Genomic DNA, 144,179 nt, shown 5'->3' with positions numbered 1-144,179 from the left:
TCTAAAAAGCAGAAATTCTATTTTTTCTCTATTTCTATTTTTTAATCATTCTAAGACTTTCAGTTTTGGAATAATTTTTCCTTAAAACTCAATAAAATTTCTCCACTCTGGCAAAAAAAAAGTAGTTTTATTTTTTATCCTACTAAGAAAAACAGGGTGAACCAAGTATCCTACTTTCCCCTTATCTAAAAGACACTAGATCTAAGAGATGAGTCAGAAGGGGAAAAATCATTAGAATAATAATTATGAGAAATGAGGACAAAATGTGAAACTGTAAAAGGGGAAGCTATATTAAGTCAAGCATGTATTTCAATTTCAGAAATGATGTCATTGGATTTAGAAAATGATACATCACATGAAAATGTGCTGCTATTAAAATAAAGCAATTGCTCAATAAAAATTAACAAGGTACTCAATGGATACACAAAGTTTTGTAATGAAAACAAAGTCATTGCATGTGACCTAATAAAGAAAACACCATGCCATGTAATGAATTACTGACCCAACAATTAGTCTTATAGTAGTTACTAGAAGTTAACAGAGATGTTATTTATAATATCTTTACAGGTAGACAGAAGTAACAAGAAAACATAATTGACAAACAAAAGCCAATTTACAGGAGATGAAAGCAATAGAATCTAGATAAATGGTCACACAATCATCTGTTTGGCTAAAGATGGATTTTGAATCAGCTGAAAAAAAAGAAGGATGGGTTGTTTTTCAAGCTGGTCCTTTGAAAATGTTACTCTTCTCAGTGGGTTTTTGCTTCATACCGAGTGGATGATAATTTAATGTTATACTTCATGACAAGTCCCTGGAGATATTCTCGGGTGCCTCCCATAGGATAGAATGATGGGTTTTAATCATCAGCAAAGCCAGCCCTGAATTAACATCCTTTAAAAAAAACTGAAGAATATTTCCTTCCCATGTGGAAATAAAAGATCTAGCTACTGCCTGAAATTGAGTCTGAGAGAAGGTCAAGATTTCCCTTAACAACACTGTAGGCCCATTCTAACATAAGCATGAATGAAGGATTGATTTGATCAAATTTTTGTTCAAAATTTGGCCAAAGTTTAATATTTTTGCCTGATAGAGATAAAGATGTATATTATCAAAAAATCAATCTTAGTCATTTTTCAGTGGCAGAAAAGCACCTACAGAACATTTAAATTTGATCACATGGCTCCAGGGCAGAGAATCCAAAATAAACTAGTTACAAAACGTATGTCTCAATAACAAAATCAGTTGACTTGCAGTTATGTGTGAGGAAAAAACCAGTTAAATGCTAGAGGTGCTTAAATAAGAAAGTTGATTTGCCTATATTTTATCTGCAGCTATTTTTTCTGGCAGGAGATCAGTTAGAATAAATTTCAACCTCATTTTTACAGAAAACCAAAATAACAGTGGCTAAAACAAGAGAATTTTACTTCTCACATCATACGTCTAAAAATAGGCAATTCAGAGCCTGCATAGTGGCTCCATAGCTATCAGGAAACAAGGTTCCTTCTTTATCTTCCTCACCACCTTATGTGATTGCCATCTTCAAGGTCATCCTCAAGGTCCAAGATGGAAGCTATAGCTTCTACTACCACTAGAAGAATCTGAAGAGGACATAGGAAAGGGTGCACTATACCCACTGACTGGTGAAATACAGCTACAAGCAAATCACCCCTTTTGGTAACCACTATTTTGTTCTTATAGTCTAAGAGTTTGCTTTTGGTTTGTTTGTTCATTTGTTTGGGGTGGAAGGGTGAATAAAAGGGTAAAAGGGATCAAATGCATGGTGAAGAATGGAAACTAGACTTATGGTAATGAACATAAATGTAGTATATAGATGCTGATTTATAATACTGTACACATGAAACCTATATAATGCTATAAAACAATATTACTTCATTTTTTTTTAAAGGGAAAAAGTTTACAGTGTGGAAAAAAATCTTCCAGTTGAGGAATCCTCTGCACAAAGGTAGCAGAGAAAAAAACATTTTTATTACTAAATAAACACTAAACCAGATGGTGATTGCATCTTAGGTAATATGAAAAGAGATTTCAAAAACAAATTTTACCTTTCACCTATATGGCAAGTCAAATACAACCCATTACATACATGTTCTCAAAATAAACAATAACTGGTCCTTAAGCCAGACTTCAACAACCCCATTTTGTTACACATTGTTCAACCTACATTTAAGTGGTAATTGAGATGCCTATCTGTATTTATTAACTGATATTATACAAAGGACAAACTTCTCATAGCTTTGTGATGGGGGAAAGTTTCATGACTTGGAGGGAAAAGTCAGCTAAAGTTAGGCTCCTTCTCTCCTGAAATTAAGAAATAAGGTGCTGGGCCTCCCCGGTGGCGCAGCGGTTGAGCGCTGGATTGCGAAGCTGCCCACAGCCTCTTCAACGCCGGTTCGATCCCCGGCTGCTCCCCGGCCACCAGAGGAGGGTCCCGCATGGCGAGCAGACCTCTCCTGCCGCCCGCTGCTCCCCTCAGCAGTGTACTTCGGTCCTTCTGCCTGCTCTGCTCCCCGCTCTGGCTCTGGTGAATTCTCTCACCCTCCTGCGCTTCTGACTGTACCCAGTGCTTGTATAAATAAATAAATAAATAAATAAATAAATAAATAAATAAATAAATAAATAAATAAATCTTAAAAAAAAAAACACTTCATTAAAAAAAAAAAGAAATAAGGTGCTATCTTCATTGGAAGTTTATATTTAATGACAATTAAGTTCTTGAGGCTGACATTCCTGGGTCAAAAAGTTGACAAGAGATATAATTACTTTTCAAAATGATTGATATACATTTTAAAGAGAGAAAAAAATACGTCTGATTACAAGTTTCTAAAAGTAAATGCAGGCCTCACCTGGTGGCACAGCGGTTGAGCGCTGCCTCTGCAGTGCTGGTTCCATCCCCCCGGCCACCAGCGAGGGTCCCATATGGCGCTCAGATCCCTCCTCCCACGCAGGCTGCTCCCCTCAGCAGTGCATTTCCTCAGTCTGCCTGTTCTGTTCCCCACTCTGGCTCTGGTGAATCCTCTCATCCTCCCACACTTCTGACTGCACCCAGTGCTTGTATAAATAAATAAATAAATCTTTTTTTTAAAAAAGTAAAAACAACCTTTAAAAAATAAATAAATAAATAAAAGTAAATGCTCTAAGGAAAAAGAGGGAGGGAAATATTTCTTCCCTTAATTTCAACAGGGAGAATTAAGCCTCTTTTAATTTGTATTTTTCCTTAAACCTTAAACAAAAATGTTTAGAAAACATTTTTGGAAATCATTACTTTTTTTACTCATCATTAGCCAGCACTCAATCAAAGGAATACATCTAGCACCACAGAAATCTGAAAAATAGAATTTTAGTTGGGTACCTTGCTATATTTAACCCCCCCAAAGTGATAATTTAGTAGATATCTGCATTTTTCCCCCACTGATAGTATTTAGATATCAGATCTATTATTATTAGATATCAGGCCTATTATTCTTGTTGAAAACACAAATCTGTAACATCTGCAAAAGAAAAATATTTTACACTTTTATAATTTTCCTTTGAGAATATGAGGTAAAAAAGAACAATGTCCATTCAAATTATCTGAAAATAGTTCCTTAATTTGAACTCATGTCCTTAATTTGAACTCCTGTTTAATACTTGTAATAGGGGAGAACATTTTACTCAAAATGAATTACTTTTATTCTATCATGTAGTTTCAGTTGACCCAGGAAAAGGCCATTCTTACTTACTTAGGAGTATCTTCTATCCACATTAGTAACTAGAAGTAACTGTAGTGATTTACAATCACAGCGAAAAGTATAACATACCTAAGAATTATCTTAATAAGAAATGAACAAAAACTAAAAAGTATAGCTAAAAAAAAGTCTTTGATAGACACAAAATAATGATCAAAAGGAAAAGCATATTATGTGTTAGGAGAAAAAATTAAATATCATATAAATGTCAATTATCATAAGTTTCTTATTCTCTTAATACAATTAATGATATTTTAAAGTTTGACAAGATAACAGTGCAGTTCATTTTACAAAAGTACTAGGCAAAACAGCTAGGAAAACTATGGTAATAAAGAGCAATGCAAGGGAATTGGCCCTTTGAAATGTTAAAGTATACTATAAAGCCTGAACAGTTATAGAAGTATTGACTAGCCCATGAATAAAAAGGCTTAGCAAAAGAATTGAATGTCTAAAATAGAACAAAATACACAAGAGGATTACAGATAGCAATTCAGATAAATGAGGGGAAATTAAGCTACTTAATATGTGGTATTTGGACAACTGGGTAGCCATCTGGGGGAAAATTTTAAATAGAACTGAAATCCCATAGAAAACACCAGAAAAAAAAAAAGGTCAATGTCTCAAAAATTGAACTAAAAAAAAAAAGAAATTCATAAATGTACTAGAAGAAAACAAGACTTTTTCAACTGTTACTCCAACATCTAGAAGTCTTAAAATACTAATAAACGCATAGTCAAAACTTCTGTGTGGCAAAAACAAAACAAGAATCAAGCAAATTAACTGACAAAACAAAACAAACTCCTAGATTTTGAAAACAAAATAGTGGTTATTGGAGGGAAGAGGAAAGAAAGGTGAGTATATCCTGCCAAAACATCCAATCATATAGTGAAGGATAGAAATTTGACTTTGGGTGGTGAACATAATTAGTACATACAGGTGTTGAGTTATGTTGTTCCCCTGAAATCTATATAATGCTATAAACCAATGTTTATGCAAAAATATGCATTGTTCACTTCAATAAGAAATTTTAGAAATAGAAAATTAGAGAAAGTCACCCAGAAGCAAATCATCTGTTTCAGAAAGCATTTGGGTGGTTTCTCTCAGTTAAGTAAAAGTGGAGAATAGAGGAATGAGGCTCTTTATGGACTGATGAAGGGCTCCAGAAGGTGAAAAAGCAGCTTTCATTTTTCAAGCAAGATTCTCTTCTTCAAGGAAACAGCAGGTAACAGAGTTGTCACCTGAGGTGAAATAAGTCTTTTTACGTAGTCCAGAGTCTTCTGGCAAAGATGGTATTCAGCTCTGCCTCCAGAGACTTGAAGTTAGAAAAAACTCTGAGTCAAACAGGTTGGCCCTTGACATAGCTACCTAGAAAGGAAGGTCAACCTGACTGAGTATGTGGGGTTTGTGAAGATCTGGAAGTAGTTACTAGAGTCCTAGCAAGAGAACTCTGTCAAACAACTGCTTTAGCAGTCTGTCATGGTGTTTGAAAATTCTAGTGTTTGTAATTATGACCAAACTGACTGGATCCTTAAACAACCAGGCAGGTCTTTAAGAAGGAGGATCTAGATTTCCTGCCTGGAATAGGGCAACTGGGTACTAGAGACATACTTTGAGCTAGTAAAAGGATGAAGCCATCTGCCCCTAGTTTTGAGGTGTTGATGAAAAAATTCAAAACAATGTAAACTCCTGAAATGTTGCCTTTTTAAAAAATATCAGTGCACTAGTATCAGCTGTTGTAGTTCTTTGGTATGAGGCAGGTAAAACTATTATGTCATATAACAAGGAATGCTTCTGGCCATGGAAAACTCAAGAGTGTACCTCTCTCCCAAGGGAGTCCACAGTCAATGCTATTTAAATATCTGAACTGATTAAGACAAAGAAATACTATATAAATCTGTAGGCAGAATTCAATATCCCCACTGCCTCTCTGATACTCTACAACTTCAGTATAATGAGAACTTGGTTTAATTTATTCAGATCTATTCCTGCTCCCATAGGTCACAAAGAAAGACCTTTAATGGATGCTGTAGCCAACATTTAGAGACACACAACTCAGCTCCAAACTCAAGGTTCTAAAGACCAAATGGTTACTAAAATATTAGTCATAAAGTTAGGAATGGAGCTCATCCATTCCCCACGAGCTCCCAGACAATTATTTGTTATTTGTTCAGTTTTGTGTCCCCTCTTTTGTTATTTGGTCAGTTTTGTGTCTCATGTCCCCACCTATCATCAGGACTACATCTCTGTAATATTGTTGGAAAAAAAACAAGTTTTACCTTCTTTAAATCCAGGTTTTTGTGTAATATTTAAATGACTTACTTCTTTTATTTAAATAATAGAAACCCCCCCCAAATAAGTAAATATTAGAAACCCATTCAAACCTTTGCCTGCTCTTGCTCACCCACACCTCACCCTCTCTGTTCCTGCAGTCAATGAAACCCCTGGCACCCCTGGCTTGTATTTCTGTGCCTTCTACACTATGCATTCAGCAAAGTTCTGATACAGAGAGTATTTTTCAGGTGCTTAGTGATTTTAACTGAGTTCTTTTGGTCTGGAATTCTGGTGAATGTGCCTGATCTTTCTCTTTATGAATCTCTTGATATGACCCTAAATCTTTAGACACTAACTTAAAACCAGACCAGTTTTCCTGGACTCTAAACATTGCCTTCAGTTATGTTTGGAGGGGCATTTTGACACTACTTTTCCTTTTTGTTAGCAAACTGCCCTTAAGCCCTCTGTCTCCCCCACAAATAGATGGTTCTGCATTAAAATGTAATTTCTTTTCTGCACTCTCAGGTCCTCAAGCTTACAGTTTGTTCTGGTTCTTTTTGCTTTGTCCCTTCCTCTCGTTACTAATAATTCCCTGGATACTTTTGAAGTTATCTTTCTGTAAAGCTGCTGCCTTTAGAAAGTTAAGAAATTCAGAGTTTAAAAGCAGAATCATGAAAGACTTTAGTCATACACTAGAGACTTCACCTTTAGAGAGAAGTTAATCTTCATTCATTAAAAAGGGTAAAGCTTCAACAGGAAGATTTTAGCTACAGAATGGAAGTCCTTCCCCTACTAGCGTATTTTCCCCACTCTTGTCCTTACTGTCCGTTAGTCCTTAAATTACCTGTTGTTGTTTTTTTTTTTTATCAAAGAAAATACCCATATGGTTATTTGATAACTATTTCTGGCCACTCAATCACTTAATTCTGGCATATGATGCTATTCTCTATTTCATCTCCACATCTGTTTCCCTTGTGATTTTCACTCTGAGTGTTCATTTTAATTAATGACATCCACCCTCATTCTGAAGCCATAGGATCTTTCTAAACACCTGTACATTCAACTTCACCAATACAAGCATATCATTTCTATCTCAACCATTTATTGCTCACTAAATTTCCAAAGGGCATAGTGATTAGGTCTCAATAGGCATTTTATTTAGGAATAATTTTAAAACATAAATAACCTGATAAAACACCATACACCTCTAAATCTGCCTTCTAAATTTATATTGGGTCTTAGGTGTGGGCATGTTAAAAAGCAAAGTCAACCTCAAAATTATCCTCAGTTATCTTGATTTGCCATAGTTACCCTTTGGCAAAAATCTAGAATAAGAACACTTTATAAAAATGGGATGAAGGCCACTCTAAGATGTCACTTAACTGAGCTTGTCATTCACTTTTGATTTGATTATGCCTATAATAGTTATCTATGTTGATTGTTTCAAAACTGATACACTTCCTACAATCACCATGCATTTTGCTACTAAGGGAATATAAGTTTCTATAGTATATGAATATGAGCAGTGGTGGAGCTCAGGCAATTACAGTTTTCCCCAAATCACCATTCTCCTGCCACTCCCCAAGGGCATTGTTTAATACATTCTCCACAATTATTATTATGTGATGGCTTTTGTCTAAGACTATGAGGAAAATCCACTATTCAAACTTTCACAGAGGTGAATAAGGTAGTCTACCACGTGAAATCCTAACAAGAAGCACATTTAGAGTTCCAGTTTGGACTGTACCACATGTATCCATATTCTCAGTTCTGAAATTCAATTCTTCTCTGGCATCAAGAAGAGAGGGAAACAAGATGCCCCAGTGCTGGTGAAAGGGAGAGGAGGCAGGCATGTGAAGAACCCACTACGAATGACCACAGGATTTCATCAGCCAGACCAACAGAATGAGGAAGTTCCTGACATCAGGGGCAGACAGGAATTCTATGGCAGCCACAAAACAGGAAGTACATGTAAAGGGTGTTTATAGGATGTATATTATTAAGCAAGAGAATGTACCTCTTGTTTGAAAAAGTTATATTTTCAAACTTTCGTAAGAAAAAAAACCTCTGCAATCACTTTCTATTGCTGAAAACTTGCCTTGTAACCTGGCATCATGGGAATATGCCTGATTTTTTGTGGCTACCACCCAAGGTTGGTAACCTCTAAGTCAAAGTTAAAAATAAGCTAAAATTCAATTACTTCTTTTTTATGTATTTCTGCTGAATGAGGACATTTTAGCAACGATTTTATATTCAGTAGGAACATGGAATGTCACAGCAAGTCGATCATAGTCATAATGAAAATAGTAAGAGATTCTTATATATTTTTCCACAATCTACTGTGTTCAGTTAGGATAAAATACAGGATCTTCAGTGACATAACACTATAAATAGATGTAAATGTACTTTATATCTCAATGGTGAATAGATACAAATAACAGAAATTTATGAGTTGTGCTCAATGGTTTCCAAAGAACACCACCTAAATTTCTAGGTACCAAAGCATATTTTTCAGGATTTAACATAGCACTGTTTTTTTTATAACTGAAAATTATTCTTCCAGAAATAAGGAAAATACACAGTGCTGTCAAAAAGAAGGGAATCATGGGCATACATATCAACATTCATAAACATGGACAATAGAGAAGTCGGTTAAGTGTGGACATGTTAGAAGCCTGAACACAGGAATGTTTAGAGCAGAAGTGATAGATGGTAACTCTGAATCTTTTTGGAATTGCTATATACAATCCAAAATCACACTGTTTGCTTTGTGACACAGTTTATCTTTTGGTAGTATCAATTCCTCCCACAGTTAACTATATCTAGATAACAGTTTAAGAATGTAACTGTGTATGCAGGCAGGTAGTTAGGACATAGAGTAGTTAGGACATACAGTCAGTGATTTTCTATGAGTAATCTCAGGGATGCGGAACCCTACATAAGAATCATAACATGTCCATTACACCATCCAGTTCCTTTACTGTGGTCTCTCATTTAGGATGAGGAAGGAGGGTAATTTCTGAGGATGCTACCAATGTGAAATTTTCCCACAGTTACAGCTATTTTAATAGTACAATGTAGAATAGTAGAGTGTAATAAAAGAAAAAGTTCACAGAGAAGAAACCAGATATTAGATCCTTCCACCACTTACTTTTTTGCAAATTGGTTGCATCTTCTAATTCTCTGTAAAGTGGTCCATGAAGTTTTTAGATGTATGTATCTTTGAAATACTTAAAGAATTCATTCATTTACAAAGTACAAACAAGCCTACAATCATTGAAGAGGATGGTTTATTAGATGGGAAGTTGAAGGAAGCTAGACAAACAGTAGACACTCAAACTAAACTAGCAGAAGAGGAAGAACAGCAAGATTTTCCTGGGGTTTAAATGAAGGTGTGGAATCCTGAAGGATGAGTGGGGAAGGATTTGGAAGAGTGTTGAGTGAAGGCCTTGGAAAGAGATAGCAAGAGAGGGCATCTTGTAGGTACTGAAAATAATAGCTGCAGTGTCAGGAGAGATGGAAGGACACAAGGGGAAAGCAGGAGGTCAGATGGTGATTGGGAACAAAGATCTACTGCATGTTTCTCAGGAATTTTGCTTTTTTTCTCTAGAGGGGAAGGGAAACAATGAAGCCACTTAAAAACTTAAAACATGGAAATACTCTAAGCACCCAAAGACAGGTAAAGAAGTTGTGGTGTGCACATGTATGACAGACTACTACTCAGCTATATATATATTTCAAAAGATGAAATTTGGTAAGGACATAGATGGAACTAGAGAGGATTGTGCTAAGTGAAATAAATCAGGGAGAGACAAATACCTGATGATTTCACTCATGTGGAATGTAAGAAACAAAACAAAGGAGCAGGCAAACTAAACCAAACAAACCCTAGAAATCTGACTCTGGAATTTAGGCTACCAGAGGTGGATGGTGGGGGTGTAAAATAAAGGGAGAATGGGGCCTAATGGATTCTAGTGGAGGATTTTGTGTGCTTTGGTGATGGGTGTGTATGGATGTGTATGGTAACACCTATCTGAAGAGCTGTGCACCTATACCCCTAAATCATATACAGTGTTGTAAAAAAAGAAACACAATTGAAAAAAGAAACAAAAACCTATGTATACACACACACACACACACACACAAGAATGTGGAACTGATATAAAGAGAGTTAGGTGTCAAAAATATCACTCCAGCAGCACTGAACTGTAAATTCAGTGTTAGGCTTGAAAAGTGGTAGTGTCAGACCCTGTTAGTGCAGATAGAAAGAAATGGATGTAATAAATGCATTTAAGAAGTAGACCAGTTTGTGAGGCTGAGGGAGGAAAGGGTTGAAGCAGGGGAGGTAATGTATGTACATGAAAGAGGTCAGCAAGGATTTGCGATCAGAAGGCAGTCAGGTATAGATAGAGGGGGATTGTTGACAAAGATGTTTAAATACACCAAATATGCTGAGATGTTGCCTTTATGTGTGCAGACAAGATTTACTGGGATGGACATTAAAAGAAAGCTAACAGCAGAGAACCAACTCTCTATTGGTAAGATCTGATCCTTTAGTGGAAAGAGCTCTTAAAAGAAAGGATCCTGAAATTTAATCAAAGTTAAGCCCTTCTCTGTCATAGTTTTGTGTTGTTGTTGTTTTTAAAATATGGTGTGTGTTTGTGTGTGTGTATGTGTGTGTTTTCTGATAGGAATTTTATATAATCAAGACTTTGTATAGCAAGAAAAGAAATTACACAGTAATTTTTGTTGTTGCTATTCTAACGCCATCCAAGATGGATAACTTTACTTGAAATATCAAAAGCAATTTTATTTACCAGGCTCTTGTCCAGGACTTGCGCAACTTAGAAAGTACTGAAGAAACATATAGGACAATTTCTGTCCCAACCAAGATATTGTGTTCCCGTATTGCCACTACAGGTGAGCATCCAAGGAAAGATTTTATTCTTCCTGTTGATTCAGACTTTTCCTTAAGATCCTAAATACAGGGCCTCCCTGGTGGTGCAAGGGGTTAAGACGCAACCTACGAAGCTGTCCTGTCCACAGCCACTGCAGCACGAGTTCGATCCCTGGCCAACGAGCTAACCACAAGGTGCAGCAGGCCTTTCCTGACTCACCCACTGTTCCCCTTAGCAGTGTATTTCAGTCAGGCTGCCTGTTCTGCTTCCCACTCTGTCTCTAGTGAATTCTCTCACCCGCCCCCCACACCTCTGGCCTGTACCCCAGTTCTTGTATGCATAAATAAATAAATCTTAAAAAAAAAATCCTAAATACACCAAGACTTATCTTTTCTTACCTATGGTTGTCATTTCTCTTTGTAATATTACTTTTTCCCCCTCTCTCCTACTTCTTCTCCATCTCTCTCAAATTAAAAAAAAAAAAAAAAAGCATTCTTAATATACTAAGGGTTTGCCAATCAGCAAACTGTGACATGAAACTGTCAATAAACAGCTTTTCTAAAATGACTGTTTTCTGTTTAACTGGCCTAGGTGCTACTCCACTGGACACTGGACGCGCTGGGCAGAAGGCTGACCAAAGGGGGGAGGGGGTGGGACAAAGGTAAGAACAAAGAGGGAAGGAAGCACAATGGTCTATGGTGGATTGTGGGTGCACTACGGTGGTAATATGTGATGGGGGTATCCCAATATTACTTCAGTAAAAAGTAAATGAATGAAATTTAAAAAGAAAAACTATTATCTGCTCTTTTATTCCTAGGCTCAAACCCAGGTAATATGGACCTAAAGAATATATTTAGAGATCCGGTTTAAGAAAAAGACACATTTATGAATACAAAATTAATTATAAAAGCAAACATTTATAGCAAGATATAAAATCATAACAAAAAAATTGTTTAAGCTGAAAAATACAACTATATCACAATATTCTGATAAAAAGTTACTTTTATGCTGCCTACAGCGCTAATACTTTTCTGCCTGCTTACTGGCTGCATACTCTTTGATAATTTATTCATATGATGATAATGTGGCAATTTTTTTCTAAAGGGAACAAATTTTTTTTCTAGCATGTTTAATTGAAATTTGTTTTCTCTCCATAGTTGGGATCCATTTTAAAAAAAGCAACTTCATATTCAGTTGTATTCACTATATTACTGCTACTCATTTTGTCATACAAACATGTTGATAAAAAGCTCCATTTGTGGTATTACTACCAAAAAAGAAGTGAAATGGCGCGTTATAATTACATATGTTACATTATCAAGTACATTCCTGAGAGAAAATTTCTACGTTAAAAACAGCTGAATTCTCTCTAAATATTTTTTTTTTGCAATTTTGGTGGGGGTTCATCAATTTGAAGACTTGTTTTGTAAAGTAGTTTTAGGTTTGCAGCAAAATTGATAAAAAGAAACAGAACTTTCTCATATATCCTCTGCCCCCACAAAGTCATAGCCTTCCTTATTACCAACGTCTCTTTAGAATGTTATATTTTTCACCAAGGATAGGAACCTACATTGACACATTATAACCATCCAAAGCCTATAGTTTGTAAGGGTACTCTTGGTATTACATATTTTCTGGGTTTGACAAATACATAAGGGCATATATTCATCATCATCAGATCATAGTTTTTTTTTTTTTCATTGCCCTAAAATTCCTCTGTACGGTTTATACCCTCCCCATCCTGGCAACCACTTTGTTTATTGTCTCCATAGTTTTGCCTTTCCAAATGTCACATATTATAGTTGAAATCATAGAATAAGTCTTTCAGATTGGCTTCTTTCACTTTTGCTATATGCATTTAAGTTTTATCCCTGTCTTTTTATGGCCGGTTTACAATCTCACATGTCAGATAGCTGGAAAATTTTTCCCTAAACTAGTTTCTAACACCCTTAATTTCGAGTCTTCTTTCTTCTCTACTATCAACAAAGCCTGGTGCCATATGAATTGGAGACTTCCTGGGAGAAGAAAGGCACATAAAACACATCTGGGAAGCTACTGCTAACCTGGAACAACTAGTAATAAATAAATTAACCAAACATGGTAATGACCTAGAAGCCCCCATCAAAATGCATTCTCAACTCAACTTCCCGTAGCCAATTGCCAAAAATGCCCTAATGTCACCCAACGTAAGGTGAAGAAGTCAGAAAGAGAAAGCAGTAATCTGAAGATTGGGGTCCCTTTGTAAAGTTGACAGAAATATGTGATGATGTAATCACATTGTTAGGGTCTCTCCAGAGTCTTGGATGGAGCCTGATCTAGTGAAGCATCCTGGAGCTTCACTTCTATTTACTTCATGATAAGCCTGCCCTTCTTTTTCTCACATGTAAAACAGGGAGAACGCTGGTCTAGCTTGTTGAAAGGATTGAATGGGGAAGACTTACATAAACACTTTGACTATGAAAGGCTGTGGGAAAGTAGATTCAATGACACTGACCTGACACCGGGAACTTCATGGAGGATTTACCCCCAAATGTACTATCTTAGTGGATGTAAAAATGAATATATTTCTGGTTTACTACCATCTGTGCTTGCTTTCTTTTCCTTTTATCCTCACTTTTCCCTTATAATTCTGGTATTTGCTTCATCTATCTTATTTAATATTGGTCTTTTCCCCATGTTTTTTTTTTTTTCCTGCTTCTCCTCTTCCTTGTTTTTACCACCTTCCAGACTCTTGCCTCCCACTCAGCCCTCAATTCCTGCAGTTTGCATACATTTATGTAGCCACAGGGCTGCTCCCTTAACCTTTTCTGAGTTGCTTTCGATATCTTTAAAACCTGCAGATACTGGGGTAGCCATCAATTCAGGAAAGACATGCAGCCACGTGATGCCTCACTCGCCAGATGGGGTTTCATCTGTAGGATCACCAGGCTTGCCTTATGAAATACAACCCTGATGAAATTCATGGCAGGCAAATTCACTGCACAATGTAGAGCAACAGCATGATGGATGAGCTGGCAATGACGGATAGTTCTTCCCTTACCCTTAGTCTATGAATTTTGGTTCATGAGTTCTATCCAACAGGGACTGAGTTCTCTCAGAGATAATACTCCTCAAACAGAAGCTGGGCTCTGGGCTTACTGCTTGCCTAGAGATAGAGCTCTCATTACTCAGTAAAGCAAATTATTACTGACAATTTAAGGTTTTAATCCATTTTAGTGGTTTTTAAATTAAACAGACGGCCTAGCATATGGATCAAAATTCCTAGCACTGTAAAAAATTCTCTTCTAAAGTATGGACAAAACAAGGAATTAAAGCAAAAGGGAAGATTTATATATAGAAGCTTAATAATCCTCCTTGTCATCTGTTGGTTCATTTTAGGAAATAACTATTACAGCTCACTATACTCTTAATCCTGCATAGTTGCTTTTTAAAAAATAATCCACAACCCTTTTGCAGTATTAGAAAATGAAGCCGAAATATGAGTATGAAGAAAATTGGGTGACTTTAATATGCCTGGAAACATTAACTCATTAATTCTCATGGCACTTCTGAAAGATATATGCAGTGTATTTTTGTCTCTTTTTTACAGAATGTGAAACCAAGATATTCCAAAACTCTAACATACTTAAGATCACATAGTGGCTCAGTAATATAGTCAGAAATAAAAGCCAGCGTTTCTAACAAGAAGATCTCTGACAATTAATCAGAAACACAGCAAGTCTGCTCTTTCTTTGATGACTTGAAATTTCATCTAGAGCTGAATGATGATTTGAACAAAATTAAAGTTGTCACAGCTGGTGATTTTATGTATTTAGGAGAATTTTCAGTCCAAAAACCTGTAACATAACATGTAGCCTGCTTAGATTTGGTACATTACAGTAAAGATATCTACCCAAAACATTCTTATAAAGAAAATCTTGTTCTCCCTTAACTCGTTTATAAAACTCAGAACCCATTCCTATGGAAAACAGATCCATATACCCCAGATGAAAAAAACAGTTGCCAGGCAGAGTTCAAGATCTTAAGAAGATAGTCGAGCATCTTGGAAATTACACTCAGCTTCTGGTTCCTGGTCCTGGAACTGACTGAATAATAATAATGGTCACATCTGGAACATGGAACAGATGTGACAAAAGCCACTCCTCTCTCCCCATCACTTGACTAGGATAATGAAGAGATACTTAATGCATGACTATTGACTACAAAGGGGAGCATATGTGACTAATCAATGATATTCAAATATGCTATCATTGTACTCTAATATATTTCTACCTGTTGATGAACCTAATATTCCTGGCATATTTTCCTTTCTTTCCACTACTAGCACTTTTCCAACCAAGATATCTCTTCCATATATCTTCAACAAAAATAACCTCTCATCTCTATGAATACCAAACATTTACATTGATAATTGCCATCATGCCACTTTATTGAACATATAACCACAAATCCATTTGTTTTCCAAATTTTTGAGCATAATAGTCACCTGGGGTGCATAATAAACACAGATTCTTAGGCCTCCAGTAATTGTGATACATATAAAAGGGCAGGATTCAGCATTTAAATAAGAAGCCCAAGGAGTATTGATACAGGCATTCTTAGGACAACCCTTACAGAAGTAAAAACACTCTCTATACTGGCCTCATCTCATAGATAAAAAAAGTTTCAGAAGAGTTTATTCCCCAACGCAACCCATTCATTCGATCATTCAATCATTCAACAACTCATTGTATGTATAGTTGTCCAGACACTATTGGTTTGTGCAGAATTGGAGCCTAGTCCAGTCCCTAATCCACTGTTATTTCTAATCTGCTAGATATTCAGAAGTTTCATACAATACATGAGACAGGGATGAAGGGGACCTAGGAAAGGCTTTATGGAGCAGGCAAAATTTGGATAGAATTCCAACTGCCAAGTTGAGACAGAACTGGTCCAGCAAAGATGCTGATAATGGTATACTAGCTTGGGCCCATAACCACAGATTGCAGACAGAGGACGAGATGAGGCAAAGATGGTACAATGGTGATGTAGCTCAAGGACCCCACCAGGCATATTTTTGGAGACCCCAAAAGCTTATCTGTGTATTTTCTAGGCAGTTTGCATGGATGCATTCCAGTTTGTTGGGATTCCCACTAGAAATGGGAAAATGCCACCAGTAGTAGCCAAGCCTTCCCTAAACAAGCACCCTCAATTCTCCATCACTAACCTTTTCAACCTTTTTCCAGGCTTTATAGTAGAAAAAACTTCTTATTCATTAACAACTTATTTATGCAGAAGGAATAGATATGAGATGCAAGAGGATGTATACAAAAAACGAGATAAGAAGTACTAATACGACTATAGGGTAAATGGTTTGGTAGATGGTTTTCAGGCTTTTCTGCCCTCCCACCATTAGGATTGCCCTGCCCAATGGGGCACCTGCAGTTGTTACATTGTTGCAAACTGACTTATTTACTTCTGTGGGCCATGGGAGGAGTATTTAGAGGTAGTCACTAAGAGAAGCAGAAACAAGACACGCAGAAGCAGGAGAAGAGGCAGGAGAGAGAAGAGAGGAAGAGAAAGCCAGAGAAAGAAACCCAGAGTGAAGACTTGCCAGGGGCTTGGAGGCCTGTGGGCCTCCTGGCCCCCTGGCATCCCTGCCTGCCATGTACCTGGTTGCTGCAATGCATGTACAGATCAATAAAAGCCTGAGAAAGCCACCGAGAGCTCCAAGACCCTCCTTTACCTGTGTGCTGGATCATAGGAAACCTGCTCAGTGTCCTCTCCTGCCACTACAATGACCTAGGATAAGTCCTCAGGGTGCTGGTTTCATGAGGGAGAAGAGAAACAGCAATGAAGATACATAGGCATGGAATTATTTCTCAGAGGACTTTAGTTCTCAGCCCAAGTTGCCTAGTAGAACATGGGATTTAAGGACCTTTTGAGAAAATACTGATTCCTTTAAAACCTCAAGACTAACAGGTATATGGAGCCTTAGGATGGATTCCAGGCTCGAGTATGCTCAAAAAACTCATGGGGTGGTTCTAATATGCATCCAAGTTTGCAAACCACTGATCTAAAAATGCAGAGCTGGCAGCATTACTTGTAATAGCCAAGACATGAAAACAACCTTTGTGTCCATTATGGATGAATGGATAAAGAAATTGTGAGATACACACACACACACACAGAGCAATTGAATATTATTCAGCTAGAAAGAAAGAAAGAAACCCTCTCATCTGTGACAACATGAATGGATCTTAAAAGTATTATGCTTTTGAAATAAATGAGACGGGAAGAGACAAATACTGATCTCACTTATAGATGATCAAAAAGTATAAACTTCCATTTAAAAGACAAATTAATATGATTAATGAATGTACAAAACAATGACTATAGTTAACACTGTTCAGTATATTAGAAGTTGCTAAGAGAGTGGATCCTAAGAGTTCTCATCACAGGGAAAAAATCATGTCTTTTTTTTTATCTGTATGAGATGATGGATGTTAACTATATTGTGGTAGACATCTCATACTATATATGTAGATCAAGTCATTACACAGTGCTGTAAGTCAACTATATGTCAGTAAAACTGGGAAACTTGAAAAGTTAAAGTTAAAAGTAATAAATGCAATATAAATGTGCTAGGAATTGAAATACAGATGATTTTGAGCATAGTGATTTCAGTTTGTGACTAATAAGAGGTCTAGCAAAAAGGCCTGTGTATTCCAAGGAGCAGGTTAAAGTCATGAGTCAGCCAATGTGAGGATGGCACCTGTGTCCTTCCTGTGGAGCACCTGAGTAGTAAGCCAACATATGCCAGGACAGATAAGTTGATTTTTGAAAATGCATATAAACATACACAAATACACACATACATACACTTACATGCATTCATAAATACATATAAATTATTAATATCCCCACTTTTCAAATAAAGAAACTGAATTTTGTATAGGTAAAATTGCCCAAAGCTCTGAATAGAGCATTTGTTCAAATATAAATGTGAATATTAAATCAAATCAATTCAATACAAATAACAGAATATATTTGGTTGCATTTATAGGACACTGCCATTTTTGTAGGTCAAAAATAGTTAAATATAGGCAATCTTATATGATTTATCCTAATTTGTTCCCATTGAATTTAATCTTTAAGTGTGTTTCTTATTCAATTATCCCTGCTCACATGTTTATAAAGAAAGTCTAACTGTATCTTGGCTTGATATTCCTCTGGAACATTCCCTGTACTAATCAAAATACTAGAATTGTCTATATTATTATATTAACTTATTTTTCTTTCTATTTTTCTCATAACAGCAATCAATTCTACCTGATAAAACTTTTAAACCAAGAGAAGCAGAGTAAATAAATGACTCTCCCTGACAACAAAATCAAACCAATAAACCTTTTATAGGACTATCAACCTTTACAGGAAGAACTGAGATTGACTAGTCAGCTTCCAGACTTTTTGAGACCAAGGACAAATCTTGCAACAAAGTAACAGAAATAAAACTTGCAAATTTAATCTCTAATTTTAATAAAAGTGGGAAGAAGAGCAAACTTTTCTCCCCTTAGAATATTCTGGATATCAGAGTATCCTAGAGGAAATTAAAAGAAGATTGATTTGTCATACCATTAACTCCATATTCCACTACAGAGTGACATATTTTTTATTCAGCCTCACCATATCTCATTAAGCAAGCTTCACATGGCAAGACCACCCTATTTTATTCAGCTTTTGATTACCTGTGTCTGGCACAGTACATGTCATGTATTAGAAGTGGTTAAGTATTTTTTTAAGATTTATTTATTTATGCATACACGAGCTTTGGGTATAGGCCAGAGGTGCGGGGATAGGGGACGGCAGTGTGTGTGAGAGGATTCACCAGAGACAGAGTGGGGAGCAGAACAGGCGGATTGACTGTGAGGGGTATACTCTGGTGTGGGGTATAGCAGGCAAGACAGGAGAGGTCTGCTGCGCCATGTGGGTCACCTCCCTGGCTGGGTGGGGAATGGAACTCTGTGCTGAAGTGACTGTGGATTGCTTCATAGTGCTGGGACTTAACCCCTTGCACCACCAGGGAGGCCCAAGGTTAAATATTTTAGGAAGAATATGTTTACAAAAGCAAGAGTTGATGTAGTCACAATAGGAACAATGACTGTTTTTTTTTTTTTATCCCTAATTGCTGACAACTGGCTATGTGCTATTGGATGAGTCATTTAAATTCTGAGGGCCTCCTTTTTCTGCATGAGTGAAAGACAGGATTAGCATCTAATCTCTTTCACTCTGTAATTGTAATGCACAGAAATGAGTGTGATTGCATTAGTCTTGCATGTATGGTAGATAACATTTCTGTACCCTTTCGTTATTCATCAGTACTCTACACCTATTCAAGAGCACCCAGAAAAGGGCAGGCAGTGCAAGATTATAAACCAAATTACAAAGAAATCTCAGGAGACTTTTCAAGTTCCTAGGCCCAATGAGATCTTAAAATATCAAGGCTCACAAGGACAAAACTTCAGCATGTAGAAGAAACTAGATTCTCTTTTTTGCATTGTCTGATTCAATTTAGGGATCATTTCTCAATCATATTTCCTTCCACAAAGTCCATATTTTCATTGCAATTACCCTATTAACTCCAATGTTCTATTCTCTCTTCTTTAAAAAACAATTGAAATTTTTCTGTGGAAAGTTGATTTTTCCTCACTGGAAAGATACTAAGTAACAGTATCTATTCTGCAAGGTCAGACTTGTGAAGAGCTCTGAGATGCATTCCCCAACTGGCAAAGGTCACATGTGCTAGGATTATATGTCATTCTGACTCCAAACACAACTTGTAACTCTGTATTTATCAATCTCTTCATAATCCTTTCAATATGATTATAGGTTGTATGAAATGGATTATAATGCAAGAAAAAGGGGAACGGGGTGGAGTTGGGGAGGGAGAAAACACAGAGAAAGAGACCCGGTACTTTTGATACTCATCTACTAGAAAAACAGCCATGAACTCTAAACAGACTTCCAAGATAATATGTAACAGAAAGAGGGCTTAGACACAATTTGTTGATGAAGTTTGAACATTTTGGAACATTTAGTTATAGCATTTATGAAATAACTATGAAGGAAATATCACTGTCTTGGTCAGACACAGAGAATGTTACATACCTCATGATCCTGTGACTTATTGCCGTATTTAATAGATCCAAACCTTAGCAGCTCAAAGCACTGACTGAGGTTGCTCAGGGTATTCCTCTATGCATAGTTTGAAAAGAGAGTCCAAAGTGTCTTCATGCACATGCTGGCATCCACCCAGGCAGGAATGTCTGGCAGGCTGGGCTCAGGTAGGCTGCAGTGCCTATGCTAGCCTCTCCAGCATGATGTAAGGTCTCAGGGAGCTGTACTTTTTACATGGCACAGTGATCTTAGAAAAAGTTTTCCAAGAATCTGAAAATGGAGCCTGCTAGTTTCTTAAGGGCTGGGCCAGACAACCGGTGCGATGTCACTGGTGCCATTTTCTCTATTGACCAAAGCAATCAGTCACACAATTTCCAGGAAATGACATATAAACAATCCCATCTTGCCCCACTTTAACCTCTTGATGGGAAGAGAAAAAAAAAATCTTAGACATCTTTAATGTGCCATATCTGGCAAGGTTCCCCCAAGGGATCACCCATATCAGTGGTTAGGCAAGTCATTATAGGTTGTTGAGACCTACCTACGAAAAGCACAAGAAGCCTGCCAGAAAGCAAGGTGGGGAAATATTGAAACTCATTCCAAGATGGATGTGAAGAGAAAGAAGCTTCAGCATAATCATTAATCATTGGTCTGTGGCTCTCATGCTGGAGAAAGGAACTCCTCTGAGTAGAGAAAGGACAACAAAGTTGGTTATGGATGATTGAGAAGGCAAGTGTGATACTATCAAATGTCAATAATATTGTCTTCTGATCCTACTGGTGAGGAAACTGGAGTCACAGTTCTTTTCAGAAGGTGAAGGCTCTGCAAAAGAGAAAGATTATACAAAGTAAGTAATAACCTTTAGCGATTTGTTAAAAATGAAAAAAAACTTTCCCACTTGGGAACTTTATCAAACAACTTTAATACACTCTAGAGAAACTAACAACTTTCACGTATTTCCCCCCTACATGTAGTGAATGTGTGTGAGCCACTGTGTGCCCTTTAAGACCAAAGCATTCATTCCCTTATCTGCTGGTACTGTGGGCTGGTAACTGATGGTTCTCAGCTGAGTTTGCCCCTGGGAATCACTCTACCCCCAAAAAGCTATGTTGTCCAGTGGGCAGCCCTCATTTAATTATCATCCCTTCTTTGGGGTCGGCTGATGGCTTTTTTGAAGACAACATTATAGTTAAATCCTCCTTCTGCACAATCTTGCCCCCTTTCCCCTCCATAAAAATAGAACTCATGGGCATTCTTGAGTTTTTTTCACACAACCTCCCTCTCAGAGTTCATTTCCTGGGAAATTCAAGCAAAAATACAAGTATAGCAGCTACTGAGGCACAATAATGATGAAAGAAGTTTGTGTCTACATTGGAAGTTTTGGACATGACCTTGTGAGACTGAATCAGCCATGCAAAGTACCTCCTGGTTAGATTTCTGGACCTACTAAACATAGAGCTTCCATATGATCCAGCAATTCCACTCCTAGGTATTTACCCAAAGGACACAGAAACATCAATTCCAAAGAGCACCTGCACCCCTATGTTTATAGCAGCACTGTTTACAATAGCTAAGCTTTGGAAACAACCCAAATGCCCAAAAATTGATGACTGGATCAAGAAGATGTGGTACATATACACCATGGAATATTACTCAGCATTCAAAAAAGATAAACACATGCAATTTGCAGCAACATGGATAGCGCTGGAAGGGATCCTGCTCAGTGAAATAAGCCAAAAAGAAAAAGAAAAATACCGGATGGTCTCACTCATAGCAGGAATCTAGAAAACTTAAATAAGGGACCAGGAAAATGAATAACTATAAGAAAGTGAAAATCAGAATCAACAAAAAACTATGAAACAGAGACACTTTTTGGGGGGTGGGGGGCGGGAGGGGAGGGATTGGGATCAGAATGGGGGGGTTGCAATTGTATGGGGAATATAAAAATAAAATTTATTATTTAAAAAAAAAAAAGAAAAGAAAATACGCTAAGTGAAAGAAGCCAGACACAAAAGGTCACCTATTAATTACATTGATTCCATTTATAGGAAATGCCAGAATAGGCCAATTCACAGAGACAGAAAGCAAATAAGTGGCTGCTGGGGGCAAGAAGGAAGGGGAAAATGGAAAATAACTGCTTGGTGGATATGGTGTTTTCTTTTGGGTTGTTGACAATATTTTAGAACTAGATGTAGGTGGTGTTGCACAATATTGTGATTGTACTAAAAGTACTTTTAGTAGTTAATTTTATGTTATATGAATTTCACCTCAATAAAAAATTAGAGCAAAAAAATAGATTTCTTGAACTAAGGACCTCTTAATATCTAACTAGATTAAATAATTATTTAGTTGTATATAAATTCTATCGTCTCTCATGCAAACATGTGGACATCCACTCTTTTACTCAGCTCATTTCATGATAGAAGAATCAGGGTTGGGCCTCCCTGGTGGCCTAGGAGTTAAGTCTCAGCTCTATCACCACAATGGCCTGGTTTAATCCCTGGCCAGGAAGCTAATCCACATACTGTGCATCAGACTTCTCCTGTCTCACCCTCTGCTCCCCTCAGCAGTGTATTTAGTAAATCTGCCTGTTCTGTTCCCTACTCTGTCTGTGGTGAATCCTCTCACACACAACCCCCTCTCTGTACCTCTGGCCTACATCCCAGCTCCTCTAAGTAAAAATTAAAAAAAAAAAAAATGAAGTACCCTTCTTATTTAAAGAGAACTCCTCTAACTCCCTCAATTTTTTCTTCCAAGTTCTCACTTTTCCAAGTTTCCCTATCCTCTAAAAATTTTAATCTCCTCTTTCTATTCTGGTGCTGTTTTTCCAACCCTAAAAAACATGGTCCTGTTTTTCCCACCCTAAAAAATATTCAACCTTATACTGCTCTGTGCAATTCACTGCCTTCCTTTGTCTGTCAGACTTCTCAGAGTAGCCAACATTTGCCTTCTGTTTCAATTTGCCTCCCCAAGGTCACTGAAGATTCTATATGATCAAGTCTATATGATTCTATATTATTAAGATTCTATAAGATTCTATATGATTAAGGTCTTTATTGTAAAAGTGATTCCTAGGATTTCATTACCCATTTCTTTTGTTGATACTGTTATCCCTACCCACTCTTAAAACAGTCCCATTCCACAAGCTGCACAGTTTCTGCGTAATTTCAGTCACTCCTATGGTTTTAACAGCCAGTTAAAAGAAAATGATGTGTCTCTAATTATAGCTCTGACCTTGACTTCTCTCCAAAGCTTCAGGCACATAGACACAATTTCTTATTTACCATCTCTACCTAGGTACTGCATGGGAACCTCAGATCCATCTTGTCTAAAATAACAAATTAACTTTCATACAAATCTTCCTCCTTCTGTAGCACCATGGTCACCCAATTAGTTAAGCCAAAAAAATGAGGGTCACCTTTGAATCTCTGAATTCCTTTGCTATACACTCTGATTTAAATGTATTTGAGAAATCAACAGATTCTATTAATTGTACTTCTTAACTATTTCTCAGAATTGTAGATCCTAGTATCATCCACTTCCTGCTTAAAACACTCCAATGACTTTCCATTGCATTTGGCAAAAAATAAACACTCCAACACCCACATCATCTGTCCTCCCTCCTTTTGCACTCATATCCCCTGCAGCTTGGCCCCTCTGTTACTGAACTCTAGTCATATTGTGTCTCTGTTCCTCAAACATTCATGCAAGTTCATTCATATCTCTAGGTCATGCCAACTGAGTTTTCCCCTTCCTGAAAAGATTTTCTTCCAGTTCACTGTATGGCTGGCTCTTCCCTCATCCCCATTTTTCAACACAAAAGCCATTTCTAAGAGTTTAATCCTGGTCCACCACTTGCAACAAGAAGAGACCCTCTCTGACACATCACCACTTTTATTTTATGCAGAGCACTTATCATATTTCAATAATTTTATTGTATATTTCCTCATTGTCTGTTTCCTTTAGTACAATAAGCACTAAAAATTTGGGAAATACCGTATTTATTTAGCCTGAACTTGGCCCATCTTCCCTACAAGAATTTAATTATTATGAGAGCTGGGATTTTGTATATATCTTATACAGCCTACACTCCTCCCTCTCTGTCAGGTCCTGAGTTCTTCCCTCAACCTGCTGACTCAGTGCAGCATGGTTTATGCCTAATTTTAATTGAAATATGACAAAGAGTGAAACACACACATTAAAAAACAAAACAAACAAACAAACAAAACCTCTCATTCACCTGCAGAGAGGTGTCTGGAAGTCCCAGTTTTCTGGTGGTACTAAAAGTACCTCGGCCCTCACAATGATTACACCATATTCACATAAATGCTCTATGGGTCAACATTTACTAGGCACCTTTGTGTGCCTTTACTGTATTAAGGGTTGGGTGGTTTCTCTAGCAAATTCAGCATTCTCTCTAGCCCATAAAAGCTCACATTTTCTTTTTTTTTAAATCAGGGAAGGCACACAAGCAACTGAAATTGTGGAATCAAATATCTTACATTATCTGAGATGGTTCCAATTGCTGTATCATGTGTCCTGGTTTGTGATTCAGAATATCTTGACCTTGTAACTATAAATTTATCATGACCATTACCACCAACAGTTTGTTCTTTGGGAACATAAAGCCAATTAAGTCTGCTGGTTTTCAAAGGAAACTTCACAACAGATCTATTACTTGGATACTGATATAAATGTAGGATTTTTCCAAACAGAGAAGATGGGGAACAGTATTCAAAGCAAGGAGAAAAATATGAGCAAATGTACAGATGGGTGGATCATCAAGTACACAGGAAGAGAGAGAAAAATAAGCTCACAAAGGTGAATGGCTACAAAATGATCAGAGCTCTGTGGTGGAGAATCTTGAATGTCATAATAAGAATTGCTGATTTTATTTTCCCTCCAATTCATTTATTTTCCCCTCTTAGATCATACCTATATTGAACTGACTACATACGAACTACATGAAAAACCCACTTAAAATGTTTACTTCCGGGAGTTAGACTTGGAAAACATGATTCAGACCATTTGTAATGGGTCCTTAGAATCTTGTTGAGAAATTCAAAGTATGAGTTCAAGTTGGGAACCATGATTGTAGGGATTAGAGGAAGCCCCACTTAGTCTTGCTCTCCTGGCATTTATCAAGATTTAATCATGATTGCTTTAGCATTTGAAAGCTTCAGGATAGAACAGGAAGTAGACTGGATACTCCATCCATCAGAGAGTGGGTTCTGGGCTTAGTTCTTCTGTAACTATCCATTGCACTCTGTGCTAGGGCACTCACTGTCCATTGGGTCTCCAACTGCTCCCACCCTCTCCATGTGTCCAGTGCATACAACAGGGTTTCTGTCTCAATGTCCACATCAGCCATCATGGTTTGCACTAAGCTTCTAGCATCTTAAAGAACCTGAGTTACTTGGTTGGGGTCTTATAATCTGCTTAGTCGTTACATTCCTCTTTACATGATGCTCTACTGTTAGTGAAGATTTTACTCTAAAGCAGAGGACCCCAGACATGGGTCCTCACTAGAATCATCAGAGTGGCATCAAATAAAGGTTTTAGTGGGAGGAGATCAGGTCTATATTTCAGGAGGATGGATTCCAAAACATAAAGGAGGGACATTTAGTAGGCTGTTGCAGTAGTTTAGTAGAGAGATACATGGGAGAAGTATGCAAGCAATGGTTGAGAACATGGGGGAGAGGGGACTGAGAAGTTAGTCACAAATTAAGGGAAGAGAGAACAAAAGCAAAGATGAGATCAACCTTTCTAAATTTCTGAAGTGATGTCTTGACTGGATAGCTATTTGCTTTTGTAGCACTAATTACCTGTTTTTAAAGTTCAAGTTTTCACTGCCTTGGAGAAGCACCACTATTAAATGATGTCATAGTTAGTTGCATCCATTTATAAAAACAAACAAACAAAACACTATAAGAACCACAGCTCTGAAAGTCTTTTCTCCTGACTTGAACTAATTTTCTCTACCACAAATATCAGAAGTGCCTGGAAATGTACAAAACAGTCATTTTCAATCACTAAAAGTGGTGTTATTATTCCAACTCCCAAAGTAAGCCCTTGAAATGTTATTGCAGAAAAATAAAAAACATAGTTTGTCTTAGAGATGAGATTCTATACGCATTTAAGATGGTTAATCTGCAAATAAAAATTTATAGCAAATCACTCATATATTTTTGTTTCCTTTTTATATACGAGTATCTCAGCTTTATTTAACAATTTTATTCCTGACTAATTTGAACAAATGTATATAGCTTGGAGATTTTTTTCTGGTAAAAATAATGCAAAATAATACTTTGATTCTATGTTTATTTTTCCTCCAATTGAGGGATGTAAAAAGTAAATTAACTTTCAGACCTTAGGAATGTCATTCAGTTTATAACTACTATCCTTAAAAAACACTCTACTGTTCAAATGATGTCCAACTGTCACATGTTGGTTCCTTGAAAGATTATAGATGTTTTCTTCACTCTACTTGAAGTCACTAAGTAGAATCAGTAGTGAAAGTAAGCAATTTGCTGATGTGAGATTCTTCATTCCTAATTTGGCTAACACCCACCTCTAAATTAGAATGCAACAAAACCCAGAGGTTTCTCTTTTAAAGAAAACTTGAATCAAATGCTGAGCCCACAAGTTCCAGAAGGTAGATCTGCAGACACAACCACAGGAGACACCTCATGAACCTGTACACCAAAGCAACTCTTCCTAGAACAGGAATTTTACTTTTCCTGGCTTTCTTCTTTCAACAAATAATGGGATGGTTGCCAAACTCCATTACTCTTTGGTTCCACAAACACTTTCCTACTGTGGAAGGAGCTTTAGCAACTTGCACTATGAAATTATTTTCCTGTTTGGAGTATACAAAGTAAAATAAGCCAGAGGGAGAAAGACAAATACTGGATCATGTGACTCACATGTGGAATATCGAAAAACAAAACAAAAGGAACTGGCAAAACTCAACCAAAACAAAGCTTAGAAATATAACTGCAGAATTGAGGGTACTAAAGGAGGAGATTGGGGGTAGGAACAAAGTAGGAGGAAGCAAATTTATATGATAAAGGGATGTGGGTGCTCTGGTGGTGGGTGGGGTATAGGGGTGTGCACTTATTCCCAAAGTAATACACAGTGCTATAAACCAATTACCTCAATAATAAAAACATAAATAAAATAACAAAACAAAAAGATTCCATATATAAGGGGGGGAAAGAGATTATTTTCCTCCTTGATGAGTTCATTTTGGACTTGTATGTTCAGGAAGAAGGAACAACTTCTCTTCTCAAACAGCAGAAGAATAATTGCTTATGAATAAGAATGCCTCTGGCCAGAGGCAGGGAGTTGCCAGTTCCCTCCTTAGTATCATGTAACTGCCAAGTAACAATTGGTAAACTGCTCCGGGGAATTTTCCACACTCCAGATTACACTGGGCGAAGTTCTTTGTCTAGATAAACCAGAGCGAAGAGGAAAGGCAAAAAAAAAAGACCAGCAGGTGTGGCCTAATTCACTGCTGTCCAAACTGACAAAGCAGTGAAAACCTCCTACACCTGCATGTTAGAACAAAACTCAAGTGCAGCAGGAATTTGGAATAGCCAACTTACCAGCAATGAGTTTAAAACTGCCTTAACCCAAGTTGCAAAGAAAGTCAGCAGAGGCTAAAACTTGTCCGAAGCTTGAGGACTGATCTCTCCCTTCTTTGGTTTCTCCCCAGCTGGGATTTAAGAATAGAGATGAGAAGACCATGACCTGAACCCAGAGTTCTCAGTAAATTCAAGAAAAAATACTTTTATGGAACAAAACTAAACTTAGGTCTCAAATAAAGAATATTTTCACTTTTAGTAAAAACCTATGTACTTAGCGAACAGAGCAAATCCAGCTATATTTTTCCCCATGAAGAAAAGGGAGAGAGGATGCAAAAAAGCCCAAAGCTTCTACACCCCTGGCCTGAAAGAGCCACACCAGACTTGCAGGCCTTCCCTAAGGGCAAACAGTAACTCCCAGGAAGCTTGAATATTGGAACCTGAGCTTGGAAATGTTATATCACTCACTGGAGGCCAAATGACAAATATAAGGTAGAGCCTGAATTCAAATCAGCATGGCCACACTTCAAATCTGAAGTTTGTTCTTAGTCCTAGTGGTTTCCGAGCACTAGTCCCTGGGCTAGCCTGGCCAGTACTAAGAACCACCTGGTGGTTTTCAAAATGTCTGGACCACAGATGCAGAAAACCTAATCCATAGATCTGGAATGAGATCTGGGAAACTAAGTTTTTTGTTTTGTTTTTTTTTTTAAATCTCCTTGATGTTTTTCTGCGGTTAGACTTGAGCACCATTGTAATAAAAACAAACAAGAAAACCCCTTCTAAGCTTTTATTTCAGCAATTAATTGATTTCGTGGAAATCTTCGCTCATTTCCCAAGTCAAAATACAATGCATCTGATACTGTTAGGGAATCTATCTGATGCTTCTACAAACCATGAAATGTATTTTTGAAATATTTAAAGTTCCAGTGGTCCTTTAGAAAATGTGCTTCAGTTGGGACTTAGAGCATGCTTTTTAATGTCCAGAAAACAAGAGCATATCTTTGCAGCTAATTCTTAACCTACAAATGTCCTGCTATGAAACCACAGTTTTCTGCAGGGCTTAAGATTTTCCTTCCTTCTTGGTATCAATGCTACTGGTGCTTAGGACAAAGCACCTACCTTAATTATTTTTTGAGTTATTGAACCTTTGGAGCTGTACATATTTTAGACATGAGCTAAGCATATATTTCAGCCAACTTTCTAAAATACACTTTTTATATTTTTCTTCTTGCTAAGGATTCTATTCAGTATCTCTAGGGACCTGAGGTGCAGCTTTTTATATCCTTATACACTCCAATTGCAGGTTATTTTTGTGTCCCTATATCCAGGTCTTAAAGTTTTATTTCTCTTTTTTTGTCACACCTTTTAATGACAATATCCACAGCTAGACTAAAATGGGGTTCATAGCTTTATGGTCCAGAGAAGAAATCTAGCCTGACACCAGTTTTTGTACATAACATTTTATCAGAACACAACCAGATCCATTCATTTGCTTGTCCATGGCTACTTTCATCCAACAGTGGCAAAACTGAATAGGCAGAAGTAGGCAGAGACCACACCCCTGCAAAGCCCTTTCCATAAAAAAAGTTTGCTGATTTCTGAACTAAAGGAACATTCCCTGTGATAATATTTGTAAATTTTCATTGAATAGAGAAACACCATGTGTACTTCCAGGAAAACTCCAAAACACATAGCTGTGGGATTTTTTTTTTTTTTTAGCTGTGGGAATTTTATCATTTGCCTTTTTTTAAATTTTAATCCTTAGCTTTAGGGTACAGCATGTATATATATATATATATATATATATATATATATCCTTTTTTTTAACCCTCATGTTCAGATTTCACTAGTTATTAAAGAGGCAATAGTAAAACCTAAAAATGATAATGTTATCATTAAAATGCATTATTTGATGTAAAATGAATCACCTAGTTATTTGTATGAGAAGAGGGGGTACAGAGAAGATTATTTGGATCTCTACTAATTTGCTTTAACGCCACTTAATCTTTCCTCCATCTGCTGAAATGAATTCCAATTTTACCAACTTGTACTTTGTATTGCTGATAACAAAAGGAGACAATCCCTTCTTTCAATTTTCCCCAGTCTATCTTGATAATTTATAGTGGTACAAACTACATATCTAATAAAATATGCTGGAAATAAATTTTTAAGAATTCATTTCTTTCTATGAAAATAAGCAATGTGCCTTGAAAACCTCATTACTCTTTTCAAATCCCACGAAAGTTGCGAAAGAAAATCATTTGGATTTGATATTTAATGATTGCAGAAAATAACTGTCTTATACTTGAAATCTGCACATTGTCTTTGTGTTCACACTACCTGTCAAGTTTCTGATATTTAAAAGTATGAGCACGCCCTCTTGCGGTGTGTTTCAGTTATTGTTCTTTTCTACTACAATAATTTAGCAGTTTGGTACGTCCGCATTATATTTTATGTAACTCAATTTACAAGAGACCATTCCATCTTACATTTCATCTGTGACTGATTCAAATAGAACACTAATCAATAATATGTGGGGAGTTGCAAAGTTAGCTGCTAAAATTACTCTGAGCTGTAATGAAATATGATTATCACTGGTTGACACCCACCCAGAGTTCCCAACAGTAATAAATCTACCACTCATTTGTATTCCATAGGACTATTTTGTAGAGAAACAACCATAAAGTCTAATATCATCTCATTCTTCTATATTGTGATAAAGACATCTACGTACTTTGCTTTCCAATTTGAGGATGTAGCTATATACATAAGTGTAAATAATTTTATCAAAGGGCACAAGAAATTCTCCTACATAGAAGGATGAAAAGGTTTTTATGAAAGTCAAACCTACATCTTAGCTTCTAGCTTCCTCTGTTCAAGGAGAGACTTGGACACCTGTTCTGGCCACTTGACATTGTGACTTCATTGCTTGAGGCTCTAGGGCACATCCGAAGGATCCTCTGAATTGTATTTTGAATTTGTTAAGAATAAATACCCATAATATTTCCTGTGAACTTCTTGGGATTTGTTTGTTTTAAAATATATAAAAGTCCCTCCACTTACTAGCCTGACTGAAATCCCTTGGACAAGTTACTTTAATGTTCTCAGTATTAATTCCTCATTTGTAAAACGGAGAGATAATGACAGTCTCATATCTACTGTGAAGATTAAATACAAAATGAGAGTTAAAGTACATAGCTTTGGACTGGACACATAGGAAGAATTTAACAAATGTTACAATTATTTATCTTTAGGTTTCTGACTTCAAATACTCTTCTTTTGTAACTTGCCACTTTTCCTATGTGTTTTTTTTTTAGTTTTTTTTTTAATTTTTCATTTGTTTATCATTGCCTTTACTTTTATTGTATACCATGTAACAAAAGGTAGGCTTAAAAATATGGTTTTCTCTTTGGATTCCTGTATTTGATTTGACTTAATACTATCTTTAACATAAGAAGACTGCATTATAGAGCCAACATCTAGAAGTGTGAATTGTGGAATATTTCTGGGCTACTCTGGGATGAGTCTTTGGACAATCTTTTTACTGGAGAGCTAAAATCAGCCTTTTTATGTTTAAGACGTATGATTAAGAATATAAGAAAGTCCTTACTATTTGTCTCTTCAGCCATCAGGAGAGTCTTCTGAATTTATCTGGAAATTTCTAATATGCGTTGCTTTTGTGAGAAAATAAAACTCCCACATCATGTATCTTTCCATTTTAGAAGAAGAAGAACATTGAATTTGGTACACTGTAACTGGACAGAACAGGGTATTTTTTATCCACACCGTCATTAAATATCAAGAGTGGCTTTATAGGTCACTCCAGCTGAAAGGTACTTATTCTAGAATCCTCATTTTTTTGTTTCACTAGCAATACTATGACATCAGATCAAGGTTCCTATACTCAAAATTAGGGTCCAAACACGCTTCTTGAGCATTCTTGTACAACTCATATTTGGAAGTGTTTTGATATCCTCATTCGTTATATTGAGTTTAAATGTATGTGTGTGTGAGAGAGAGAGAGAGAAAGAGAGAGAGAAGAGAGAGAGAGAGGAGAGAGAGATGCTATTCAAGCAGTTAGTTCCAAATAACATTTAACAAATAGATTTTTACCTGTATCTACCCTGGTAATCATGATTGTTGTCTGTTACCTAGGAAGGGAATGTTGAATTGCAAGGTATAATCACTATAGTAACTAGAAAGGCACTGGAATGTTGAAAATGTGGGAAGATGTTAAATTTAGATCAAAGTGAGTATATGTCACATTATCAATCCTATTCCTGTAGGAGCTAATTTTCCTCAACAGATCTTCCTTATATATCACATAAAAGACCCTTTTCTTTCCTTTGTGACAATTTTCAAACTGTTTAAATTAGGAAGATTTTTTTTGTTTTCCACAATATATTTTTTTTTCAAACTGTAATGTAACCATGTCCCAATGCTAGTTGGCTATCACTGGATGACAAATAGTATACACATCTTAAGTTTTCTGGACTCTCTCCCTTTTTTTTTTAAACATCAGAAATGTACCATCTGATCTGCATTGTGAACTGCTTGCTGGGAATCATTCTAAACCAGCATGTTGTAGGGGCTTTGTGCTTTCTGTGGCATTAACTTCCCTACCCACAAACAAACAGCCTTCGAACTACCCAAAAGAGATCAAACAGTTGATGACATTTATATTTTCCTAGGCATCAGGAGAATTCAATCCACACAATTAAATGCCCTTAGAAGAAAAAAACTGACCATGTGAAGATGTGACATGAAACGTAGCAAATATCTTATGCCTGTCTGTTTAGTGTTCCCAGACTTCAATCAGTCTTTATTTCTTCTTCTTCATCCCCTTTCCCTCCTGCTCCTCCTCTAATTAGGACTCTGGAGTATAGATCTGACCTCCTCTGATGCTCACATTTAGTAATATACAATCTAATGGGGGATTGTTTTGCTTCTTCATAAATGATGATTCTACATCCTTGTGGTTCCCAACACAAATCCGTGGGTGTTGGCCCACTGTCAGCAACAGTAAACTCCTGAAGAAGGATTGTATTTCAAGTAGTGCAAAGCATGTGTGCAAAATACATGAACACCTCTTACTTCATCCCTGGTCTATTGTTGTCTAAAAATAACAATGGTCGGTCGTCTGTCAGCTTTTTACTAAAACTTTTAGAAGTTGACCTTCCTTGGATTGTTCTTCTGGAAGAGGGGGGTGAATGACTATATTCAGAAAGACTGTATTTTGTTTCCAGTTCAACCCACTGATAGGGCAGTTACTTCCATTGTTCTAAACTGAGGAACTGGATGAGCAGTGCCACGTCTCCATGGTTCAGTGTGATCAACTGCATACATTTCATAACAATCTAAATGTTCTCTGTCTTCTGTCCAAAAGTCTGAGAAGAATGAGATACAGTTCATTACCAAAATGAAACAATTCTACTTAAAACTAGTCCAGATACACAGAGGCCCAGAGATGAAATATTTCTTTTCCAATGAGTAGCCCAGACAGTCTTTATGGAGTCTGTCTTGAATGGATGCCAAGGAATTCCTCTCCTCTGCAGCCTCCTTCCTCCCCCAGCCTCCCAAAGGATGCCCATCACAGGGTGCTGGCTCTATCTCGATGATAGGCATTAAGTACATTGATGTGATGTTAACCATTTTTCCTAGACAACTCAACATATATTATGCTGGCATTCTCCCTCATTAGGAGAGGCTTACACATTTCAGAATCTTCTTATTGGAACATTTAAAATAAACATTAGACTTTTTCTTATAACATTGACCACGGCTTCTGGCATAACAGGTTTAATATATGTGAATTTTCATTCACTTGACTATATACCACAAACATCCCTTCATCAGAGGCAAAGAAGAAAAGATAAAAAGTGTATCTATTCGAGAAAGCCCAAACATGAATTAGTGACTTCTTTGAAGTAGGAATTGTAATAGGTGCTGGGAGTACAGAAATTAATCATTTATAGCTGCAATCTCAGAGTCTATGAATTCAGAAATTAACTGGGGGTGGGGTGGGGGTGGTAAACAGACATATAAAATATTAATGGTAGTGCAGTCCTGTAAGAACTTGCATTTAAATATGAACAAAGTGTTGTGTTCACTCTGAGGAAGGCATCATTCCCTGGGAAAGCCTGGGTGAGTGGGAGGCAGGCATAAGAACACAAAGAAGCATGTATCTTGATTACTTTTCCTGGACTTAACTTCTCCGGAGCCAGTTCCAAAGTGGACTTGTGCCATTTTACACAGTGGGTTCCTATTCTATACCTAGTGCTTCATAATGATACAACAGTCACAGAATGCTAAGAGTAGAGCTCCCATGATGAAAAGATGACATGGGTTTGAATTGAACTATAATGCTCAGACCACTCTAGGACTTGTTCATTTGCTCAGGTTGCCATAACAAAGTGCTTCGAACAGGATGGCTTAAGCAACAGTAACTTATTTTTTCACAGCTCTAGAGTCTAGAAGTCTAAGTTTGGCAAGGTTGGTTTCTGCTGTGGACTTCTTCGTTTGGTTTATAAACGTCTGTTTTTTGGGCCTCCCCTGGTGGCGCAGTGGTTGAGTGCTGGGTTCGAAGCTGCCCGCAGCCTCTGCAGCATCAGTTCGATCCCCGGCCGCTGGTGAGGGTCCCACATGGCACGACAGACCTCTCCTGCCGCGCCTGCTGCTCCCCTCAGCAGTGTATTTCGTCAGTCTGCCTGTTCTATTCCCGGCTCTGGTGAATTCTCTCACCCTCCCACACTTCTGACTGTACCCAGTGCTTGTATAATAAATAAATAAATCTTAAAAAAAATGTCTAGAGCTGGCTTTTTCCAATACATGTCACCTTGGCATGTGGAGTTAAGGTCAGTCGAGGCCCTGTGAGTTTTAAGAGAGCTGTATCATTACATAAAGAATGAAGATTACTCCGATGTAGGGTCATCTCCAGGACTGATCTTTTTATCAGAGAAAACTTCCTATGGCAGGGCAAACATCTAGAGCATCTGGTTTTGTCATATGAGTCACCCTCTCCTTGTTGTGTGAGACATCTCTCCTCTTTCCTTGACACCTCAGCCCCCTATCTCTTTTCTATTATCTAGAATAGAGGATGTAAGTCCATTATACATGTTATTAGATTTGTTCCCTTTCTCCAATTAAACTGTGGGATGTTAATTTGATTATGTGACCAGCCCAAAAAGGGGAATTTTCCCACTGCTCCTTCCTACAATATCATTACGCATACAGCTTCCTAGTGTCCCACATACCTCTGCTGTCTCTGAGGATAATTTCCATGAGGAGATTTATGAAGCTTGTTCCCTGTGATGGAAAGTACCTCAAGATCACTTCCTTCCTCTCCTCTTTGGACAGTTCATTCTAAGTTATGTGTCACTGTTCTCCTAGCATAGTTCCTATGACAACTTCTCTCTGGGTATTTTTCTGTATATTCATAGTACTCATGGCTCTTGTTATTTTTTTTTAAATCCATCAAATAAAGTCTTACATAAGAGATTTTGTTAATGGAAAATCTTTTGTTAATGGGGAATCTCAGAGAGGAGCCATGATGTGACTTCAAACCCAAGGCAGTTAATTGTTTTCCACTGTTTTGTTTAAATGTTATAAAGTCCCATATAAACCCACTCTCTCCAGCATGGTAATTGGGAACATGTATAATTAGACCTCATAGTTACTAGTATAATGAAACACAGAGGTACAGTTTCATTTTAATTTTGGAGTTTTTAAAAAAATCTTATTCTTTGATGTTTCCTTTGATTTTACTGTCTGCTGTTATTTGCTTTACAATACTGAGGCACTGTAAACACAGGGAACTCCCTGTGCACAATTTAACTAATCTACACCCTAGGGATAAATTAGCATATGAAGTGGCCTAATAGAATTAATACCCTAAGAATTGACAAGGTTGCATTCAAGTGTTTTCCTCATAATCAACACCCCAGAAGTCTTATTATTTAGCATGTTAGCAAGAAGTTTTGATTGGTGAAATTAGTAGAGTTTAGGTTATATGACTTTTAGAAGTTAGGCACTTCCACCTTGGGAGGAAAAATGTATTGTGAGACAGACCTCTCCCAAAATGTTCAGCTAGGCTTTTCCCAAGATATCTTAAGCATCCTTTTTCCAAAACATATCACCTTGACATGTAGACATGAGATCAATAGAGGCCCTATGGGCCTCAGAAAAACCTGTTACCATTAGTTAAAGATTACCTAGATTTTGGGTCATCTCCAGAAATAACTTTTTATCCGAGCAACCTATTTGAAGGCAGGGCAAAGACCAATTTTGTCTAGGAAGCCATCTCCTCCCTATCATGTGACATTCCCTCTTCTCTCCTTGATGTCTCAGGCCCCATGCCTTTCTTTAGTTCAAGATATAAACATTCAGCCTGGCTTATTTACCTTAGAATATATAGCCATGTAAAGTCTTCAGATGTATATAGTTAAATTCGGTCCTTTTCTCCTGCTAATCTCTCTGTTATTTGTTTGTTTCTCCAGCCTGAGAAGAACCCAGAGTTGTACAGGCATTTTCCTCTGTGCCCCCATAGTATAAATAATACATATCCCTGCCAGTTCATGTCAGGAGGAGAGTTTTCAGATCGAAGACCCCATTGATTCCACGTCCCTCCCTTTAGTAGATGATCCTGTCCACCGATTTGACTGAAAAGACCTGACCCTCCCTCTAACACACACCTATCTTCATCTTGGAGAGAGTATTTCATAAAAGTACTAATCTTTGCATCAATGACTTTGACTGAAAACATTCAATGTATACACAGGCTGTATGACCACTTGCTTAGAATAATATGGTCTGAAATACGCTTTTTGCAACAATATGTCCAGCAGAAAGGTGATGATTATAAACATGAGCTGACACCTCCCCTTCTAACCCCAAAAGGGTTCTGATAAAGTCCAAAATTACCTGACATTCTTGAATAGTAAACTAGCCTAAATTGGCTGAAATTTTCATAATCTATTCTTCAACACATACCTCATTATAATTCTGGGTATCTAAATTTCCTCCCACCACACTAAATTTCCTCCTTCATTTCTCTTCATTGACACACTCATTGATCTTTATACAAATGTAGCCTACTGGTAAGAAATCATCTTAGTGCATGTTAGGAATGCTCTGGTTTCCAAAACTGTCATTTAGATATTGGGACAAGAATCTTCATGCTAGCTCTCAGACTCTATTTTTTTCCCTTTAATAGGCTTTTTTTTTTTTAAGAGCAATTTTAGGTTCACAGCAAAATTAAGAGGAAAGTGCAAAAATTCCCGATATAGCCTCTTTCTCTAGAGAGGCACAGTTTCCCCTACTATTAACATGCCACAACAGAGTGGTACATTGTTACAACTGTTATAACTCAAAGTCCACAATTTAATTTAGAGCTCACTCTTGATGTACTATATTCTATAATGGACAAATGTTTAATGACATATATCATTTATTATCACAATCATAATTTTCACTATCCTATAAATCATCTGTGGTCTGCCTATTCATTCCTCCCCTGTACTCCAACTCTTACTGATATTTTCATTGTCTCTATTTTTGCCTTTTCAAGAATATCATGGAGTTGGAACTATACAGTATGTAACTATTCAAACTGATTTCATTCACTTAGTAATATGCATTTAAGGTTCCTCCATGTTTTTTGTGGCTTGACAGTTCATCTCTTCTTGAGATTAATAATATTCCATTGTCTACATGTACCACAGTTCATATACTCATTCACTTACTAAGGGATATCATGCTTCCTTCAAAGTTTTGATAATTATGAATTAAGCTACTATAAACTAATGTACAGGAGGGATGCATGGACAAAAACTTTCAATTCATCTATGTCAATACTAAGGAATGTGATTACTGGTTAGATAGTAAGAGTATGTTTAGTTTTACAAGAGACCAACAAACTGTCCTCCAAAATAGCTGTACCATTTTGCATTTATATTAGTAATGAAGGAGAGCTCCTGTTCTTCCATAATCTCACCAGCAGTGTTGCTTTCCACCAAGGATCTTTGGGGATATACAGAGTTCTCCCACTGAATATTGAAAGATGAGCCCTCAGTTTACCATGCTCACCGCTGATCTTCACCTTGACTATATATTCATGTGGTCCTATGAAAGAAGGTAATGCCAAGCTTACTTAGCTCATCAGAAATATTTGGTTTCTGCTCAGCAATACAAAAAGTTTCTGAGACAAGGGAAAACCAAAGTTAGGTACCTTCTCTGGCAAGAGAAAGTAAAAATATATAACACCAGAAAAAAAATAAAAGCATTAATTAATATTTCAGATCATTATGCCTTATGGAGAAAGTCCAGCTTATTGTGGCTACAAGACATAGCTACACTTCCTAATGTTGCTTTTTATCTCACAGTGTGCTGGAACCAATCTAAGTCAAAAGTTAGATTTTCAGGAATGTTGTGAATTGATTGTTAAACATTGTTGTTATTAAATATTAAATAACACAGATTTCATTCCCCCACCCATCTCTCTAGAGAGCCCTCCCATCCCTGTCTAAGCTCCCAAAGCACTTTGCAAGTACTTACATTACAACAAATCTGATATTGTTTCTAATTGTTCTGACTAAAATATCCCCCAGGCTATGAGTTTGTCAATAAGATTTTTTATTCATATTTGTCTCCCTTGCTCCTATCATAGGGCCTAACACATGGTAGGAATTCAACAATTGTTTGGAGAGTGAATGAATAACTCTTGGAGGTTAAAACCTATTCCCTTCCTAATACCTTGAAATCACCCTCTACCCAATAGCACTCACATCTTCCCAAATCAAGCTTTATATTACTGGGAGATTAAGTCCTTTGTAGGAAAAACCAAAGAGACTCCATTTTTTATAGATGCCATCTTAGGCTTGTGACCAGTAATTGCCTTACCCTAGGAAGACAGCCAATTTCCCCATTATTTCCTTCATTTGTATTAGTCTATACTTGTGATCTATGCACAATTCTATTAATCTTAGTAGAACAAAGATGCATGTCACATGTCCCCCAGAATCACTAGTTTCACACAAGAAAGATCACACATAATAAGCATGGTATAAAAAGACCTCTGTTAATGGGGAAGAAGAAGAAGGTAGATCCTGTCTCAACCTGAAATTCAGTCCATCAGCTTTGGCATTGAGGACCTCTGTACATAAGCTGTCTTTAATAAACTTCAAGTGTGGTTAATGGACATGGCCACTTCATTATTTGGATTCAAATTACTTTTTCAGTTTGGAGGAACTTGTTCATTCCCACAGCTGCACAGTTCTTCCATTCTATGATCAATCACCACAGAGGAAAAGTTTGGTTCTCCTCCAAAAGGGATGCGACTTTCATTCTCTAAGATGCTTTCTCTGGGGGAGGGTTAAAAAGCAGATCAATTACACTTAGTAAAAAAAAAAAATGAAGACTCTTTATCAATTCTCTAAGGCACAAAAAGCATTTTACAAGTCTTAACATCCATACATAACTTCCTGTGGTACACGAGCCTGAAATGGAAAGTTCATGTGATTGGCTGGTAAGCCAGTGCAGTGCTCGCTATAATGGACATTTTGAAGGCAGAGAGTGGATATGGAAGAAATGGCTAATGTGCATAGCATTATTGGGCAGGTTGGTAGATAGACAAAATGACCAGGAGAGTTGCAATTCCTTAGATAAACCTGGAATACAAACTTTTCATCTTTTAGAAAAGAATATCATTAACATTTTAGGAGGCTCACAACAAAAATGTATCAAAAACTAGAAAAAACGAAGATTGTAAACCATTGCATTTGATTGTAGACTATGTAACCTCAAGTATGGAATTGGTGACCTAATTCCTGATTCTATAAACAGCTTTGGGAAAATAGTCATTGCTTTGCCCTAGTCTTCCCAGAACAAGAACCAAGCATCTCTGAGGACACCAAATGACACTGCCACCCCACTGCCAAGCTGGCACCAGCAAAGATGCAGGTTATTTGCAGAGAGCATGCCGCCTCTGCTGTGAGTGGGCAATAAAGTACCAGGGAGATGCGTGCTGCTTGCCTGGAGACAGGGTTGCTAGGTGCCTCTGAAGTAGTGAGACTGAGAGATATACATTATTTCCCCCACACTTCTTATTTTACACAGTGACAGTTGTAGCCTGGAAACAAAAGTGAAGAACAGCATCTGTGGTGTTAGGAATAATGACCAGTCAAGTGCCCTATGGGGCAGAAAGAGTAAGGTTGAGGCTTTTATCCAGAGCAGAAGAAAAGAGTAATGTGATTTGGTTGCATCATAATTGCTTAAGCAGCCTGGGTGAAAACTAATTATGAGTTCATCTGGCTCCAAAGAAATCCCTCCTCTTCACTTCTCCAGAATGGTACTAAAATATCAGCATTGCATCACCAAAAATCATTCCTGTTGGTGGCCTTTCTTAAGGAACGCAGCGTATTCTGTCTCTGAAAGCCACTAGAGTGCATAGACCCAGGAATTTACATCTTTCCAAGACAAATAAAATATTCCTGGCACTCACTTGTCACCTGCAAACTCAGAATACTTGACCATTATTATATCATAGAGGAAGTATTGTTTCAAAAATGTGGGAGTGATGAAATGAAGAGAAGGAAAGGAAGGAACAAGTTATAGGGCCTACCTCACAACAACAGTCATGCCATTGTTAGACTCACTAAGGGGAGTTTCTGCATTTCAGAACCAAGCTGTTAGTTAATGATATCTTGACACTCCCAAGTTCAAATCAGGCTCCAGTGACCTTGTAGAGACAGGTGTTTTTGCTCAGGGCAAAAGTTGGTCAGGGCCTCCCTGGTGGCGCAACAGGTTGAGCACCACACTGTGAAGCTGTCTGCAGCCTCTGCAGCGCGGGTTCCATTCCTGACTGGCCAGGGAGATGCCCACATGGCGTGGCAGACCTCTCCTGTCTCGCCCACTGCTCCCCTCAGCAGTGTATTTCAGTCAGTCTGCCTGTTCTGCTCTCCACTCTGTCTCTGGTGAATCCTCTCACCCTCCCACACCTCTGACCTGTACCCCAGCTCTCATATGAATAAATAAAATCTTAAAAAAAAAAAGTTGGTCATCTGATTCTCAAAAGAGCAGAGTTAACATTGAACATCACTGAATTCCATCTAGGTTAGTAGTCTAAGACACAAATACAGATGAAAATTAAATAATGCTACTATTATCTGTTATTTGGACTCAATATGAGCCCTGTGAATGAGGCAAGTTGGTATACGGTAATAAAAAGAACAGGGCATCAAATCCTTGATTCACCTGGTTTCAAATCCTGACTGATGCTCAGTAGCTATATGTAAGTGACATGCCTCCTCTGAGTGTCAGATTCAATTGAGAAATGAGGTTAAAAAAAAAAATAGCAGATCTTTGTAGAGATGAGAAATAACATGAAAATGCCTACATGGCACTTGAAACAGAGGATGCACAAGATAAACAGTAACACATGTCAGGATCCTGTTTCTCAAGATGAGGAAGTCCTATCTGAGTGTCTCTCTGTGTGCCCACTTGTGGGGTTTACAAAGATATACCACACACAACTTTTGCCTTCTGAACCAATGCAGATAGAGAGATGAGTGGGAAACTGGGGGAATTAAGAAAGTCTGAGGCAAGCAGCAACAAAACAACACTGTAGAATAAGATACTAGACTGTGTGGTGCAAATTCTAGGTGGGGCAGGAGTTCAGAGGAAAGGAAAAACAATGTAGATGGAGCAACAGCTTCAACCACTTAACAAAAAAACAAACACATACTGGATTTGCCAACTACTAAGATTTACACAGATGTGAAACTGTAGATTTAATAAAAACAGAAGACCAACCTACTGAGAAGAAACTCATTCTAGCACCCAGAGGACATGCTAGGAAAGCAGTGAGTCCTAGTGGCTTATTCCCAAGGTAACATTCACACAGAAAATTGGAGCACTTACAAAGTCTAAGCATAGACCTAGATTGGGGTCATTCATGGCAGATAAGAGATGGGTAACCATCTTTATTTTGCAAAAATATAAAGTCATCTTACAGTTAGGAAATGAGGAGCAGAAATAAATCACTCAGCTTTATGAAAACTCCAAACTGAAACATAAGTTTGAATTGTATTACTTCCTAAGTTAAATGGCTTATTCTATCTAGGTCTCTGTTGTTCTCATTATATATTACTTAGATATTTACTGGTTATGATCAAGTCCATAAACCAATGAAAAATAAACAATGCATTATTTTCTATAAATCATAGTGATCTGAATCTGCACCTCCAGAAAAATCTAACCTTCATCACTATTGACGATCCCCTTCATGGGAGAAAAGGAGGGAAAACAGAATAGCACTAATTATGTAGTTAAATTAACCCATGCTTTAGGTTTTGTACAGATTTTCTTAAATGCCATATGAATATGAACATAAATATTTCCCCTGAAAATTATTCCATAAAAACATCTGAGTCTTGACAAAGTCTCTCTGTTGTAGCTTACTCAACTATTTTGAAAAGCTAATTGTTTATATCTGAACAAAAGGTATATTTTTCCCCAATTTTTTTCTTAGAGATTAAAAATTCACTTGATATTTTAGCCTACACAAAATTGCTCCTGTTAGGGGAGGCCTATTCAATTATTCTAATTCAGTCACAATCAGTAGAAGTTTAAAATGCTTATAAAAGTTTGGCTGATGGAGTTGTTTTTAAAAAAATGAGGGAAAAATGTTATATATAGATTTGTAATTACTCCTGGAGGTATGAATTCTGAATTATAACAGTTGAATAAAATTATAAGTAATCTTTTTAAAGATCAACTTAAAAAAACACTAGAGAAAAATCATAAATATAAACCCAGGTTATGGATTAAATGCTTATGTTCATATGTTGAAATTGTAATGGCTGATATAATGGTATTAGAAGGATGAACCTTTGAGAGGTACTTAGGTCACGAGGTAAAACCCTCAGCCCCCTCACAAAAGACTGAATCTGCTGTGTCTTGACCTTGGACTTCCAAGTCCCCAGAAGAGTAAGAAATAAATATTGGTTGGTTAGGCCAATTTGCCTAAATCCTGAATGGACTAAGATAAGAGCTAATTTAACTGAGGAGTAAAAATGGTTTGTTTTTTAGATGTTTCTGAAACTACACTAAAATATGATAAAGGATTTTTTTCAGGAAATAAAATTATAAGAACAAAGAATGAGGAAAGAGATGATAGCAACAAAATTTGAAAGTTGGAAAGATTAACTAATGGTATATCTGATATAACATGTTCTAGAGTGCCAGTTCCTAAGATGGTGGTAGAAAAACTGAGAAGCTTTCACAGATCTTGTGAACTGGTAACACAAGCCGGCTCTGGAAGATGGAATGAAGGAAGAACAAAAAACAAACAGCTAGTTCCAAATCCCTGATTTACCCCCACCAAATTTTTTGGGAAAAAACTAAATACAGGGCCCTGGGAAAGTTGAGGAGCAGCAATACTGAACAGAAAATTGGAATTAAATACATGTCAATATAAAGAAAATGAAGACTCATACCATCCCTCCTGTTCCTCCCATTCTCCCTATTTCTCAGAATGCTACCAATCAGGCCTAAATCTTCCAGAAAGGATTTCAAAGTTCATTCTCTAATGAATCCATCCCAATTCACTCAAGAAATATTCAAAGGGAAAGCTTAGACCTTCACTGTCCAATATAGTAGACATTAGCTACTTTTAGTTATTCACAGTAAAACTTAGATTAAGTAAGTAAACTAAAATGAGGAAAATTAAAGCAACAGTTCCATTAGCCACACATCAAGTGATCAACAGACAAATTGACTAATGGTTATAGAACTGGATAGTGTCCATGTAGACATGTCAATCACACATAAAGTTACACTAGATAGCACTCATCTTGACATCTCCCTGCAGCAAAGTTAACAAGCTCTACTCTCACACTCTAAGTATGCCATACTCTGAAATATGTGCAAACATAAAGCATAATCAGATGCCTGACTCTTTTAATACCAAAAAATAGAAAATTGAGCAACTGTTTAAACAAAATAGATGAACCAGAGATACCAGAGAGAAGAAAACATATTATCTTTGTATCTTTGTGAAGGTAAGAAGATATATTGTTTCTATTGCACATGGATAGCTTATTACAAAAATAAATGCAATAAATAAAAATATATTATAAAATAAAAAAATAAATTGGCATAAATGAAAAACTCAACAAAAGTGATTTCCAGAGAAATCTCTCAGAAAGAGAAAAAAAAGATGAAGAAATGGAAAAGAGGAGGAAAAAAATCAGACAGGAACCCTTTTGAGGAGAAAAGGGGAGGAAATCGTACAACCTTAGTCAAGAGCATCCATGATCATAACAGCTATATGAAGACCCTGAGATTAGGGCAGGTTAGTGTGCTTCAAGAGGGAGTGTTTCAGAGATGTTTCTGAGCACACCAAAAAGAGATTTAAACAATTGGCAGGAAGCTCCAATTAGGAATACACAGAAAACTAACTGAAAAAATTTAAGGGAATTAAATATGTGAATGGGAACAATAATAATACCTGAATAAATCATTGTGAATTACATTTACATCACACAGTAACACAATGAATTTGCCCTGACCCGATTTGTAAAATAACTATCAAAATGGGGAGCAAAATATAATGCATGTGATAGAGTGGGATGTAGGCACAAAGACTACAGAAAAATGACCATCTTCCAAAGTGGGATGTATTAATTTTCCAGATAATAACTGAAACCCAAAACCTAAGACTGACAATATTAGTATATTAGTTAGAAACATATATTGAAAGAAAGAAGATAAAAAACTTGAAGGATTTAGACATGGTTGCTTGTGACTAAAGATAGAATGTATGAAAGAGATTAAGGATGTTGTTGTGTTTTTTGCAACATCCCATTAGGGTATTTATTCTTTAAAGTTATTTTTATACAGTAAACTCTTATTGACTGATTAGCTGGCTGATTGTCTTAGGATTGTGATATTTTTTCCCATTACCATCCTTCATACGCCTTTGAACATTTCTTCCTTCTCCCTAGTGACTTCAAAGCCTCACTTCATGAATGCCCACTAGATTTTATAAATATTTGCCCTGTTGAATTGTCTACAATGTAATAGCCAATATTTGTCTTTGTAATATTTGTAATATTTATTTTATTTATTTATGCATACAAGAACTGGGGTGTAGGCCAGAGGTGGGGGTGTGTGAGAGAGAGGATTCACCAGAGATGGAGTGGGGAGCAGAATAGGTGGATCCATTGAAATACTCTGCTGAGGGGAGCAACAGGCAAGTCAGGAGAGGTCTGCTGCACCATGTGGGTTAGATCTCTGGCTGGGGATCAAACTCATGCCAAAGTGGCTGGTGATAGCTTGATAGCGCTGAGACTTTACCCCCTGTGCCACCAGGGAGGCCCATTTGTATTTTTCATTTGCTTTGTGTTTTCACTACACGTAATTCCCTCAAACTCCTATTTTACTGTAAATGGCAAAATTTCCTCTTTCCTTATGGGAATGTTCTCTTTACTTTTGGAGTATAGAACCACATCATGGAGTACTTTTTCCTTTTATTAAGATCCAGGTGCTGGAGCCTCCCTAGTGGCCTAGGGGTTAAGTCTCAGCACTATCACCACTGCAGCTTGAGTTCAATGCATACCAGGGAGCAAACCCACATAAGATGCAACAGACCTCTCCTGTTTGGCCTACTGTTCCCCTTCCTTAGCAGTGTATTTCAGTAGATTCACCTGCTCTGCTCCCCACTCTCGCCCTCCACACCTCTGGCCTGCACCCCAGTTCTACACAAAAATAAATAAAATCTATTAAAAAAAAAAATCCAGGTGCTTATGCTCGGTTAGTGAGAGCATTCAGTTGTCTAGGTTTTGGCCTTTCTGCAGGGTTAATGCAGATAGTCTATACTTCAGGTTGCAAATAATAGCATTTCCTATGAGGAGAAAAATAAACCAATGTGACTTTTCCTGACAGTTGGAGACTCCAAATGTCTTAGCTTGAAAGTCTCAGGAACAAAACAGTAATCACTGCTCTGTACTCCTACAACAGTCCTCTAGTGATGCACCCACTGTTCTGTACACCAGCTCTTGTCCCCCACACCTTCACTGTATAGTGCCTGGTTTTTAAAGTTCCTGATATGGGCACGTACCCTTGAGTTAACAACAGTGGCACCCTGTTCAGCAGCTGCCCTTTCCTATCATGGGTTGTACTGCCTCAGGATCACTTCAAACACTGTTTAATTATAGTTTTCACTACCCCTTTCTGTTATATCATTGCTCCTGATGTATGTGATAGTGATCCACTTATCTCTCAGTGTGGGTCTGCTACTCCTAGGCAACCTATTCAGCCACCATTTTGTCACCTAAACAAGGTCAAAATGGCCCGGCCAGTTAGGAACAGGAGCCCAAACCTTCAGCCCTTCAAATCAAACAAGAGCACAAAGCTGGATCACACTGGGAAGGTTATTCATCACAAGGTATGTCCAGAACACCCAGGGGGCTGAAGACCTATGCATAACATGTACCCCACGGGGTATGTCTGGAATGCCCAGGGCCTGAGGACCAATGCACAACACGTACTCCAGATTTACACATATATCAGAGGTAAGACCGGGAACAACGGGCCCCCCGAGGACCAATGTATGACAAGGGACCCCAGAAGCTGATCAGTGAAACGCCTTGTTGATAAGATTAGAACCATGGCTGGGGATTAGGGTGTGTCATCAAGTAGATAAGAAGTGCCTGGAGGGCAGATTCACAATCTTTAATCTTCTACACCCTTCCCCTTTCTTTAATCTCCTTCCCCTTAATCTCCTTTTGCTCCTCCCCCTTACAACCAATTATGTGTGTCAATAAAAGGGCCAGGATCTTGCTCTTCAGCAGCATCCTGCATTATGTACCCTGCTCCATGACTCCTGCTTCTTATCAGTCTGGTGTTGCCTGATGCAACATCTCAGGAGTTGTTTACTGTACTTTGTTGCTTTTTTGTTGTAAATATGTGAAGGAGGCAAACACTGCATATTCACTCAGTCACTGTCTTGCCAATGGACTTCCTATTTTTTTAATTTTTTGCACCTATACTTCTGTTGTTTTTTTTTTTAATTGAGGGGGGAAATGCACAGGGAAAAAATCCATACCTGCTGTCCAAATATAGTATTAATGACTATTTGTGTCTTGAAGAAAATTTTTCAATGATAGTATACACAAATTCCTTTTACTCCTAGCATTACCATTTTCTCTTCTAAGCTCCCTGTAGGTTTTCTGTTCTATAACATGATTCCTGGCTCCAAATTCTCCATTCATTTCCATATAACTCCTCCCATGTTTCACCTGCCTGTATAACTTACTGATAAACCTAATATTTCCAGATAATTCTATGAATTTAATTGCATCTCTGATTATAACAAAATCCTTAAGAACAAGAAATATGCCTTGTGCTTCTTGAAAGCCTGGCATCTGATTCCATTCTTTCAACTGTAAGTGAAATAGAGCAAACCCAGGGGAACCATGTTGACTTGTTTGGTCCTCATTCTCATGCTTAAGAATATAGGACACAACCTAAAAGCAGACATATGGGGGGAAATAACAATAACAGGATATATTAATATAGGGAATGAGAAAAGGGAGGGGAGAGAGAATATAAAAGCTAGCATATGGTCAGATGTCTGCCCTACCCCAGATAGTGTCCACTGAGCAGACTAAGGTTCAAAGCCATACATGACAAGCTGGTGGCTTCTCCAGAGACACCCCTCTTCACCAGCATCTTAACTGCCAAAATCCCAGCAACTTTTTAACTGGCAATGGCCCTGCTCCTTTCCTATTTTCTATCAGCCCCTGGCCAAGAGGCTTTATCTTTTACCATAGAGTTGGTTATGAGTGTCATTCACTGGCACATAGATTGTATTTCACTGTTCCTATTACATATGTACATATATAAATATCTCTTGATGCTAATTTATTGAACATCTATTAGGTAATATTGATGGAGGATAAGAATAGAAAAACTGGAAAGGAGATACAAGGTCAGAACCTAACTCACACAAGGAGGTAGGGGTAGAGGGAATTAGTGTAATCTGTTAACCCAGTTATAGAAACCAAGACCCCTAGGCATCAACACCCAGATCAGGAGGTAGGGGTAGAGGGGATTAGTGTAAGCCATTAGCCCAGTTATAGGAACCAATACCCTAGGCATCAACACCCAGATCACGAGGGGCAACACCCAAAAACTATCAGACTGCTATAGGGAGTGTCAGGAGCACAGACTATCCACCCACAAAGATGAGCCCCTCCCTGAAAACGATAAAACCTAACGCTGCCCCAAAACGAGGCAGCAATCTTTCTACCCACCTGTGACTATGCAGGTGCTTCCTTTCACCAACTCTCTCCCTCCGCAGGGCAGCAGCCTTCCTGTTTGCCCGTGATGTGTACCTGGCTGGACTTCTCTTCACTGACACCCCTCAACAGAGGCAGCTCTCCTCAAGGCCACCCTCCTGCAACCATGCAGGCCTCTCTCAGCAAACCTGTCCCTTTCAGGGCAGCTCTTTCTGCCCACTTGTGTCTATGCAAGTGTCTTTTATTCTTCTGTCCCTTTCCCTAATAAACCTGTTCTTTAAACATAACTAACATATGCCTCATAGAGAAACTCGCCTGGGAAACACACTGTGTGCTACTGAAAGGGGCACGCTGGTGAAACCTTTCCCAGAGTTACCCCAAGAACCCCTCACTCCAAACTCCAAAAATGACATCAATATAGTCACTTTGTAAAATGACTATCATATAAAGTGATATAGTTACTTTATACATGTCAACTAATTTAATGTTAAAACAACTCTACAAAGTAGATTTAATAATCACCATTTTACACATGAAGTAGGGGAAAGAGAAAAAAAGGCAGTACAATTTTCACCGTAATTCTGAGTGTAAGAAATCACATTTTTTTAAATTTAAGTTAATTGAATTAAATTGCTTAGACCAGCAATCAGTTAATAGGATTTTCCATTTCAGTCATTTCTAGACTGCCACCCTCCACTTCCATTGCAATTTCCACCCTCAGTTCCAAAGGTTGGGGTCGAAATGGGGGAATGTCTTCTATAGCCCAAAATATTCAAAGGCAGGCTATGCCATCCTCTGGTCCCCACCAGTTCCCACTGATATTTTCACTGCCTAAGCCACATGATTTTTTGTCCCTGAATGGATAAGCTTAAACAAGAGTCCCATTATCTGAATTCCCAAGTCCATGGCTCCTAAAATCTTTCCTCCCAAGCATCCTACAGCAATCCACCCAACTGGGAATTAACAAGCAAGACCTGGGATACCTTTTTTTGAATCCATCCAAACTCCTTTCCTCCTGCTTGCCTCACAGAATTGCTTACCTATATCCCGTTTTATCTCCATCCCCACAAAACCTGCCCCAAAGCCCTATCTTTCTTCTCTTTTACCCTGAGGGATGTGGCATAATCCCCACAGTGAATCTAGATTTCCAAAATAAACCTCAAAAAAGAAACAAAGCTGTCCTCTGCAACATCTGCTTTTCATTCAGCAACCCAAAGCCCTTGGGGCAAAGGAACACAATGGTTTGGCTACTTTCTTGGCATGGGAAGGGGAAAAATATCTTCCGCAGTGAAAACAAAGTACAGTTTTTTATAGTAGAGCAATATTAAAAATCCTGCTTTCATATAAATACATATATACATACATAATATAAAATAGAGAAACAGGTATGGATATAATTACATATATAATTATAATTGTAAATGTATATATATATACCTATATGTATATACATAAATAACATACACAGTTGAATAAATGCTTGTGTTAAAAGATTTTCACTGTGAAAGGAGCAGTTTTTATTACAATGACCTGTCTCATCTTCTAGTCTTCTATTGTCCTTGAACCACATTCCAAACCCAGGGAAAAAACATGTTTATAAAACTGCAAAGGTCAAGGTCAGTAATGGAAATTGATTTTACATGCTCAGCGGAGTGTTTTTAGAACCAAGGTACCATCTAAGGGAAAAGAAATCTATTTAATTACTTGAGTCTATTGTAGTCCATTAAAAAGGCTCCACAATTGTCTACCTCTCCTGAATCAACTTAACATAAATCCCTCCCATTAAAAAATCACTTCTTAGAAATTACACAGAATGTGTCCTTCTGAAGAGGGGGAAACTCCAGAGGATGAACTCGAACTGAGAATAATGATTCCTACATGAAGACAAGCTGCTTCCTTTAAATGTTTTTAATGAGGCAGAAATTTTCCCTCAAAGCTCTTGTCTGATACCTAAGTATCTGGTCCCTTTGAACTTGTAGTTTTCTTCCTTAACTTTCTGTTTGATGAGATGATTGGGGAAGAAATCAATAGCCTCTGCATCAAGAGCAATTATGGTACATTTTTGCCTTTATTCTTTTTGAATTTAAGTATATCATGATCAATTCTAAAATCTTTTTCCACATTTCAAAGCAAATTCATCATAATTTAAAATAAGAATTTACTGTTACAAGCAATAGACTGCTTTTAAAATTCTTACCATTTTACATAGGAAATTAAAGAGAAAGAAACTGCACATACATTGGATTTCAAGAACTGTATATGTGAATGATTATTTGGTACTATAAGCAAGTGAGCTTACCTTGATAGATTAGTGTGCAAATGAGTCTCCTGAGACAATTCTTCCCCAGAAAGGGCAGATCAGACTCCAAGTACTTCTGAGATCATTATATTCATTAGATCATTAATTCAATTAAATCCATTTAATTAAAGTTCTTGAGCAAGTGTATAATCAGGCACTGTTGTCTGGAATTTTAGTAGTCTTCCTATATAAACCTTAATTAATTAATTATGCATTAATGATAAAGTATCTATTCCAGGGTAGTACTTGGAAATGATGATAAATGGTTTGTACTACCACTATTAATTTGAAACAAATTATATTTCAGATTGATTTATACTGTTTGTTCACCATACTAACAAGACTTCACTATATCAACTGTTATTTCAAGGTACATACTCATCTAAGGTAGGTACCTCTTCCTTCTCATCTCAACTGATAGCTAGTTTTCCCTTGATTTCCTCCTTTACAGCCCATTTCCATGACAGTGGCTTCCTTCTATTCGTCTTAAACCTAGAGTTGCCACTACTTTTCCTCTAGAATGTAGTTTCCAGTCTTTTGGGTTTTTTTAAAGATGTGTTTCTATTTATTTATGCATACAAGAACTAGTGTGTAGGTCAGAGGTTGCGGGCAGTGAGAGGATTCACCAGAGATAGAGTGGGGAGCAGAACAGGCAGATCAACTGAAATACACTGCTGAGGGGAGCAGCAGGCAAGACAGGCGAGGTCTGCTGTGGCATGTGGGTTAGCTCCCTAGCCGGGGATCGAATTCATGCTGCAGTGGTTGGAGATAGTTTGATAGTGCTGAGACTTAACCCCTGTGCCACCAGGGAGGCCAGTCTTTTGTTATTTTAACAAACCTTAGGTTTTGAATTACTAAATCAGTTTTCTTCTCCATCTATGAAAGGTTAATAAATAGAACCACAAAATATAACCATGTCCTAATTCCTGGAACCTGTAAATTCTACCTCATTTAGAAAAGGATTAGATAGTATTAAAATGAGGATCTTGAGGGGCCTCCCCGGTGGCGCAGCGGTTGAGCGCTGGGTTGTGAGGCTGCCCGCAGCCTCTGCAGTGCTGGTTCTATCCCCGGCCACCTGGCGAAGGTCCCACATGGCGTGCAGACCTCTCCTGCCGCCCGCTGCTCCCCTCAGCAGTGTACTTCGTCCATCTGCCTGTTATGCTTCCTGCTCTGGCTCTGGTGAATTCTCTCACCCTCCCGTGCTTCTGACTGTACCCAGTGCTTGTATAAATAAATACATAAATCTTAAAAAAAAAAAAATGAGGATCTTGAACTAGGCAGCTATGTGCTGGATTGTCTGTGTGTCCTAAATGCTGACACTTGTGTTCTTGGGAGAGAACGGCAGAGGGAGATTTGACATCCACAGGAGAAAAGATGTGAAGACTTGAAGATGCTATCTTTGAAGTTTGGAACCTAGGATGTCACAAGATTATGACATCCACAAACCAAGCAATGTCAGTAGCCATCAGAAGCTGGAGTGGAAAAGGTACCTATTCTCCCTGAGAATGTAGGGAACACAGCCTGATGACACCTTGATCTTTGTCTCACAGGTACTGATTTGGTACGTCTGGCCTCCAAAACTGACAGAGAATAAATTCTTATTATTTCAAGTCAGCCAAATGTGTGGTAATACAGAGCCATAGGAAATTAACATACTAATGTTATTCTTTATTTTAATTCTTTAAGACTTCACCATCAACACGTTACCAATATGTCATATAAAAAGCCAGTAGAGAATTCACTAAAAACCCACAAATAGGCACAAATAGTCTAAGGAGTAATACCACCTTTAAATATTGCCAAAAGTTTGAAATAAACATTTAGAGTTAGGCAGTCAGAAAGTCTTTAAAGTCAAAAGAATTGTGTCAGTATAGTGGCAGGAAAAGCAGATCATATGCAGTATTCAGCAGATTGAGCAGTGAATGGGAAGACAGCAAGATGAAATCTTGAATAGAACCAATTTTTTAAAATCATGTCTTTATAGAGAGAGAACTATAAGGCAATTATCTGGAGTGGAATATAGAACCAAAGATAAATTATATTTCTTAAGGGAGAAACGAGGATATTTGCGAAAAAACAACAGAGAAGACTGAATGCATGAGAGGAGACTTGATAAACTGAGATTTCTAAAGAGGTGTGTAAGACTTAAGCTTTACGTTAATAGGTATCAACTATGAAAGTATGTGAGAACACTGCTTCCTCTGACATGGGAACTAAAAAAGTAAAAATGGCTTATAGAGGCAAGGAATTTTGTGTTAGCATGGAGCAGATTACATTTTTATGTCCATACTCTTCAGTATTGTGATATCCACTCCCCCATCAAAAGCCTTTCTCCTGCTCTTGAATCTAGGCTTTTCTCATTGACTTATTTGACCAATAGAACGCAATGGCACTGATGTTCTGGTGTTTCCAAGGTTTATGACCTAGTTTTGAAATGTGTGCTCTTGGAACTCTCCCTTGTTCACACTCAGGCACCATGCCATGAACAACCACAGGGAGACATATAGAGAGGACATAGGTACTCAGGTAGACAGATCCAGTCAAACTCCTAGCTTCCAACTAGCATCTATTCCCAGTTGCGTGGGAGAGAAATCTTGGGCATTCAGTGCAGTCAAGTCTTTAGTTGTCTACAGTCAGATCAAGTGATTTTCTATAGGTCAAGTTGTAATTGCGAGAGAGACTCAAATGAGAACTGCTTAGCTGAGTTGTGACAGAGGTCATCAGTAGGAAGCAATGAGAAGACAACTTAAAGAAGAAAAGCACAGAGCATAACGGAGAAAAAAATAAAAAGAGGTGGCTGAGGAGTCTACACTGAGACCAGAGGGTGACAGTCATCAGAGGCATGAAGGAAATTAAGGGTAACAAAGGTCTGTGGGTTCATCAGTATTAGCTTGGGTGAATGCCCCAAGTGACCTGAAGATGGTGAAGTGCTGGTAAACACTGTAAGTGGATACTTCTGTTTCTTTTTTTCTGCAGTCCTCCAAAATGTAGTTTTTGACATATCATACATGAAATACCAACCATCATTTCTTCTACTGATTTCCAGAGCAAGCTAGAATGTTGGAGGAAGTATACCTGAGCTAAAAATTGGGTTCAATGTTCTAAATGGAAATAATGAATTCAATTCACCAACTGAACTTTCTCTAGTTATATCTGAATAACTTGCTCCCATAGGTTGTCAGTCTGATTCCTGGCATACTGTAAGTTATTGTGCTTATAAGGATCTTAGTCCAAAAAGAGTCCTATTGAGGCTATCTCTTTTTAGTGCATGGAGTCAAAATTCAAAAAGACAAGCAACATTGTCTTTCAGCTATGATACAATGAGGTACCCCCTAAGTTGTTCTACAACAGGCAGGTCCCAGCTGGCAGATCTGTTCATGTAGGGCTCCACTATTATGTAGAGTTTAAGAGATGAAATTTTTCCTCTAAAGATAACACTCAGCTTCATGACCTTTTGAAATTTTCTTTTCTTTTCTTTTCTGTTCACTTTATTCCAGAACATACCATTGGTCCAAAAGAACTGCTTATCTTTTCTAGTGTGTATAAAGTCATTCTGAGCTATAAGCTTCTTATAGATAAAGAAAATTTTATATGAAAATTTTACCTAAAGAAGTGTTTTCTCATGTTATACAATTACTTCAGCAGGGGTTTAAAGAATGAGGCTACTTAACCATAGTTCACCATAGTTCTTTTCTAGCCAGAATCTAAACTCCCTCCTTCAAACCTTCAGACTTATAGATAAAGATTTGTCTAGATGCAAATCTAGTTCCTTTAATTTTAATTAGAAGCTCTACTTCTAATGACCATCTAATTTGCCAACTTGACTTGTGTCTCCTTCACATCACATTTGGAAACCTTGACCAGCTTGTCCTAATCCCCTTCAGCTGAGACTCCATATCAATATGTAACTTTGTTAGTCTACAAACTTTCCTTATCTTTTTATAATTCTTCCTACCCTTGATCTTTCCTAAGGCAGTTACTTGATCTTAGCCAAAAAGCTGAGAAGAGATTCCTAAGGCTGTTAACTCACATTGCATTCTCTTAAATTTCTCTCTGAACCCTTCAACTTCTTTTTTCACAAACTTTTTAATTCAGGCACCAGTCTTAACCTATAAACTGTAAAAACCTTCAAAATGTTGGAGAGATGCATGAATTTTGTAAGCTACAATAGTCCACTCTGGAGCTATGTGATAAACTGGAAATAAGCAGTAAATAAGTGATTTCTACTCAAATTCTCAACCATGTTTGCTGCTTTCTGTTGAAATTTCCCAAATTCAAACATTTTTGAAATAGTGTAACTCTCAAACTCATATCACCTCTCCATAATCAAGTGGAGTCTAGTCTACTGCTCTTGGAGATGGCTGAGCAACACATAAAGATGTCTTTAGCTTACAGTCTGTCTTAGGTGACAGTAATATAGAAAAATGTATAAAATAACCACACATAGAGAAATGCATAAAATTAAAATATTAAGAGTGAATTTTTTTATAAAGTCAAAGTCATTAATACTGTAATGCTGACCTCACCAGGACACTATGAAAATGGGTATTTGGTCTATTTGAAGTGTTGTTGGACTCTGCACTGATTCCCGCACACTAAGTTTTCAAAGGTATTTCTGGCAATGTTATTGTATATTTGGAATTCATAAAAATTATTTCATTAAAAAAAGAAATCAAGTTGACATCTGTGAGCACCATCTCACACTTGAATAAAAACAAAGTCAGCTGCTCAATACTTTTATTTGACACTTTCAAATACTTGGCTTAAATGAAACCGTGTGCTAGCCAACAAAAAGCAAAAGTGCATGGAAAGCACGGGGTGATTGAAGTTGGGTAAGAGCAACAATTTTCAGTTCAACTGTTTTATTTTATATTCTGAAACTATAAAAGCAACAAGCTGTAAAACTACACTAAACCATTGACCACTAAACTCTATATGGCTTTACAATAAGTGTCATAGTGTATCCTTAAGAAAAAAAAGTGAATTCTTATTTTTCAGTTAAAGAAACTACAATGACAATGTAACAATAATATATTTAGTGGGTTTAATACATTTTACTATTCAGATTTTCATCATCCTCTTAATATAATACTGATCTTTCAACAATTATCTGAAAGTGTACATTTGATATCTCTATTTTCTGAAATTCTGTTCACTTCTCTTGACAGGAGCTGGGGAACATATATCTCCCTGCTCGCTCTCTCTCTCTCCTATCTTTTTCTCTCTCTCTCTTTCTTTCTCTTCCTCAACATAGAGTAGATGCTTCCTTTAAAGGTTTGCGGAATAAATTGGTATTTTATAGAGTGCCTTTATAGTTTTCTAAATGTATGTTGGTTAGCTAATTAGTTTTGGAAAAAAAGAAAAAGTTGGGCCCTACACTGGTGTGAGAAAGATGAATCCCTCATTTTTAAAAATTGTAACTAAAATGTCAGTCAGCTAAAAGAAGAAAACCACTGAAATAGACCAGACTCAACTACCTACTAGTTTCCATGTTTTATTGACCCATTCTTTAAATTTGTTTACTCATCCATTTATTATCTGGGTGTGAGTTTTCTCATCATGGGTCATGAAGCTGGCACTTCCCCATGTCTCCCAGGCTCTGGCCTTTCATCTCATCTTTCCCACATTAAATGGTTTAATCTTCCTAATAATTTGCAAATTTTTCAGCAGCTCTTCACTATTTATATCCTTTACTGTGGCATTCAAACTATCTTACAATCTGATCTCAACCTACCTTTTCAGATTTGTGTGTCATCAATCTGTCAACCAAATCCTATACCCTTCCTGCTACAATGGTTAATGCACACATCTGATACATACTGAATCACATTTACACCTGTTCTTAAAATGCCTTTCCCTTACTTCTAGCCAGTCCAAATTCTCTCATGAAATAGTGGAGAAAGTATTAAGTCGGGAATTAGGAAACCTTGGTCTTAGTCAATACCATCAAGTGTTGTGACATGGACAGTTGAGACAAATAACTTCTCAGAAACTCAGATTCCTTATCTGTGTGATAATAGAGTAAGACAATAGTACTCTAAGTTCTTTTTTTTAGTTAAAAATTGTTATGGCTTCATCTTTCAGCACAACTCTTTCATTAATTCAACAGACTGTGTTGAGTATATCTTACGGGCAATAAACATGGGCTCTGTGAAGCCAACCGACAGGCTCTCAACACGCCTACCCCATCCTTAAGAGCTGGACTTACTGGCTCAAGTGCACTTACTATCTTTGCCATTCATATATTATTTTTATACCATATTATCTTAAATATAGTATTAGCTTTTTAATAGAAGGGATTGATTCTTCTGCATAGTCTTGATAGGTAAGTTTCTCAAACTTTAAAGATCATAACATGAGAAACTTGTTTAAAATACTACTTTTCAGGTTTCCCATCCACCTCCTTCTAATGCTGATCCAGCAGTTGGTAATCTACACTGTAAAAAATACTGTCCTCCCTATCCTGTGATTCTGATTCAAGAGGTTCAGGATTTTGATTCAGGGGGAAATTTTTGAGGAAAAAATTGCTGCTTTGCTCATATAGTATATTTTCTTGCTTGCATTTAACATGGGTTCAAAAATTTTGCAGTTTTCAAAATCTGATTTAATTCAGATGAACAGATACGCTTGCATCGACAAAGATCTAAAATAGAAAATGGCTCTGGAAGAATGGGCTACTCCAAAATATTCTGTCCATATTATCAAAAATATTAATCAGAAAGAAAGAAAAGGGGATGATGCATAGGAAACCAAAGAGACTGAACAAGGTGATACCTGATAGAAAAGCAACAAATAAAAAAAAAAAATTGGCTGAAATCCTTAACAATGGTGAAGGGAAGGCTAAATGTTAGGATAAGCTGATACTGTTTAGCTAATTTCAGAGAAAATGTTTAGCTTTCTCCTCAGTGCAAAAGGAGACAGAAAGCAAAACCTTCAAAATCCCATTCTGTGTCCATGCCTTGCTCCAAGCAAAGCAAACTTAAACAGCAAAGAACAAAACAAACATTGTAGGGAAGGGGGTTAAAGAAAAGGAAGAAAAAGTAACTTTGTGGGGACTGATATCTCTGACTCTGGAGTCATTATAGACTTAGGGTAACTGTCAATAATAATCTTTGAAAATATATTTAAAATAAGAGCAATACCAAGCATTTGCAAATGAAATATATCCTAATTTTGAATGAAGTAAAAAAGTGAATTCTGAAAACTAAAGACTTGAGCTCTCTCAAGATTTTAGAACAGATTATTTAAAAGCTTGTTAGCACTTTGAAGAGATGAAAACTTTGAGCTAGTTTAGGTAAGCCAAACTCTTTGTTCTTTTATGATAGATGAGGAGATATTGTAGAAGTTGTAACTAATGACTTCAGAGAGGCATTTGACAAACTAATGATATCCTTATGAGTAAGAGTTTTAATAAAAAATAGTTCTGTTAGGTCAATTCAAAGTTAGCTAACTCTTCTCAGACATGATTAAAATAGTAAGGCCTTTCAGGCTTATTTTAGTGACTTGCATTCATTCAATAAATATTTGTATTTGTCCCCTCTTAGCCACACATGATACATTCCAAGAGCCCCACTGGATACCTCAAACTTTGGTTACTGAATTCTATGTATACTATATATACTATACTTTTCCCCCATACATATATACCTATGATAACATTTAATTTCAAGTTAGGGATAGTAATAAATTAACAACAACTAATAATCAGCTAGCATATTTATAACAATATACTGCAATAAAAGTTACATGAATGTGATCTCTCTCTCAACATGTTATTGTACATAATATTTTCAGACCATGAAAATATTGAGTATCTGAAACCATAAAAATTGAAAACCATGTATGGGAGGTGGTAGGAACCACTGTATTGAACATTTTACCACTTACCAGGAACTGCTGAAGCTAATGGAAATTCAATGGTGAATAAATGCAATTCCCTGATCTCAAAGGATTTGGTCGAAGAAGACAGCAAACAAATATATTCAATGTTAGCTAGTGTGAAGAAAAGCAGTGGTGTTGTGATAGCAACTCCAGGTGAGTACCATAAGCCTGGGCTAAGCCATGGCAGCCATGTTTTGGTTTTAGGGAAAAAAGAGAGAGAAAATTGTGACAGTTTTAGAAACATGTGGATCAGGTTTGAACCTGACCAGTACCTCTCAAATACAGCAGAGCTCACCTGCTCAGCTCCTGGACAAGATGGTGCAGGGAAGATTGGACGCACTACCAGAGTTTTGGTTTTGAATCCTGAGTTGGTTTTGAAAACGGATCAAACGAGTTTGAGCTCCCACTGACACCAATTAAGTTCAAGTTTGTACCAACACCAATTAAGTCTTGGAAAGAGCTGGTTTGTAAAAAGAACCAATCAGGTTAGAAAGGCAGGTACCTTGAAGCAGGATATAAGCAGAGATTTAAGAGAAGCTGCCTGAGAGAGAAGCTACTTAGGAGAGGAGCTGTTTAGAAGACTTGAGCCAGCTTGAAAGGAGAGGCTTGATTTGGTTTGAGAAGGTTTGACTCAGTTTCGAAGAACCTTCAGAGCAGACTGGACTTTGGCTTCTGGAGGCACATGATACTGCCTCAGCAGCACTACCTGTGACTACCCCAGCAGCCACATGTTAGCCGGACCCTTGTCTACCGCTTATAGGTGTGCTGCTACTTCCAGGCTCTAATCAGAGAGATAACATTATCTTGCATGAGATTTTGGTTTGGACTACTGGATGCTACCTGAGTAGGATAGCTGGTCATTTATGGTCTTAGGAGACTTTCCTTACCCCAGCTTCCCTTTTGTAAATAAACCCTGTTGTTGCACCCTAAGATTGAGCCATGTCTTACAATTGTCATCACAAGGGTGAAAAATCCCACCTGTGAAATCCTCCCAAACTGCACACTTTCAGTGAGGGGGACAAGTGAAGGAGGGCGGGCATTTGTTCTAAAGGTTGGTAGAAGAGGCTAAGAGGATCTATTGACAAATGAGCAAAAACCTCAAAGAAGAATGGGCTATATAATTATCAGGAGGAAGATACTGCAGGTAGCAGGGCAGCAAACATATGGGGCCTGAGATGAAAGCATGCTTGGCCAAGAGGTTCAATGATAGACCTTTTGATGTCCATCATTGATAGACTGATTATGTCCATGTTCCAATTCCCAGAGCCTGTGAATTTATTAGATTACATTGCAGACCAAAATAAAATTCCACACTTTATTACCTTGGGTTATCCTGGTAGGTCTCATCTAATCACATGAGCCCTCAAAGCTAGAGAAACTTCTCTGGCAAAAGAGATTCAGCAGAAGGGAAAAATCAAATTTTAAGTGTGAAACAAGTACCACATACTGTTGTTGCTACTGAGATACAGGGTCCCTTGAGAGACCTGAGAGGCCTCTGGGAAGTAAAGGCATCCTCTAGCTAATAGCCAACAAGGAAAAGGGGACCCTAGTCCTATAAAAACATGGCACAGAATTCTCAAACACCATAGAAAACAGTCAAGCTGGAATGAATAACCTACAAAACTGTGAATAACTGTATTGTTTTAAGTAGTTAAAATTGTGGTAATTTACTAAGGCAGCAACAGAAAACTAATACAGGTTATCACACTGGATTGAAATGAGATGAGGATGGTAATAGGAGATGAAACAAGAGGTAGGGTGGATGGATTGGAGGAGAAAGCTAATCCAATAGTCTCACAGACAATGGTGAAGGATTGTTCTTTTACTATAGGTGAAATGGGGGAGAGAGGGGATCAGGGAGAAGGGGACATGGGGGTTGGAAGCCAGCATGACATAATCAAACATACATTAGAGAAGGATCACTCTGAACTCCTCTGTCTAGAATCCAGTTAGATGGACTGTGCAATCCTTCACACAATTGCCCAAAGTAGAGAAACTGTAAGGGTTAGACATACTTTAGGTTGAACAGAATGAAACTGCCATTTGAGTAGGTCAAAGATAGTCAGAAAATCAAAGGATGAGTCAGAGCATTTGCTTACAGATGGCCTACAGGACATGGGGGAAAGCGAGGCATCACTATTGACTCCAAACCATTGGCCTAAGCAAAAGATAGAAGAATTTTACAGAGATAAACAATGTAGGAGGAACAAGTTTATGGGGCGGGGGGCAGGGGCAAACAAGGGTTCGTCTTAGGACATGCTATTCATGAAATGCCTATCAGACATCCAAGTGGTGATGTTTACTAAGTTGTTAGATATGTTAAGTCTGGAGTTCAGAAGATAGTCTGGGGATGGAACTATTAATTATGGAGTCCTCACACGTCAACGGTGTTCAAAGCCATCAGATGAGTTCCACCACTGATAAATGGGAGTAAGGAGGGGTGCTTCCTCCCCTACGTCTTTTTGAAAGTCTCTCCTAAATCATGCTTTTTTCTGACTTGTAAATACAAATAGAAATAATCTCACACACCAAAATATTTTTAAAATAGTTATGTATCTAAAAATAGTAAAATTGAATAATATTCACACTTTTGCATAAATCCAAAATAGTCATCATCACTTGATTTTAATTTTCCAAACCAAACACAAAAGATATAGTTGAAAAAAAAATCAAACCTCAGTGTAATTAGCATAAACTACACACCCATATCAAGACACTAGCGAATTATATTCCCTCAATATCTGTTACTGAAACATTTTAATGTCTTTGAATTGTGCGCATTTTAATATAACATTTATGTTGAATGTCTGGTAAAGAGTATTATTCTTTCATCTTGGTTTAAATGTATGCAATTAAAAACAAAAGCAAAACAAACAAGAAAATTACCAATGCAACGACTTTGTAGTGCTCTTTGCGTCCACACATTCTGCCCCTACTCTGTTTCAGTTGTTGCTAAAGATATGGGTGATAACTAGTTTTTTATTCTCAGTAACTTTATTTTTGGAAAAAAAAATTGTGAGCTCTTTAGGCTAGCATAAAAACAAAAAAGAAAAACATATCGGGCCTCCCCGTTGGCACAGCAGTTGAGCGCTGGGCTGTGAAGCTGCCCGCAGCCTCTGCAGCGCCGGTTCAATCCCCGGCAGCCAGTGAGGGTCCCACATGGTGTGACAGACCTCCCCTGCCTCGCCTGCTGCTCCTCTCAGCAGTGTACATCGTCAGTCTGCCTGTTCTGCTGTCGGCTCTGGCTCTGGTGAATTCTGTCAACCTCCCGCGCTTCTGACTGTACCCGGTGCTTGTATAAATAAATCTTTAAAAAAAAAAAAGAAAGAAAAATATATCATTCATCTTTCTATCATGAATTTCTCTCAAAGAAAAAGCTTTTATTTACATATATACTACATGTCATATATAAAATGTTTGTATGGCAAAAAAGATTGACACCTTTCTACAAGGTAAAGAAAAACCTGAACTGCTGCACTCACCTCCCTAAAAGCACTCACCTCCCTAAAGCACTCCTATAAGCACAATTACAAAATATTTTTGCCAACCACATCACAAACAATTATTAATGTACTAACTTCAGGTCCATGTTTTGAGCTTCTCCTGGGCCAGGTGTGCGATGGGAAATGCTGTTTATGGTAACATCTCATTGGATCATCTGCTGACAAAGCACATTTTTAAAGCTTAGCCATAATCATCCTAATTAGACCATCAAATGTCAGGACTTGCTGTGTGAATTTGATTAATTCTAGCAGTCTCTGTGGTGCAACTGATGTTGCCGCATCAAAGGAGTGACTCTTCCTTGGAAGCAATTTCCTTATGCTTATGGCCTCTCCCCTTCCACTTGTCTGTATTCAAAAATTTATAAGGAGGGTTTGCAATGCTGCCCCTACAAGTCTGTGAAACTTCTTTTAGCTGGCAATCACATCCAAACCCTTTTATAAACCTATGTGATTGCCTTTATACTTTTTTGTGGCACTTAATTTATTATACAACTTATGATATGTAAAACAGATTGTTAGATGTCTGTATTCCACTAGATTGTGAGGAATTTATTTGTTCATCTTTGATCCTCTCTGAGGGACTCACTGTCCTCAATGCTCTCACACATTTGACATGGTTATGCAGAAGAGGTTACCTGAAAACCAACACCCAATCTTCCCTCTCCCATCCCCACAGGCCCCTCACACTAACCAAACACAGAATCAATACAAGGATATTTGTTTTCTTAATGAAAACATGCCTCATGTTGTTCATTTAGGGATTTATATTTTTAAATTTATTTATCCCAATGCCTTTAAGTCGTTGTGTAATTTCATATGTCAACATGGCCAGGCTCAGATATTTGATCAAACACTAGTCTAGATAGTGCTGTATTTGAAGATACCTTGTAGATATGATTAACATTTATGGTCAGTAGACTTTAAATAAAAGAGATTATCCTCAATGATGTAGGTGGACCTTAATCAGTTGAAGGGTTTAAGAGCAAAAACTGAGATTTTTCTGGAATAAAAGAACACTAATTCCTGAAGAAACCATAGCAATTATGCCTATGGATTTAGGACTCAAGACTGCAACCTCAACTCTTTTTTTTTTAATTTTTTTTAAAAAATTAATTTATTTATGCAAGATCTGGGGTACAGACCAGATGTGTGGGAGGGTGAGAGGATTCACCAGAGACAGAGCCGGGAACAGAACAGGCAGACAGACCTACGAAATACCCTGCTGAGGGGAGCAGCGAGCTAGACAGGAGAGGTCTGCCATGCCATGTGGGATTCTGGCTGGCAGACTGAGATTGAACTCGCGCTGCAGAGGCTGAGGACAGCTTCACAGTGCAGCACTCAACCATTGCGCCACCAGGGAGGCCCTGCAACCTCAACTCTTGCTGAGTCTCCAGCCTGCCAGTCTGCCTTACAGATTTGTAAGCTCTCACATCACATAAACCAATTCTTTGCATATACATCCTATTGGTTCTGTTTCTCTGGAGAACCCTAACTAACATGGTTGGACTTCAAAGCAGTTGTTGGCAGCACTGTTTGCCCACCGGTGACTATGCTGGTGCCTCTTTTCACCCACTCCCTCCGCAGGGTAGCAGCTTCCTGCCTGCCGTGACCTGTACTTTCTGGGACTTCTCTTCACTGACCTCCCTCAGTGGAGGCAGCTCTCCTCAAGGCTGCCCGCCTGCAGCCATGCAGGCCTCTCTCAGCAAACCTGTCCCTTTGGGGGCAGCTCTTCCTGCATGCTGGTGTCTATGCAAGTGTCTTTTACTGTTTTATCCCTCCCCTAATAAACCTGCCCTTTAAATATAAAAAAAAGGGGCAGTTATTTTTATATTTCTGAACATTTTGTTAAATGAATATACCTGTGTTCTTTTTTTTTTTTAATAGAGGCATGTTTTATTTATTTGTTTGTTTGTTTTGTTTATACATGCACTGGGTACAGTCAGAAGCGCGGGAGGGTGAGAGAATTCACCAGAGCCAGAGCGGGGAGCAGAGCAGGCAGAAGGACCGAAGTACACTGCTGAGGGGAGCAGCGGGCGGCAGGAGAGGTCTGCGCGCCATGTGGGACCCTCCTCCGGTGGCCGGGGAGCAGCTGGGGATCGAACCAGCGCCACAGAGGCCGCGGGCAGCTTCGCAACCCAGCGCTCAACCGCTGTGCCACCGGGGAGGCCCTATACCTGTGTTCTTAATTTTGTTATACTGCATAAGGGTAGGCACAACAATGGCACCTCTCCTGGGGAGTAGGAAATTTTACACCAGCGATTTCCAACATGAAGCTCTACTTGAGCCCAGAGAGAGCAACCCACATAAGTATTATGGTCTATATACAGTCCTATGCAATAAATCCTGACCAGTTGCCAATAAAAAAATCCAAGAGGTTGGATCAAAACATTGTTTTCTGGAAAAGTTGAGGCATGTTCAGGGCATGTCTCTAGCAGAGGAGGGTTTTAACTGCTAATCCAACTCCAAATAGGGGTTGGTGTGTCCAGTTTCCATTGCCACATTCATCAAGAGGGCTTGTGACTTTTGGAAGTCACTTTTATAGCTGTAATGGATGTAATGGAAAAAATAATAAAAATTACAAATTTTCTTTTATGTTTATATTTGTTGAAACTGCTGCCAGTTTATGGATATCTAAGAAGTTGAAGCAAAGAAGGTAGACCTAGTTTATTTTAATTTAGCCTGGAATTTTTCAGTTAAGTCCTGGAAATTTTTAAAGAAACATATTGCAATGATTTCAGAATTAAAAAAGTCTCAAATCCCACTTCCTAGACCTCAATGTTCCCCATAGTTGCACACTTTTTCCTTATATCACATAACAGAGCTCTCTATGCCCACTATAAAAGCGAAGTTTTGTATTCAGATCAAAACTCTAAGGATTGAGAAGGTGGTGAACTTCTCTGAACTCAAAGGACTAACAGATTAAAAGTTACACTGACATTTGATGAAAAGGAGTGCAGATTTTGAAAGCTATTTATAGATCTTGGTAATTGAGTGTGTCTCTGTGATTTTGGGGATACAACCACAAGGTGTGTGTGATTAAAAAGCTCCTGCCCAATTAGGGTGGCTCATTTTCAAATGAAATGATCTGTGCGAAAAGCAAACTACTCCTATTACTACACCATCTTAGTGAATATTTAGCGTTTACTATGAAAAGGAATGAGATGTGAAAGGAAATAAATTAATAATGAATGATTGAGTGTATCAGTGCTGTTCTCCTTTTTCAGTGTCCTAAAAGGAACAGTCCTGCCTTGCTAGACCAATTCTTTTGAGTTTTTATGATTCAGGAGAGCCCAGGTTGGGGGGAAAGGGGTGTAGATCTGAAGACCACCAGGGTTCAGCAAGTTTTGAGAGACAGGTGTACAAGCAGCTACCCTGTGTGAGAACAGTGAATGGAAAAAAACAAGTGTTGAAGGTAGCAGTGTTTGTTCTTTACCTGCTTCTCAGTGTAAGGGTTATGAGAATTTTTTTTAAAAGTTATTTTGAAATGAGCTTTGAAGGACTTGTACATGTTTTGAATATAGTACTGCTGTGGATCACTTGCACCACAGGTTTATAAATATCACACACACAAAAATACTGAGCTACAGAAATTCCTGGACAAATCTTGAGTAATGCTTGGGGCTACCCAACTCTTTTATGAAATTCATGGGTAAAACAACCTCAATTAGATCGTTATGAGTTTAGAATGAAAACCCTCCTAGAATAGTTTAGGGTGTAAATATCAATATCCTCTTTAACTTGACTAAGTAACCCTTCCTACAAAAGCATAATTTCTTTTTTACATATAAATTTACTGTACTGATTTCTGCATATTGAGAGCTGCTAAAAAATTATCACTTTCAGTTGCTAACAGGCTATAATCACCACCAACAATAAAAAATTATTCATGGAACTGGGCTAAAACCATGCTCCCAGGCCTGGTAGGCAGTGAAGAACTTAGTTAATCTGTAACTTAAAAATCTGTTCTTGAGTAATTTACAAGTTTCAATCAAAAGCGAGAAACCTGGCTTTTTTAAGAACAACCAAAAAAGAAATGCCTTTTTTTTTTTTTAATTCTGGCCCTTTGATGTATGAAAGTGTTTTCACAAAACTATTACCATGGTGTCAATTCAATATAAAAAGTTGGGAAGCTGTTCCTCCTTTTCTTCACAAAAGTTAATGTATGTTTCCCACTTTTTATATTTGCTCAAAGATCAAGCTTTGCATCCTGGCAAACCTTGAGAAGTGTCTCAGAAATAGGAACCCTGAATTCTCAAGGTTTAATTTTTCCAGCCAACGCCCCTGGAGCTGCACCTTTTGTGCTGTACTCAGTGCCACACCTGGACACAGCGGTCCCCAGATCCTACCTGCTCTGGGGTGACCTCGGCCGGGGAAGCCCAAAGGGTGAGTCCTACACAACCACCCTTAAATATCCATCACGGGACACCCCCACACTTGACTTGCCTTCAATTACTACAGCTAGAAGGACGAGGCTCAGCCCCTAAATGCCAAGTTTCCCGGCCCGTCTGGTCCACGTCGCCCAGGAGGCTCAGGGTCTATCTAGCGAGCTGAAGCCCCAGAGCTGGGTCTAGACTCGCCTCCCGGCCGGAGGGTGTCGGGGTGCCGGTGGGCGAGCGGAGACCAGAAGGGCCGGAAGAGGCCCAAACGCAGTCCAGGGACCCGGCTCCGCGACCCTCCGTCGACTCCGCGCGACGCTGGGGTCTGCGCGCCGCGCTTGACACGGCTGAGCGCGCCGCGCGTCCGCGCCGCGGGGCCCGGGTCTCGGGGCGGGGGGGGGGGGGGGGAGAAGGGGCGGGCTCCTAGCAAGACCCCGCCCCTAACCCCGCCCCCCAGGCGCGCGAGCCCGTCCCGCGCGGCGCCAACCCTTTCCCGGGTCATCGCCCCTCCCCTCTTCCGGGCCGCGAGCCCCCCGCGCGCCGCTTCAGGGCCGCGCTCGCCCGCCCGCGCGCGCTCGCCTCCCGCCGCCTCTCCGCGCGCGCTGGGCCGCCCGACGACGCGGGAGCCGCACGCGCCGGACGAGGCTCGCGCTGCTCGCTGCCGCCCGGCGCCGGCCCAGGCAGGCGGCCCCCGGTTCCGGCCCGGAGACGGTCGGCCCCGCGAAACCTGCTGCTCGAGAGCTGCCGCGGCGGCGGTGAGGACGCCGGGCTGAGGGGGGCGGCCTCGGCGGGGCTGAGGCGCCGGGGGAGGGAGCGCGGGCGCCCGGGCGGCCACGTCGGAGGCTCGCGTGCGGGCTGCGCCGGGGACCCGCGCGGAGGACGGGCTCGAGCCCGGCGGGGGCGGCCCGGGAGGGCGTCCGCGGGACCCTGGGCGGGATCGGGACGGAGGAGACGCCGCCTGGAGGCTCCTGCCACGTTTCCACGGCGCGGTCGCCTCCGCGGGGGGTGGGCGGCTGCTCCGCGCCCCCCACCCTCGGGCACCCCCTCCGCGGCGCGCGCGTCCCGGGGCCGGGGGCCGCCCGCTGGCTGAGGGGGTCGCGCCTGAGGGAAGCCCGCCCTGGAGCCAGGGTCCCGGGGGCGGCGCCCCTCGCGAGGCTGCGGGGCCGGAGGCGCCCGCCCCGGAGTCGGGGCCGCCGCGGGGCAGAAGTTGGACGCGCTGGGGAGACGCGGGCGCCCGCTCCCCTCGGCGCGCTCGGCCGGCGCGGGGGCGCGTCGGGGCTGGCGGCTTGCGCGGCCGGTCCCGCTCCTGGGGGGCCGCCTGCCCCCCAACCCCTCAGCGGCGGGGACGTGGCTCTCGGCCCCTCGCGACCCCCGGCGCCCGCCTCCCGCCCCCTCAGCCCGGGGCGTCTGTCAGGGGAAAGGCCGGTTCCCAGAGCCGCCCTCGGCGGCTTCTCGTTGCAGGGGAGAAAGAGTCAAAGTTGGAAACTCTTGGCAGGCCCGACCGGCTTTTTCTTGGGGGGAGGGGGTGCACCCCGCCGCCGGGAGCCGCGGAGCCTGTGGAACAAAGTAGAACTTGAGGAGCCTCTGCCGAGGTGACGACGTCCTGGGATGACGTCACCGAGCGATGTTTAAAATGGGAGCTTTGGGTTCTGAGTGTGGGTGGGGGCGCCGCGCGCCGGACCCGCGCCCCGAGACCTGGCTGGCCCGGCGGGGCTTGATGGGGCGCCCGCTGCCACCTTTCGGCGCTGCTGGAGTCGGGCGGGTGGGGGTGGGTGATTTTTCAGCTATTGCAGCCACCATCCCTTCAAAGAGGGAAAAAAAAAGTAATTCCCTATGACTCATCTTGTGTTACAACCAAAAACAACCACTAAGTGGTTCTTTCCTCTCTTCCTTTTATTTTCTTGATGTGAAACAGCAAAGAAAGAAAAAAAAAAAAACCCGAAAGCAGATAAGCAGAACAGAGTTGGCAAATTGAATGAATGAGGAGAATGAGCTAGTTAAGAATCCTGAATCCTGCCCATTTCTTTAGTGTGGGTCCTTGTTTTCTTGGGTGGGGTGGAGGCTCATGTAGTTCCATCAGCACTTTTCACCCCTGACCGTATATTAAATTGCAGAGGGTTTGCTTTTCCAGCCTAACGTGGTGGAAAATAAATCCAGCTTTATGAGGTGGGAATGGTTCGCATTTTTTCAGAACAAGGCTCACAGCAGTTGTGGAGGAGACTGGAGTTGTGTGTCTGCACACTCTTGGGGAGCCCAGTTCCTGGTGCCTGGTAGCTGGCCATAGAGGGTGGATTTGGTATTCTAGGGTTCCGGCAGGAAGGTTTGGGTGTCTTCCATCCAGGACTGTCGCTGCCAGCACACCTCTCAGATAACTATATAGAATTTATTTCACAGTGAGGTCCCTTGTTTGAATTTGCACAAGGAGTAATGCAGTCATAAAGACAGTCTGTAAGATCAGGTTCGAGAAAAGAAAAAGGAAGCTAATAGAATCAGCTTTATTTTTTGAATGTGTGAGAACTCAAACTCTCAGCTAGGCTAGTCAGTTTTTACACTAAACATAGCAGAGGTTGTGTGTCTTTAATAATTGGCTTCAGAAAAGGTGATGTTGCTTCATAAATGCAGCATGTGAATAATTCCAAGTTACTTGCAGCAGCCAAATGAATGAGCTCATCGCTTAAAGACAGAATATACATTGAAACTGGGGATATGCCTTTATGGATTAATCAATGATAAATCAGATCTGCCATTTAGAAAGAGTCCTTGAGGCAATTCCAAAATACAGTTCAATCTGTGATTATTTCCTTTAGTTTGATTTTCTGTAGATGACCCTGAATTGCTACTCCTTTAAATGTTTTGATAGTACAATTCGTTTTTGTCATCTTTTGGGTACATATATCTCTGTTCCCAAAGAAATGCTTACAGAAGATCAGTGTTGGAATTCTTTTTCTTTTTATATAATAGCTCTATTGGAATATAATTCACTTACTATACCGTTAACACATTTGAAGTATACAGTTCATTGGCTTTAGAATATTTTCAGGCTTGTACACTTACACCGTAGTCAATCCTGGGATATTTTCATTAACCCCAAAAGGGGGGTTTTATTAGCACTCCTTTCCCACCATCCCTCCTACTCCTAGGCTACTGATCTACTTTCTTCTAGATTTGCCTATTCAAGACATTTCATGTGTTTATTTCATATATTCATTCTATAAATGGAATCCCAATATTTCTTGTGTGTGTGTGTGACTAGCTTCGTTTCCTTAGCTCAGTGTATCCCAGGTTCACCCATGTTGTGGCATACATCAGTACTTCATTCTTTTTGCTGTGGAATAAAATTCCATTACATATATATGCCTCATACTTTATTTCTCCATTCATCAGTTGATGGACATTTGGGTTTCTGCTTTGTGGTTGTTATAAATAATATGCTGTGACAAACGTGTGCTAGATTTTGTGTGGACACTTCATTTCTTTTGGGTATGTAACTAGGGATAGAATTACTGGGTCATGTGATAGGTCTTATGTCTAACCTTTTTGTGAACTGCCATGTTCTTCTATAATGGCTCTACAACACTAAATTTTAAAGTGGATGTTTTTGTTTTAGAACTCAAATTATTTCACAGATTTTAAACAAATTATTGTAGCTAAATATTAACACACATAGTAAAAGCTAGTGTCATTATAGTGCTTCTCTTTGAGTGGTTTGCTCTCTTTATTGAATTTCACAAAGCTAAATGATAAGATTTCTTCAACAGCATTTTATAATAAGGTCTTTATGTCATGAATTCATGATTGTTCCTTTTTCCAGATATGAACCAGTGAAACACAAGATAAAATTGGAAGGAGAAAGGGAAGGGGTTGTAAAGAAGAGCAATTTTACAGAGCTTTATCTTCCAGTTTTTATGTTACTGTCTTCTGAGAAAAATTTTTACTTTTGCAGGGAAAAATGAAGAACGAAATTGCTGCTGTTGTCTTCTTTTTCACAAGACTAGTTCGAAAACATGATAAGTTGAAAAAGGAGGCAGTGGAGAGGTTTGCTGAGAAATTGACTCTAATACTTCAAGAAAAATACAAAAATCACTGGTATCCGGAAAAACCATCAAAAGGACAGGCGTACAGGTAAAAGATTAGGTTAGACGATTGGATTGGACTAAGTGAAAAGGCTGATCAACTCCAGAATTGAGTACATGACCAGAGGACTGAAGGTGTCCAGTCTGTGGCTCCCACAGTTTATTTGCAAAATACAGAACTCTGGGTGTCTCGGTATTTTTGCCTTGCTCATTTTAAAATACAAGCATCTGTTATTGGAGTTCAACTGCCTAGACTTGGAAAGCCAGTATTGTAGGCTCATAAGAGTTAGTCATGTAGTTCTAGTTTGGCTCTTGACTGTGTTTCTTTATCAAGGGTACTCTTACTTTTTCAATTTTAGAGGGCTCCCCAAAAACTATCATCCATATATGAGCATGGTCAGAATTGACAGAAATGAGCCTCCTTTTATCTAAAATCACATTTTATGTTTTTTTGAAAAAATAAGAGTTTTATGGCAAACTAAAGTTAAGATTATTCAATATCTAATGTTTTCTTGATCAGGAATGACTTATACTATACACAGTCTTTATGATAGAATCCAGTATAAATTATTTTATAGATGAAACACCCGTGTCCACAATTGACAAGTACTAGTTTGGGATTTTGAACTCAGGTCTAACTGACCCTAAATTCTTGTGGGCTTTCAGTACACTGCAGTGTGACTACTGCTTTTGACTCTCATAGGGAAGGTAAGTTTCACTTCCAGCTGTCTTTCGCACGCTGCCTTGTAAGTTACATTTACAGTTTAAAGGAGAGCAGGCACTGGTGGTACGTGTCCTGGCAGGCTCACTGCCTGTGAGCATTTATGTGACTGCTTGGGAGCCAGAGTGGAACGTGTTCTACCAAACTCAGTGGCCCCATTTGTGGATGTAGTCATAGAAAATAATGGGAACAGTTGATGCTATCATGACTAGAAAAATTCTTTTATTTATGAATATTGCTTTTTCCAGAGTTTCCTCCATTAATCAGTACTTCACTACTTTGATGTAAAAAGGACTTAGTTTTAATTGCTGAGCTCTTCAAAGGGGAAGACTATTCAAAAGTCTACAAAGGAGGTGAAAATAGGGTTTGTTTCTCAAATGCCATAAGCTAAATGAGCATGTTTTATTGAAAAGAAAAATCAAAGTAAGTAATGTATTTTCCTCTTCATTTTTATCCTGAGAGGTTCCCTAAATTGGAAATTGTAAAATGTGAATTAAAATAGAAATGTGGATGTTCGTATAAAAGACTCAAGTTATTTTTTATCTTCTTACTTGAGTCTATTAAATTTTTTTTTCCTGTACATCTTCATTTTTGATAGAGTGAAGCGCTTTTGTGAGGTAGAACTGTTGAGGCTTTTTACACTGATCTAATTGACATTGAACAAAGCCTTTTGGAAGTGCCAGGCCACCATACTATTACTGAAAAAGAAGAGACACTGTCAAGTAAATGCTTAAAGGTCAGACAGTGTACACTTTCATTTCCATTAAATTCTAAAAACTTGAGGAAAAAAAGTTAGCCAAAAAGGATTAAATTGGCATGTGATCAGAACTATCATTATTGAGGCATTTTGAAACCATCTTTGAAGTAGAAAACTCTTAGACTTATATTATAAAAATGAATAGAATATAGGATTAACAAGAGTTTGTAGACTTGATGGGTATATTTTTTTTCTTCTAAAGTGTTTATAAATTAAAATAGTTTCTCTACAGTATAAACAAATAAGATGCTTTTGGAGGGTAATTTGACAATATTATAAAGAGCTGAAAAAATATTCATATTCCTTGACGTGTAAGTCTACAACTATTCTAGAAGCATAATCAAATGCTGATAAATAGTGTATGAATATGGATGTTTCTTACACTTTATAATTGCAAAAAATTGGAAAGAACTAAACTGTCAGCATTAAGTAAATGATAGACTATTTCAATGCAACTTTTAAAATCTTGTTTTTGAAGAGTGGTTAATGGATAAGTAATCACATTATGTAAAATAAAAAACAGCATAAAAATACTTGAGATATGCAAATTTTGTTGAAGCAGAGTATATTTACATATGTGTTTTTTAAACTTAGAACCTATGACACTCTCATTGCAGATAACAAAAACACATTTAACATCTATCTCCTTACCCTTGACTACTTTGATCCTGAGGCACAGGGGACTTCTGAATCAACACAACACTAGAATCCGTAAAATAGGACAGTCTTATAGAAAGGAACAGTATCATATGCTGTAAAATAACTTTTTTCACTCTGATTTTGCTGAAATCTTAATAATGATGTTAAGATAGGTACAGACAGGAAAGATAATTGTTTGATAATATGAGCTCTGAAGTCTTGAGTCCTGGATTTAATCCTGGATTCATCACTTTCTAACTGTGTGATGGACTAGTTATTCAAACTGCCTCCTTTTCTTACAATGGGGAAAATAGTATCTAGCAGTATAATTATGAGAGGTTAAAGAGTTAATAGATACAAAAGCATTTAGGTAACTGTCCTTTTCACAGTAAACTTCAAAAAGAGTTATGTACAATAAAGTTAATCTATTTTAAGTGTAAAATTATATAGAAATAATTATTAGAGTTAATTTAAACATTCAAGGTTTTAAATATAAATTGAGATCAATAAAGTAATAAAATATAGCACATTCTATTGCTATCATATTATTTAATGATACAGTTACTATTTGTTAGTTAACTTGTATTTTTTATACTATAGAGTTGGATCTGAGGAAGAGGTGAAATGACTAAATGTAAATCTATGCAATAAATAAGTACTAGAACTAGTACTAAAATCTGGATTTTATTGATTTTTAGTTGTAGGCAGTGAACACTTGAATTGTAATTGCCATTTCTCTATGTAAATGCAGTATGCTTAATTGAACATGTATTTTTTCCATTCATACTGGAAGTCAGCTTAGAGCATTTCATTAGGTAGAAATAGTATATCTTAGCTTAAAAAATAATAAAAAGAGCCTCAATTGGTTTAGAATTTTTTTCTAATTTTTTCAAGTGAAATAATCCAATAACTCTTTAAAGTTATATTTTAATCTTAAGTATGTAATATGAATGACTGTTCTTGATTGGTTCTGTATAGAATAGTTGTAGGTAAGGTAAAGGACACCTTTCTTAATTAATATTTTTATTTTGCTACCTAGAATGTACAAGCAAGGTACCGACAGGTCAAAACATGTCACAATAATTCCAAATATTTTTGAAACATTGTGGGACATTTTGTTATATAGGAACTTGGCCTGTAAAAACTTTTACCTTCAGAGCCCTAAATCTCATACTCATTGTTCATGTGAGGTTGAATAGTTTCTAGGTAAAATAAGCCATTTCTGATTTCTGGGCTCACACAAATGTCCTCTTCTTTCCATCACACCAGGTAGTCTTGTTGGTGCTACTTCTCTTCCTGTAGTTCACATTTATTATTTATTTAAGGTAGATGTTCTGGGTTCTCCACCGGGGTATTATTTTTTTTTCTTAATTCGCATTGGCAAATACTAATAGACATGACAGTTTATGATTAAGATTTAATAAAGCTGTTATTTTTACTGTACTTTGTTGTAGATGCATTCGTGTCAATAAGTTTCAGAGAGTTGATCCTGATGTCCTGAAAGCCTGTGAGAACAGCTGCATTTTGTACAGTGACCTGGGTTTGCCAAAGGAGCTCACTTTGTGGGTGGATCCATGTGAAGTATGCTGCCGGTGAGTTCTTGAGTTTAGTGGCTAAACTGATCACCATGGGACTGGAACTGATTTCATAAAATTGTTTCAAGTATTGCCTGCCTGTTTGTATTTATGGCCAGGAGCTCGTTGCTTGACTTCCTCAAATAGGAGTTTTTGTAAAGGCCTCATCTAAAGGTGATAGTGGGGCCTCCCCGGTGGCGCAGCGGTTGAGCACTGGGTCACGAAGCTCCCCACAGCCTCTGCAGCGCCGGTTCGATCTCTGGCCACCGGGTGAGGGTCCCACATGGGGCGCAGATATTTCTCCTGCCGCCTACTGCTCCTCTCAGCAGTGTACTTCGTCAGTCTGCCTGTTCTGCTTTCCGCTCTGACTCTGGTGAATTCTATCACCCTCCCACGCTTCTGACTATACCCAGTGCTTGTATAAAAAATAAATAAATCTTAAGAAAAATAAATAAACTTGATAGTGAAGGGCTGGTTGCATTCCTGTTTTACAGCTAAAGAACCTCAGAAACTGGGTAGGGGGTTTCTAGAGCTTTGCCAAGAAGTTTACTGTAGACCAAGCAGTAGACTATAGACACAGATTCCTATAGGTTGGCTGTTGTTGTCTTTCATTGGTGGTCCACTTGTCATTCCCCTCTTTAATTTAAGAAAGAAACTAATCCCAAATAATACTGGATAATAACCTTTGGCCTAGGAATAGCTGGTGACTTTATAATCTGTTTTTTCTATTTTTGGCTCCTCCTTTGTTTGATTTTTAGGTGACAGTGATATTTCCATGGTTTTGATTTCATAATGGAAATTATTTCTCTCATTTCCTAATAAACAGAACTGTAAAAGAATTGTGTTAGGTATGATCTAGTTGAATTCCATTCATTCTAAAAACATTCTTTTGGGACCAGGCACTTTTAGCTGTGAGGTTTTAAAAGATGAAAATGACATTCTACTTTTAGGTAGTTCACAGTGTAATAAGGGAGAAGAAAGAATAAGCAGAATACAACAGTATGATTTGTACTATAATAGAAATATGTGCAAAACATAGTGGTTGTTGGCCCAAAAGAGAAAGTTACTGCCTGTGCCAGGAGTCGGGAAAGATTACTGAGTAAGTGATATTTGAGCTGGGAGAGGGAAAATGAGTTGCGGTTAACCAGGTGTCAAAGTGGATAGGACATTTCCAGATAGAAGGAATGGGATTAACAGATGCATGCCTCACCTACCGGTTCCCCAAACCCCCAAATGAGCAGTTTACTTCAGCTGTTCCTTTATAGAGTCATGTTATGTTCTAGAGGTGGTCAGACCCTTTGACCTCAAGACATATCTATCATACTAAAAATACACCATTATTCTTCCACTGATTTTTTTATGGACCACCCTGTAGTTGCTCGGTATAAGCTGTTGCTAAGGGCCTCCCCTGTTGGCGCAGCGGTTGAGCGCTGGGCTGCGAAGCTGCCTGCAGCCTCTGCAGTGCCGTTTTGCTCCCCAGCCGCAGACAAGGGTCCCACATGGTGCACAGACCTCTCCTGCCATGCCCACTGCTCCCCTCAGCAGTGTATTTCAGTCAGTCTGCCTGTTCTGTTCCCCGCTCTGGCTCTGGTGAATTCTCTCACCCTCCCATGCTTCTGACTACCCAGTGCTTGTATAAATAAAAAAAAAAGCTGTTGCTAAAAGCTTGTTGGTTGAGGAAATGATGTGTAAGTAGTAGATTCTTCCATACTTGTTTTTTAGTTAGAAAAAGAAAAATGCAAGACCAGCTCAAGTTTTTGTCTGAGAACGTCAACGTTTTTAGATTTGGAGATTAATTAAAAACTCACCTTAATTTTAGGGTTAAAGTTAACTACTGAACCCCTGCAGAAGACCTCAATAGCTGTCACAGAGTTACTGTGTTGAATTTCTTACTTTTTTATTAGATCCACACTTAGATAAGATTGACTCTTATTTAACATAGTTCTTTAAGTTGTGTAGTTTTTCAGCCTGTAAGAAATTGTAAGTAGCATTTTGAAACGGAGTTGTTCCCAGTAGTCATGAAGCTACCTGTAATGTTATGTAGTCTGACAAAGAGACAGTGGCAAAAAGCTAAAGAGCTAGTACAAATGTATTATCACCAAATCAGTAATATTTAACACAACAATCTTAAATCATTAGGAAAGAGTTGTTTTCATAGGATATTTAGGAAGTTGTGTAATTTTATGAACATTTTGCATATAATTATTTGAAATGCTTAAGTGCTCAAGTAAAACTTTAGTTATGTGGACATTTTTATGTATATACTTCATGACTTGATGATGGCAGGTAATGAAAACTTACTGTGCTTTCATCTTTCATATAAGAAAATCTTTGTTCAGTAGCTTCCTAGTAATTTTATTTATGATTAAAATTCAAAAATGGATTTTGATGTGATTTTTTTTTTTGGTTAGCTAATAGAAATCACCTTCAGAATGTGGGGCTCATTCATTGATAACAAATTTTCGAAAAAGATAGACATGCTAATGATGAGTAGAAATCATTGCTGTAAGCTAATTGAGGACATAGAGATGGGTCTAAAACTGGAAAGAAATAGTCTAAAACTTAAAGCTAATCTATTTATATAATGAAATAAATATCTGAAAGTCATTAACTATAATAACTCATTGGTAGAGACTAAGGTTATAGAAAAATTTTGAAATACACTCAAAAAGAACATAGTTGCTAGTCTGAGTTATTTTATCAGGATAAAATATTGGAGGGATGCAGAGTGTTATATGTCTAGAAAGGGTGTCTCTTAGGGATATATTTGAGAGAAAACAGAATAAATAACAGATCTTTCCTATAATGAGAAAGTCTGAGACTAGCTCATGACTTTACTATCTATTTTACAAATTCTGTATCTTATTCTGTAGTTTCTATATTCATTTCTGATTAAAAGCATTCAATATTGATTTAAAATTAACTAAACCTTAATGTTTCAGTAGTGTCATTGATAAATGGAAAGTTAAAAGTTGTTCATTCTGATTCTGAAACTAACTGTACCTTCTAATGTTTCAGTAATACTACAAAGGGAAAGATGCAGAACCTAATTGAATTTGCATATCAAAGAAAAATGAGTTTTTAATAAAGCTGATCATTTCATCAATAGATGTCTATTCTTGGTTGCTGTTTCTATTACTTGGAAGATAGGAATTTTCCTCAGATTTCCTTCCTTTCTGTTTTGTTTGACTTTGCTTGAACTTAAACTCCATTAATAAGTATTAAATGGGTTTTCACTTAACTTCATAAAAAATCTTGCTGCAGAATGATACACATTTCTAGTTCTGGATCTGGCACTGAATTAGCTCTGTGACCTGGAACAAATCATTTATTTTCCCCAGGCCTCAGTTTCATATGTGCTGGGTGAGGAAGCTATAGCTGGCTGGATACTGGTTGGTCTTCAACTAGTGATTTGTTGAGTAATAAGATGTCTAACAAGGGCAAATTTCTCACAACACAGAATTCTTATATTTTAAATTTACTTAGCATTGAGTTTTAGCAATTGAATCTTACATTTCTGTCTTCTCCAGGATTTAAAGACTCAGCAAATTTCAGTGTAATCAAAGGTTAATTCATATGTATTAATGCCAGTAATGTTTAACAATGGGTTTAGGCCTACTTTCAGTTTTGCTGTGTAGCAACTCTTTTTATGAGGTGAAATGAAAAATAAAAAGGAAGTTATGCCTCTATAAGAGGGGAAGACACCAAAGCTATAATAGAACTCACCTGTGAAACTACTCAATTTCCATATAAACTTTCAGAGGCTTTATTGCACTTAGGCTTAAGCTAGATAATCACCTTGATCAGAAATAATTTGAGATGAGGTATCTTGAAGTGAAATTTATTGACATCATAGTCATAGTTAGCCCTGTTTTTCTATTGAAGTTGTTTTTGTTTCTTAAGCTTAAAATCCATTTAATTGTCTTTCTAACTTTAATTACATGTATGTAAGAACCACTTAAAATTCACTTTGTTCTGATGTTAACCAGAAATTGTCTCATAATGTATATGTTGTGCAATCTATTTAAATAGATTTGCGGGTGTCTCCTTTGTCGTCTGAATGAAAACTCCTAGTTTTTCTGTTTACTATGCTATTTGCCTTCTTTGCAAAATTTATTTCCTTTTTTTTTAGTAACCAGTAGCCAAAATTACATATTTTGACAATTATTCTTAGACCATTCGGTTTAAAAAAGTTCTGGAAGAATGAAAAGTCTTGCTCTTTTACTTTTTTTTTTTTTGGCAAAGATTTATTTATTTATGCATGCGAGAGCTGGGGTACAGGCCAGAGATGTGGGGTGTTGAGAGGATTCACCAGTGGAAAACAGAACAAGCAGACTGACTAAATGTAAAGTGGAAAACAGAACAAGCAGACTGACTGAAATACATTGCTGAGGGGAGCAGCGGGCGAGACAGGAAAGGTCTGCCTCACCATGTAGGTTGCTCCCTGGCAGGCCAGTGATCGAACACCTGCTGCAGAGGCTGTGGATTGCTTCAGAGTGCAGTGCTTAACCCCTTGCGCCACCAGGAAGGCACGTTCTTTTACTTTAAAAAAAAAATTAAGGTGAGAGATAAGCAGTTACTCTAGGAATCTGAGAGGTAAACAATACAATCAAAACCTCTTTATTTTTCTTCAACAGTTGTGTTTCTTTAAAACAGTAATTACCTCAGTTATCTTTTTTTTGTCAGGGAGGATAGAGGAAATACCCCCTTTTAATTCAATCATTATAAAAGTGAAACTCAGAAATATCTAGTCAATTGAGACTTGAATTACTAAGGTATACATTAAATCCATATGCATTATGGATTTGTTAAAAATACATTAGAAAAGTTTACTGTATGTGTAACTAATTTCAATGGTACATATAAAAATATAATCTAAACAGAATTTTTCTTTAATGTTTTAAACATCATTTTTCTTTTTAAAAATTTTTCTTTATGGAGAGAACATTGGTTTATAGCACTGTACATGACTTAGAGGAAGAGGTTGACACTTCTTCAAGTGGATGTCACTACACTGTCTCCACCATGAAAGCACACATAGTCCTTTACCCTAGGTCATTATACCCGCTTGCCCTTCTCCCTCCACTCCCACACTGCCTTCCTCTTTAGGAGCCTTAATTCTGCATTCATATTTCTAGGATTTGTCTTGGTTTAGTTTTTGTCAGTTCCTTTTTCCCGTCTGTATTCCATGAGTGAAATCACCCTGTGTATGTCTTTGCCCTTCTGATTTATTTCACTTAGCATAATCTCTTCCAGTTCTAGCCATATTGTTGCAAATGACAAGAGGTCCGTCTTTTTCTTGTAGCTGACTAGTATTTCATTGTGTGTATATACCCTAGCTCCTTAATCTGCTGCTCTGTCAGTGGGTATATATAAGGTCAAGTTCTGGGATGGTTTCTTCTTTAATTTGACCAATGGTGTGTCCAGACTTAGTTGGGTTTCATTTTTTATGAATATTTCAATTTTATGGGCATTTCATGTTTGATGCTATGAAAAGTTTGCAAGTTGTTTTGTATTTTTATTATTATTCTTAGGTATGGAGAGAAAAACAATGCATTCATTGTTGCCAGCTTTGAAAATGAGGATGAAAACAAGGATGAGATCTCTAAGAAAGTTACTAGAGCCCTTGATAAGGTTACCTCTGATTATCATTCGGGATCCTCCTCTTCAGATGAAGAAACAAGTAAAGAAGTAGAAGTGAAACCCAGTTCATTGACTGCAACCCCAAGCCCAGTGTACCAGGTAACCACATTGAAGCAGGGCTTGCCAGGTCATTGCAGGTAGTTCTGTTCATGTTGCCCAAAGTTTCTGATTGCGATGCTATACCACAGTTCTTACCTTTTCACAATAAGGAGAAGCTGCTTCTCTGAATTGGAAGTAGACATCCTGAGTCACTTTTTCAGAGGTCTCCTTGACTATTCAATAACTAGGATAAATATATTTTAAAAGGCGTGGCAAAGAGTAAAAAAATCTTGGTGATGAGATATTTCTAATGTTCTTAAATTCCTGTTTATTATTCAGAAATGGCCAGTTACTGTCCTTCTTGTTTGACACTTCCAGTTTGTACCTTTGAGTTTAGCATTCTTGTTCTCTCCCATTCCATGATTAAGGAGAAACTTCACTAAATTATATTAGCTAATTTTTCACTCAAGCTAAAACAATCACCCTTGCCACTTGAAGAGTCATACAGCAATTGTACATGAATTTAAAGATTTGTTCACCTACTTATTTTTATCCTACACACCAAAGAAAATTTAATATACTTTTAAAATTCTGAACAGACTACTCTTTAATAGAAAATATTTTAATGTTAAAAAAAATTAAAGAGGTCTTTTAAGTTGACTCTTATCCTACATTAAGTACTTTGTTTTTCTAATTTTGAATATATTTCAAATATACCTATCTTTGTTAATTTGACCTTAATTAGACATAATGAAACAGTTCATAAATAAACAGGTTTATGTTCAGCTTGAATTTTGACTAAAATGAAAACTTACTGGAATTTTTAAAATGAGAAACTAGACTATTACATTCAAAATACATTTCCAAATGAGTACTCTTTTAGTATAATTTTTTTTATTTTGCCCCTGCCCCCTGAGGGGTTAAATTATCCTTCCTACACTTGAGGGAAAGAGTACATCTAAAAATAATGTTTTTAGGGGTGTAGACATCTGTATATACAAACACCTGCTTTAAAAAAAAAAAACACAACAACTTCAAATAGTATAAAGGATTGTGATGACATATTGTCCCTCTTCCACCCAACCACCATTCCCATGTCCTTCCATGAAAGTATCCATTACCAGTTATTTTTGTATTCTTTCCAAGAGATTTTCTGTATAGATAAGTAGACATATATTTGTATTTCAGGGATGATTTTTAAGACCTTTGTCATAAATAATTTGGGTATTTTTTTTTCTTTGCTTGATGCATTAATATAAGTCCAAATTGAACTGATTGCTTTACTTTTATAAGTAAATTGACTTAATTTTTAGTTTGACTTTACATTAAATTATATTTATTTTTCAATGTTGGAAGACTGTTGGGATAACTCTTACAACAAATGGAAATGAAGGTTACTTTTTAGGCTTTTTAAGAAAATCATTTCTCCTTGACCTTATATTCACCAACAAAACATTTTATGGCAGAGAATTATAGTGATTATAAGCTATTGTATAGACAGCAGTGCAAGGGGCCCACTTTAATCTTTTCTTCCTATCCACTTTTTCATTTGAACTTGGCATTGTAGAAGCTTCAAAAGGGGTTAATAAAGTAAGGACAAAACATTGTAGCTTGGGGTCTTTTTCTCTGAGGATTCTTTGTGTTCTGAAACTAAACTAAAACTGTCCACTAATTAGGAAGTGAAGATTATGTTATTATAGCATTATCATATTTTTCCCAATTTATAGATTTAACTCAATCAAAATCTCAAATCTTTTCTAGAAAGTGACAGGTTGATTTTATTTTTTATTTATTTTTAAAGATTTATTTATTTATACAAGCACTGGGGTACAGTCAGAAGCGCAGGAGGGTGAGAGGATTCACCAGAGCCAGAGGGGAGAGCAGAGCAGGCAGACAGACAAAGTACACTGCTGAGGGGAGCAGCGAGCGGCAGGAGAGGTCTGCACACCATATGGGACCCTTGCCCGGCGGCGGGGGAACAAACCTGCGCTGCAGAGGCTGTGGGCAGCTTCGCAACCCAGTGCTCAACCGCTGCACCACTGGGGAGGCCCGACAGATTGATTTTAAAATTTTTAAAAAGGAAAATGAAGTTGGAGGCCTCACTCTAATATAAAGCCATTATATTTATTAAGACAATGTGGTCATTGTTTAAAGATACAAAGATGGGAACAGTAGCAATTACAGGTGTAAATCATATAAATACAGTCAATGCCACAGCGATTCCATGAGGAAAATCTTCAATAACTAGTACTAAAACAATTGGGTAATCTATATGGGAGGGAAAAGTGAACCTGATAGGATACCTAAAAATAATAATTTGAGATAGATCATAAATGTAAATTTAAGCTTTTAGCATAGTATGTAGGGAAGTATATCATTATTAATTAGAAAAGGCAAAGATCTCTTCCAAGGGACACAAAAACTAAAAAGACAGTTTGCCTCCATTAAAATCAGAACTCTTTGCTCATCAAAAGAAACAATTAAGAACTTGTATTAGAATATTTTTAGCAACTTCTTTTATAATAGTTCAAAAGTAAAAAAAAAATAATCAAGAATGGAAAACAGCCCAAATGTCTGTTAACAAAGGAGTGAGGGTAGAAAGGATTCTGTGTATTCATACAGTGGAACAATACCAATAAAGTAAAACTAATTGACACAATATGCAAGAACCTCAAAAACATTAGATTGAGCAAAAGAAACCAGATAGAAAAGAACACATGCTGGATAATTCCATTTATATGAGGTTCATAAACAGAAAACTTAGTCTATGATAAAATTCATCCTAACAGTGGTTGCTTATGGGGTGTGAGGAGTAACTGGGAAGGAATAATTAAGATCCAATATTTAGTCTGTTGCTTACAGTTTTAAAATCCTATCAGCACCCCAATATAGGAAGAAATGAAAACATTTCATTTTGCTGCTACTCATTTGTAATATGTTCAGTTAGTTTGAACCAGAAGTTCTTTACTATTGTAGATAGTCAAGTAACTACAAGTGCAGAAAGCAATATACAGAATTGTGTGTATGTGTGTTTAAATGTGTGTACATACACACATAGGCATGTATATATAAAATATTACTAAAAGTATACACAACAAAATCGCATGACAGGGGAGTTGGGTAGCTGGTAATCAGGTAACGAAGGACTTTCCAATGTGTGAGTTTTTGTATCTTTTAAGTAGTCTGTCATATGAATGCCATGCTTTACATTTGTTTTAACAAGAGATAAATTATCTGTACTAAAAGTAGCAGATTAGAAGTCGGAGAACTCTGAAACACATAACCGCAGGTTGTAGCATTCTAACAGAGATCCAAAACTGTTGATAACATTGAAAGAATGTGAACTTGATGTCCCATCTGACTTAATGGATAATCTAAGACTATTGTTTCCAAACATTAAACTGGCTTCATCAGAATCACCTGCAGAGTTCCATCAAAATACTGACCTTTTATTTCTAAGGTTTTGTTACTCTTACTGTTCAGTAAACTGGAACTAGAACATGACTGTTTTGGGTTTAACAACTCCTTAAGTGACTCCATACTTAACCATACTGGTCTAAAACATGATGCCATTCATTTTTGTCTTTTAATCTTTTCTGATTCAAATAGCCAGAAATTCCTAGGGTTTTTAGAGTGCTATTTTTGAATTTATTCCTTTTCATTCATTCAGAAAACATTGCTTGATTACCTGTGTGTTCTTTTTAATGTACTTTTAAGGAGTCTGGAAAGTCACTTAGTTTTTACATAACATATGACTAATTTTTCCTTTGAATTGACTTATGTTTTCTCTTGCCTACAGATTTCAGAACTCATATTTCCTCCTCTTCCAATGTGGCATCCTTTGCCCAGAAAAAAGCCGGGAATGTACCGAGGGAATAGCCATCAGAGTCACTACCCTCCTCCTGTTCCATTTGGTTATCCTAATCAGGGAAGGAAGAATAAACCATATCGCCCAATTCCAGTGACATGGGTACCTCCTCCTGGAATGCATTGTGACCGGAATCACTGGATTAATCCTCACATGTTAGCACCTCATTAGCTGCTTTTTGATACTGTTGGTGTCATGTTGAGAAAAAGTAGAATAAACCTGACTACATAGTAAAAGTTAAAAGTTCATACTCATAGTAGTACAGTTAGATGGGCCAAACCATCAAACTTATTTTTATAGAGACGTTATTGAGAATAATCTTTCTTAAAAAATATATATATATGCACTTTAGATATACTGATATAGTTTGAGAAACTTTATTAAAGTTAGTCAAGTGCCTGAGTTTTTAATATTGGACTTGAGTATTTATATATTGTGCATCAACTCTGTTGGATACAAGAACACTGTAGGAGTGGATGATCTGTTGTAGCACCTTTAAGCATTTACTTTATGGAGAGTATGTAAGTTATTTATACACAAGGAAATCTATTTTATGTCTTGTTGTTCAGAAGAATTGCGTGAAATCATGTAGTTGTAAATAAAAAGTAGTTTGAGGCATGACAGTGTGTTTCTGTTTTGTGCATTAAAAATAAGGGAGAAAGAACAAAGGGGATGTTTCATGTCAGAGTTCAGCAAAGAAAAAAATGATACCAAGAATTTAAATTTTTCCTTAAAAATAATTTTTTATTAACCATGTCTTCCTCAAAGGCTGTCGTATCAAAATAGGCGTATAAAAGGTCTAAAATTTGTTAGCAGCAGCTAACTGCAAATACAACTACAACAAAATATCCTTTTACCATTAAAGTGACTATGCATAGTATTTTCCTACCCAAGACTTTGGCCTGTACTGATTGTGATGTAACATCTGACTTTAATCCCCTATGCCATTTCACAAAGTAGATTTGTTTTTAACAACCACTCTAATCTCTGTGCCTGGTGCCTTTTTCAGTATGTTAAAGTCTTTTCTAGAGGTCTAAAGCCAAATAGTACAGTCCTTCACATTCTTCGGTAGTCCTTCATATTTATACCACTGTAATGTCATCAGTCTTGAAAGCGTACTTGAACTACAAAAAGAGAAAAAGAGATATGAATTTTTTTCAAAGATTTGAAGTGGCGGGGTAAATAGACTTTTCAAAAGCACCTAAGGATTTAATTTTAATATTACAAGTACTATACATCGCTGATAACCAGATAGCATGTATGTTTGGTGGGCAGACTTAAAATTCTGAACTAAACGCAATGTGGAAACAAAATTTTATCTTTGCTGATCTCTGTGCCTCAAAAGAAAGAGTCCAAAGTAATAAATGCTTGTAAAACAATGATAGTATTATATACTTTTCCTCCAATGCTCCCAATTACATATACCAATTGGATGGGGAAAATGTTAAAAATAGTACTTTGTGGGAGAAAAATGCCTAAAGAAATATCTAGGAATAAAATTTAACAACAGAAAGGTGACAGGAGATCCCATGAAGGAGAAAAATTTTAAAGAAAAAGAAATGATCTGAAGAATATACTATGTTTCTAATGAGATAAACTACCAATTTGGTCAGGGTCTCCCTGGTGGTGCAAGGGGTTAAGATGCAACCTATGAAGCTGTGCGCAGCCACTGCAGCATGAGTTCAATTCCCTAATCGCTGCCCCCCTCAGCAGTGTACTTTAGTCAGTCTGCCTGTTCGGTTCCCCACTCTGTCTCTGGTGAATCCTCTCACCACCCCCATCCCAGGCCTGTACCCCAGTTCTTGTATGCATAAACAAATCTTTACAAAAACATTTTTAAATCTATGTATTACAAAACTTTTTCTTTAATATGTAAAATTAGTATTAATTGTAATCAGAATTCCCATGAAATTTAAAAGAACTTGAAAACCTGATTTTCCATTTGCACAAAGAACAGTTCTCAAAAATAACCAAAAAAATGTTTTAAAGATGAGCATGTTATTGTTTTAACATGATTTATCTATGTATACTCTTATGTATGACATAAGACAGACTCTACCAATGAGACAAAATCACAAGTGCAGAACCACAAGTTTAATGCGAGGTGAATGTGACTTTACAAATAAATAATGGGTTGTCGGAAAAGTCATGACGTATTTTATGTTTTTGAAACAAAAATGGGTCATGATTTTTCTGACAGCCCAACAGTTCACTAATAGTGAATTAGTAGGCTATGCATCTTTTTCCATTTATGGTAAATTCCTACTTAAGAAAGTAAAAGGTTAATTATACATAAAGATGAAATTATGAAACTAAAAATAGGCAATATGGAAGGTCATAGTTACAAACTTTAGCATAGGAATGTTTTCTCCACATGACAGAAAAATTGTGCTTTGAATTTGGAATTAGTAAAGCAAAACTTTATTATCAAAAGACATCTTGGCAGCAATCCCATTGCCCACCTGGGACTATGCAGGTGCCTCTTCACCAACCCTCTCCCTCTGCAGGGCAGCAGCCTCCTGCCTGTCCCTTCCGGGGCTTCTCTTCACTGACCTCCCTCAGTGGAGGCAGCTCTCCTCAAGGCTGCCCGCCTGCAACCATGCAGGCCTCTCTCAGCAAACCTGTCTCTTGCGGGGCAGCTCTTCCTGCCTGCTTCTGTCTATGCAAGTGTCTTTTACATCCTATCTCTTTTCTAATAAACATCTTTAAATATTAAAAAAAAAAAAAGACATCTTAAAAGACAAGGCCCAGAGAGAAAACTTCCAAAAAAGTGAAAATAATAGAACTTATGGGTTTGTCATAGAATGAAGTGAAATGATTAATGTAAAATATTTCAGTACCTGGCAAATACCAAATGCTCAATAAATTTTATTATTTTTACATAAGCTGGATGAAGTCTGAAAATAAATCCCAAAGATAATAATAGAACTCATATATCACAAGATATTAACCTTTATAGTTCATATGTATACTTAACATGCATAAAACATTTTATGTAGCAAAATGGAATTCCATTTTACAGATAGTGTAAGTGTAATTCCATTCTTTGACAAAATTATGTCTGTTCTAGTATTACTCTCACCTTACACATGAGAAAACAGAGTATTGAAATAAATTGGCCCACGTGGGGATTTCAAACATCAAGTTGAACTCCAGGACACATTTTTAGGAGATAGAGGTTTGGAAAGATAGTCCTTAACTGCTAATAATGGTTACTCTTAAATTGTTAATGATATGTAAGCATTAGTATTTTGTTATTTAGAAAACAACAGGATCGATATTATGGAATTCTGATTCAGATAAAATTGCAATGAAAAGGAATAAATGACCTTATAAAGTTATTGGCCACAAGGGGGCATCAGATATTCTTTTCTAATTTACAAACAAATCTCCCTTCTCAAAAAGCATTAGCTTCTTTTACTATGGACCTACATGTAGAATTGTCATTGGTAATGTGGGATTTTAATTAAGCGTGCCATAGTTATTAACACAACAAAAGATTATAAACTTATTGTTCTGTTAAAGTAATATTCATTTAGGAGAAAAATACCTAAAAGCACAGAGAAAAGATTAATCCCTCCAGTGGAGATATTTTCGTGGATGGGAAATGTTTCTAAAAGAGTTTTTGCTTTATATATTCCCATACTGTTGTGCCATGATAAGAAATATATTCATTTTATGGCCAATTTGAAAATGAACATTTTATGTCACTGATTTTATTATAAAACATTGTTTCATGGTATTCATATGTGTACACCTCAATTCCCAGGAAAATCACTAGATCAGGAATCTGAAGACCTGCATTTTGTTCCTCTGTGGCCTTAAGAAATCAAACCCTTTCTTGATCATGTCTTAAAAAATTCTATTCAACTAGACATAGCCTATGGATATTTTGGGTGTTGTGTTTTTACAAATTTTGAATTGCTATGTAAATTTTCTTAACTGTATCACAAATCTTTTCCCCATGCACAAAAAAAGTCTAAATCAAACCTTCCAACACAAGATCACAAAGCCTTGTTGTTACTGTGCAGTACATACATTGTCCTTTACCTATGCACTGGACATAGATTTAGTTAGCAGGGTAGAGACTGCATTTACACTCACGAAATAGTTTGATTTTACTTCATTGTTTCTGTGAACACAGAAGATGTTCCCTGGGGCCTCCCTTGGGCACAGGGGTGCAAGTCTCAGCTCTATCAAGCTATCACCAGTCACTATGGCATGAGTTTGATCCCTGGCCAGCAAGCTAACTCACATGGGGCAGCAGACTTCTCTGTCTCTTCTGCTCCCCACTCTGTCTCTGGTGAATCTTCTCACCCCCTGCACCTCTGGCCTACACCCCAGTTCTTGTATACATAAGTAAATAAAAATAAATCTTTTAAAAAAAAAAATGTCTCATCAGGTCAGGAGTGGTGGAAGAGGATGTTGGAAGACTTTCATTTTCCCACAGGTTGCAATTGCAGTCTTTGCTATCTTCATCAGAGTTACTCCTCATAATTGCAAGCTCATTCTACTGCTCCCTAAAATGTCCTCACTGCTGACATTTCTGGAATATAAGAGGAAAAATGTCCTACTTAGTGACACTGAAAGAGCAAAATGCTAGTAGTCATCATTCAACTTGGACTAGTGTGTGACAGCTAACCTCACACAGGACCTAGACACATCTTTTCAAATGCAAGATAACTCATGTTCTTCACTAGCTTAGTTTGTGCTGATTCCATAAAGACTATTCTGAGCAAGAACTCCAGAAACTTGAAGAAACTAAAGATAAATTGAGAAATACTGAGGGAAAGATATGGGGTGATAGCTTCATAGGAACAAAGTCAGATCTGCTGCAATTATTAACGAAAATCACCGAGACTCCAACCACATGTTAAACGTTAAATGTAAAGATGCCTCCACTTTCAAGAAGTCTGACTTAGTGAGAGGAGATAAACACGCTGAAGATACAATTGAGAAGGAAGAAGTCACAGAACCAAGAAGTCAGTTTTGGAGGATTAGGATTAGGTCAGAAACAGAAAAGACCAGAAACAAAGCAAAACTATAAAGTAGCAAAAATAAAAGTTGCATTTCATATCATGAAGGGCTCATTTTGTTAATCCTTTAAGAGTAATAATACAAAATAAAAATGCAGAAAGCATATGAACACTTGTCAAAAATACAAATGGCTTTTAAACATAGGAAATGTCTGAACAAAAAGAAATAGAATTCTAAATCATGAGATAATTTCTTCTCAGAGATTGGGATAGATCAAAAATTGGATTAGAGTATTACTGGTGAGGATGTGGGGAGAGGTAAGCACTCTCATCCACTGCAAGCAAAAGCTGCTACAATGTTTAAATAGGTATTTTAATAACATATTAAAATATTCTTCACTCACCATGTCCCATTTAAAAATGTACTTTAAAGATATATTTATACTGGGCTTCCCTGGTGGCTCAAGGGGTTAAGCACTATGAAGCAATCCACAGCCTCTGTGGCATGAGTTAAATCCCCAGCTGGCCAGGGAGCTACCCACATGGCGCAGCAGACCTCTCCTGTGTCACCCGCTGCTCCCCTCAGCAGTGTATTTCAGTACATCTGCCTGTTCTGTTCTCCATTCTGTCTCTGGTGAATCCTCTCACCCCCCACACCTCTGGCCTGTACCCCAGTTTGTATCCATAAAAGCTTTTTAAAAAAAAGAAGTATCATTAACACTAAAAAAAAGATATATTTATACTTACGCAAAATGATGTCTACACAAATATACTGCTTATAATCTCATTTCTAAAGAAAGGAATTGATTTTAATGGCCATCAAATAGACTAGTTAAATAAACTACAGTGTATCTTTATGATGCAATGTTACAGTTGGGAAAAACTGGTCGTTTTAGACAGGTAGATACATAAATGACAGACAATAGGTTGAGAATGATCTTCCGGGATTTGTTAAATTAAGAAAAACAAATGTTTACAAAACACACATACACACACACTCCCATACAAGTATAAACATAGAAGAATATGATAATGGAAGACCAGCTGTGAAAGTCTAAAGTGAGGCTAGAGTTTGGACCTTACCATTTTTAGTTAGAGGTTCTCCAGGGAAGCTTTTAAGCATTACAGTGAACATGAGTTATAAAGAAAATTAACCTACAAGACTTTTAATCAACTCTTACGTAGACCAGAGGTAATCACAGAGCAATGGTCATCTTGCTTCCATAATCGGGTGGATACTTATTTCTGTCTTCAGGTCTTTAACCTCTTCATGACTACCTGCAGTCAGATACTCCCAAGCCCTCTATAGACAACAGTAAATGAATGGAAAAGGTGAGTTTTTTAATAATAGCAAAAGAATGAAAAAGCCATGCATTCACTTTATCTGTCCAATCTGAGGCATTTTTAAAAGCTAATATTTTATTGCTGTTAGTAGTAACAATAAGACAAGAGGCATAGGACAGAACCTTCTCTGGAAAACATGGAACTTTGTTTAATACTATTAACAATAATGATGATGATGGCAATGAACATTTACAGAGTGCTATGCGCCAGCCTTAGTGCTTGACAGGCACTAACTTACCAACCTTAGAACAATCTACTAAGTAGGTCTGACTATCTTCATTATATTGGTGAGGAAAGGGAATTGAGAGACCAGGTGTTTTGTCTAAGGTCATCCAGACAGAACTAAACTCTCCCAACTAAACTCTTTCTGAGGTACTGATAAAGGTTACCCCCATCCCTACACTTACCTGCATTTAATGCCAAAATAAAATTTGTTCAATGTATCCCTGATGGGGATTTTTCACCCCTCCCAAGACAAAAATCCCATAAAAATTTTGAGAAATAGAAACTCTCCAGAACACCAGAAAAGCCTTCAGCGACAGAAGCAGCGACAGGAGTCAGCAGATGGAGTATGCCAGGAATACTCTCCTGCCGCTGGGTGGCAACAGTGGAAACACACAGTGTCTCAGTACCTGTCTGCGTCTGCTGTCTGCATACACATTTTTTTCTTCATCTTACTCCTTTCTATTTAAGTCAAATGCCTAATTTGGCCCCTAGTCTATGTCTACATAAATTCCTTGCTAATCTCCAACATGTACATGCTGTTACTCCCAAGTTTCTATGTCCTGCCTCCAGTGGCATATCCCCATGTATCTGTTCACCAGCTCTACCTACAGACCAAGTAAGTTTCTCAAACTTAACATCACTAAAACTGAAACTTTAACTTTCAAATCTTTGAGGAATCAGGCATCAAACTCCACCTTTACTTCTCCGTACATTTTCTGCCACGGTGCTATTCTAGATATTTAGAATTTGTCTTCATGCTTATGACTAACAACTTCTATCTCGAGCCCCAAGTTGTCTACTTAGGTCCCAATATCTCGCCCAGATTTTAGTATGTTAAATGTTGCATGGCTAAAAGAGGACTCTATTTTCAAATTTGCTACTTCTCCACCTGTCTTTCCTGTTCAGTGTCATAATTTTGCATTTGCTCCAATCGAAAACCCAATACCCACCCATTACCAATCCAGTCACTATTAATTTTTAAAAATAATCAGAGTAGGCTCACCCACATTTACCTGAATATGTAGAAAGCATTTCTAGAATAAATAAGTGATCATACTTTTCACTCTATCAATTTTATGCCCTTGAATGTATCACCTATTAAAAAATTAAAAATACATTATAACTTAAAATATAGAACTTCCTGGGCCTCCCTTGGTGGCGCAGCGGTTGAGCACTGGGCTGCGAGTCTGCCTGCAGCCTCTGCAGCGCCGGTTCATTCCCCGGCAAGGGTCCCACAAAAAAAAAAAAAAAAATATATATATATATATATATATATATAACTTCCTTAAAAACTCTAGTTCCCTGAAATGTTTCATCTTACCAGCAAGATCCATAATACAAATCCATCACCATCAGCTACTTCTTTTTCATTTAACAAGGAGATGTGATATTAAGAGTGTATCACAATTTTCAATTGCGAAAACATTCCTAATACCCAGTACCTCAAAATGTGACCTTATACGGATGTCATCAATGAAGATGCAATTAGTTAAGATGAGGTCATTGACATGGGTTCTAATTCAATAACTGGTATACTAATGATAAGGACAGAACTATTAGGACAGGCATGAATAGAAGGTGGCAGAGACAGAAACAAGATGGCCACCTACACTCAAGGAAATGCCACCAGTCTTCTCTAACACTCACTGCCCTGCCTATAGCTTGATCTCAGACATCCATCTCCAGAACTGTAAACAAGTCCCACGTAGGCCACCAAGTTTGTTACTTTATGGCAAGCCCAGCATACTAATAAAACTATAAACAGAAGTTAATTGTAAATAAGTAGTCATCTCAGAAGACTAATCATTTAAAAGCATGTAAGGATTTTCTCATCTCACTAAAGGTATACTCAGATATTTCTGAGAGTTTGTTAAATCCAAGAACAAATATTCTACCAATAGTGGCCGAGTATGGAATCCAGTCTCTTAACATAGCATTTCCTAAACAATTCACAGGTTGCTAAGGTTAGTTGATGATGGAAAAAATGCAATGGTACAAGCCAGATGCGCAGGAGGGTGAGAGGAGTCACCAGAGACAGATCAGGGAACAGAACAGGCAGACTGACAGAAACGCACTGCTGAGGGGAGCAGCGGGCAGGACAGGCGAGGTCTGCTGCACCATGTGGTATTCTCGCCAGGTGGCTGGGATCGAACTCGCGCTGCAGAGGCTGCGGACAGTTTCACAGCGCTGCTCTCAACCACCTGCGCCACCAGGGGAGGCCCCAACTATTAGATATTTCTAAAATGTTTCTCCACTTATTTGGTCTGCTTTGTGTTGCTTCTATTGAGTCAGGCGACTCCATTCTTTATTTGTGCAAGTTAATTTTTAAGTCATGTGTGCTTTTCTCTCACCACACACACTCAGTTACCCTTTTTTCCCCCCTCAACACTGTCTTTTTGGAAGACACCAGGCCACTGTCTTAGAGAAGATATGACATACTTAATGAATGCATACATGCCCTCAGAGCCAACAGTTTCCTTTCTAAAAATTCATTTAACATTTACTGAGCAAATGCAAGTTAGAGCAGGCACAGGGGATAAAGGTAAATAAACCAGTTCCAAGCTATGAAGACAGTATATTAAATATATTAAACAATTCAAATACATAAGACTTTCTACTGGCAATATTAGGGCCCAGACACACCCAATTCAGCTTGTGAATGAAGAGGTTGGCATGCAAATCAGGAAGTGATTCAAAGGGGGTCGCGTATTACACTTGCAGAAAATATGCAACTGGACAAGTAAACGACTCTGGTTGCATAAGCTGCGTGTATCTAGTACAGCTATCCCATAGAGGTGCACCAGGAAGTGTGGGGAAAATAAATCCTAGGGAATTGGAGTGAACCACGTAAGACCTGTGACATCAGGTTAAGATCTTTTTTTCCACATGGTCAGTTACATTTTTAATACAAGCCATATACTGGGACAGTGAGTTAGGGAAAGACAAGCTCATGACCGCTTCCAGACAGTCCTTTAATGGGGGCTGACATGAGGTTTTACCTAAATTCCTGAATCTTCTGCCACCTCTAATTCTCTCATTGAGTTAGAATTTCATAGCAGTAAGACAAGCAGCAGTCAACTGATCAAGACCTTGTTAGGACAAGTAAGCTAGACTGAAATTTATTTTCTCATTTTCCTCCAGAAGTTCTCCTTCTGCAGCTAAGTTGGGGCAACACTTTTTTCAATAGTTATTAAATTTAAGTAACAAGAAATTAATTTGATTTTACTTCAGAAATGCCAGCAAGAAAAACTGTTCCTAGAATTGGATTCCTGATCTTTTCACTACTGCTTTTGTTGCATTTTGAAATTACAGTTGATTATGCCTGAGTCTTAAAACTACACTATTTTTCCTTAATAAATTATATTAAATTCTCAATTTCATCAGTTTTGCTATTTGGTATTTAGTTAACCAGAAATATGATCCAGGCCTTAGAGCTGCAAGATTAAAATATGGTTTAAATTAAAGACATTAAATTATACTCAAAGTATCACTAAGTATGTTTTCTTATAAACTTGATTCTCTGAAAATCTGGTTATCACTGTCAGCATCCCAGTTACCAGGGACAAATACAACTAATTTGTATATTATATCAACTCTATTTGTTTAAAACCCTCCGACATACTGTGTGATATATTTTTGATCCCCATTTTAATCACTAGAAAACCCAAGTTAATAGTAATAAGTGTTGTTTAAAAATGTCCAGTTCCTCATCCATTGTTCTTTTAATCCCCAGGTAGAAAATTTCGCCTTAGTCTATGCCAGTTCTCAGTGTAGGACAATTTTGCCACCTGCCGACAGAGACCACTCAGCAACATTGAAACATTTCTGGTGCTCGCTTCGGCAGCACATATACTAAAATTGAAACATTTCTGATAATCACATCTTCTGGGGGGAGTGAGTGCCACTGGCATCTAGTGGGTAGACTCCAGGATGCTGATAAACACACTATAATGTATAGGATGGGCCCCCCAAAAACAAAAAATAAAATCATCTAGTTCAAAATGTTAAAACTGTGGTTGAGAAACCCTACTATGACAAAATATTCCTCAAAATGTCTTCTTACAGGTGATTACACAGTCCCATCATGGATTTTCCTAGAACCATAACTAGGTGTGCATTTAATACATGTTTGAATACATGTTTTAAACGCATTTCAAACGCTGAGTTTATTATATAAATTGCAAAGTAATAGAAATTTGGGGACTGCAATGCCAATTACTCTATATATTGTTATATGAATGCACAGTAGTGAGGAAATTATATATATTTGAAATGCTTTCACTGATCTGATTGTTGCGGTCTGTTTATTCTGTTTGATAAAGGGGGGGACACTGATTTCGGGAAGCAAAGGGGAATAGCATATTGTAGACATTTTTGTTTTTGCTTTTGTTAAGGCACAATGAAGCCACACCATGAGGCAAAAAAAACTGCTTTCTTGATTTTATTTCAAAAGTACACAAGGTCACAAAACTAGAGCAAGTTTTCTATTTTTTTAAAACAAATTTTGTTTTTACAAATTTCAAAATCTGCACCATTGGATACTAAATCCAGAAACTATAAATACAAAGTCATTTTTGAAACTGACACTATCCATTCTCTACTTGTATATGTTAAGTGTCAAAATATCAGAAGCACAAGTGTATTTCTCACAAAAATTGAGTTAGGGATGAGAATAAGTGAATCAATGAATTGTGGTTCCCTTAAACACTTATGTCATTAAATAAACTAGTAGAAAACACAAGAGTCATTCTTTCCTTGAGCTGAACTTTTTAGTGTTCATGACCAAAACCAAACCCAAAAGATATTCACCACAAAATAGGGGATTCTGTAAAACTAGATTTTAATGAAGAAGCCAAACACAGTGAATAATTCCTGGTATTACCATCCATAAAATAAACAGAACCACAATTCACAAATCATATCATTCTTCCCTTCATCTATAACATTAATAACTAAGATTTGTGCTCAGTTGTGAAACGTGTCAAAATAGGCAAATGACTAAAAATTCCAACTGCAGAATGTTGCCTTTTTTGCAAGAATAGTCAAAGGCATTTGAAATATTAAAACTTGCCCAGAACATGTATACTACTAAACACAGGAATATTATAAAGATGTAGGTACATATATAATATATAATGTCACAAGCCACTAAAAAGTTAAAATTGTGCCAACATTTTCTATAAACTATTTCTATGTGACGCATCAAAACATTGATCACATAAAATATGGACAAATAAGGCATCTGAAAGCCCTAAACACTGTTGAGATGAAGAGATTAGGGAAAAAAAACTTTAAAGGTTCACATAGCTTCAAACTGACATGCTGCACACACACACACACACAAAAATCAGAGAATAGTTATTTTAAGAGCCATACATTACAGAATTTGATATAGAACTTCATGCAACCAGTTATTTTTATATTTAACCAAAATGTTTACCTGCCCCTTCACTAGCTCCAAATTTCCACAACTCAATCTCTTAATTAAAAATCCTTTTAGTAAAATCAGAATTTCTTCATATCCATAGTCTAACTGCGTTTCTTCAATTAACATCCCTGTCAGACACATGCAGGCTGTGGTTCCGTTGTAACAATCCCATGGTAGATAGCCCAAATTTAAAGGGAATGATTTGTTTGGAAGAACTAGCTGGTGTAATCGAGAACAGGTTTTATTTGTTTTTGGTTTTGCCTGCTAACAGGGGACTATTAATAAAATTGTCAATAAGAAAAAGAACACCTGTTGCAAACCTGTTGTCACTTCTCTTTAAAAAAGAAAATACCTGTAAACTACATATTCAAAATTCAGAGTTAAGTAACTCCACAGCAGCATTTCTTTTCAACATAATTGCTTTTCATGTTACACTGCTTCACTCAAAACCATGGTGCCAAGTCTGTGTAAAGTAGAATCAGGCAGCTTCCGAGATGCAGCGCCATCTTGCCTACTGTTGTTTGGCTCGAATGATTATATGTTGAACAGCTCAATGATTACCAATTGTAATTGTAGAAAAAATATTTGATCTCTGGTTTAACTAAAATCATCACTGAGAATTCGGGAAGTTATAAATAATACCTGACCTCTGGATTAACTGAAATTTATAATGCGAATACCTGGAAGATATTACCTAAAATTGAATTCTGTCCTCTAAACTCAGTGACACCAATAGGTCTCCTTCAGGTGACAGGAATGATTTTTTTACCTGCTCCCTTCTCAGATTGTAGTTGGTATGGACCTGAACTATAAGTATTTTTGAAGAGATTCTGATTTACTTATTGCCAAATCTTACATATTTCCAGCTTTACATAATCTTCATTACATCAAAACTGAGACAAGGGAGGACCGAAAATTTTTTATTCAAATTTGTGCTATTACTTCTGGTAATATCTTACAAATTTTGCTCATATAAAACAGATATGTATCATTCAAAAATAGTTATAAAATCAGAAACACATCAAGAGTGTTGGGGATGTAGACATTTTTATATCTCTGTGAATAACAGTCAATTAATTTGCATCCACGAAGGAACAGAGAAGAGGAGGTCAGACAGAGAATACGAGGATAAAGAGGTGTCACAGTGATACATCTAAGGAACAGTACCTTCACCTCTAAGCACCCTTTAGGTGATAGCTAGCTCATAGGCACCAGAAATTCATAATAAAAATTAAATTACCCAAAAGGCACAAATGAAAAATGTTAACACAAGTATAAAAAGCAGTATTATGAAAGGTTAAAAACCTATTTTTAAAATGCTTCCAAATATGTAAAACTATACACTAATCCATTACACATTCAGCTTAAATTTACCATTAAAGTGTACACAATACACCGCCTAGCTATAAACTCATGCCAACGTTGATTTATAATGCAGCACTGCTCATCACAGCACCCAAAGAGATGATCAGAAACCAACTCCCTACTAAAATCTAGGGAAAAGGTTTTAGAGCTAGTGAAATAATTTATTGCAGACCTTATTTACTATAAAGAAACTGTTGGCTCATTCTACTATATCCACACTCCCTCACAATCTTAAGGGAAGTAACAATAAACTCACTTTCTTCTACAAAAACAATATTTAACACATTTGGCAGTTAGGAGTATTCTACTCCTTTTCCTTTCATTTTTTAAAAAGAATATTCACTTTCACAAAATGAACACTCAAACTTCAAAGCCCAAATTTATTTTCTGCAACTACACAAAGACACATTGGCCATACAATAGCAACCGTACATCCTCCCCAAGTCTGAAACACAGCACTGGTAGAGGACATGTACAGCTTAAAATGTATTTCATTATTCTGAATCTGTGAAGAAAATATTCTCCAGGAACTGCATTCAAGAGGGTAAATTTTAGATTATGTGTTTCTAGAATATATAATATGCAACACCATCCAAAACATGAAAGCAAAAAAATGTAATTTGGAACCCAGAAATCGGGAATTTTGATCTGTAATTGTCAATAAATGAGTTAGAACTTTTTTTCATTAGAAAAATACCACTTAAGGTGGACAGCCAGTATTTAGATGGGAACTACAAAACTACAGCCTTGATCTGGCTGGTCACTGTTCCGAAGACATCCACGAGTCTCAAGGATAAATCCATCCCTGCTATCATACCTGTAGTGTCACTGCTGTAGCTGAGAAGGTAATTTTTAAGTGAATCTTACAGATGCCAATTATTTTAGCAGGTTAAGAGCTTCCTATGTACTTGGTGCCTGTAGTGTCTACCAATGAATGATCTAAAAAATCATTTTATAGACAAGGTTATGAATGAACTCAGAGGTAAAACTAGCAATTTCTAATTGCTATAAAAATGCTATAAAGGATGCTACAAAAATAATAAACATTAATTTATGCAAGCATTTTTTGCCAGTAATGCTTCTTTACCAATTTGGGGTGGGGAGGCTAGTGGGTTAAAAACGAAGAAAGGCCTAATAAAAATAATGACAGAAATTATAAAGTACCACTTTCAGATGATTCAAGTATCAACTGGGTGTGCATAAGTTCACCAATTTCTTCATCTCGTATTTCATATTCAAAGTGCTACATTCTTAATTAAGTATTGATATTTAGAAACCTATAAAAGTCAACCTTTTAAAGGCTATCTTTTCCCGATAGTGAATTTGTCTTTAGAAATTTAATGCCTTTATTCTTTCAGTACAACCAAATAAAATTTTTTGAAGTATATTTCTTACAGTTTGTGGTTAACTTTTCTTTTTGCTGTATTTTGAGACTAGTAATGAAATTTTGAACAGAGGTTTTCTTTCCAGAGAAGACATGAAAGTAGGAGAGCACAGATGTAGCTGCAGAGGCTCTATACTATAGACCCGTCCTTGCTCTGTGCTGGAATCATCACAGGCACGGCTCCCATCCTACTTAGATTAGGCGCAGCTACCTTAGCAGGTGGGAGAGTTGGGCTCTGAGGAGCGCGTTCAAAGTCTTCACTCGGTACTTGGTTATACTGAGTCTTAGAATATCCTTCCATATTGGAAGGAGACATGGATCCCAGGGATGAGTGATTGCTGCCGATGTAGCTTCTGGCAGTGGACGTGCGGCTCTTTGGGGGAGGCACATCTTCCCTATGAAAGCAAAGACCCCAAAAGAAGTTCAAGAAACAATTTTCTAAAAAAACTACAAGTATGCTAGCTATGAATCATGTAGTTGTGAGGGACAGACCCTCTATTTAAATATAAGTATGGAAAAGCGTATGTGTCCCCCACAAAAATATAAATGCATTAAGATATAGCAGTGTGAACTATAAACTATGTATCCCAATTATGATTTACAGAGTATAATGAAATTTTTTTTTACAAAACATGAATGATTCTACAATGTTGTCTTACAAGGAGCAAAGCTCAAATATTTGCCTATACTGGTGTATCACTGATCAAGATAATCTAGTTTCTGTCATGTAACACTTCAGAGCTGACAAACACTAAAAACTGCAGATATATTTCTAGCAAAAAACCTTTGTTATGAAAATTATCTTAATATCTTTTCTGAATACATATTTAAGTTGGCATAAAATGGGAATTTGGGCATAAAAAATTTCACATCAAACACTGACAAAGAATATGTGCCTGAGTTATCTCTGGTGCATTTAAAAAGTGGGCTTCCCCTGGTGATGCAGCGGTTGAGCACTGGGCTGCGAAGCTGCCTTCAGCCTCTGCAGCGCCGGTTCCATCCCCGGCCCCTGGCGAGGGTCCCACATGGCACTGCAGTCCTCTCCTGCAGCCCGCTGCTCCCCTCAGCAGTGTATTTCGTCAGTCTGCCTGTTCTGTTCCCAGCTCTGGCTCTGGTGAATCCTCTCACCCTCCCATGCTTCTGACTATACCCAGTGCTTGTGTAATTAAATAAATAAATCTTTTTAAAAAATAAATAAATAAAATAAAAAAACACAAGGGCCCAGACCCATGTGCACAATGTCAATTTCCTGGGTATTATTTAATTTGTTGTTATTTTTAAAGGTTCTGTAATTCTATGTGCTCTGCTAGTTAAGATTTGCAAGTTTAGAATACTTCTTAAAAATAAAAATTAAGGTGGATGTTAGCTGAACCTATTGTAATCATTTTCATACACGTTAATCAAATCATTATGCTTGTAAACCTTAAATTTATGTAGTGATATATGTCAGTTTTTCTCACAACTAGAAAGATGCAAATACATAAAAATCACATCATCAAAAGTGCTATAAACTACCTATATCACTTGATAGAGTCAGGTTTTTTTTTTTTTTAACAAAGAGAAACCTGCACCCCCCGAACAAAAGGAAAAAAAAAAAAAAAAAACCTCAACATGTTTTTAAAAACCTCATACGTGCATACCTGTATTTTATTTGGAGAAGACAGACTAAACTAGTTTGAGATAAGCATTTTGTAGTGTTTCTTAAAATAGGATCCAATAAGCAGACAAGTATGGGTATGTGGGGTGGGGTGGAGACTGCAAACTGAAACTGACTGCGACTGAAAGCACAAGCAATCAAATGTGTATGTAGAAGGGAAGAACTCTCTTACCCAATTTTCATAAGGGAAGATGTTTCAGATGGATATGGAAATTAGTACCTTCGAAATATAATAGATGTAATAAACATCAATCAACTCTTGTGTCACTTAATTACCTGATATCATGATGAACTTCCTTTTCATATTTTTCTTCTCTGCGCTTTTTACGACAACAAAAGACGATTAGACCAATGAGCACTAGAGCAAGTAAAGTTCCTATAACTGCTCCTGCAATTGTTCCAGCTCTATTTGAAGCTAAAAGAAGACGTTAATAAAGTAAGTCTATATTCAGTCATATTGAAAGGATATACTTTAAGTCAATTGCATTTAATACATTAATGTTGACAAGCAAATTAATTAGCTTTTTCTTTTTGATCTTAAAAAAAATTAAATTTTTTTTTCTAAACTACACAATCTATAGGCATACATTATTTTATTCCACTATGCTTTATTGTGAATCTCAGGTACCACATGGTTTTTAAACAAATTGAAGGTTTTGAGGGAACCTTGTGTCAACAAGTCTACAAACACCCGTTACAACAGCATGTGCAGCATTTGTAACATAAAGTGTCTTTAAATGAAATATTTACATTGCTATTTTAGACATAATACTTGTAGGGTAAGGTTAAAAAAAAGTGTCAGGCTTTTCTGCCCTCCCGCCATTAGGATAGATGATGGATCCCTGCGGTCCTGAATGCATGCCTGATGGTGGGCACCTGGAGTAGGGTGTGGGCATGCGTAAGTGGGGTACACCTGGGCTGAGAGACTGGGCTTATTAGGGTAGCGTCATGGGGACGCCAGTAGAAACGGAACCACGAGAAGAGCAGAGAAGCAGAGAGAACACAAGAGAAAGCCGGAGAGCTCAGATAGTGAAGAACTTGCTGGGGGCTAGGAGGCCTACCAGCTTCCTGGCCCCACAGCACCCCTAACCTGCCGTGTGCCTGGTAAATCCCAATAAAAGCCTGCAAAAGCCACCGAGGGCTCCAGGACTCACTCTTCCTTCACCTGTCTGCTCGGGTCATAGAGATCCTGCTCTGTGACCTTCCGGCCTTTACAATGCTATACTGCACACTATACTACCATATAGCAGAAACATAACTTTTATGTGGACTATCAAGTCAAAATATTCTTGTGACTCTCTTCACGGTGATATCTACCTTACTGGTATGGTCTGAAACCAAAACTGCCATTATCTTTGAGTTGTGCCAATATTTCAAACATGAACGTGATAAAATTAAACTAAAATGTTTTAATATTCATAGCTCTCTTGATTGGCATATAAGAATGTTCTAAATAGCTAAATATAGTAAAAGAGTTGATTTGACAATGCTTACTTTCTTAATGATGCTACAAAAACAGAATTTTTTAACAAAATATAATTATTTTTTTCCTTTTTATGACTTAAAAAAGCTGCATACCAAGCCACAACATGCTCTGCTCAGTTAGATCACCGTGCCCTCAATACACACTGACAGACTGAACCAAAGGAGGGTGAATGAAGATAAAGGACACGAACATTCTCACAAACAATGAAAAGAAGATACTCACGGGGAACAACATTCAGGCTGAGCGTGCACTGATCAGAGCCCACTCTGTTTTTGACTGTACAGCTATATACTCCAGAGTACTCAGTACTGGCATTTTTTACAGATATAATTGGTGAATTCATTTCTGTGGGGAAAAAAGACCCATTGCTGAGTGTTCAGTAAAGGTAAACCCTACTGAGGACCTCCCTGGTGGCGCAGAGGATTGAGCGCAGCACTGTGAAGCTGTTTTCAGCCTCTGCAGTGCCGGTTCTATTACTGGCTGGCCAGGGAGAAACCCACATGGTGAGGCAGACCTCTCCTGCCTCGCCCGCTGCTCCCCTCAGCAGTGTCTTCGGTCCATCTGCCTGTTCTGTTCCCCGCTCTGTCTCTGGTGAATCCTCTCATCCCTACACATCTGGCCTGTACCCCAGTTCTTGCATAAATAAATAAATTTAAAAAAAAAAAAAAAGGTAAACCCTACTGAGAGTGACAATACAGGTAAAAGCCAAGACACACTGAGGTTGGGCGCAAAACATACTGCCAGGAGCCACATGCATGTCTCCAGATTGCACACGGCTGTGCTTCCTGTTCATGTGCATCAAGGCAAAGCATAACCATGGTCCATAGCCAGGCACAGCGAGCCTCACCTGAAGCAGTCACATTGATAATAATGAAAAAAAAGAAAAAGAAAACCCTATGCCACAAAGGTTTTTTTGGTGCAGCAGACTCCTCCAGGTTGGGGGGGGCGGGAGACCAAAAACATACAAAGAATCATACAGATTGGCCTTTAGCTTGAAAAGAGAAAGGGAGGCAGGGAGAAATCCTACTAAGACCAATCTGGGGAGGGTGGAGCGTGACAAGAAGTCTGAATAACAGGTCACCTGCAACAAATGGTAAAAGATCAGATTTAACCGATGTGTAGCTTCCTATTTAGCTTCACATATTTTCTTTTTACAGACATATCATAGGTAAATGATCACATCTTCAACACAAACCCACTTAAAATGTTCAAGATCCAACTCTTGTTATCTAATTTACAATCATGAACATTTTCTATTAGTACATCCATCAACTAAAAATACATATCAAAGAAGCTAATTAAAGTATCTTAAACAGCTAAATCATTTTTAAAATATGTCTTCACTTACACTATGTGACACTAAGTCGTTACAAAACAATAAGGAATTCCCATGGAATCCTAACTGTTCTGTAAAGAAAAGTAAAGGTATTTGGAAATTAAATATAATCACACAGACCCTACTAGATTTAGTCCTACTCAACGGTGGAGGGTACAATCAGCAGAATTGGCAGTACCTGCTAACCACGAGGTGGGCAGTTTCTGGGAGTCAGAGACCCTTTGCCATTCATATCGTAATGGGAGTGAGCCTTCTTTTGGTTCGCATTTTAGTTTGAAGTCATTTCCAATTTCTTCTAATCCATCAACGTAACACCTTGTACCTGAAGGCTTAACTGAACAAAGAAAATAAACAATTTTATGAGAAAGAATAAGATTTCTATTTATAACAATGACTTAAACACATAGCATGCTACACAACCACTGAGTCATTATCAGGTGGTTCTGGGTCCAGAGTGGACGAGACCAAGAAACTAGTCAACGCCAGTTTACTTGGCTTTATCCAACACAAAACAAGCAAGGATGAGCTCAGGCAAGCAGCCACTGCATAAGGAAGCTGGGCAGCATCTGCGGCGAGGCTTGTACCCCTCCATTCCATGGGGTACATCTGAGAAAAGCAAGGATGATGCAGGTTGGGCCATTTCAGACTCAAGGAAGAGTCCCCCCTCCATTCCTTACCTATTCTCCCACTCGGTGCTTGACCTGCAGCCCGCTAGGAGTATGTGCCATGTCACATCCCTCTGGGCGCCGTTACCCCGCCAATCAGGGGGTTTATAATAATAATGCTGATAACAGGGACAATTTGCTTAGTGCAGCCAGGACCAAGGAACATTCTACATTTACATTAACCCAAAAATATCCAGAGAACATTGTTATAAAAAAGTAACTCTGAGGGGACTCCCTGGTGGTGCAGGGGTTAAAGTCTCAATGCTATCAAACTTTTCCCAACCACTGTGGCATGAGTTCGATACCCAGCCAGGGAGCTGATGCACATGGGGCAGCAGACCTCTCCTGTCTCACCCGCTGCTCCCCTCAGCAGTGTATTTCAACAGATCTGCCTGTTCTGCTCCCCACTCTGTCTCTGGTGAATCCTCTTACCACCCCCCACCCCCAGCACCTCTGGCCTATACCCCAGTTCTTGTATGCATAATTAAAAATAAATCTTTAAAAAAAAAAAAGGAACTGAGGTTACAGTCCATCTGTCTCTGGTGTAACTGTTTAAAGCAGCTGCTAACACTGTTAATGACAACTCACCCAACACTGGATTAATACCTTAGCATGTCATACTCAGCCCTGCTGAGCTCTATTAGGAGCATAATACACAAAAAATAAAATTAACAAATCTTAATTGCATGAGTTGATAACTTTTAACAAGGGTGTGTATATATGGATACGGACATACTACAGAAAAGATGATGTGGATACACATTCCAGTCCTCTCCCAAGCACCTTCCCTCTTGTTGGTTGCTGAAGTCTCACATGACAACCCTGGCCCCAGGCAGGCACTGAAGTGATTTCTATCATGACAGATCAGTTCTGCTTTTCTATAAACAGAATACAATCTGCACTTTTGTCTTCTGTTCCTGGTAAGGCTTCAGAGATTGATCCATGTTGAGCACATCAGTAGTTAACTCTTTTTTTATTGCTGAGTTGTATTCCAGGGACTATGACATAAAGTTGCTCATCTGTTCACCTACAAATGAATTCTATTTTTGGCTACTCTTAAAGAATAGTTACATCAACCAGGAGTGGGTATATAGTCTATCAATGACAGATTGATCAATGAGGACGGCACGATGACCCCTACAGAAGGCCAGTGGACAAGAGCGAGGAGAGGATTCTGAAGGCTTCAGAGGAGAGTGAAGAGATCAATTCTAAATCAGATGCTGGGTCTTGAGAAAGGATCAGAAGTGCAGATAAAATAGAGATGAGCCGTATAGCACTGAGTATGCCAGTAAAGGGAGGGGGTAGACCCAGTCCGCCTGGAGAGCTCTGAGGAGACAGCAGCAGTCTGTTTACTGCTGCTCCACCGCCTTGGGAGGATGTGTTTCCTTATAAACTGTGTCAAGTTTCATCTGCTTCCGTCCTGAATAAAAGCAGCCTGATAAATGGCAGACCTTCTTTTCTTTTTGTCTGAGCTGGTTTTCAATCTTTCAGTCCCAGATGGGCTTGTGATACTTGCTCTGCTATGAACAAACATGTATGGGCTTTAGTTCTGCACTATGAACAGCACTGCTTGAACACTCCAGTAAATATTGGGATGTTTTTCTATCCTTTAGTGTTAATTGCTGGGTAAATATGGTTAATGTATAACTCTATAAGAAGCTGTCAAACTATTTTGACTGTTTTCTGAAGTTGGCCAACAAGATCTGTCATATTCAGGGGGGCATCTTTAAAGATGTCAATCATGACTTCATTTCTTCAAACATTTCTTGATAATTCACAAATTTAATTACATTTCACCCCCTCATCTGTGCTACTTGTACTTTTTAATAAGGACTCAACAGATGCACTTAACTGCATTGTTGATTTTCCTAAGCAAATCTGTTCCTTTTTTCCTGGGTTGATCAGTTGTCTTAGCAATGATATCATTTGGACTTTTAAATAAGTTTGTAAATCACTTTACCCTGCATGTCTTCAATGAAATGAGTCTTGCTCTTCATTTTCCAAACTACCAATAAATCCTTTAGTACATAAACTAGCAGCGTGATATAAAAGCAATGCTTGGTACAAACAGTCACTGGTAACAAAGTACACTAACCCTAACTACCGTCATCTTTTTTGCTGAAAATATCCCTTTACCAAACAGCAAATATAACCAATAATGGGCAGTTACTCAAAGCTGCTGCTCAGGAAAGGGAGAGCCCAAATGAGTCTGAGATGTCAGCACATCCCATCCACAACAGAACAACACTTCACCAACACTGGTTTCTGAGTATTATTTTGGAGTATCCTTCCTGCTTCCCACTGAGAGGAGAAAATACAAATCTGTTGCATGCCAAACCCCAACCTCACACAACAGACAATTAACTCCTAATCCACAGCACTCTTGCTGGATCAAAAGAATGGTAACACCAAACAGGGTATACAGGTTAAGTCTTGTCCCCTGTTTCTTTGGTCCGGGGGTTCCAGAACACCTGGTTGTTATCTCAGGTTCAGGTACATCACTGTCAACTTGTACTTGGTCAGTACCCCGTCAATATAATAATGCTGTGCTCCACATGTAATTGCACCATTGTTTCTTCATGCTGGTGTCCTGAGCCTACTTCCTATTCCCCTATACAGGACAAGATAATATGTAATTACATCATTCATCCAGGAGTGATATTTCTGCTTGGTTCAAAAGATCTTGACTTGGGCAAAATCTATGCACAGCTGCTAAAAATCTGTGGGTAAAGTTTGAGGAGAAACATGATATTTACATACTCAAAGTGTCTTGCCCCCCAATTTTTTTAATTAGAGGAGAAAACGGTAATTTTATAGTAGAGAAACCCACCAGAAAAAAAATAGGTGATCATATACCTTTGACATGCCTGGAGGAGACTAAGAAGATATAAATGCAACCTGACCCTTGCACCAAAAAAACTAGTTGAAAACTGCAATTCTATTATGGTCTGAATTTAGTTAGTAGTACTGTCCCAACATTAATGTCTTGGTGTTGGTAAACGTACTATAAATTTGTAAAATGTTAACATTAGGAGAAATTAGATGGTGGGCATATTCAGGAACTCTCTGGTATTACTGTAACTTTTTGATAACTACTAAAATTATTCAAAGAAAAATACCCCACCTGTGGCAATGGCTTATAAATCTCTCAGGTCTGGAAGGGCCAATGATGGCTAAGCCACCATACATGCTGTAACTACAGAGCTCTGGTGGGTGGGTAGCCTGTACTAGATTCACCCAAGTAACTTCATGAGCATGCCCCACTGTTCAAAACAACCAGTGTGTTTATAATGAAAGGTCTGAAAAATAGGCCTTTTCAGAGTTCTGGGGGGAAGTGTTAGTGATATCCGGCCACCACATTAACACTCCAGATAACGACTGTCTGTGTTATCACCCCCCTTTTTGGCTTCTTCACTGAACTGCATCCACATGCACTTTTGGGTTATTTGAAAGAGTGCACAGGCTGGTGGCAAGGCTGCAGCCTCCAGCAACATGTACCCTTCACACCCAAGCAAACATGTGTCATTCTGGTTCATTTCCACACAGCACAATGAATGACCTCTCACCACGGTGGCCACCATGATGGCATCTCCTCCAGATTTCCCAGAGACAAATCAAAGTTTGAGACAGTTTCTATCATGAACCCAGCAAGAGCTCCACTGGGCCACTCTCGGTCTGGTCCCTAGAGGGCACTTTCATCTTTCCTCAGATAATCCAAGCAGAACATTCAGGCAAAGCCAACAGATAAATTTCCTTCAACTCTCACTTTTAAGGGAAAATTCTGGTGGTTTTTCTCATTAGTGGTCATGACTCATCTACAAACATGGAAGAGAATCACAAAAAACCCTATGGCTCTGAGAGAACTTTCCCAGATCAGATTATGAGTCACCCTACTTCTCCCTTCTACAACCACTCTTCCCTTTTCCCTCTTACCCGCCCCCCATCCCCCTTCTTTGTTTGAATTCAGAGCTTGTTTGGTCGTGATGATCCCCCCAAGAGCTAAGAGGAGCCACTGTACTATTTTGGGGCTTCTCATTTATCCATCCAGAGGAGCTAGATATTGGGCTTGTGGGGTTTAATATAAAAGGGCCACTCCTCCTGCCCTGGCAGTAATGGCTGTGGCCTGGAGTGCACTCAGTCACACTATGTGTCAGTCACTACTGTCCAGCGCAGCTAAAAGTTTAATAACTCAAGCCCAGTTCTGGATTATGTGCTGCCTTGCGCTGCACTGATCCCTTCAGTCAAAACCTACAAATTCAATCTAGAACCTGAATCAGTCTCCTATCCACCCACCCCCACTCATTTTCACACATACAAATTGTGCTTGTCCACATCTGGGAATTCACGCCAAGTATTTTCCTCCTAGTCTACATGTTCCAAAGATTTCACAATAAATAATGCTGAGAAACAAATATAATGTAGTTGGCACATCATGAAATAGTTAAAATTCCATATGTATCTTAACCTACTGCTTCCAGCTCAGCAGTGTTGAACGATGCAGTGAAGTTATGTTACAATGCCAGGTATGACTGGGTCTGGGATAAGAGTTCCAAGAAGTTACTAAACTTTTACCTGCTTACACATGATAAGCTATCTCCATGTTTATTCAATGTAGACACAGAAAGCTAGAATTCCCACCGTTACCACATTCCTTTTTCTGGTTCCTTGTTGAGGTTCGTTTGCTTTCATATCATAGGAACATTCTGACCAAGTACTTTTAGAGAAAGACATCTTTTACTAGGACCAAGGTAATAAAATTACCTTATCAAATCTCTGAAGTTACCACTGGGAGGCACAAAAATCTGCATTCTTGTTCCTAATCTCTTATCTGCTCTGCTATAGTCCACAGGAAAAAAGTGATGTGCTAAGTTGAAAATCTGGAACCCAACTCACTTTTCTACTTCTCTACCCTCCCCCTAATCAGTTCTTTAAAATACAAGGAATGAGGTAGAAGTTGGTGTTGGGGAAACTGGCTTCGATTATTTTTCCAGGAATACACTAGACAATTGTAGTCTTTCCTATGTGCCCCCAAACAGAAGACCTTAGATCACGAAATGGAGTTTACACAGCACAGGCAGACTGTTTTTTGCTTCTACATTAGAGCAATTGTACTTCTCTGAATTCCACCACAGTAATATTTTACAAGTATATTGATTTATGAACAATTACCCTTCAGAGTTTCTCAATTTGAAGGATTTGAGAGCCTATGCACAACCACAGAATCTAAGGATAAAAACTCTGCAGTCTTTTTTATAGTTTACACAGCAGTTTACACCAATTTCCTCAGCAATCAAAGCTAGTACAAGGTAACTGAGGAACCATCACTTAAGCCCCTCAACCATAAGTGAAAAACAGTGAAATGGCTGGCTGATGTCTAATGCCCTTAGCCAACTCAAGATTCCTCCTACCATATCTCAACCCATAAAATCTCATTCTTTAGGCAATGTAGTTTGAACATGCTTAGAGCATCCATAATACACAATTTTGAAATGACTGCAAACAGACAGATTAAATGATAATTAAATTTCTTTGAATGTTTCAAAAAGCTAGACTGAGACCCAGGACGATGAAGAAATTCTCAGGGAAAAGGCAAGGATAACACATTAAAAGAAACCTGGATTCCTACCTCCTGGCTTAAGGTTTTTCTCCCATTATCACAAAACTCCATCTACTGTCAAAAAGTCTTAGAAATTTCACGAACAAACTGGTCACTTCTTATTTTCTCTCTCCAAAAAAGTGTGCTATGCATATATTGTACAAAAATGAAAAATAATGTAAAAAATACATAAAATTAAAAAAAAAAGTGTGCTAGGTTTGTATTTTATATGGAGGACTGTAGAATCACTTCAAATATTTAAATTACTCCAAGAAACTACGCTTTGTGTTACATAAATGGTTCCACAGTACTGTGACCACTCACCCTCTCAAAAAGCAACATGAATACAAACACCTTACCAAGAACTGTGAGCTGAATCTTCTTACTTTCAACACCAGGAGCTTTTTTCACTTTGCACTGATAGGTGCCGATATCTGACAACTGTAGATTTGTTACATTTATTGATGCATCACCAGATTTGAGATCACTGCTTGTAAAATGTACCCGTCCTTTTAGATCTTTATAGTAGTCCTCATAAATTTTGTCTCCAGAATATAAAATAATCTAGAAGAAAACCAAATCAAGAAGGAAAAAACAAACCCTCTCATTAAAGTAAACATTATGGTATTGTGGCATTTTAAAAAAAGTAAGAACATAGTATTATGACAAAACCTATAATTAATCAAAACATAGAATAAAAAAAAGTAAAGATCTCAACATGACACTTAAGAATCATCACACGTTCTCATTTTAAATTGGGAAATGGACGGCAAACAGAACTATATTTGTGGAAACTGAGCAAGAACAGATTTGTTAATTCCTCTGTGCCCTATTTCTCATATGTCTCAGAAGCTGCAGTAGAGCATACACTTGTATACAGTCAGGTACATACCACAACCCCATTCTTCAATAAGGTTTGTGATCGTTTCACTGTGGAATCCAACAAAAAAGGTATTTTTTAATCTTAATACTAAGTTGAAAATACATGAGGGTTCTAAACTTTAAGACATAAAAATCATGAAGTAAACTTCTTAAGAAAAGTGTGCCGGGTGAGTAAGACCTTTCAATTAATCTCCTTTGCCTAAGAGCAAATACCCATTCCAAATTCCATGGAGACTTCTGAGTCACCATCACAGGTTTAATGAAAGAAATAAAGGCAAGACTTAGATGGAACATTAAATCCTGAGTTAAACTTGAACTTGGAAGAGAATCATAATAGTCATCTCTATCACTAAAATTAATTTTAACACACTTTATAATTTTTTACATTAGGCTAATGAAATTTTCCATTCTGGTCATTTGAGACCAAAGAAAGCAGTGCCAAATCAAATAAACACTAGAAAACACATCTGTAGTCTACACCATGCAATTAATTTTATCTGAAATGTCAATTATTGACATTACAATCAGAATTAGTGTGTCTGTAGGAATTTTCTCCTTTTTTTTTTAAAGATTTATTTATTTAGCATACAAGAGCTGGGGTACAGGCCAGAGGCATGGAGGGTGAGAGGATTCACCAGACAGAGTGGGGAACAGAACAGGCGGAGTGACTGAAATACACTGCTGAGGGGAGCAGCAGGCGAGACAGGAGAGGTCTGCTGCGCCATGTGGGTACTCCCTGGCTGACCGGGAACCGAACTCATGCAGCACAGGCTGTGGACAGCTTCATAGGTTGCATCTTAACCCTTGCGCCACCAGGGAGGCCCTACAGGGATTTTCTTAAGGACAAAAGCTTGGTTTCTGTTCTGTAGGATAACCTCCCCTACCATGTCAATCCCATTCCTGATCCGCTAATATCTTTTATTTTTATATGAAGTGTCTGCATCTAGGACACATTCAATACCATTTTGTTAAGTAAATAAAAGCAGCAACTGAAGGGGCCTCCCTGATGGTACAGGGGGCTAAGCACAGCACTATGAAGCTATCAGAGTTCGATTCCTGGCCAGGGAGCTAACTCATTTGGCACAGCAGACCTCTCCTGTCTCACTCGCTGCTCCCCTCAGCAGTATATTTCAGTAGAACCATCTATTCTGCTCCCCACTCGGTCTATGGTGATTCCTTTCATCCCCACCCCCCACAGCACCGGCCTGCACCCCAGTTCTTTTATGCAAAAAATAAAACAAAAAAATTAAGTGGGCCTGACAAAAAAATATTTCCCTACCATGAGTTATTTTGTAAACTTAGTATTTTCCCATGAAAACCATGTTATAAACAGTAATCAAGAAATAGAGAACTAAAATATTTACCAGGCAATTCTGATTCCTCTTCAAAACGCTGCAAGGATGGTGGGCATTACTTACGCTAGCCTTTGGACTGAGAAAAGTAGTAGCTCTCACAGATTGAACCTTGCAATGTCACACAGCTGAGATACAAACCATTTTGACTAGGCACAGTATACTGACTTTCCTAACATTTCTATATGACTTTAAGCTTACAGAATACTAAGCATATAATATTGCAATATTCATCACAATGATAAGGTAGGTATATTTGGTCCTATTTACACATAAGGAAACAAGCTTCTAAAAAAACTGGGATGCACTGCAGCAGAATACAAAGGATAATAGGTGTTGGGGTATAGGGTGGGGGAAGGATCAGTGAAACCGGGCTTCATACCTGAGACTTAAGCCAGAAAAATTTACAACCTGTGCTCTCCATTCATTCATCTTAACCATGGAGCCGAGTCCTCAATTCTCGAGAGGATAGGCACTGCCCTGGCAAAGGTGTGCAGAATATGCAGGACCTCAGAGAGAAACCTGGTTTTGGGGGGTTGGCACTACCATAGACACAGAATGGGTGGGTAATGGCACAAGGCAGATAAGGATGGGGTATCTGGAGTGAGTATGCACCGTGAGTGAGGTTCAATGTATTTCTGCTTAAGGAGGCAGAAGGGCTTAGTATAGGGAGGTCCCACAGTAGAATCAGGACAGAGGCCTGCTATGTTCTGGGAGGGGATGTCCCCAGGGAAAGGGAAAGAACCTTTCATTTAAAAATACATCACAAAGCAAACTGCCCTGATTTGCCAAAAATAGTAAACTACCCAATTGCACCAATTCTCCCACTAAATACATCAGTAACCCCTTCTATGCACTATAAGTAAAAATAAAATTTCTCTTCCAATATATTACCATATTTCTCTAATATTTTAACTTGTTTTTCTCACCCTGGTCTAATATATTAGTATTGATTTCTTTCAAATTATATGTGTCAAACAAAACTAACATGAAAATTCTATATTAAGTGAAATATTTTGGTACCATTAAAAGGTAGACTGTGATACATGTATGTAAAGAAGAGATTATTGAGCAATGTTCCTCCTTTGTGCTACTTTCGTCTTACCAAGCTTTCTATATTAGCCTCTTGTTACTTCTTAATTTGAAAAAACTCTTCAACATTTTGATAATTAGTATTTTAAATTTAATATAAAATATTTTATGAAATTTTTTTACTATACTTTGTTTTGCTTTTAATGAAATTATACAGTCTATTTAACTTAAAGAAATACAGAAAACAGACTAACAATACATACCCACATTACAGGCACTGTGCTATACTCGATGGTAACAGAGCACTTGTGCAAAATTAACAGATTCAATTCTAACTCAGATTCAATTTGAAGTCCAGCCTTTTGGCCACCCCACCCCTCTGCACACCACCCCTGCCACACTATCAGTCTGCTCCATCTCTACACTCTTCTAATGCCTCATCTCAGATACACTTCCATATAGTGATTTTCTGAATATTCAAAAAGTTCACCTTTTTCTTGGAAGTCTCTCTATGAATTCCAGTGACTTTTTTTTGTGCTAAAACCCCAATTCAGTTACTAGTTTTCTCATTGGACCGGTCCTCATTTTCACCAGAGGGGCTGCATTCCTCACCCAAACTTTAAACAGAGAAATCTGAGATTTTCTTTCTGACTCCCCAGGCCAACCCACTGAGTGAGCAAGCACTTATCACACTTACCACCTGATCCACCTGCTGATTATCAGCTGGTGACAGCAGCCACTCAATGTCTAGTGGTCCATGGTCTTCAGAACCAAGGGTAAATTTACACGGTAGATGTGCAGTTTCCCCTTTGGCCTTCTCAATCGTCTGCTCAGGAGTAGTAACACGCAAACTTCTGGTGAAATCTAGAGAAAGAAACATACATGGACAATGCATCAGTCAGGAGCAAGCTCAGCACACCCAGCCATTCAGGAGGGGCACAGGATGAGGTGGAAACAGGTGGACATTTGGGACCAGAGTGATGGAATTCAAGCTCAGCTGTGCCCAGCTTGTAGTTTGTCTTTTTAAAAATGGAATGACAATATATTAACATCTACCCTAACATCTGTCCAACACAATTTCCTTTAAGAGCTCTGTGAACTTCCCAACTTTCTATACAGTATTAGCTTCTTTCAGGACCATATGATGACCTGGAAGAGACCCTATCTTGGCACTGTCTTGGTACATGGAAACTGCCCCACACCCCCTTCCCACACCCTAAAAACAAACCCACCAGAGCAAAATCTTAGTACATATATCAGTTCTAATTCACCATATTCCGATGCCTTTTTTCAAATAATAAATTACAACAGAAGAACCAAAATGAAAAATTAAAAGATCCTTTCAGACCTAAAAGAAGCTTAGTACATATCAACTACTAGATGTAATAAAATGTTAATATAAAATATTAATATAATGTTAACATTAATGAAATAAAATGTCAAAATAAAATGATTGAAAATTTTTTTTAAAAAGCAAGAAAGGCCAGGTTACATTGCAGAACATTATTTTCAGGCACATCATGCATGTTTATCAATATTTAGGTGCACACCTCAAATAGCAGATTAAAACTGGGTAAGACTCTTTGTGGCTCCTCCCTTGAATCAGAGACTGGCCTCACTTTAACCAATAGCATGAGCACTCCTGTGCAAGCACTAAGACGAGGCCTCAACAAACCCTGCTGCTCCCTCTTGCCCTTGCAGATTCATACCCCCTGCGACCACATGAACACACCACCCAGGATAGAAGTGAGGTGTCTGACCAACGGCTGTGACTGCCAACACAAGTCAGCTGGGAACTCACAGCCCCAGCCCAGACCCACTATCTGCAGCCCCAAGAGAGAGCCTAGGGGCCTCCCTGGTGATGGTGCAAGGTGTTAAGCACTGCACTATGAAGCAAATCTGCAGCCTCTGCAGCACAAGTTCAATTCCTGGCTGTCCAGGCAGCAACCCACATGGCGAATCATGTCTCTCCTTCCTCGCCCGCTGCTCCCCTCAGCAGTGTATTTCAGTCAAGTCTGCCTGTTCTGTTCCCCACTCTGTCTTGGGTGAGTCCTCTCACCACCCCCAACCTGTATCTCTGGCCTATACCCCAGCTCTTGTACGCATAAATAAATAAATAAATCTTAAAAAAAAAAAAAAAGTGAGACTAGAACGTCTCGCCTCAGCCTAGTTAAATTGGCAACCTAGATACATGCACTACACGAGTTTTCTTTTAAAGCCTCTAAAGTTTGGTTTCATGTGATACACAGCCAGGGTGATGCTACACCATCCAAACTGCTCATCTCCATTCATGTCCACATTTCTCTTTCAAAATTATTTGACATTTATTTACGTGTATAATGTCAAATGGTTCTCCTGAATTAATTTAACTCTCTGAATACTTTTTAATCATTTCTAATAAAATCAGCTTTTATTGGCTTATTTAGTAAGGCATTCTTCTACTTCTCTAGCTATACGGTTTTTCCTTTTCTCTTTCTATCAATGGGCACAGTACTTATTTTCTTGCTATCACATCACCCTTTTGACACAGCATATACTATTTTGATTTTCTTTTTTCTCTAATAAACATTATTGTGAAGTTGACTAAGGTAGGCTCAATGATTTTGTCACATCTTCTAGATGTCAATGAGCTTATTCTTTCCATACACATTGTATTTTTAAAATGCATATCCTCATTTATCATTAAATCATTAGCTTCATTAGTTGCACAAAATTGTATCTCTATCTCCTGCCCTTGTATGTTAGTAGAATAAAGAAATGGTGGCAGAATTATAATTTGATCAATTTTAAAGAAGCTAAAAAAAGAGCATTAATCTCAAATAGCCAAGAAAAGTTCCTGCTCTTGAAGATCACCTTTCTATAGCTACTAGAATTTGTTGCCTGCATTTAACCTGCCTTGTTGCTGACACTTTATGAGAGAAGATTAGAACTTATAGTAAGGGGACTCCCTTGAGTCCCTTGAGCACTGTGAAGCTGCTTGCAGCCTCTGCAGCGCGGGTTTAATCCCGGCCAGCTGGCAAGAATCCCACATGGCACAGCAGACCTCCCCTGTCTCACCCTGTCTCACCGCTGCTCCCCTCAGCAGTGTGTTTTGTCAGTCTGCCTGTTCTGTTTCCTGCTCTGTCTCTGTTGAATCCTCTCACCCTCCCGTGCATCTGGCCTGTACCCGGGTTCTTGTATAAATGAATAAATCATAAAAACAAACAAACAAACAAAAAAAGAACTTACAGTAAATATACTCCAAAATGAGAAAAGATATATAGGAACAACATATAAATAAGAATGAAAATTGCTGTAAGAAACCATTAAAACTCCCTGGTTACTCTGCTTCTGGAGATTTTATTTTTATAAAAATCATATGAAAAAGCTAAAGGACATCAAGACACCTAAATGTGTTCAAGCTCCAATCCTTACTCAGAATATCACTCTTCCTTGTTTGATAAGTGGTTTATGTTAAAACTGTACCTTAGAAAATAGTTTCATATGTATAAAAATGAATTAGAAAGCTATCTACCATTAACAAGTTATTTTTGAGAACTGAGATTTTTAAGAAAGGTGACTGCCCATTTCTGCTTTGTAATGAGATTTCCTTTATAAATATACAGCTGAAGAAAATTTAAACAGATGTTTTAAAATGGTTTCCAGTATTTCTTTTAAAAAAAATGTTTAAAAAATCCATCTGTTTTTCATTGTGTTACATGAAAATGAAAATCTCAAGATCATACAAAACAGTTATTGGGTTTCCTAGCAACATTGAAGGGCTTCTCTGCAGAGACCTAGTTTTTCAAGTGTTGCTGTATGCAACAGTCACCAATTATGAAAGACAAAAACCAGATATTTGGTCTAATGCAGTGTCTGGGGAGTCTTTCCTAATATTGTCCAATTCTATTTACACAGCAAATTGAGTGGTAATTTAACTTGCAAACTAGCATGACCAATAACAAATCAAACACAGTATGACAAATAATAAACCTTATAATCTTGGCATAGGTAAAATCGTGGAAAATGTTTCAAACTTACATAAGTTGTGATAAAAATGCCACATACTATCACCAGTCTTTGCTGAGTCCAGTTAATAAATGCTCAGCATTGGATTATATAAAAAAACTGAATCACATCTCATTTTTGTCAGTAACCAAATTAAACCCTGTTTTCTGTTTGCCTTTTTAAATTCCAAGTTCCAAATCATTTGGATCTTTAGCACTTCTCTTCTGTCCAGTCTGATTTCTAGGTATCAAAATGATAGGAGTTCAGAGTATTTTTCTAGCCCTTGATGTTGCCAAGAAAGCTTAGGGGCCTCCCTGGTGGTGCAAGGGGTCAAGTACCACGCTATGAAGCAATCCGCAGCCTCTGTAGCAGGAGTTTCATCCCTGGCCAGCCAGGGAGAAACCCACATCGCGAGGCAGACCTCTCCTGCCTCGCCTGCTGCTCCCCTCAGCAGTATATTTCAGTCAGTCTGCCTGTTCTGTTCCCCACTCTGTCTCAGGTGGATCCTCTCACACACACCTGGCATCTCTGGCCTGTACCCCAGCTCTCATATGCATAAATAAATAAATAAATGTTTTTTTTTAAAGGCAAGCTTAGAAGATCTATTTCTTTTTTTTTTTTAAAGATTGTGTTTTTTATTTTATTTATTCATTCATTCATTCATTCATTCATTCATTCATTCATTCATTATACAAGCACTGGGTACAGTCAGAAGCTCGGGAGGGTGAGAGAATTCACCAGAGCCAGAGCAGGGAGCAGAACAGGCAGACAAACAGAGGACACTGCTGAGGGGAGCAGCGGGCGGCAGGAGAGGTCTGCGCACCATGTGGGACCCTCCTCCGGTGGCCGGGGAGCAGCCGGGGATCGAACCGGCGCTGCAGAGGCTGCAGGCAGCTTCGTAAACCAGCGCTCAACCGCTGCGCCACCCGGGAGGCCCCAGAAAATCTATTTCTAACCTAAAACTGGGGATAACAGAAAGCAGTATTTCTAGAAGGAAGGCAATGTTTTGAACTGATGTCCTTCCTGACTCCTACCCGACTGTTTTCAAGGTTGTTACATGTTCAGCTGGATGGTGTTTAGCTATATTTCGTGTGATAATCTTAAAACCATAAGAAGCTGGCAAGTGTTCATTAAACTATGGTTAGTGTAAGAGCATGTTGAGAAATTTTAATGTTTTCAGTAAAGAAAACTTTCATGAAAAATAAAAAACAAAAATTATGAAGGAGACATCAACTTAACTATTTAGAATTTGAGGTCAGTAAATCACTAGATTTTAATAAACACTTGCTGAATGATGGCAGCAAACAAAAGTAATGGTTTCAAACATATTTTCCACATTTTTACCTATTTCAGCAAGATACAAAATGTGAAATCTAACCAGTGATGGCAATATGCACAGGATTTTAAATATCATGTCTGAATGCAGAATTCAAGCAGTGACAGGTAAGATCTTGTCACCTGGATACAAAGAGGGGTTATGAATCATGAGATAGGAAACCACATAAACTGTCTAAGATATAAGTAAGCAACAAAGCATCTTATTACAACAAAATACAACAGCTACCAAACAATCTGGATGCCTAGAGATAAGCAGGTCAGAATTCTAGAATTTGTTGAGTGAAAAGGAACAAAGCAAATCTCATGGCACAAGTACCTTTGTAAGGAAACAGAAAAGACCCAATTTGGCTAAAGTGTTGGGAACAGAGGTGGCATACATGGACAGTAAATAAGTTCAATTCACATGTCAACACAAAGTCCTGTGAAATGCAAGTGTGTGACACAACGGGAGACCTGTGAAATGTACCTGTGCAAACTGGCTTTTAGGAATTGAGATTAAATTCTCACAAAATCTATTATGTACATGAATATTACTCACTGAAGCACTCTGTAACAGGGAAACATGAAAGTAACCCAAAAAGTCCCAACACCCTAAATGCCTAACAAGCAGAAAGAGTAGATTAAAAATCCAAGCTCATCTACCTGAGACAAAGAGGTAGGGCAAAGATAAGAGGCCAGAACGAGTAAAATTGTTACAGAGCAGCCTAACAAAATGACTTTACTAAAGTATGAGACGGTAAAATCAACTTTAACTCACATTAACAACAGCCTGACTAAACACTGCCACCTCCAGGTTTAACTCTGTTCACCTCACAGCAAAGGCAGTCATCTAATCAAATTAGGTTTTACCAAAGGAATATCATCTTAAACATCTTAATAATGTACAAATAAAATAATACATTTTGCAGGGACTGTGGCCCAACAAAATTCATGTAGACGCCCCAACCCCTTCCCAAACATGTAATTGTATTAGAGATAGAGCCTTTACTAAGATCATTAAAGTTAAATGAGGGCGCCTCATTGGTGGCCTAGTGGTTAAGTCTCAGTGCTATCACCCCCATGGCCTGAGTCTGATCCCTCGACAGGGAGCTACCCACATGGTGCAGCAGACATCTCCTGTCTCGCCTGCTGCTCCCCTCAGCAGTGTATTTTAGTAAAATCCACCTGTTGTGCTCTGCACTCTGTCTCTGGTGAATCCTCTCATCCCCTGCACCTCTGGCCTACACCCCAGTTCTACACAAAATAAATAAAAACATTTAAAAAAGAAAAAGTTAAACAAGGTCTTAAAGGTGGAGTCATAACCCAAGAGATCCAGTGCTTCCTTAATATCTAGTGTTGTGATATGAAACAAAAATTTTCTTCATAGAGCCCCTAAAATCCTTGGAATTTCCTAAGCAACACAAGAGATAAAGATACCTATCTTCTGTTATATTAATGAGATGACTATTGGAAAACTCCCAGGTAACCTAAGGATGGAGCTGGTTGCCAGAGGAACCCACCGTGTCATTAGAGAGTTAGGATTTTCAGGCCATTCCACCCCTTCCCCATGAATGGGAGGAGAAAGGAGCCGGGGATTTCATTCAGTCACCAGCGGCAAAGGAATTCATCAGTCATACTTATATAATGAAGCCTCCATAAAAACTAAAATGGCCTAGGAAACTTCCCTGTGGGGGAAAGTGTGGAGATGCACGAGAGTGCTGAGGTTAAGATCACCAAAGTTCTGGGCCCTTTCACCACAACTTACCCTAGGCAGCTCTGCTTTCTTACCTTTCCAGAGTTACATCCTTTTATAATAAACCAGTAATCTCTGAGTTCCATGGGATGCTCTAGCAAATTAACTGAACTCAAACAGGGGGCTACAGAAACCTCTGATTTCTATTTGGTTGATCAGAAGTATAGGTAACAACCTGGACTTACAACAGGCATGAGAGAGAGAGAGAGAAAGAGAGAGAGAGAGAGAGGATTCACCAGAGACAGCGTGGGGAGCAGTACAGGCAGATCTACTGAAATACACTGCTGAGGGGAGCAGCAGGAGAGACAGGAGAGGTCTGCTGTGCCATGTGGGTTAGCTCCAGGGCCAGGGGTCGAACTCAGGGCATAGTGGCTGGAGACAGCTTGAGAGTGCTGAGACTTTAACTCCTGCGCCATCAGGGAGGCCCCTTCATCCCACTTTTTAAGCCAAGTCCCACTATCCTGGTCTCAGTTTAGTTTAGAACACATTCCTTGTGTTCAAATATGGACTGAATCAGACATCATCTATATGCTACCCTGTTACGTCGGGCAACACCACACTGACAAAGACACGGGAGTCGTGGAGCAGGCTGCATAAGGCAGGATGCTGCTGAGAGCAAGATCCTGGCCATTTTTATTGATAGAATAATCATAGAGCATCACTATGTGCGTTAGAAGGACAAGGAGAAAAGGATGGTGAAACTCAGGAATGTCATCTAGGGCTTGGGGACATGAGTCTGCTGACCACGTTATCAGCCTGATGACCAAGTGTTGCAATCGAAACTAGACCCCAGCCATGGTCCTAATTTTATCAACAAGGCATTCCACCGATCAGCTTCTGGGGTCCCTTGTCATACATCAGTCCTTGGCTCCCCGGGTGTTCCCGGTCATACCTCATGATGTATATACCCTTCCCGGAGTGATCAAGCTTTCTGCTCTTTTTTAAGGTTTTTTAAAGATTTTATTTATTTATGCATACAAGAGCTGGGGTACAGGCCAGAGGTGTGGGGGGTGAGAGGATTCACCAGAGACAGAGTGGGGAACAGAACAGGCAGATTGGCCAAAGCACACCGCTGAGGCGAGCAGCGGGCGAGACAGGAGAGGTCTGTGAGTCATGTGGGTTGCTCCCTGGCCAGCTGGGGATTGAACTCGTGCTGCAGAGGTTGTGGAGAGATTCATAGGTTGTGTCTTAACCCCCTGTGCCACCAGGGAGGCCCCCAAGCTTTCTGCTCGATTGATATGAAAGGCAGCTTGTAAGGTATGGCTCGTATGACTGTGACTGAATAGTTCTGACCTTTGCATATAGGAATGCAGAACTGCAGGTAACCATAATGGTGGCTGAACAGGCCACTTAAGTCTAACAGACCCACACACTACTCTGGCGCAGTAAGACCCCCATCATAAGCATGTATCCTTCAGTAAAGTTGCTTTTTACATGTGCTATTTGTACCGTCAGCCCCCTGTGAATAGTTCACCCTAATTCTGAAGTCAAAGATCATACTTCTTTGTAGTCACTGGTTTCCTTTAACATAGCAAATTTTCAGGTACTAACTTGGCCCTTGATACACTTCATATAAGAGAAATAGAGGATTCAGCAGAGATGAAAGATGATCTATTTTGAAAGTATGGCGAAAAATCAGCAAGATGTAATGAAGCCTAAAGGGGTGAAAATAGCCCTTTCTCTCTCTGTTAAAGATGGAATCACAAGTGAAAGTGTGGACAGTTAAATAGGAGACCGCCCTGGGAGAGAGGAATGAATAAATGCACATTTGTGGAGCACCTGTGTCCCTGCATGCATCCCTTCTCTGAAATGCCCATATTCTCCTTTCTCCACCTTCTTCCTCTAAGAGCATCTCCAGTCATTTATCAAAAAAGCCCTCATCTGTCACTTCCCCTGAAACTTCCCCATCCCCACAAGCAGTGTCAATTGCTTCCTCCTGAGTATTAGTGTTCCTCTACCGCAGGTAATTGTTTACATACTTATACTCACTTAACAAGTTTCGGGGCTATGTCCCAAGATTTATTTAATAAACCCCATCCCCACTGTTAGACAGAACTGCTACACTGCTGTTGGAGACTCCTAAGGCGTGAAGTGCTAAAACAAGGAAAATATTTGGGTCATGTCTGGAAGACTGGTCATGGCTAAACTACTGATCAGTGGGGCTCGGAAGATTGTCCTGCACACAGACCAGGATATTCTTTCTTTCTTTCTTTTAAAATATTATTTATTCATGCATGCAAGAACCGGGGTACAGGCCAGATATGCGGGAGAGTGAGAGGATTCACCAGAGACAGAGCGGGGAGCAGAACAGGCAGAATGGGGCCTCTCTGGTGGTGCAAGGGGTTAAGATGCAACCTATGAAGCTATTAGCAGCCACGGCAGCACGAGTTCGATCCCCAGCCAGGGAGCTACCCACATGGCGCAGCAGACCTCTCCTGTCACGCCTGCTGACCTCTCCTGTGTATTTTGTCGGTCTGCCTGTTCTGTTCCCCGCTCTGTCTTGGGTGAATCCTCTCACCCTCCCATGCATCTGGCCTGTACCCCAGTTCCTGTATAAAAATAAATAAATAAATCTTAAAAAAATAATGCTAGGGGAGCAGAAAAAACACAGAGAAGTTTACAGTTACACTCTTTGCTGTGTAGGAGTTTTAGTTGTTTAATTTCCATGTGTGCTGCTCAGCAGTGTGTTAATATATACTTACAGCTAAGAAGATTAATGCTGCAGTCCAATAGGTCACTAACAATGAGAAATGACATAAAGCAAACTTAGTTACTTTTCCATTCAGTTTTTGTAATACAAATTCCCAGCTATATACTCTCAAGGAGAAATCAAACAGCAGACACCAGGAGATTAACTTGGATGGAAATAGGGAAATCACCATCCTAATTAGTAACTAAAAATGATAAGTACTTATGTGCCAGATACTTTTTCAAAGTACTATATACGTATTAATTCCTTCAACTCTCCTAACACCTTGCGAAAAGTACCAACATTATTTCTATTTAGGCAAAAAAACAGACTGAGAGTAAGCTCAAAGTTACTCAAGGGGCAAGATAAAAATCTCAGCCAACTGACTCCCATTCGTAAGCCACATCCGTCCTATAAGTAGAAGTCCACTCACCAGTAAACACCCTGGACACAGATTTCTTTGTTAAAATTACTATAAAACACAGCTAGTATATTACTAGAAACCCCATTCCAATCACCATAGAGGAGGAGTTGGAATTTAGACTACTTCTCTCTTATACTAAAGTTCTAAGGAGACAGCAGTTTAGTTGGGATGCACCTTAAAAAAAAACAAAACAAGGAAATAAATACCAGACTAGGAACTTCTTGTGCAATTTTTCACAAAACCAAACCAAACCAAAAAAAAAAAAAAAAAGCTCTATGCTTTTGGACACATGCTCCTCAAAGTCTCAAAAAAAAATCAAATGTTTTGAACTAAATTATTAAGCTATCGATCACTGACCAACAAGAAAGAAACCTTCCCCTCAAATCCATCCTCTCCCTTCCCCTTCTCATACAAGTCAAAGGCAGTAACACTACTTCTCAGAGTTCACTTCCCAAGTGCAGACATTTCTGAAACACTGGCAGACTGAATCATGGAGGTGGTTCTGTCTTCTAATATCATGGGTTCTAAAACCAGATCTGAATTCAAATTCAAACTGAGTTCGCTCACATTTCTAGCCTTTTACATCAACCTTTTCTTATGCCGAATGGGAAATAGTAATAATGTACTATCCATTGTAGGGATTTGAAAAATTAATGTGGGGCCTTCCCTGGTGGTGCAAGGGGTTAAGACAAAGCACTACCAAGCTATCTATAGCCACTGCAGCAGGAGTTCGAGCCCAGCCAGGGAGCTAACCCATATGGCTCAGCAGACCTCTCCTGTCTCCCGGCTGCTCCCCTCAGCAGTGTATTTCATTCAGTAGACCTATCTGCTCTGCTCCCCCCTCTGTCTCTGGTGATTGTTCTAGTGAATCCTCTCACCCCCATATACCTCTGACCTGTACCCCAGTTCTTTCATGCATAAGAAATCTTTATAAAAAAATGAATGTAGGGTCTCCCGGGTGGTGCAGCGGTTGAGCACTGGGTTGCGAAGCTGCCAGCAACCTCTGCGGTGCCGGTTCGATCCCCGCCTGCTCCCCGGCCACTGGAGGGTCCCACATGGCGCGCAGACCTCTCCTGCCACCCGCTGCTCCTCTCAGCAGTGTACTTCGGTCCTTCTGCCTGCTCTGCTCCCCGCTCTGGCTCTGGTGAATTCTCTCACCCTCCCGCGCTTCTGACTGTACCCAGTGCATGTGTAGACAAAATAAACAAATAAATAAATAAATGAAACATGCCTCTATTAAAAAATAATAAAAAAAAATAAAACGTCTCCCACTTTAAAAAAAATGAATGTAGTAAAATACAGAGTTTACTCATTCTCACTGAGTACTTGCTAATATGACAACACACTGTCATTTCATAAGTCTTTTGTGCCAACTATGATATAAACTTCTGATGCTGGGAAAGTGCCTCAAAGGTATCAATTCTTTTATCCCTCACACTCATCAGTGCCTCCCACAAGAACTCAAATTTTTTTATGTAAAAATATGACACTGAAATGTATCCATTAGGTTTGGTAATAATAACATCACTGGTGACTTAAGTAAAATCTGGTTCAGTGAAAGCTTTGGGGAGATGTAATGGGATATATCCAACTAGAGAGACTGAGATATGTGACTACTGTTTGGGGAAACATGGTTCTCAAGGGGAGGAGAAAAATGCATACAGTGTGACATATGGTCAAGGAAACATAGTTCGATAATGAAATGTTAGAGCATGTTTATAAATCAAGAGGGAATAATTTTAAAATGGGATAGGTTAAAAATACCTACAGTAGAATGATCAACACCCCAATACAGAATAAGACATAGAAAACAGGGGATAAAGACACCTTAAAGAAGAATGGAGGGAACTGGTAAACTTATTACTAAATAAGTTTATAGACTTATTTAGTAAGGGGTACAAGAAATTAAGGGAATTTGCATCTGATGACTTCTCTATCCTCTGTGACAAAGAAAGTATACAGCACTTACGTAGGATAGAAGAAACAGGAGGAAAAATGCAGGTAGAGGGGTTTTGGAGACTGGTCTGAAAAAAATCTGTGAAGAGGAATGGTAAAAGAAAGTAAAGGATTGCAGAATGGGATTGAAGGTCCAACTGAGTGAAGCTGAGCAAAGACATATATTGGGGTTTATCATACCATTTTTTCTAGTTTTATATATACATATCAAATTTCCCATAATAAAAATGTCAAACAAAAACCACAATGAGGGCCCCCGTGATGGCACAAGGGGTTAAGATGCAACCTATAAAGCTATCCAAAGCCACTGCAGCAAGAGTTCAATCCCTGGCCAGGGAGCTACCCACTTGACGCAGACCTCTCCTAACTTGCCAGCTGCTCCCCTCAGCAGTGTGTTTGGTCCCTCTGCCTGTTCTGCTCCCTGCACTCGCTAGTGAATTCTCTTGCCCTCCCGTGCCTCTGATCTGTACCCCAGTTCTTGTATAAATAAATAAATCTTAAAAAAAAAGTCTAGCTAAATTAGAAAATGAAAACAGATTCCCCACTGCTCACAGCTGTGCATCTGTGCCTTCTCTCCAGCTGTGCACCACAGGCCATTAGCAGGAACAAAGCAACCAGCCCACTGAATTGACTCATTCTGAGAGATGGGGGCTGGGGGGTGATCATGGGACCAATGGTTAGTGAGGAAATTTTTGTTTTAAAGTAACCTGAAATCCAGAAGTGGAGTGGAAGGGGGAAAGAGCCTGGAGACCTATCTCACTGGCAGCAAAAAGATGTGATGAAAGTTTGAGAAAGCTGGGAAACAGTGACAATCGAGTTCATGATTTTGGAGAAGAATAAATGGTAAGGAGAGGGGTGCCTAAGTAAAACAGACAGAAAATTACTGTACTTCAGGTCCTGGAACTGTGGTACGAGCATGTGAGAAAATTGAACTGTAAAATGCAAGTATTAAAGGTAAGGGCCTCCCTGGTGACACAGGGTTAAAGTCTCAGCACTATCAAGCTATTGTCAGCCACTGTGGCATGAGTTCCATCCCCCAGGGAGCTGAAACACATGGCACAGCAGACCTCTCCTGTCTTGCCTGTTGCTCCCCTCAGCAGTGTATTTCAGTGAGTCTGCCTGTTCTGCTCCCCACTCTGTCTCTGGTGAATCCTCTCACCCCCCAACTCTGCACTGCTGGCCCACACCTCAGTTCTTGTATGCATAAATGAATAATTTTTTTTAATAGAGGCATGTTTTATTTATTTGTTTGTTTGTTTGTTTTGTTTATACATGCACTGGGTACAGTCAGAAGCGCGGGAGGGTGAGAGAATTCACCAGAGCCAGAGCGGGGAGCAGAGCAGGCAGAAGGACCGAGGTACTGCTGAGGGGTGCAGCGGGCGGCAGGAGGGGTCTGCGCGCCATGTGGGACCCTCCTCCAGTGGCCGGGGAGCAGCCGGGGATCGAACCGGTGCTGCAGAGGCCGCGGGCAGCTTCGCAACCCAGCGCTCAACCACTGCGCCACAGGGGAGGCCCTAAATGAATAAATCTTTAAGAGAAATAAAATACCAAAGTATGCTATGATGGGGAGTGACAGTAGGAATATGAAGTTGTGACATGCAGAGAAGCAAGCAGAATTTTGGCATAAGCAGAGGGCAGGAGTCTTAAGGGGTGAAGGGTGGTCCACAAGGTAGAGAGAAAATGGTCTGGAGAAATCAGTGGGTCTTCAAGACAAAATCAGGAAACTGTTATTACCTTGCTTAGCACATCAGCTCTGACCCTCACCTGTTACCCTTGGTATCACAGCTTCGGGATTAAGTGCCTGACCCCCACTCCCCACAGTGAAGTTTGCCAAGAGTATGGGAATGGCGTCTTCATTTATATCTCTAGACACACCTATTACAATGCTTCATCCACAGGTACGTTATTTCCCTCAAACATCTATGAAGACGGAGGTGCCATAAGATATATTTAATATACAATAAATCAGGACCAGAGAAAATAAAAATGATAATGGAAAGTCAGATAGGCAGGGAGGTTAATAATGTGAACAATGAAGAGAGATATTTTTTCTATGTATCTATATATAATCAATCAAATCGTGACCCACCAGCTTCCCCTGGAAAACTTTCAAACTTCAATTCCAATCAAAATGAAGTCTCAGATTTTTTGCAATCTATGAAGTATATTATCTTCTCCATATTCTCTAATACACAAATGCCAATTTCAGAATTCTCTGGCAAAACAAATGCAAATAAAGTATTTTGCATAGTGGGTAAAGCAGACCGGTTGCCATGGTGACCATATTCATCACCTTCATATTGTATGTATTGCTCCATTTCACAAAATCTTCTTTTGCCTGCTAGCCCATAAAACCCTCAGTTGGGCTCTAGTCTCTTCCTTTGATTAACATGAAACAGGAAAGGGAAATGAGTTCTTGGCAAAAAAAAAAATCTGGTAAAGTGTCTTACAAAGGTGAGATCATAAAAAAATAAAGAAATAGACATAATAACAAAGAGAGAAAACAAAGTCTCTCCTTATAGAAAATCCTGATGTTATTAAGGAATGGGTTAATTACCATAAGAAAATTCTCTCTGTTGTAAGCCTGTCGAGCTTGATTGCCTCAAAGATGGCATTATTCCTTTCGACTATCCCAATGTGAATTCAAATTTCCCTAGCAACCATTACCAGGGGCCATGTTATCCTTATCTCCTACTTCTCCACAAATGCATTCATTGTCCCCATAGGCAAGTTAAAAATATGATTTTTGTGCATATATTTGTTTTCCTGCCTTACACCTAAAATGTAAATGCATGTAACTATCAAATAAGGACAGCTGATATAATTTTGTGAGTACCAAATGTTCTGTTACAAGAAACCAAATAAGAAACAAGAGACTTTAGATTGTTGCCAACAGGAACACTATGTGATACAAATAATTATTTTAGAGATAAAGTCTGATGAGAATAATTCAAAGGCATGTTCCATTTGACAAAGCTGTTTTGATGGCTAGCACACCTTTTTGCTTTTTCAGTTGTTAGAATGTTCTGAGACCAGACCTATGCTGACCAATAGGGGAAGCACTTGCTATACCAGTCTTCTGAGCACCTGTATTGTGACTAATGCAGAGAGCTGTTGCAGGTAAAACACTGACCCGAGTTCATCATACAGTATAAAATGTTTTTAATCTCATTAATGTTTTATTTGATCACATATGGAAGCAATGTTTTGTATATATTGGATCAAAGAAAATATAGTTGACTTAATTTTTTTAAAAGATTTATTTATTTATGCATACAAGAGCTGGGGTACAGGCCAGAGATGCAGGGGGAGGGGGTGTGTGTGTGTGAAAGGATTCACCAGAGAAAGAGTGGGGAACAGAACAGAGAGACTCACCAAAACACACTGCTGAGGGGAGCAGCAGGCACAACAGGAGAGGTCTGCTGCACCATGTGGGTTGCTCCCTGACAGGCTGGGGATTGAACTGCAGAGGCCGCAGATTGCTTCATAGTGCAGTGCTCAACCCCTTGTGCCACCAGGGAGGACCCTTAATTTCTTTTTACACGCGGCTACTAGAAAAACTTAAAATTACATATGTAGCTTGCATTGTTCTTATTGGAATGACACAATGGAACATAAAGCCTAATCTGCTTTATGACTTGACTGCTATAAATAAGATTCAAATGGATATGTAAAACTGTCTTTACAAATAATTTATCATTATCATTTTTGAGTCCAGATTCCCTATTTCATTCTAAAAGTACTGAATTTCACATTGTACAACCAGTAGGTTAAAAAGCCTTCTCAATTTGTACACAAAAAACTGGCAAGTTTTTGTCTGGTCCACTAAGAAAAAACCCCTGGGAATCACCTGGCATTTCACTCTTCACTAGGGAACCCAAGAGACTGAGGGTCACTCTAACAATGTCACAAAGATGTGGCTCAGCACGTTTAGTTCACTGTAACCGCGTGTTCCCTGAGGTCCCTTGAGAACATGTCACCTGTGCGGTCAAATTGTATGAGGAATAAAACCTCCCCATAAAAAGGGCAGGTTTCATGTTCCCTGCCCCACCTAATAAAGGGTGGAGCTGAACAGTCAGGTGAAGCTGTGGAACACTTGAGACACACAAAGCAGAGACAGGTGGAGCAGAGAGACATGTAGAAGAAGGGAACACTTATTTCTCAGTTTGGCTTTGGACCTGTACTAGGGACTTAGGAAATGGAAGAGGCGTGGGGAGGCTGACAATGGCAGCCTTTATCTTGATTTGTACTTTTAATTTTGCTCCTTTCACCCCAGCCTTGCCTGGTCTCTTCAACCCCTTTTCCATGGTTCCCCATCAGAAGGTACCTTAGACTTGTGGAGAACTTTCGGGTTTCAGTGGCCCCACTTTGGGCCAACCCTGTTTGACTGGGCATCTACCCACGAGGGGATGGGTAACTTGGGGTATTTCATTGGGGATCTATTATCTTCTCTTCTCTTCTGAACATTAACCTTATAAAGGTCTTACACTGTGTCATTATGCAGGGGATGGCAGAATCCACTTAGAGCATGCTGGTTTGGTGGTCTCTCAGTGTGCCTACTAACAAAACAATCTTGCCTTTGGAGAAATCCATAAAACCCACATAGAACAAACAATCCTGGAATCAAGCACTCCCATTACAACTTGTAAAGTCACCTTTAAAGATTTATTTATTTATTTATACAAGCACTGGGTACAGTCAGAAGCACGGGAGGGTGAGAGAATTCATCAGAGTCAGAGTGGAGAGCAGAGCAGGCAGACTGACGCGGTACACTGCTGAGGGGAGTAGTGGGCGGCAGGAGAGGTCTGCACACCATGTGAGACCCTCACTGGCAGCCGGGGATCGAACCGGTGCTGCAGAGGCTGCGGGCAGCTTCGCAACCCAGTGCTCAACCGCTGTGCCACCGGGGAGGCCCTGTAAAGTCACCTTTAAAAGAATGAAAGCAATGCAACAGTTTCTAAGGAAATCTACATTGTTTAGGTGTGTGTAAACATGTTAATCTGTTGATCCTTTTTCTCATCCACTATCAAAGGACAAACGAAACCACTGATATCCCGCCTAGCCTAAATATAGATTTACTATCTCTCTCCCCTCTCCCTCCTTCCCCTTGTCAACAAAGCAGGCAATGCTCTTTTCCTCTACAAGCATGCGGCCAATTAAAATACATTGCAAGTATTGCTGAGTCAAGTTATGGTCTTCAAGTTCTTGACTATTAGAAATCAGAATGGGTAAGGAAATGAAATGAGTTTATAAGTCAATGGTTGAGGGGGTAAACCGTGCCTTCAAACCACGGTGTTGCCACTGAATATAGAAACATGTTCAACTTCTTTATCCCATTTCCTTTTTCAAAGAGTTTCACAGGAGTTAATATAAAAAAAGGGTAGTGAAAATGCAATGGGATGAAGAATTAGTGGACATGGGGTAAACAATGAAGCCCGCAGACAGATGGAGGCAACTTTTTAAAAAAAACATCGTGTTGAGAAAGGAAAAGTAGCAGCAGGGCAGGGCTGAAGGGGGGAAGTAGGGTTAAAAGGCTATCAGACAGGATTCTTAAACTTGTTGAACGTTGACATGATCCAGAAGAAAAAAGAGAGGGGCAGGAGAGTGACATCCCTGTGATGTCAAAGGCTTTAGAGTTCAGGAAATAGTCTAGGGAAGGATGCTGTGAACAAACTTCTAGGTCTGGGTGGCTGGAAGTTATCTGCTGCTTCTACCTTCTCCCCTGAATGCTGCCACATGAAGTGGCCAGCAACACTTTAGGTCAATTACCAAATGCAAGTGATGGAGGATAAGAATAGAAAAACTGGAAAGGAGATACAAGGTCAAGAACCTAACTCACACAAGGAGGTAGGGGTGGAGGGGATTAGTGTAAGCCATTAACCCAGTTATAGGAACCAATACCTTAGTATCAATACCCAGATCATGAGGGGCAACACCCAGAAACTATCAGACTGCTACAGGGAGTGTCAAGAGCACAAACCAATCACCCACAATGATAAGCCCCTCCCTGAAAATGATAAAACCTAATGCTGCCCTCACAACAGGGCAGCCGTCTTTCTGCCCACCTGAGACTATGCAGGTGCTTCCTTTCACGAACTCTCTTCCTCCGCAGGGCAGCCTGCCCATGACCTGTTCCATGCCCGGACTTCTCTTCACTGACCTCCCTCAGCGCTCCTCAAGGCCACCGGCCTGAAACCATGCAGGCCTCTATCAACAAAACTGTTCTTTTCGGGGCAGCTCTTCACTTGTGTTTATGCAAGTGACTTTTACTGTCCTATCCCTTTTCTAATAAAGGTGCTCTTTAAATATAACTACCATCTCTGTCTCATGGAGAAACTGGCCTGGGAAACTTGCCACATGTGCTGAAAGGGGCACTCTGGTGAAATCTTTCCCAGAGTGAACCCAAGGGCCCGGCACTCCAGACCCACTGACTCCAAAAACGACATCACAAGCGTGTAAAGTACATTTCTCATTCTCCACTCCTCCATCTATTAAAACTAGCTTTACTCTCAATGCTACAGAAGCTTGTCCTGTTTACGCTCACCTTCCGGAAACTACTATGGAATCAATTAACTTCCTGAATGTTCTCAATAATCTCTTATTGGTAGGACCCACTGGCCTTATTTCTGTACCAGTTTCTGGGACACCCTCATCTTATATTTGTACATTCCCGATCACTCCTTACTGGTCCCTTATTTGTCTACTTACTAAATGCTGATGTTTCTCAAAGTCACACTGCACCTTCTCTCCTAGTCCTACCGGCTTCTCCTGGTTAACCTTACAGACAGTGCCTATCAGCAGTGATTCTCAATTCTGTATCACCAACCCACTTCTCTCCTGAGAACCAGTCCTTTGTTTAATCTTTCTATTTAATTTTTTTACCTCTATTTCCCTCAAATATAACCTGTCCAGGATTAAGTACATTGTCATCTCCCTAAATCTTGTTTTTTTTTTTTTATTCTGTGCAGTCAGTGACATCACCTTGTACTTGAGTCACAAAAGTGATGAGTGACGTCAGGAGGAAATGCAAACTCTCAGGCCCCACCCTACACTTCGCTAGAAGAATGACTCAGATGGGCATCAAAAGTTTGAGAGGATGGGCCTCCCCGTTGGGGCAGTGGGTTGAGCACAGCGCTGTGAAGCTGTCTACAGCATGGGTTTGATTCCTGGCTGGCCAGGGAGATTCCCACATGGGCTGGCAGACCTCTCCTGTTGTGCCCGCTGCTCCCCTCAGCAGTGTATTTTGGCCCGTCTGCCTGTTCTGCTCCCTGCTCTGTCTCTGGTGAATCCTCTCACCCTCCCACGCCTCTGGCCTGTATCCCAGCTATTGTATAAATAAATAAATAACAGAAGTCTCTCTATAAAAAAAAAGTTTGAGAGGAGGGCATCCCTGGTGGCACAGGGGTTAAAGTCTCAGTGCTATGAAAGCTATCACAAGCAAGCCACTGCAGCCAGTCGATCCCCAGCCAGACAGCGAACCCACATGGCATGGCAGACCTCTCCTGCCTTGCCCGCTGCTCCCCTCAGCAGTGTATTTCAGTAGATCTGGCTGTTCTGCTCCCCACTCTCTCTGATGAATCCTCTCAGCCCCCACACCTCTGTCCCCCATCCCAGTTCTTGCATGCATAAAAAATAAAATAAATCTTGAAAAAAAATTTTTTTGAGCAGCTGGTAAGTACTTTATATGTCCTGTACATCTCAACTCCTGAGACCAACATACCCTTTCAGATCTCCGTTATTGTGCTCAAGTTGTACCATCTGTTGGGAATGTATCAAACCTTTTGCATCTTATGAAGCTTGATGCTACTGTAGGGGCACCTAGCATAGGGAGAGTACATGGTTGGCTATAAATATCTGAATGACTGGATCACTTAATTAGTTGATTCATGGATAAGTGCGGTTGGAGACCCACAGAATTTGAGGCACTCAAGTGCATTCAGATGAAAGTTGAATGTCAGGTGTTACGCATATGTGGGGTCCAGAATTCAAAGGAGAGGTGGACTGGGGGGCAGTGTAAAAAAAAAATCACTAGGGCCTCCCCGCTGGCGCAGCGGTTGAGCGCTGGGTTGCGAAGCTGCCCGCGGCCTCTGCGGCGCCGGTTCGATCCCCGGCTGCTCCCCGGCCATCGGAGGAGGGTACCACATGGCGCGCAGACCTCTCCTGCCGCCCGCTGCTCCCCTCAGCAGTGTACTTCGGTCCTTCTGCCTGCTCTGCTCCCCGCTCTGGCTCTGGTGAATTCTCTCACCCTCCCGCGCTTCTGACTGTACCCAGTGCTTGTATAAATAAATAAATAAATAAAAATTAATCTTAAAAAAAAAAATCACTAGCAATGACTTGGAAGTTACAGAGGTAGATAGATGAGGTCACCCAGGTTTGAGGAACATTTAAGAGGACTGCGGGCCAAATCATGGGAAAACTGACATTTAAGAGATCTACTGTTATCTATTGTAGAAGTCAGTGAGGGCAGGGTAGGCTAACAGGGTGAGAACAAATCAAGTGTTAAGGGGTTCCAAAGAGATAAATGGATTTGGCACGCGGGCTATTGTTAGCTTTGGCAACTAAAGCAGGTGACTGGAATAGAACAGTAAAGTCAAAAGTAAAGCAGAAGCTTAACTTTTTTCTACTAACTAAATAAAACAAGACCAGTGGAATGATCACTCTAAGAACCATCTTCATTGTATGAGAAGGAAGGGGAAAAAAAAATGGACCCCAAAGCTGGCTGTATCATACGATTTATGCCTAGGGACAAAGAAGTTGACAATTTTCAGTTTGGAGCTGTAACAATCACCAACACTGGTGAAGCACCTGCCCTGTGACCTAATGCAGTGAAAAATATTGGGTACTTGATGGAGACCTCACAACAGATAGGGTAAAAAGCTGATATAAGGTGGTTAGCCTTGAAAAAGCAACTTTTGCTCAGGTAGTGGTATAATGGCAGGAATGTTGAAAGGGATATAGAGGGGACAAAGTTCACACCTAATAATCTTCACTTTTTAAATGTAAAGAGATTGAAATAAAGCAAAAATGATTAATATTTCACCGTGCTCCTCAACAATTCTAAGATAGTGGGATTTTGACACATAAGGCATGTGAGAAACAGAGGTCAGCGACCAGTCCCTCAAATGGCTAACAAATGGTTGAGACACCAGATTCACTGGCCAATACTTCTGAAGTTCCATTCATGTGGACAGTGTGAAAAACAGCAGCACCCAAATTTCCACAAGATCCCTAGGTCATGCTGATGTTGCTGCTACATGGGCCACATATTAGCTAACAACACCAGTCTAAGTCCTGGATCTTCATATTCTCAGAGTGCCTGAAGTATTCAGCTAAGATGAAGAAATTAAAGGGCTAATAATGAAAGCCCTCAGTACTTGGCACAGTCAAACCCATAAGCAGGTTTTTAATAAATGACAGCTATCCAGTAATAGAAATTAGGATGTCTATCAGAAATACTCCAAGAGGAAAGCCCAGCTTTACAGGCAGAACCACACATATTCAGGAGGAAACTGTGTGACCTTGGCAAGTTCAGTTACCTAACCATGGTGCCTCGCTCGCCCCTCATGTACAACCACCCCTTCTCCACTGAGTATGCATAAAGCCCTGAGAACAGCAGCTGGCATTCAGTAATAGTTCAATTAAGGCCTTGATTTTACTCACATTGTTACTACTGCTGCTCTACTACTACCGCCACTGTTATCACTAGCAAAAGTGATATCACCATATGACTTTCAAGAAAGTAAGTAGGCAATAAAATCGCATTAAGGAGTTCCACCAGCAACCACAGTGTACCACAAAACTTTCACAACCCACGCAGAGACAGATAGAGAGGATATCTGTCAGCTACAGATAGTAGCAATGCAATTTTTAATACCTTGTCCTGGGAATGCAGGGACCCAACATGTTACCACTCAAATGGAGTGCACAGTAAAACTGTTCTAAAATGGCAGGAAGTTTCTAAAGAAATCAACACCTTACATGAGTTATAGTTTTTGAGTGGTTCCCCCATCAGGAAATAAGAATAAAAATAGGCATCCTTTTTTAGCTAAAGACAGCAGAACTCTAAGGAGAAGTTCACTTTGAGCAGGACAACAATGCTACATATATGGAAATATCCTTGGTTGAGATGACGCCTAACAATGAGATACCCGGAAAAATTAAATCCAATTATCTGGCTAGTCTCAGGGGGAAAAAAAAATCTTCCTGAATGGTTTCCATACTTCCACTTTTCTGCTTCAGATGTAGCCTAAAACATTCCCCCGCCCCAGCCCCCTGAACCCCCGCCTCCCTCCAGAGAATACAAACATTGTGTTGTCAACTTCAGGTTTAGTCAGTTGGGTGTTTGACAAAACAAAGGTGGAAACACACCATTTAACTGGTTATGTGACCCTTCATCTTTCCCGGAAGCTCTACTTTGGAAATTTCAGCCAAGTCTAAATGATATGTAACAAAAAGGTGGAGATACTGCAATAGACTCTGATCGAACATTAGACCTGTCCAGAGAATGCTGATCTCATGAATAACGCCTCGCAGCTGTGGCATCCAACAATGGGATCAACATTTCAACAGGAAGCAGAGAGCCATCCCAGCAGAAGGGGCCACCCGATCTCGCTTTCGAGCGCTTTGAAAAAAAAAAAAAAAATTATCCTTCTGGAGACTCACACCGAGCGCCTCTCCAAGCCCACCTATGGCTTTTTTTAATGAACCATTTGCTTATGAAAAGCGACAAGTTCTTATTCTGACGCGCAAGATCAGCTCTGACTTACAACACTGACACGGAAACATCAGTTTTAATAAATAATTATTCCTTCTAATGATCCACACATTTTTTAAATGCCTCCTTCCCCTCCCGAGAGCCGCGCGGTCGAATAATGCACTTGGCGAACCCTTTAGGAATCGCCCAGCCCAAGTATTTGCGTCCTATCTTCCAAAGGAATCAACTCAGTACACACTCAAAACAGAGATTATTAATTTTCCCTTTGCACTTTGCCCTGGGACTGCAGAAATGAGCCGCCTTTAGATTTCCCAGCGCCTGCTCGTTCCCGTCCCGGTGCAGCCCGGAGCTGGTGCTGAGCTCGCCTCGCCTGCGAGCCCCGGACGGTCCCTGCTCGCCCGGCGCTTTCCTGGAGGCAGCTGGAGGACCCCTGGCACCCACCAGCTCGGTGTCCATTTAATCATGGCGTTTGCCATTCGGTCTCCCCGCTCGCAGGGCTCGACACCTGAAAACTCGCCGCCCAAGGCTTCTGAAATCGGGCAAGCCTGGCCCGGCGCAAGGCGGCTAACAAGGCAAATGCAAAAGAAAAAAAAAATAGAAATAAAGCAGAGCCCGCACCTGCGGCAAAGAGCGATCGGGGAGACACGCCGGGCGCCCCCCGCGCGCCGCGCCCACCCACCCGCGCCCCGGGGTCCCCTCCACCGCGGCAGCTCCTGCGGGTGCTCGGCCCCCCGGTGCGCCCCCCGGTGCACACCCCACTGGCGCGCAAGGCTCCCTCCCGAGCCGCTGCACCTCCCGGCTCGGGTCTCCGCACAGCAGAAAAAAATCTCCCGGTGCAATGCCGCCTGCCGCGCAGCCGGCGCCGCAGAGCCCCCAAATAGCGCCCGCCCCCTCCCCCCAGCCTCATTGTTCCCGGGTCGCCGCAGGCAGCGAGCGCCCCGGGGCTGGGCTGGCAAGAGGACCCCGGGGGCCGAGGGGCCCCCCACCCGCCCACTCACCCGCGACTCCGCACAGCAGCACGAGCCGCAGCAGCAGCGCCATGGTGCGGCCCGCGGGGCGGCGACCGCAGGGAGCAGCTCTCGCCGGGGTCTCGGCCGCCCCGCGCCTCGCGCGCTCCCGACTGGCTGGTGGAGACGGCACCTCCACACCCGCCCGCTGGGCAGGTGCACCACGTCACTTCCGGCAGCGGGCGAGCCGCAGCGGGCGCGGGCCCCGCCGGGCGCGTGGGGTTGCCATGGCAACCGCAGCCCGCCGCCGGCGCCCCCCCGCCTTAGGTAATTCCCCCCCCACCCACCGCCCCGAGCTCTGTCTCTGGCCGGCCAGCAGCGCGCGGAGTTGGGGTGCACCCGCCACCCCTTGATCGGAGCCGGAGCCCCGCCTCCCTGACTTCAGTTAAATCTAGTTTTGCGTCCGAAGGTCGAGCCCGAGCCTCTCCTGAGATAGCAGAAATGCAGTCCCGCCCTAGCTTAAGGCAACATTCGCCCGCCAGCACCCGTACCCTAAAGGGAGACAAGTGGCAGGGTCTTGTCCCCGCCCACCCCAGCCTCCCTTTGGGGGAGAACGGGGTGGGGAGCCTCCAGCCTGGTCTCCCTCCAGGGATAGTTTGCTGCAGGGGTGGGGGCTCCCACCTAAGGCCCCTGCAGCCCGTCGTGCTGCTCGCGTGTGTTTGAATCACTTGGGCTGCTGCAGACGCCGCGCGAGGTTCTTCTCCTGCAGTAATGACCGAACCCCTAAGCTGCAGCTTCCGATGCTGGAAATGCCCGGATTGGGTGTTTGTGAAGGTTATCCTAGCCCTGCAATCTGACAGCTAGAACCTGTAAGCTTGAAAAGTGGGAAGAAGTAGGGGTGGTTAGAGTCCCTAGGTCTTGGGGGGTGTGGCCAGTACGCAGGGAACTAGAGCTCTGGAATTGCCTGGTCCACCCTGCAATGCCACATCTTCCTCCTGGTGCCCTCCATACTTGTTCTTGTGTCATTTTGCTGCTTGGTCTCAGTTGCTCTTTGCAGATAACGTTTATTTATAACTACAGAGAGGCTGTAGTATTCCAAACAGTTCTCTATCAAGAGTGTATAAGAGCACCTGCACCCCTATGTTTATAGCAGCACTGTTTACAATAGCTAAGCTTTGGAAACAGCCCAAATGCCCAAAAATAGATGACTGGATCAAGAAGATGTGGTGCATATACACCATGGAATATTACTCAGCATTCAAAAAAGATAAACATGCAATTTGCAGCAACATAGATGGCGCTGGAAGGGATCATGCTCAGCGAAATAAGCCAGACAGAAAAAGAAAAATACCGGATGGTCTCACTCATAGCAGGAATCTAGAGAACTAAAATAAGGGACCAGGAAAATGAATAACTATAAGAAAGTGAAAATCAAAATCAACAAAAAACTATGAGCCAGAGACACTTTTTGGGGGGTGGGGGCGGGAGGGGAGGTATTGGGGTCAAAATGGGGGGGTTGCAATTGTATGGGGAATATAAAAATAAATATAAAAATATAAAAATAAAATTTATTATTAAAAAAAGAGTGTATTAGGAATGCTCTGGGATGAGGCAGTAACTGATACTGAATGTCGGCCTCAGTTTCCCTCAGCCAATAAAAGGAAACAGAGTTTGAGGAAAAGGAAAATGGTTTAATTTGTCCATAAATGAGGAGAGCAGCAGACTCATGTCTGAAAGTCAACCGTCCTGCTCTTTGGCAGAGTGCAGAGTGCCCTCTTCCCTGCAAAGGGAAGAGGGTAGGGGTCAGCACGAGCTGGTTGGGCGTCAGCTTGCTTTTTTTCAAAACTACTGTTTTCCTTGGAATGCAAGAAGGCAAACTTGTCAAATAAAGAGGGAATTGCAAGAAATATGGGAAAGACAAACTTGTTAATGCTTATCTGAGAGACCAGTCATTTGTAACCGCATCATAACCCCCACTCTCTGGTATAACCTTCCATTTCTATAGAAGAAATAGAAGGGTGGTAGCATCTTCTGGCTGCTTCCTCCTGAATGGGGTCCGGTGGTGGAGGGGCTTACTGTGGAAGGCCTGCACTTGATGGTGCCACAGTTCCTGACATGACATTAAGTTGTTGGTGGCGGTGTAGCAGCACTAAGGTATACAACATATCATAGTCCTAAATGTAATAGGGGTTACTTTATACCTTCCTCAAGATAATGACATTTAGGATATAGCCCTAACTGAAGAGGACCAGAGACTAATATAAATAGTTACTAGACATAATTTTTCTCTACCCTCATCCCAATTCTGTAAAATAGTAAACCAAATCTAATTTTATTTATTTTTTAAAAATATTTATTTAATAATAACAAGAAACTGGGGTACAGGCCAGATGTGCGGGAGGGTGAGAGGATTCACCAGAGACAGAGCGGGGAACAGAACAGGCAGACTGACGAAATGCACTGCTGAGGGGAGCAGTGGGCGAGACAGGAGAGGTCTGCTTGCCATGTGGGATTCTCACCTGCCAGCCGGGATCAAACCCATGCTACAGAAGCTGAAGACAGCCTCAAGTGCGGCGCTCAACCACCTGCACCACTGGAAGGCCCAACCAAATCTAATTTTAAACAATTTTACCTATATTTGCATAAACTCAAAGGGCTGAATAACCAAGCAGAATGTTGTTGGCTTTGTTGAAAACGCCACAGTGTCTAGAATGAGCTTTTTAATACCCAGTCCATGCAGGCTTCATCAAAGTCACAGTCTTACCATACTTCACCTGAGCTTTCCTTTTCTCAAGGTTCCTGGGTCTTTTTCCAGGTTTTTTCCAGTCTTGCCAATGGAGACAAGCTTCTTTATCTTTTATGGAGGTCTTTGTAATCTGATAAGCAAGGTGACAGGCTCTTCTTGACTCACTCTTCTCAACTCAGCTCTAATTTTACTCCCAGAAGAATTTCACTCAAAGCCTTGCAACAAAACATGTTTTCAATTTTCTAGTTTAAGGAGAAATAAATAAAATTCCCTATTGAGATTATGCAAAGGTAGACACTGTCCTAAGAAGTACAAATATTGCCTGTAAATTTTGGGGATGAGAAAAGCCAATGTTCCTGTTTGCTCATAAAAAGATGCAAATTGCCACTGCTAACATCATAGCCCAGTTTAAAGACAAGTTCTCTAGAGATAAAAAACAAAAGAAAACATTAAAAACAAATATTTTTAAAAGTTATTAGATATTATACAAATCCTCCTCAGTGTACTTTTCCTGTGTATTAAGTCTTGATCTTCTCTTGGTAATTTTCATAAATCCAATTTTTTTTTTATAGGCTCAGTAGGTCTCCTCAGTTCCATATCTATATTCTCAGTCTCTTTTTGTGAGTTTTCTGAAGACAAAGCTCAGCAAGTAAGCTTTAGAAATAACATAAACTTGAAAATGACCATACCTAAAATTATGGTATAAGGCAAAGCCAAGGATGTTTGCTCAATTTTATGATACACACATATATATTTCAGAATAATCAGAATTGTCCAATAATATTGTACCGGAACATACTGGGTTTTAAAAATCTAATATATTTTAGAACACTAATCAATTTTTATATATGCTGAAAAGATGTAACTTTTTCCCTCATAGAAAAACTATGAAGTTTTAACATCTCTAGATTGGCCCAATGTGTTTTAGCATTTTACTACAAGGAAATAATTTATTAAGAGTCCTAAGACATATCAAATCATTTTACTGATCAAAAGCTTTACTATTTCTGAAATTTGTCTTCAAGGAAAATTTTGTCACAGGCTTAATACATATATACAGATTTTTATAAAACAACACTAAATTGCCCGGTGATAACTAGAAGTTTTTTAAAGTAGCTTTATTTTTACAGTGCTCAACAATGCTGACAGGAATATATTTTTCAATTAACCAAGTCAGGGTAAAAGAGAACCAAGATTTTTGATTACCTGACCAGTCTTTAATTTGTCATCAAGAACTAGTAAAAGCAGTTTACGAATTCTTGAGTCGTTACTGAAGAAGAAAAAGAAATTAAATTTGGTTTTACATAAGTACACTACTGAAAATAAACTTAAATATTTCTAAAGCAAGTCATTCTAGCACATAACATTTTTCTAAGATACCTCTCTCAGACCTTCAGACCTTCAACACTTTTTCTTTTGCCTTCCTATTTTGCATCTTTTTTCCCCCAAGATAGCCATTTTGTTTTGACATTAAATTTTTCAAGATCTCTGACATACCTGTTTTTAATACATTTCTTAACACACCTCACTTTATTTGCATTTAGAGTTACAGCATTCTAGTTTTTAATTTTAGTTTTTAATTTTTAATTGTTATGGCTGAATTTTGTCTTTATTTATGCCTGCAGGCCCAGAGCAGATCTCTTTGCAAAGTCTGAGCCCCTAGCAATTAGGCAACAAAGCATTCATTGCCCCAGTGGGGGCACATTCGTACTTAAAAGCAAGCAGGGAATATAGAAGCAGAAGACTCCCAAGAGGTCATCTGGTCATCTGGGGCACACAAGTCAGGCGCCTGGCCAGAGAAAGTCCATCATTCACACCCTGAAACTTTTAGTCCACTCAGAGGTCTTTCCCAACATAACTTCAGCTCATTAACAGGTCAGCCTCACATTTTCACTTCAAGACATTTTAAGAGATGTTATGCTATTATTCCTTTGTACTTGGATAACTCATACCTAAACACATGTTTTGTTTCGGTTTTTTTAGGTGAGAAGACAATAAAGTTTAGTTTTCTACAATAAGAAGCAAAAATAAAACAAAAGCCCATTAAGTAGTCAACAAATTTTCATTATTAGTAGATCCCTACTTTTATAGGAGAAATATACCACCATTTAAATAATGATAAAAAGAACAGATTTAAGATGGAATTATCAATTGTACTGTTAGTTTTTCTTAGGATAGGAAGTTTAAATTGCAGAGTTAAAAATGAAACAATTTCATATGCCAGAGATTTTTTGTTTTGTTTTTGTTTTTTTCTTTTGGCTAGACAAGGGAAGGAAAAATCAATTAAAGTACTTAGCTGGGGGAAAAAGGTACTTCTTTTAAGGGGAAGAAATTGTGGGTTAGTCTTTTTAGAAAAGAATTTTATCAAAACATGGGCCTCCCTGGTGGCTCAGAGGTTGAGCGCTGGGTTGTGAAGCCGCCCGCAGCCTCTGCGGCACCGGTTCGATCCCCGGCTGCTCCCCGGCCACCAGAGGAGGGTCCCGCATGGCGCTCAGACCTCTCCTGCTGCCCGCTGCTCCCCTCAGCAGTGTACCTTGGTCTTTCTGCCTGCTCTGCTCCCCGCTCTGGCTCTGGTGAATTCTCTCACCCTCCCTCGCTTCTGACTGTACCCAGTGCATGTATAAATAAATAAATAAAAATCTTTAAAAAAAAAAAAAATATCAAAAGACGTCCAGGTGTAAACCACATTTATCTCTGTTAACATAGACCAGGTCAGTAACTCTTTTTGACTGCTCCAAACTTTTTTTTTTTCAAATTAAACGCATTTAAACATAACAATAAAACTATTAACACCCAACATTATAAATTTAATAAATTTATTAAAGCATTATATAAGCTTTAATTAAACCATTACATTTTGAACTAGTTTTTGTTTACCAAAAATTTCAGATTGTGATCTCAAAATTTGTTTTTTTATTAGCATTGATATAAGCACCATTTATAATAACTTTAACACAGCAACCCTTCAGAGACAAAAGACACAAAGGCAAAGGCACAGACACAGAGATCGCTTTCATTTAGAATTTTGGCCATTTGCACTAATTTTTAGAGTTATTTTACCAATATTTCTGACAACACTAACAACAAGTATTAATTTATTTTAAATATTCCTTTTTAACTAACTCCTTCAGATAAGAAAATATTTCTCAAGTTATAGTTGTAAGAATGCCCCTTACATTCTAAAAAAAAGTGGGGCAGAAAATTCCCCATTAGTTTTTTAAGGCCATATTTTTCCTTAAATTCCTACAAGAGATTTTGGATGGGTGAATGGTTTCACCAAAACTATATCCCTTTTCAAGACAAAGATAGACTAATTCCTAAAACAACTTAAGTTATTCTAGTTAACTTGATATAGTCATTTAAGGTTTTTGTTTGTTTGTTTGTTTGTTTGTTTTTTGTTCTTGTAATTCAGGAGGTTTCTAATATGAGATGGAAACTTAAGTCCTTACATGTTATAATAAATATCCCATTTTAATCATTTTGAAATCTCTAGAGCCCAAGATTGGAACCATTTTAAAGACAAAGCATAGAAAATTCAAATTGTTATATAAAGTCCTGGTTTTTGTTTGAATCACAGATAAGGCCAGCTCCTAGGAAAGATAAAAGGTGTCTTATACATGAGCCATGAGGAGGACATGAGAATAGATAGATTAAGATCTTACTTTGCATTTTGTCTGCAGTTGTTCTTAGACTCTTATCAAAAATTTGGTCAGGAATATTATTTACAGAAACCTATATGTAGTTTTTGATTACTAAATTGATTATTTTAAATAAGAAACTTAGATTTTGGGTTTTTGTTTTGTTTTGTTTTGTTTTTACATTAGACATCGATGTGTCTATCTTTATTCTGAGGAGTATGTCACTATCCATTTTTATAGGAATAAGTTATTCCTATAGAAACTTAGATTTTGAAAGAAACCTGTAATTTTTAATGGCCAATGAGAAGTTTAGAAATTTTCCAACCAACTAGCAAGCTTCCTTTTTAGTTGACTACACAGTCCAAAGTAATTTTGACAAAACCAACTGAGCCTGATCCCAGAAGACTCAGAGTGTGATCAGAAGAGGCCAGCAAATTTAGATCAAGAAAAGGCCTCCTTAAAGTGGAGAATACTCTCTTCAGCTTACTTTGCATCCAATTTGTACAGTGACTGGTAGATATTGAATTAGTTGTCTGACTAAACCCATAAAAAGCAGAAAAACACCAAATTTTTAAATTATCCAAGACTTGATTCCAGATACTTGCTTGAATTCCTTACACAGGCACAAAGATCAGATTCACAAAGCTATTTGCACAAAGTGAGGAAAAGGTAAGATAAGTAGAAGCCCTGGTCTAGGCCCACTGCTATCATTGGAACAATCCAGCCCTTCCAGCCATGTAGCCAATGTCCTAGAAGAGTCAGGGTTATCCTAGGTTGCCTAGAGCCAAAGCACCCGAACTTACACTGTATTTCAGGGTAAGATTTTAGAAGAGGATAGATAAAAGGAACTCATGCATGAGCCAGCCAGTGTGGAAAAGGAGAGAGTATTGCCTGGTTTTTGTGTTATAAAGCATCAGTCTGCTCCCCATTATCAGTTGTTCCTGGGCTCCTGCAGGGAAACAGTGATAGGAGCTGTTTCTTAGACGTTGGTTTGTAGCTACAAGGTCTACCACTCAGTTAATGTTTTCCCCAGGGGGCTTTCAGATGAAACAAATATGGCACCTCTCATAATTTTAACCAAATCCCTGGCTACCAAAAAACGAACAGGAAACTCCAAATACCAGATACCAAATAAAAATACCAAATGTTTCCCAATTCCCACCCAACCGGGCCTAACACACCAAAAGCGCCCCAAATTGAGGGAGACTCATAGGCTCCCTCCCAATATGAGGGGAACTGTACTCCCTCCCTGAGGGGGACTCCGATTCCTCCCAAAGGTTTGAAGGCAAGGGTCTCGGTGTACATGCCAGGGAACTTACACCAAACGCCAGGGACCATGGTTTTCCATCCAGTTATCGTCTCCTCAAAGGTGAATCCTGGGGGAAGAGAAGATCTGAGTATCTCCCCAGGAGGACTTGGGAAGTTCCCCAGAGGCAAAACTCTGGCAGCTGCTGGAACTCTCCCTCATCCTCCAGGAGAAAGGGTGCTCCCTCTCAGCAGGAGGGTCGGATGCCACCTGGGATGCCCAGGCCTTCCTCTGACAGCATGGACTGGTAAGCCCTGGTGCGCTGCCTCGGCCAACTGCTCCATCCGTTGGAAGTCAGAATTGGGGTTGGGAGAGCCGAAGTGGCACCCAGCTCCTGGCTCTGGCTGCCCAAATTGCTGGCCTTAGTTTCCCTCAGAAACAGAGTTTGAGGAAAAGGAGAGTGGTTTAATTTGTCCACAAATGAGGAGGCAGCAGACCCATGTCTGAAAGACAACCATCCTGCTCTTTGGCGGCAGAGTGCAGGGGTATTTATAAGGGTCTGCAAAGGGGAGTGGTAGGGGCCAGCATTGAGATGGGTGGGCGCCAGCTTGCTTTTTTCAACAACTGCCGTTTTCCTTAAAATGCAAGACGATAAACCTGTCAAATAAGGGGGAATTGCAATATATTGGAAAGACAAACTTGTT

General features: G+C 39.0%; 2 protein-coding genes across 5 annotated transcripts; one reads left to right on the top strand and one right to left on the bottom strand.

The window, feature by feature from the left end:
• Positions 1-69,965: 69,965 nt before the first annotated feature.
• BTG3 (BTG anti-proliferation factor 3) lies at positions 69,966-83,501 on the top strand (the record flags this gene model as incomplete). The annotated part of the gene is made up of 4 exons (XM_084231832.1): positions 69,966-70,138; positions 73,661-73,798; positions 79,315-79,522; positions 83,262-83,501. The coding sequence occupies 4 exons, from the start codon at positions 69,966-69,968 to the stop codon at positions 83,499-83,501; spliced, it is 759 nt and encodes a 252-aa protein (XP_084087958.1).
• A 911-nt stretch (positions 83,502-84,412) lies between these two features.
• Positions 84,413-136,019, bottom strand: CXADR (CXADR cell adhesion molecule; the record flags this gene model as incomplete). 4 transcript variants are annotated; one of them, XM_084231427.1, is made up of 8 exons in its annotated part: positions 84,413-84,454; positions 98,264-98,447; positions 99,986-100,124; positions 101,418-101,540; positions 102,710-102,865; positions 109,152-109,356; positions 112,756-112,922; positions 135,897-135,939. In XM_084231427.1, 8 exons carry the CDS (start codon positions 135,937-135,939, stop codon positions 84,413-84,415), a joined length of 1,059 nt encoding a protein of 352 aa, XP_084087553.1. The 4 variants fall into 4 exon arrangements, with proteins under 4 accessions (XP_084087553.1, XP_084087556.1, XP_084087554.1 ...); XM_084231430.1 differs by lacking the exon at positions 84,413-84,454 and having other exon boundaries at positions 98,183-98,447; positions 135,897-136,019; XM_084231428.1 differs by lacking the exons at positions 84,413-84,454; positions 99,986-100,124; positions 101,418-101,540 and having other exon boundaries at positions 98,260-98,447.
• Positions 136,020-144,179: the final 8,160 nt, after the last annotated feature.

Source organism: Talpa europaea (assembly GCF_964194135.1).
Source record: "Talpa europaea genome assembly, chromosome: 4".
Taxonomy (NCBI): Eukaryota; Metazoa; Chordata; class Mammalia; order Eulipotyphla; family Talpidae; genus Talpa; species Talpa europaea.
This window is presented reverse-complemented; position numbering and strand designations above follow the sequence as displayed.